Here is a 124,305-nt window from a genome sequence, read left to right as displayed (position 1 = left end):
AATCACCAGTATTGATTGATAAACACTCTTATGGTGGCTGTACTGTATGTACATTAAATCTCACTGGCCAACAAACTAAGACAGGGCTTCCAACTTTTGAGTTCAGCTTGGACTGAGATTTGTCATTGGAGAATGTGGAACATTTTCAACACACCTAAATAGGCTGCATAAGTTATTTATTTCATGGCATGGTCTGCCTGCACACTGTTTTATAGGGCAAACAGAAGCATTATACTACCAAATAGAATTGCTCGCATGAGGTGGGGTACCTCCAAAGGCTCAACTCAACAGATACAGGAGCATAGCTTCAGAGTTGGTTTGGGCATAAAGCATAAAGATGGGGAAGCATAAAGAAGGGGAAAAAAACTCTTGATTCTGAACACCAATTAGATGTCCTGACGTGTGTATCCACAAATGTGGATGAAGGAACATGACCCTCAGCTGAACCTCTAACTGTACATACACACTGCCGCCGACTTGAGCTGCAAAAGAAGCTCTGGCCGCCCTGTCAAGGACGCTTGTCAAAAAGTACGGTGGAGCTTTTGACGCTTTGGCCGCTCTGACGTGGCAGCATTCTACTGTACGTTGCTGGTCGTTGGCCACCGAACCGCGTCATGATAGATAGATGCTTTATTGATCCCCAAGGGGAAATTCAAGGCTCATTACCATAAAATTTACCAACTTTCAACTTTCACTGCTCTTGACGCTCATGTCGCCCAAGACGCCCAAAACGCAAACGGATTTGCCGCTTCTTGCAGCTGAGAGAAGCCGGCTTCCATTGAAAATGAATGACTTCTTGTGTACGTACTGTACAGTAAGGACTAAACTGCTGGTCCTCCAGGCCAAATAAACCTTACATGTAGATCACAATATCAACATCAAAATCTCTTTTATATCACACAGTTTCCAACAAACCTGGGTGTCATGATTGATGACCAACTTACCTTCTTTGACTAAATCGCCTTTGTCACTAGATCCCATTTTACTCGATTCAATATGAGAAAAAGCCACGTCTATCTCAATATGCCACCCAACTTTTTGTAGAGTACATGGTCATTTCACACTTTAACAAACTTTTAATGGGTCTCCCAGCTTGTAGAGTGAAACCCCTACAGATGATGCAGAACATGGTGGTGCGTCTGTTTTTCAGGTCACTAATGCTTGACCATAAAGTGATTTCAGGGTCTGCCAATGGGTTTTTCCCAGACTGTGATAAAGAGCAGTAATTATCTGTACTTCCTCAAAGAATGGACTTCTATTTATCGCTCACCTCACACACTATCTCTCCACAATAGTGACGTATGTGAGTTTCCACAAGGAATTCCAAAGGCCCTTTAAAGTGGAAATGAAGCAGTCAAATAAAACAGATGTCTATAGCACTAGTTAAATATTTAAATATACCTTAAATACAAATTAAGTCAGAAATATGACCCGTTATTCAGAATAAAGAACAAACAAGTTGCATTAATTTCAGCTGTGTGCCGCCATCTTTGTTTTCAGAAAATGATGACATCACAAGAATGGTTGGTACAACATTCTATGCTGTTTACATAGCGGCTGTCATAGGCTCAGTTAGCTTACTGCCTCAACAAAATGGATATGGACGAATGGGATAGACCCACCAATGAGGACAGGCATCCAATTGCCTATGCTTTTGAGCCAGTAAGAGCAGTGGGAGTTTTAGTGCCCCCAGAGCCTGACTATGGAGGAGAAATAGATGATCGAGAGAGAGAGAGGTGTATCTGAGCGCACAGAAAACAATCGGTGGTGCTTATGTGGGGGTTGTGTCCCTATGTTCACTGACATGCCACACATGGAGAGTGTCTGCTGCCAGGAAATGAACCTGGGACATCTCATCCAAAATAACAGATATATAACGTCCAATCCTACGTGCCAAATGCTGTCATTAAAGCGAGACGTTGAAGGTTGCAATGCGGTCGCTGAGGGACATCCGAGCCGAAACACTGGAACGCCCAATAAACAGCAGTTAACCAACCAACACACTCTTGATAGGTTGTGCAGAGGGGGTAGGTAGGCTAGGGGACTACACTGATCGCCGGAGACTACACTGATTTTTACACCCATACTCAGTTGTTCTGCAACGTATTATCATGGTAGAAGCTGCGATACAGTACTAGCATAGCATAACAAGCACATACTGTAACTAGCATAGCATTAACCCTAAAATCTTGCTACAAGCGGCACATCCGTGCATTTATTTACTTAAAGCGAACAGCAGGTTATTTTATGTTAGCTTACATAAACAAATAAAACTCAGATGCCTTACAGTCCATAAACAACGTCTACCCACAAAACCATGCCTGTCACAATCACAGAACTAGGCTACTGCAGAGTAGCCTACACAAGTCAGACGTACTGTAGGCTGGCGTACCCACAACAGGTTCTCACCAGGTTAGAAAGTCTCTGCAAATAGTTTCCACTACTACTTGAGTGAAACAAATGCAATCATTGATACTAATCAATCACAAAAAGAAACCTCTTACTCACACATGAGAAGTTCGCTCCCCCGAGTTTATTCACCAATTCATCAACGATGCAACTGCATTTTCAGGTCGCGGTAATCCACAAAGTTGTGCGAGAACATCCAAACACATTATTGCGACTGAAGTTAAATCTAATTAAGTACTGTCTCTGATAGGCCTACAGTCTACATTACAGCGGCCCTTGTTCTGGTACAAACACAAAAACAAACATCAACAGAATTTGCGTTGGCATATTGAAATAAAGTGAATGTCCGCTAATGGATAAAACATCCACGAACAAACGCTAACCATTCTGATGACGTAGCGCCTGCATTTTTAAAACATGGCCGCGCCCTAGTGGCGAAAGTCGTTATTGACATGTCATTTTCCAGTGAAACCACTTGAATTTCAGGTTTAATGAAAATCCATGTATCTTCAAAAATGAAAAAGCAGCCAAAAAATGGTCACAGTTCTCACTGCTTCATTTCCACTTTAAGGTACACATATAACCTGACCCTGAGCTTCCTGATAGACTCATTTTATGCCCGGTTTGATGACAATCAGTCACCGGCAGTCTTCCCCTCTCCTCCCACCTCCCCACTCCTCCAGGAGGCAGAGGAGTGCAAACTTTTTCAAAAAACAGAAGGCCAGGAAAGCAGCAGGACCAGATCAGCTTTTCCCAGCTGTTTTTAGACACTGTGCAAATCAACTGGCACCTGTCTTCACTGACATTTTCAACACCTCTCTGCAGCAGTGTGTAGTTCCATAGTGTTTTAAAGCCGCTACCATCATTCCGGTCCCGAAGACAACAAAAACAACTGGGCTTAACAACTTCAGACCCGCTGCCCTCACTTCAGTAGCTATGAAGGTGTTTGAATGCGTGGTACTCTCTCATCTGCAAACCACAGTATCACCGCTGATTTGCTTACCAGTCTAACAGATCTGTGGAAGATGCCATCAACCTAGGAGTTCACTCTATTCTGCAACACCTGGAGTCAAGCAACACCTATGCACGCATGATGTTCATTGACTTTAGCTCAGCCTTTTACACCATTGGTCCACTCATCCTCTTCCCTAGGTTACAAGCCATGAACATCAACTAAGCTCTGTCACTGGATACTGGACTTCCTGAGGAATAGAATTCAATCAGTCAAGGTTAACAATACAACATCATGCCCTCTGACCCTCAACACTGGAGCACCACAAGGCTTTGTGTTATCTCTTCTTCTGTTCTCTATCTACACTAATGACATGAGATCTCACCATCACTCTGTCAAAGTATTGAAGTATGCAGCTGACACCACCATCATCGGCCTCATAGTGACAATGATGAGTCCCAGTACCACAAGGAGGTAAAATGGGCTACGGACTGGTGTACTGAAAACAAGCTTCATCTTAACGCCTCCAAAACCAAATAAATGGTTGTGGACATGAGAAGGTGGCCTAACAAAGCCCCGCCTATTATAGTCTATAACCTTGACTGACTCCTTTAAATTTCTTGGCTTGCATATCAGCCACAATTTAAAATGGGACATTAACACCACCCACCTTATCAAAAAAGGCAAATCAGAGACTTTATTTCCTAAAACAACTGAAAAAGTTTCATGTCAACAAAACCCTTTTGGTGCTCTTATACAAAACCATAATTGAAAGCATCATCTCATCTTCAATCACCGTTTGGTATGGGAGCTCTGTCAGTCGCACCAAGAGGAAATTAGAGAGACTTGTCACCAAAGCCATTGGTTGTGACCTTCCATCAGTCCACTATCTGTATGCTGAACACAGCTTGAACCAAGCAACCAAGATCATCAGGGACGCCTCACATCCGAGCCATGATCTCTTCAACCTGATCTCACAGAAATCTGTAAAATGAACACGAACTCCTAAGAGCAAAATCTGTAGTGGCAACACGTAATTTAGCACTTTTGCGTGATGAGACCACAGAAATAGTCCCCACGGGAAGCCAATGGGAATATTTTGTGTATCATATCCATATCACCTGGAATAAAATGGCTTTGTAAGAGTTTAGCTGAATTCAGATTAAAATGTAATGGCTTATGATAAAACAATGACCAAAATGGTGTCTTTTTTTACACATTCCAGGTTTTAATACAACAGTATTGTTTTATTGTTATGGATGGGACTGAAAAAATGATAATTTCAGGAAGTGATTGAATTATGATTTTGGCTACTACGTGTACCTTGACCTAGACATGCTGAAACATCATTTAGTCCACAAGGCATACATTTTATAGTTTTCCTTATTGCCACAATGATAACATGTACAGTATTTAGTGGGTGCAGGCAACTATGTATAGAGCAGATGCATACATCTCTGAGGAGACACTGTGTAGAGAAATGAGAAGAAATAGCTGGTTTTCCCTTTGGCAACATGGATGACATTGCTGTGGTTGTGATTGGATGCAATTTTCCAGGGGGTGAGAACAATATTTATCTATCTTAACTTTTTTAGATTGTTTCGATTAATCTAAATGTTCTATGTGTGTTTGAAGTGCTTATAGAACAATTTATTTGCCATCATGTAGAGACCCATATTTTCAGACTTTATCAGTATCTTCTCATTTACACTGAAAAAGGCAATCTGTGTCTGCCACTGTCAGAGAAATACTAGCCAATTCCGATAGAAGACAGATATGTCTCTGTTTTCTTTTTTTACACAGCATATCATTTACATTTGTCTGCCACCATTGTGCAGGTGAAGGCCTTGACACCTTATGGAAGGTTCTGGTGGAAGGTAGGAATTGTGCATTAGAGATTCCATTTTCAGATGAGAGATTTGACTGTTCCCAGTGGTATGATCCAGATGAGAACAAACCTGGAAAGACAAGGACCAAGAGGGCTGCTCTCATGAATGGGTATATTTTTACAAAAATTATTAAATTCTGAAGATGACTGTCCTCAACAGCTAATGTTGAATTGATTTAGTAACTTCTCTCTTACACAGGTTTAATGAGTTTGACAAAAAGTTATTTGGCATCACGGATGCTGAGGCTGACCAGATGGATCCTCAGCACAAGTTGCTGCTGCAGTGTTCCTACAGAGCCCTTGAGGATGCTGGGATTCTCATGGAGAAGGCCAGTGGCACCAGAACCGGGGTTTATATAGGTAAAGTCAATGTACACATCTGGAAATATCCTAGCCTATGTTGTACAGTATGTCCCTTTAAAATGTAGTAAAACTTTCCATTGTACAACTATAACTTCCGCACCATAACGTATTCATCTATCTATAAAGTAAGAAGCGTCTGTGTGTCTTTGGCACGCATATCTCGCTAACCGTTTGTCAGACTGATTTCAAACTTGGCAGGTGTCTTGCTATGGGCATGGGTAAGTGCAGTGCCAAATTTGACGTTGTTTGAATAAGAAATGCAAACGATATCGTTAAATATATCGGTAAAAGAAGCACATTGGCTTTCGCCGCTAGCCACTCCCCCTCCCACACACCACTGTACTGTAAGCTACCAGTGAGGATAAGAAGCAGGGCTTTGGCAGAGCTGGATCAGTGTAGGTTACACAGGTAAAAACTTAACATGTCTGACCTCAACAATAAAGTGAACTCCGCGGATTTTGCAACAACACGCCAAGACATACAGGTATGCAGTGGCTCTTCAAAATGACATAAAAAATGATGTGCAATAAACAGACACTTCGAATAGCCCAGGCTACTTTGGACTGTCTTTAGACTTTGAATAAGCAAACGACAATTCCAACTGCAAGGTCCTAAATTGAAACGAGCGATAATGGTCCCGAATTAAAGAACGTCTCAGAATGCCACACATGCAAAGCATAACCAGCGACAAGCAACGAGTGGCAGACAGAGTGTGATGCTATATGAATAGCCCAGGCTACTTTGGACTGTCTTTAGACTTTGAATAAGCAAACGACAGTTCCAACTGCAAGGTCCTAAATTGAAACGAGCAATGATGGTCCCGAATTAAAGAACGTCTCAGAATGCCACACATGCAAAGCATAACCAGCGACAAGCAACGAGTGGCAGACAGAGTGTGATGTCACTTATAGGCCACCAGAGACTGTTTTTGAGTCACACCGTTGCAAATTTCATATGATGCATCATTCCACAAAATGGTTTTCTCTATCATCAAGTTATTCAATAGGCTAAGCATATAGCCTTGACTCAAAACAGCTGTTAGGATTATGTAATTTTGATTTGTAAAAAATGTCACATGTAGCCATGCTTAAATTCTGCTCACTTCACATTTATTATATTATTATATTATCTGTAAACCTATTCATTATTGAATGCTTAACTGGAATTATGTTTTTCCCTATTCTATTTTCAAAGCAGGCCTACCTGCAGGCATGTAATTGGGCTACAGGAATAACATGTTTGAACGGGCACTGCACTAGTATAAATAAACATTATGACAGAATTTTTATAAAACATTATTGCATGTGGCATTGTAGAGATATACAGTATATAATATATAATCACAAGTATTGATTGATAAACAAATCTGAAAGAAACAGGAATTACAGTTTACCTTATATTTCTTTGGATTGCTTATGTTCAGTCTTTGACACTACAGGTTATTTATGCAAAACTACACACTAACTATAAAACCTTACACTAAACCAGCAAAACATCACACTGTTGGAAAAGCATCTCTTGGAAAAGCAAAAAACTCTTCCAATATTTCCCAAACCCTTTTTAAAAACTGTTTTTTTTTGTGTCGTTACACAAACCATCATTTGAATAAGCAAATGAAGCACCATTTACATACTGACAACAATTACTGCAGCAATAAGCTATGTGGGACAACACCTAAAGGCGTATCTTTAGGTGTTGTCACTGGAGGTGATGTTTCATATAACCTCTAAGTAGTTGGAATGTTGTGTTGTGTAATAATAATAAAACGTATCTATATTATACTGTATTTTACCACGTCTGCTCACGGACCACTTGGGATAGCTTGCGGACGACCAGTGGTCCCAAGACCACACTTTGAGAAACACTGATCTAGGCACACTACTGTTTGAATCAGATCCTTTTCCTCTCAACAGAATTCATTTCAAGGAGGCTCACTGACATTGCCATCAACATGCACTTGAATGTTCTAATTTCTCTTTGAATATGATAATCTGCATACATCCATCCTCACTGACATAAGAATTTGCAGGAGGCCTTTGTTAGGAACAGTCTAAGCTTATTTTTATGTCCAAGATCTGACTGGTAATTTGAATGAAGGCTGCAAGACCTGATGGTAAGTGACTTTGGAAATATGCCCCCCTCTCATTTTAACTAGATGTACCGCATAGCGGTACAAAATATGACCGCCGCTCAGTCCTGTACATCCATTCCGCGAAAATAAATCATATTAATGAATTTGTCTCCATCTTCTACTCTATCCCCCACTCTTGAAACTTTTGTGTATGCTTGTTTGGAATGTGTGTTTGCACAAATTCCGCACACAAAGTAGCCTACTGGTAGCCTGGCGAGCCAGACCCACATTAAAATGTAGGGTCTGGGCACTCACCGTTCGCAGTGCTCAGTCCGAGGGGCGGGATAATCAGTTGTCTTTCAAATTCCCTCTGCACGCAATAGGACGCAATAGGATATTTGTTTTCAAGTAGCAGGGAACTCAAGCCAAACCGTTGCAACTCTGCCATCAATCATTATGTTAAGCCCACCAAACGACTCTATACACGATTTCAATAGCCAGATTAAGTTTCGATTTCTGGAGCTCACAAGCCAACGGAGAGTTGCTAGACTAGCCCTGGCAGCAAATATAATTTGCTGCCGCTAGGGGCGCGTCTAGATTTCTAGGCTAGCCTACTGGCGCTGCAAAGGTGAATAGATTTGTTTCTGGGCCAAAAAATTTGTAGCATTGTTATAAAACCTTTAAAATCTCTAAACAATCACAAGTAGGGCAGTTCATCACAGTCCACCTGTACAGGTACACCTGTAGGCTACATTGTATTTGGGAAAAGCAGAAGGTAGCAGCATAATGTATTTATTTATTTATTATTAAACAAAACAATCCCTGTCAGTTCCATGCAGTTTTCAACAGCTATCAAGAAGAGAGGTCATGTCATGGATTTTTGTGACTGTTTCTTCTTCTACATATGCATAAGTTTAGTCATCTAGTTCAAATGATATTCAGCTTTATTGTCAATGCACAAATTAAATACCAGTAGTCTAAAACAAAATGCCGTTTTACCCAGTGGTGCAAATAACTGACATGTCCAAAAGGGCCTTCATGAAATGCGTTGCAAGACTGTTCATACACATTTTAACGGGCAAAGTTGAAGAGCTACTGTCCGTTATTGTTTCTGCAAATAATATGCTGATTCATGTTCCCTTGCATTTTACAACTATGAGGTCCATGGTTAAGCTCAATCTTTTGACGCAATCTTTTGATTTTCACCCAGCCTAGTCCATGGTAGGCGCCCGATAGAAATATTGTTTAATTTTGCGATTGAGATATGCACGCACCCCTGCGACGTGTTCGCCCCCCGGTTTCAGAGCTATTCTAAATGCAAAAATGCATAGAGGGAGTTATGACAAAACCGTGACTGTTAACAAACTATAAGCTATATAAGGTAGGCCCTATGCTAGGCCTATTACACAACAGAAATTGTCACTAGGCTATGCTGGCGACCCAAATAAAATCTCCTTTGGAACCAATGGCTTACACCTTACAGTATCAAGCTGCCACCTCTTGGCGAAAAGTTAATAGTTCTGCATATCAGTAGTAATACATTTCACGTAGCTGTGTGAATCACGGAAAGGGCGAATGAAGTGGACACTTCTAAATGGAACCCAACCCACTGTACAGTAGCTCAAGGTCTGTGGCTAAAGCAGCCATAATGAAAGCGTTATCATTGTTTGGATACTTCACACACACGTGTTTTTTAATTGCATAGACTACAACTACCAAGCTGGAATCAAAGCACATCGACTCCCCTCTCACACCCTAAACACGCACTTCGAACAAACAAAAAGTGCCTCAGTCTCACGGAATATAGCCATAGGCAAAACTGTATCTGACCGGTGTAAAGTTGGTACTAAATCATCCATCGCAAAGAATGATTTTTGTAGCACGTGCAACAAATATGTGTAGGTACAGCCCTGCCCTGAATACATCTCAACGTGCGCTCTAAAACATCTGGTTTAAATGGAGATGTAGATCATCACGGGTGCGTTAATAAATCTACATTGCGATAAACATTCTCAGATTTATTTCGGCTTCAAGAGGAAATGGGAATTACATGTCATGCAGAAATCATCCTACCCTTAGACGTTTTCTGCGGTAAACTACTGTACAGTCTTGTCCTTGTAGGAAGCGTAGTGTCTTTCCAACCCACTTTAGATTAACTTCCAACAAAATTACGTCTCACTGCAACGATGCGCCATCTAGTGGACAAACGACTACGTGACGCCAATACTGGAAATGCAGCCAAATTATTATTATGATGAATATTTGGTTTTCCTTTAATCCTACTGAATTTGTAATTATGTATCGCCCGTTCTAATTGCCGATACTGATGGTATACGTGCCTGTGTGTGTGTGTGCGTGTGTTTATGTGTGCACCACCATCTACAGGCCAATGAGTGTACAGTCACTAAATGTACACATAACTTAATTTTTTAGACCCCCCCATGGATGAAATTCTACGAAACATGGCATACCCCCAGAGAATGTCAGGTTAATCATACACATAAAATTTGGTGCAGTTCTGAACGTCTTTACTGAAGAGAGGGGCGATTAAAGCAGAATGATATTGCATTTTCATTTTTTACCGGGGGGGTGCAAATCACAAATGAGTGATTATGGTCTAGGTTGATGTGGGCCCTTGAGACCAACATACCATAAAAATTTCTTCATCCTCGGTGCCTTTCTTCATCCTCGGTGCCACGGTTCAGGTAGTTATTTTTCGGGGGGCCCAGCGCGGAGGGAGAGTGGCCCCCGGGGACCAAACTAAATTTTTCCGTAAAAGTCTAGTGGGGCTACATACCCACCAAATTTCATGTGCCCCGGTGTTTCGGTGCCCCGGGTATCTTTGACCAACATTTCAGGAAGTAGATGACGAAAAAAAAAAAAAAAAAACTTTGACAATCCCTATATGACCGCTTCTAATACCTTACTCTAATGCATGTATTTAATTACAAAAGATTTTATTCTGATGGCATTAAAAGACAATCTGTATTCATGTTGGGATAGTACAATGGCCTGATGAACAGCACTGTTCCGATGCACCCCTGTTCTGCTGTGGATTTGTGGTCAAACTATTATCAATGTCTTACATACCATCTAACAGTAAATTGAACATGACAAACAGATATCACCATAGGTGCGCATTTGGCCGTCATTTGACAATCATATTTAGTCGTCCCTGATTAATCATATTTAGTTGTTCCTTTGTGATTGCTTACTGTGAACATATTCATTACAATGATGATCAATATTAATATTAATATCTTTATTTCACATTCGTGAAATCATCTACAACTCAATTGAAATTGTATAGCAATGGACATACACAATCAGCACAAAAAACTTTTAAAAATCTTAATTTTTGTTTATTATTTTATTACATGTTTTTTATTATTTTTTTTATTCAATTCAGTTGTTTGTTACTCAGTCTTTACAAACACATGGAGGCTTTTCAGTACTCCAGGAAACCTGGGCTGGGTTTTATCTTACAATCAATAATCAGATGTTCAAAAAGTAATTCAATGTGATTTTATTGTAGATTTAGATTACTTAAAATAAAATAAAAAACATGATACGGCTATGTGTGGAACAATAGGCTACATACAACATTTACAATGAGTAAATTTCAGGAGTCTTCTTTTTAAATGCTTACACACTGTATCTCAACTACTTCCTATTGGGTCATCATGATCAACTTTGTAATTTATCTGAAAGTTCTAATTAGTGGCATTCTTTCTTCTTCTATCATAGGCCCCTATTTCATCATCATAATATTTTTTTCCATTATTATTTTTTTTCATGGATACCAAAATATTTAAATTCATTCATTTTTTTTTAAAAATCAGTAAATCAGATCAAATGAGTGAATTTGCCATTAATGTTAGCCTACATTTGCCCTCAAAGGAAACTGAATGATCCCCGAATCACACTGATGTCCCCGAACCGACATTGAGAAACCCTGTTCTAAAACACTAATATAGGGATGAATTAATGCTTCTTAGGTTCGGCTGAACTCCATATTCCATGAGTGGCAATATCCCAGGACACCCTACTTGGACTCACACCGCTAGTGATCACTCCGAAATGTCTGACTTAACATTCCAATCATTGAAAGTAAGAGAGCAGCGATTTCATATTGTCACTTTTGGCAGTTATTGAGTTAGAAAACGGAGTGGACGCAGTGGGGTGAAAGTTCCAATTGACATGTAAGCTGAAGACAAGCAGGATACATTTTTTGTGCACATATAGGCTCTTGCACTTAACTAGTTTGTTTGGCAACAGTAATTGCCAAGACCAACATTAGAACTATTAATGTGAGGCGGAAGAAGAATGAACAAAAATCTAAGATTTGAAAACGCAGTTTGATTTCTTTCAACTTGATTAGTTGGTAGTAGTATTCCCTATGGTAATCCCCACAGCCTTGTAGATATCCTTTACCAACACAGCATTCTCCCTCATGCCATAGCGCTTAATTGAACATTTAGAGTGCTGTTGAGATTTCAACAGTAGTTCCGCTGTCAATACTTGCATCATCACTCAGAAATTCCACTAAGGTAGCAACTGTGCTGTTTGGATCCAACATTTTTACAAGGGGAACACTCACACCCCTCCCTTGGTAAATGAGGTTCTGTAATGTCATAGCCAACATTGAATCAAGGCCCAGAGCTGAGAGAAGTCTATCTTCACTCAGTTCATCAATTTGCACATTGATCGTTTCACTGAGTAACGATTTGATATAATCATCTGGTGAAGATGGAGAAACCATTTGCTCAACATATGAGGATATCAGATTGGCTTTTCTGAGCCCATCCTCCACCACTGCGTAGAGGCGTGTTTGGAGTGATACATTTTGAGACAGGACATTATAGATCATGTTCTTGAAATTGAACTTACAAATAACCTGTTGAGGTTTGTTCAGGAGAAGGCACTCTTCGAGACTCTTTTGAATTTCTGAGAGATTCATCACTGTCAAACCTCTTGCCTCAAGGAACCTTTGAAAGTGGTCTTTGTTTAACAGAAGACCAAGGTTTAGAGCACCCCAATTTATGGACTGTGCAGCAAGTCCAAGACGTCTTCTGTAGTGACAGAATGAATCAAGGAATGAGTTTGCAGCTGCATAATTTGTCTGAGAGGCATTTCCAATGAAAGAGGAGATGGATGAGTAGCAAACAAAGTAGTCTAGCTTGCAGTGCTTGGTAGCACGGTGCAAATTAAGCACTCCATTCACTTTTGGCTTCAAGACTTTCTCAAAGAGGGATTTATTAAGTGTCTCAATGAGCCCATCATGAAGCACAACTGCACTGTGAAAGACTCCTCTGATTGCACTGGAGGGAAATTGGTGTTCGATATATGTGATTGCCTTTTCCACATCTGCTGGTTGTGAAACATCACACTGCAAACTGACAATCACGACCCCTCCTTGTTGTTTTATGCCATCGATGTCATGCTGCATTTCAAGAGTGGGATTTCGTCGGGAGAGAATGACGATGTGTCCTCCCCCTCTCAAAGCAATGAATTTCACTGTCTCAAATCCCAGTCCAGTGAGTCCACCAGCCACAATGTACACAGAGTTCTTCTGGAAAAACTGACGCTCTTTTGGCATCAACGGGATATCAGACAATGGATATCCCACATTATCATTCTTGAGTACCACTGTGGGTATGGTTGCACAGGTCAAGTATGAATGAGAATTTAGAGATTCTGGGAGTTCCGTGCTCCCAGATGTTGGCCTTTGAAAAGTTACCCCAGAGACATTAAATGACTGTTTAGTCAGGTGCAGTGACTTGAGCCATTTGTAAATATTTGGTGTGTGTGCTTTGAGAAAACTCTGCCCCAGAATACTGTGCATAAGAAGTGTCTGAATGTGAAAATAATCTTTTCCCTCTGTTAGGAAGTTTGTTGATGTGTGGGATGGCAGGTCTTTCTCACAAACAGCAACAATGTATTTTGCAGCAGGAATTTTACAAACTTTGTCTAGCAGATGTTTACCAAAAGGTGGCAAGAGGACAAACGTATCAATCTTACTCAAATCCTGATGGCAACCTAATTCTGTACTGACAATGGAGTCCCACCCAGATCTATTTGCAGTCAAGTTTAAAACCTTCAGCAAACCTGAATCTGGAACAGGGGAAAAGATTATCATTTTTTTGGACTGTTTCACTTTTGGCAATGCATGATGCAAGACTGCCCATGCCAATGCAAAATAAGACATGCAGGGGATTTCTCTCAAAAATGGAAAATGTTTTGTTCTGTAGCAGGTGGCTTCAGGAACTATGACTTCCGATGAGGCAGTGGCAGGGTAGCAGGCAGCAATGTGGTCTCCCACTTTTAGCTTGCTGACTTCCTTTCCGACAGCTGTGACAGTGCCACTGAAGTCAAGAGCCAGGAGCTTGTGATTCTGCTTTGTTTGTGTGCTCCAGTACATTGTGTCTCCATCTTTAAGATCAGTGACACTGACTGGAAAGTAGTTTGAGGTATGCACACATATTTTAGTGAGCTTTACTTTCACACTTCTCTTAGGAATCTGACCAACCTCCCTGTCAGAGATAAGGGCAGACAGACTCGACATTTTGAAAGGATCTGCAGTCTGGAGCATGAACTGTGCAGCCTTTGAACTCGCAACATTGATGTCTATATCCACACTAGGTGATAACGTGTGCACAATTTGTGGCTGGAGAATTTGCCCATTTTTGACCACCAATTCTGGGTATTTGCTGCAGGGGTAGGAAGTCAGGACCTGAGCCAGGGCTCTGATGTCTTGTTCTGAGTCAGAGCCCATGTCAATCAGCTGAAAGGAGAGATTTGAGATCTCTGCTGCACAGCCTCGTGTCAAGCCAGACAACACAAACCCAGGGCTGATGTGGTCTACAGTGCCCTCTGCAGACCGATAGGTCACTGTTCTGAAGGGATTTGGGAAGTTGATTGTCTTCAGCTCTAATGCTATTCGACGATAGGCTTCACAGCACATAACTAGATTCTCCAAAGCGTCATCCACACTGTAAACAGTGAGGTCTAGCTCACTCCAAATAAACAATATTTCCTGAATGTTTTTCTTAATATCTGATATACTGTATTTGGACAGTATACCCTGAAGTCCAATGCTGAGGAGTTCTTTGGCATGTCTGAATGGAATGCATACTGACTCAGGATTTAGATGCTGTTGCAAACCTTTTGCTATGCCTGAATGATCAGCAAAGACCAAGGCTCTAATAGCATGGTTGGGCTCAGGGTTCTCTGAGATCACAATGAACTCATTGTGGTAAAACAACTCTTCAACAATCTCCGAATTGCGTCCAAGGTATTTGATCATCATATGTTGAATCTCAACCAAAACCTTTCCAGCTATGCTAGCAAAACAGCCACAGACTTCAATATGGTTTTCTCCAACAACAGTGGTCCTCAGATAAATGACCATCTCATCTTGCAGAGGCTCAAAGGCAGTGATCGCACCTATTGAAGAGGGAAACCCAGACCTTCCTATGAAACTCTTTGCTACAGTGACAGGTGCAAGTTGAAGGGCATAATCTAAAATCACTGGGTGAATGCAGTAGTCATGCAGCTGAGGAAGTAACTCCTCAGGGACTGTCACAGTTGTGAGAGCTTCCCTATATTCCTCCCCATAATGAACATCCGCCTTGTTTCTGAAGACAGAGGTGTACTGGAAGCCCTTCAGACTCGAAGCACGGTAAAAGTTCTCAGAATCCATGGTGGCATTGCACCTCTTGTACAGATCATGAATAGAGATACAGGGCACTATAGGTACCCTTCCCTTTTTGCACTCTATTACTCCTGAAGCATAGGTTGCCGTGTTGGATTGCACCTTGAACATAGTCTCGTGTTTGCCTGGCTCTAGTTTGACTTTCAACTCTGGTGGATTCTTTGTCAGAAGAAATGGACTCTCAAAGCTGATACTGAGTTGAAGGGCATTCAGAGTTACTCTGGGTTTCACATGAGCCAAGAAAGACGCCAAGCCTAGCTCAATGTGAAAGGCACCTGGGATGATGGCAACATCATTGTTTTTATGATGATGCAGGTAAGACACTGCATCAGAAAATAGGTCACAGCTGAATTCAGTGCCTTCTCTGCCTAATGGTGTTAGCACAGGGTGATACTGTGCAATATTGCCATTTTTATATGCAGATGGCAGTGGCTTTCTCTCAACATCAAACTGGTACCTTGGTAAAACAGTTGGTGGGCTCTCGTAACCTTTATAAAACTGCCCCCAGTCTATGTGAACTCCCAGTTCAAACAGTTTCCCTGCAACTGAGAGCACTGTCTCATGGTCTCTGTCTGGCAGTACTGAGGACAGTACCACAGTGTCTTTGCAAAGAGTCTCAATGATGTTCCGCTGCAGTGCTCGCCTAGGACCTATCTCTACGAAAACCGTATTCTTGTCTTTAGCTGCAGACATCAGAGTTTGCTCAAATAAGACAGGGTCTCTGATGTTTTTGGACCAGTATGCTCCTGTGCAGAAATCATTTGTTGAGGATATTTTACCCGAGACAGTTGAGTATAGTTCAGCCACTTTCTCATTCTTTTCCAAAGACCCAATGCGTTTCTCAACCTCAGACAAGATGGGGTCCATTGTATGACTATGGTAAGCCGCCGGGACATCCAATACATGTAGAAACAGATTTTTTCCATTGTCTCCATTACTTAATGTTTGATGTAGGCTAGCAATAGCATCTGCATCACCTGACAGTGTGCAAGATTGAGGACTGTTGTGAGCAGCCAAACAAACCTTTCCTGAGTATGATGGAAGGCTTTTCAAGACCTCTGATACAGCCATGTTACTGACAACCAGCATTTTCCCTCCTGTGACCTTGCTTTGTAAAGCACTACGGTAATGGATCACCTTCACAGCATCCTCAAGAGACAACAGACCAGAGCAATGAGCAGCAGCCACCTCTCCTACAGAGTACCCTAGAACAGAATCTGGCTTTACTCCAAAATACTTCAGGAGACAGTAAATAGCAACCTGAATGGCAAAGAGAAGGGGCTGGATAACATCGGGTCTGGAAAATTCCACACTGTTATCATTGTCACTTTCTAATGCTTCAATCATTTTAAGAGGTTTGTAACTTTGGAAAAGGGTTTCAATTTCTTGCACCTTTTCCCTGAAAATGGGCTCTTCTTTAAGGAGCTGCCTGCACATACCTCTGTAGGTCACACCATTTCCACAGAATACAAACACTAACCTAGGGTTTGGAACAGATGGAACAATTTTTGTATTCAGAGATGATTTGAGCTGATTTTGGAGATCTGTCAAAGAAGGAGATAGGAACGCTACCCTATATCTGTTTTTTAGATGACTTCTTCTGCATGATGACGTGTATGCAAGTAATGACACATTGTCTGTGTTGTCATTACTGATCTTCTCAAGTGTGTCCTCAATCATCATACTAAGAGACTTTTCTGATGCTGCAGACAGAACAAAATATAGACATCTTTGTCTAATCGCAGGTTTAGGGACTTGAGCTCGTTTGTATTGTTTAACAACAACGTGGGCATTTGTCCCACCAAAACCAAAGTTATTGATTCCTGCTACTCTTCCATTTATGTTTGTGTCTTTCCATGGTTCTGCTTTGGTGGGAACCTTAAGATTCAAAGACTTTGCATCTATACTGGAACTGTCCTCACTGTAGAACACTGATGGAACAATTGTCTCATGTTTCATCATTAGTAAAACCTTTATCAGTCCTGCCACACCTGCTGCTGATTCAGTGTGTCCAATGTTACTTTTAACAGAGCCTATAATGAGAGTGTCTGATCCTAGAGGCCTTGCTTTGGCAATGACGTTTGAGATGCTACCTGCCTCTATTGGGTCACCTACTGGTGTTCCAGTCCCATGAGCTTCTATGTACTGGACACTGGTCAGGTCACTCTCTGTTGAATAGATTCTGTGGAGCAACTCTTCCTGCTGAATCATAGATGGCTTGGTCATTGGAGAAACAGAGTGGCCATCTTGGTTAACTGCTGTTTTGCTGATAATGCCCCAAATATTGTCAAAGTCTTGAAGAGCCTGAGAAAAACAAGAACAAACACTGTTAGTTTGTTGTCTTTATGTAATGTATTTAATTGTGAATAACACATTACATATTACACAAATTATACATATTTATGGAAAAAAATAGGGGTGCAACAAGCCCATTTATTTTGATTGAGTGAAAATATCAAAAATATCTTATAAAGTATCTTTTTAGTACTTGATGCTAATACTTATACTTGTCAAACTTATATGATTGCTTTCAACATATTATTTTGACTAATGCACAACATCCTACTTGTTTAAGAGGTTTCAGCAGGACAACTCCACAGCCCTCCCCTCTGCCGTAGCCATCTGCTCTGCTGGAGAAAGGTTTGCTGGTGCCATCAGGTGAGATCATCTTGGCTTTGCTGAGTGCCACAAAGACTATTGGATCAAAGATGGCACAGACACCTCCACAAACTGCCATGTGACAGTCCCCTGTAATGATTAATAAGTAGAATGCATACATTCGCATCTAGATACATGGGCATGATTCGATACAAGAAAAGATACATGTTCATAAAAACGATTCAGTACGATTCGATGCGATGCGATTCGATGCAATTCGATGCAGTTCAAGAATGGAAAGCATTCTGAAAGATTTTTTATCATTTGCTCAAGGTGCACATTAATTTTATATGATCAGTTATCATGGTCATGGTTGTCAATTAGGCAAAAAAATGTGTGAATATGATTATCTAAACTGAGGTTTGTTTCATATACTGTATTGAAATGAAAAAAGAATAGTCTACATTTCAGTCAAACACAGCAGCCAAATACAACATATATTTTTATAGACTTTATAGATTTTATGGAGTTATATCTGATTGTTTTCATGGAGCTGTAGCCTTGTTGAGGTAAGACAATACCGAAATAAAATAAAACAGTGCTTAATTAAGACACTCTTGGCCTTTTCTCATATAACCTACAAGAATAAAATAGGCCTACATATCAATGAACTCTCTGGGTTTATTTTGTTCCAACGGTAGACCTAATGCAGAAACCTATAATGCCACAAGTCTGAGTGAATATGAACAAAATAATTGGCTAATAATTTGTGCATCGTTTTAGCCAGGGCCAAATTATTATTTAACATTAAGGAAATCCCTTCATCAAACGTAAGGCTATACTCTACAGACTATCGTTGCTGTTTAGTGTTTAATTTCACGCTGGATTTTGAAAAACAAAAGAGTAAAAACTGTAAAACAAACGACCGAGTGCGAGTTGTCACGTGCTTAAGTTGCAGTAGATGTATGGGTAATGACGTAATTTGACAACTTTGGGCAATGAATGTAGCCAAAAACGAACTGCATTACCCACAATTCCGTGCCACGTATAGTTTCAAAACCGGACGTGGGATGAACGCGCTGCTTGGAACGTAAATGAGAGTCTGACGGTACCGATCCACTTGCACGACACTTCATTTTGTCGTGTCGCATAGATGTCGCGCTGCCTCCCCACGTTCAGTCGTGTGTGGGCGTTTTGTTTAAAATGTCAGTTACCAGCTCATACTCAGTTCGTTTTAACGTATCTTAAGTGTTTTTCCACAAATGGACCACAATTTTAGGCATGTACTTAACAGTATACAACACATTAATAGCCTAAACAAACTATGCAAGCCATTTCGAAATCTTGTTTTATTTAAACTACTCAAAGCAATTTCAAATCCTCACCAGAAACACCAACCATGGGCGGATTATGAACTTTTGGGCCCCTGGGCCCAGATGTATTAAGGGCCCCCCACTAATTGTCGTATATGTGGGAGGGGGGGTTTGGGGGTCCTCCCCCAGAATTTTTTAAATTTGTTTGATGTGATTTCCTGTATTCTGGTGCCAATACTAAATTCAATCAGATTCATAGCCTACATCCTGATTTGTTGATATTGAGGCAATGATTCCATGCAAAGGCTTGGGCTTCAGGGCCCCCTGACCCCTTGGGCCCCTGGGCCCGGTAGGCCCGTGCAGTAATCCATCCCTGACACCAACAGTCAATATATTCATCCAAATCCTAGTTTCGTTTGTTTTATGGACTACTAGGTGGTCGTGGAAGAGATCGTTAAAACATTATTTGTCTTGTAAGCGGAACCAAAGTTTCACAGGCACCGTTGTGGTAGAACAAAGGACCTACAAACTCGTCCTTTCATTAGAGAGTCGCCTCGCGTTCAACGGATTCATTTGCATAAAGCTGGGCATCGGCCAACTTTTTGACGCGCGACATTATTTCAAATGCAGCGCTGCCTTCCCGGAATGCTTTGCGGGCGCGTTAAAGTCGCTTGACGTCACCCATAGGACTAGAGTGGAATGCGACACGACAAAATGAAGTGTCGTGCAAGTGGATCGGTACCGTGAGCGAGCAGAAGGTTGTGAAGTTCTTGAAGTTACAAGGCTGGTTTTCTTGGCAGCGACTACGTTGTCGAGGTGAAAGAGTTCACAGTGAACTAGATGGCAGAGAGCAAGAGGATGATGTAATTGGATGATGTAATGGTGGTAACAGCAAGGCCAAGTAACAGGTGGCAAGATAAGAAGCCTGTTACAACTGGAAAAAAACTGAATCTGGGAAAAACCCAGAAGAAGATAGTTTTGCATAAAATGTATGCATGATGAGACAATGGGTTCCACCAATAGTCGTAACCTTGGTGGATGCTGATAGGCCAACAGGTGTCTTTCGAGGGTGGCGAGAGGGCCCAACCCCAAGGTTAAGGAGTATAAAAGATAGGTCGCAGCCACCTGTTAGTCAGATCTCATCGGGGGCGCCAGCTGATGACATCTCACATCACCCTATTGCTTGACACCTGGTCTGGACATCGTTTAGGCTGGACTATCACTGCAATACGGTGAATAAAGATCAACAGTCTTCAGAGATCTCCTGTCTGCATTGTCTCCTTCGGACGCTTGTTCCAGAGTGCTAATTAGTAAGTAGTTAAGTGATAAATTGTTCATTGGATTCGGAAGTGGACCGGTTTTTCCACGACAGATCTGGAGGTTCCAACTGAGATTTGACACAGGATTCATCAGGAAAGCAGTTCTGTCCCGGGTGAAGCAGGTCACGGCAGCCGTTTCCCCAAGGGCCCAAAAGGTAGGCAATTTTGCTTACATTAGGGGGAGCCAGGCTGTTGTGACTTGTGGGTAGCCTGGGACTGAATTGTTTACTGAATCCTCAAAAGAATAGTGGAGACTAAATTACACTGTTGGTCTTTAAAAGCGCATGCGTTTTATGATGATATGGTATTTTTCTTTATGCGATAGAGAAGTCAGAATAATGAGAGTATTCTGAAGCCTTTGAAGGTCAAAGGGAACAGACAGTGCGACTGATCTGTAAGGTTTTTGTGTTTATAATGTTTTGGTATTCCTCTATGCGATAGAGAAGTCAGAATAGGGTTATTCTGAAACCTTTGAAGGTCAAAGGGAACAGACAGTGTGACTGATCTGTAAGGTATTTTTTGTGATTTATGATATATGGTATTCCTCTATGCGATAGAGAAGTCAGGTATCTGTAAGGTATTTTTTGTGATTTATGATATATGGTATTCCTCTATGCGATAGAGAAGTCAGAATAGGGTTATTCTGAAACCTTTGAAGGTCAAAGGGAACAGACAGTGCGACTGATCTGTAAGGTTTTTGTGTTTATAATGTTTTGGTATTCCTCTATGCGATAGAGAAGTCAGAATAGGGTTATTCTGAAACCTTTGAAGGTCAAAGGGAACAGACAGTGCGACTGATCTGTAAGGTATTTTTTGTGATTTATGATATATGGTATTCCTCTATGCGATAGAGAAGTCAGAATAGGGTTATTCTGAAACCTTTGAAGGTCAAAGGGAACAGACAGTGCGACTGATCTGTAAGGTTTTTGTGTTTATAATGTTTTGGTATTCCTCTATATGGTAGAGAAGTCAGAATAGGGTTATTCTGAATAGTGTTAATTTCGTCAGACAAGACGAGAGGAAATATGTTCGTCAACGACCTTTTTTTTTTAATGACTAAGACGAGACGATGACGAGACGGCAGTAATGTCCTGAAACACTGACTAAGACTATCTTAAGATGCATTATTATTGACGAAAAAAGACGAGACTAAAATGTTTTGCATGAAATAAAAACTAAGATAAAATCTCTCTTCATTTTCGTCTACAAAATGAGAAGACAGAATATCTAGCTGTTACGTTTTCAAAATATTCCGAATGAGTTCATACGCAACAGCTTTCCTGTAGGCTAGTCTACGTGCTGTTGCTGCAACCCTGTAACCTGACCCTAGCCAGATGAATTTCGCTCCGCCTAGCTCCACTCATCCATCTGGAACCGATCCATTGAAATGTTGCTTCAGAAGGCTGGACCTAATCAAAAAATGCTTGCATATGATTGAATAAGCCACTTGTCCGTCATCTATTGACGTGCTACTTCAACCACTCTCATCGAAGCCAACCCGTGACGCTGATAACAGTCTCACAGTCGCTTCTACGCTATGTCACATCTATGAAACTCCCGCCCTGCGTCCTGATTCGCTAAACCATAAAGTTGGTTGGAGAAATCACTCTCAATGGAAGAGGTTCCAGATGGATGTGAGTGAAGCTAGGCGGAGCTAGGCGGAGCTAAGCGGAACGACATTCATCTGGCTAGGGCCAGGTTAGCAACCCTGTGGCTGCAACACGAAACTACATGGAACAAGAACACTGGAGATTTCTGCCTTTATACCACAATACTACATACCCAGAAGTTGAAGCTTCTCTCATACAAATTAACATCCCCCAGAATGTCCATACGAAAATGTTCATCATGTAATGTCAACTACTTAACTAGTTAGACTGATGATGCATAGTTTGCTAGCAAGTAAGCTAATATGGAAAGTTCGCTAGCAAATTAGCTATGGCTAAGATGGAGAGTCTGTTTGGGGAATGTGTTGTGTTTGGGCGCATATCGCCATCTAGTGAGGCGGAGTAAAACATTAATACTTTGGCCTATGACAGTGTTTCTCAAACTTTTTCAGTTTCAGGACCACTTAACTAACCCTAGCTAAAAAAAAAAAAGATTAGACCTACTTCAACAGTAGCCTATAATTAGTCTACACAATAGGCCTACTCACTGAACCACCTTGCTTATTGTCTTTGCACTTTGCTTATTGTGTGGATTCATACTGTATGATTTAAACTGGCATATCTTACATAGACAGTGTTGCAGAACTGTTTTTACATACAAGTTGGTTCAATATTGCAAACAACTCATCTATATTATATTTTACCACGTCTGCTTGCGGACTACTTGGGATAGCTTGCGGACCACCAGTGATCCCCGGACCACACTTTGAGAAACACTGGTCTACGAATATGACAGTGGTCCAGTCAAATCTTTTACTGTCTATGGTCAAATCCCTACCTGTGCATGTAAAAATACTGACTGACAAAAAATCGGAATGAGTAATTATAACAGACAAGTAGCCCTGTGGACACACAATATTGTTGGAAAATTGAGATGTGTGAAACACTATTTGACTCAAATGGTAATCAGAAATAATTTGTTATATAAAAAAAGACTAAAATGTGTTGACTAAAACTGACTAAGACTAAGATACCTTTACTTTTCTTTTGACTAAAACTAGACTTAAATTACGAGACTTTTTGTCGACTAAAACTTGACTAACAAAAAGACTAAGACTAAGACTAAATTAAAAATAGGTGACAAAATTAACACTAATTCTGAATCCCTTTTAAAGTTGAAGGGAGCAGGCAGCACAGCTGAACTGTAAGTGTTTTTTTTGGTGGTGTGTGAGTGTGTTTTTTCCTTCTGCTTTGTGTGTGTGATACTACTCCCTCTGCGCTGCAGAGTAGAGGGAGGATAAGAGGCAACTAGGCCGTAAATTAACCTGGCAGTAGTTAAGTTGGCTAGTGGGGAAAGGAACAATATATAATACATAATATACAATATAATAGTGATATTTTAGACAGATAGAAATATTTAAGAATAGACTGGAATGAGCTGACATCACTGGACAAAATATTAGCCAGCGATATACAGACAGATAGAAACACTTTAGAATAGACTGGAATAAGCTGCTATCACTGGACAAAATATTAGCCAGTGATATGCAGACAGATAGAAACATTTTAGAAATAGACTGAAATGAGCTGATATCGCTGGACAAACAGATGAGCCAGAAAATATCAGACAGAATAGAAACACTTTAGAATAGACTGGAATGAGCTGCTATCACTGGACAAAATATTAGCCAGTGATATGCAGACAGATAGAAACATTTTAGAAATAGACTGAAATGAGCTGATATCGCTGGACAAACAGATGAGCCAGAAAATATCAGACAGAATAGAAACACTTTAGAATAGACTGGAATGAGCTGCTATCACTGGACAAAATATTAGCCAGTGATATGCAGACAGATAGAAACATATTAGAAATAGACTGAAATGAGCTGATATCGCTGGACAAACAGATGAGCCAGAAAATATCAGACAGATAGATACACTTTAGAATAGACTGGAATGAGCTGCTATCACTGGACAAAGTATTAGCCAGTGATATGCAGACAGATAGAAACATTTTAGAAATAGACTGAAATGAGCTGATATCGCTGGACAAACAGATGAGCCAACGATGTTCAGACAGATAGAAAACATTTTAGAAATAGACTGAAATGAGCTGATATCACTGGACAAAGTATTAGCCAGTGATATGCAGACAGATAGAAACATTTTAGAAATAGACTGAAATGAGCTGATATCGCTGGACAAACAGATGAGCCAACGATGTTCAGACAGATAGAAAACATTTTAGAAATAGACTGAAATGAGCTGATATCACTGGACAAACAGATGAGCCAGAGATGTCAGAGAGATAGAAACATTTTAGAAATAGAATGACATGAGCTGATATCGCTGGACAAACAGATGAGCCAGCGATATGCAGACAGATAGAAACATTTTAGAATAGACTGGAATGAGCTGATATCGCTGGACAAACACATGAGCCAGCGATGTTCAGACAGATAGAAACAATTTAGAAATAGAATGACATGAGCTGATATCGCTGGACAAAAACATGAGCCAGCGATATGCAGACAGATAGAAACATTTTAGAATAGAATAACATGAGCTGAATATCACTTGGGCACAAAATCCGAGCCAGTGATAATCAGACAGATAGCACCCCTCAGAACAAAGTTTTAAAATGTTTATTTGTTATGTGAAAATACTGAGTGTGTGTGAGCATGGGCCTACAATAGGTGCCGGGAGCACACAGACCTACACTTGTGATTGAGGAGATCGCCGAGGGACAGAGAGAGGGTCGGTTGAAGGAGATCGGAATAAAAGTGGATCATTACAGATAGCAATTGGGATACTGATCAAGGATTTGCACAGGATACATACGTTGGACATAAATGCTTTGATAAAAGTATTCACATGCCTCTCAACAGAGACGCCTGAGCCTCTGAGTAATGAGGAAGGCCTTTTCCCCTACAGCCCTTCTAAGTCCTCCTTACACCCAGAGAAGGACAGAGAAGAAGGTAAGGAGGCAGAGCAGAGTACAGAGGTTTTGGAAGACGAATCGGAGCTCACAGTGGAAAGTGATTGGGAGACATAGGTTTGTAAGAAATTCTCCCCCTGTAAGGAAACGTGGAAGGCTCACACTAGGTTAAAACTTAGAAGAAACATCACTATAAAATCTTACAGTGTGCCTTGCTATAATAAATGTTGTCACATATAAAACAAAATCAAAAGGTTGTGATGCACATGGCAAAATGTATACACTTTTGTAGAACAATATACTCACAACAATAAAGAAATATAGTTATAACACTGTTAGAAGATTCATGTATACACGTTAGTAGAGCAATATATTCACATCAATAAGAAAATAGGGTAACGCTTTAGAATAACATGTGCTTATTAGGTATTAACAGTGCATAATAAGCAGTTAACAATTCATTACTAACAGTTAGTTAACTGTTGTTATCCTTTAATAACATTAACTAACTGTTAACATGCAGCTTGTAAGTGTTAATAAGCAGCCTTTTAGGTTACTTACAAGCATATTTGTTAACAGTTGTAAGTGTTAACAAGCAGCTTGTTAATGCTTGTTAATGGTGTATAAGACAAAAAGGTGGATAACTAATACGCTTATAAGACCTTTCTTACCTATTTGTAGTAAATGTTGCAGCCCCCCAATCTAAAGCGAGGACCATGTAGCCTATAGTTCCACAAGCCCAACCTTCTATCTCTCTATACAGCTTGGTTTAGCTGTGAGAAATGCACCTTTAAAATGGTTGCAGTGAGCAGGAATCGATGGTCTCCTGCATCAAAGAGTGCATTGCTACTTATTGAGCTACACTACTTTTGTTGTACACCTGATGGAATTGTTTATTTTGATTCTATATTCCGAAGTGCTATATCACACTAGCTATGCTTTTTACAAATATGTTTCTGATGGAAAAGTGGTGTTTAATTAATGCAGAAACAGACCACGAATGTTCGCCTCTGTTCAAGGCAAACTGAAACATGTTTTAAATCGATCACGAACGTTTGCCTATGTTTGCAACTTTAAACCAGAGCTTTGAACGCACCCACTTATCGTCTTTAAGCCTCGGTTGCTAGGTAACCAAACTATATACAAAGCTGGCATATCTGTAGACTGCTGACAAACTGTTTTATGTGTTCACTGAACAAAGATTATGGAAATTAAACACCACTTTTCCATCAGAAACATATTTGTAAAAAGCATAGCTAGTATGATATAGAACATCAGAATATTTTCCATCAGTCAATTAGGAACAGTAGTGTAGCTCAACAAGTAGTGATGCACTCTTTGACCCGGGAGACCGGGGTTCAATTCCTGCTCACTGCAACAATTTTGAAGGTGTACTTCTCACAGCTAAACCAAGCTAGATAGATAGAAGGTTGGGCTTGTGGAACTTTAGGCTACATGGTCCTCGCTTTAGATTGGGGGGCTGCAAAATTTACTACAAATAGGTAAGAAAGGTCTTTTAAGCGTATTAGTTATCCACCTCTTTGTCTTATACACCATTAACAAGCTGCTTGTTAACACTTACAACTGTTAACAAATATGCTTGTAAGTAACTTAAAAGGCTGCTTTTTATCACTTACAAGCTGCATGTTAACAGTTAGTTAATGTTATTAAAGGATAACAACAGTTAACTAACTGTTAGTAATGAATTGTTAACTGCTTATTATGCACTGTTAATACCTAATAAGCACATGTTATTCTAAAGCGTTACCGAAAATAGTTAGAACACTGTTAGAAGGTTTATGTATACACCTCAATAGAGCAATGCACCCACATTAATGAAGAACTAGAGAGTAACCTGTTAGAAGTTGATAAGTTGTGTAAAACTGAAATAAGTAAATAAAATAAAGAAAGAGAAATAATTGTATGAAGTAATATTTGCCACAGACATTAAGCCCACAGGTGGGGGCCAGACTCAGCAGAAGATCTTGGCTCACTGCCCAGACCTGGCTGACTGCCCAGAAGAGACAAGAGATAAGAAGTCTTACACACACAGGTAGGCCAGAGCAACATTCTCACACACACAGGAACAGGATTAAGTGAAATAAGAAGTAAGAACAAAAAATTGTTTCTGTTAATTGTAAATTAGAAGGAAAAAAAAACATCACCAGAGAACAGAGGATCAAGCTACTAACACAGGGTTGAGACAACAGTCAGAGTAGGGTACATCACATTGGAAGTAGATAGGTTAGGACTACTCAAGCACAGGGAAGAGAAAGGGAACAACCACATAGTAATTAAGATAGCAGTGGCCTATAACCGTTTCCCATATTAACACACAGAATAAGAAAAAGCCAAACATCTTATCCAACAAGCAAACTACAGGGATATATGGCACAAGGAGGACATGAAGTGATCTGGACCATAAACATTACCCAGCATAGAGAAGAGGGGTGTTATATAAACTTTGACACTGGACAACACGTGGAATTCCAAGGCAAGAGGTTGCAACTCCCAACATACTGTAGAGAGTGGTGGGGTCTTGTTGAAGTAGTAATTGATACACTTGGTGACATAGACCCTGGCACGCATTTGCAGGAGAATCAGGAGTGGCCACAAACCCGAGCAATAGCTGGAGACGCACATAATAGTGAAAAGTCAGAGGAAGAGTGGGTGGTTAAAATCACCGAACACCCAAAAGGAGGGCGTAAGCGCCACAGACAAATAGGGGGCAGCGGTTCCAGGACAGAGAGTGCTGCTTCCAGCTCACTGTGAAACTTGGGGAGACTTGAGGGACGCCATATTATACACAGTCGGTGACCTACGCCCATATACACCAGAACATAACCAGCCAGTGTGCATCATACCTAGCTTCGACGAACAAGAGGCACTGGGAGACTGGGAACTGGGTTGGTACCTGGATTGGGAACAATCTAGTAATATAGAAGACCAAAACCGACTCCAGGTGCACAGGGAAGACTGCAAATCGTAAGAGGATCTGATATATATCCACGAGGGGGTTCAGAACATTCACTTAAAGGACCACAACCATTCAAAAGACTAAACCCACAGCAGGGAGAAGGGTTGTGAAGAATGGCGACGGGAGAGATGACACCCTTGGAGGAAGTCTTGAAAGAGAACAGGACTGCCAGAGATAGAATCAAGGAGGTCAGGAAGAAATGGGAAGAAAGGACACAGAAACACCACACCCCCTGGACATACAATGGAGCATTTGATTTAAGCACAATAGCCCAAATGCAGGAGAAGGTCCTGAACCATAAAACCATGACAAGAGGCCCGCGAGACAAAATAAAAGAGAAGAAGAACTTGGAAGCTTTCATGAAAATAGCCGAGCGGAAAAGGAAGGAGAAGGAAATGGAAAGAGGTAAAAATGAAGCAAATTCAACAAAGACAAGCATCCCCGACCCAGGCTCCAGATTCAAGGGCTCTGCCTATGGCGGAACCACGACCATCTCCATATGCAGAAAAGGACAGACTGTATCCCGAGATACTAAAAGAGGATACAAAGGAAATGGGCCAACGGAAAGAAGGACCACCGGGCTCTGCAATCCAAGCGGCCCTAGTGTTGAGAAAAGCCATGATGGGAGGAGATCGCATGGAGGTGTGGGAGGAAATAAAGAAAATAATGGAGAGGCAACACGACTCCCCGTCAGGAGCATCACCGCGACCAACGGCGCCCCTCTTCAGCCCAGGGGCCCCTGAGCTTTCCCTAAGGGGTGGAGAGACTGAAGGGGCATTGAGGGAAATGGAGACAGACCATAGGAGTTCGGGAAGGATACAGAGGACCGAAACAGAAGTGGCCAAAAGGTGGGAAGAAGCACTTCAAAGTGAATACGAGGTGGCAACAAACCATAGGTGTGCTCTGGAAAGGCTGCAGCATGATTGGGGAGAAGGGTTAACCCACACCAGTACTCCCAAAGGACAGGTACAGAATAAAAACACAGGGATAGAAATAAGAGATCACAAACAAAACAGAGGGATGATCCAGGAGCATCAGAGAATGATGGAGGAAGAGCAGGTTGCAGCCATTCGAAGAGAAGCTGAGATACAACTTGAGCGCTGGAGCGAGAGGAAAGCACTTGAAGCAAAACGACTTATAGATAAACTGACAGACAGAAGGCAATGAGCCAGGAAAAGAAGAACTGGTAGCCAGAGCTTGGGAGAAAATGGGAGAGGCTATGAAATGGATATAAGAAAGAGTAAGCATGTGGGAATCTGAAAAGCACCAGAATCATATGCATCCACAATACAATTCAGACAGGCCGTTATGGACACCCTGCCGAGACCAGTAAAGGCACAGTTAGAAAATGACTGGCGCTTGGGTTGCATGACTAAAGATGAGTTCAGACTAGCAGTGGCACACTACGTAACACTCCACAGGCAAGGAGAAGATAAAAAGGAACAACAAGAAAAGGAGGTCTTGCGAAAACTCACTCAAATGCAGTTCCAAGAGACAAAAAGCGCAAAAAAGGCCGCTACCCAAGCCCCAATGATGCTGGCCGCAGACCCGGTGCTAGGGGGCCAGGCTCTTGCCCCACAGCAACAATCAACACAAAAGGTACAGCAGCCTGTGGCAACACCAGTGGTACAGCAGCTGTGGCAACACCAGTGATACAGAAACAGGGGATGATACAGCCACAACAAATGCCACCAGTGACATTTCAACCAGTGATGTATGGGCCTATACAACAACAGAGACAACAATGGTACCCACAGAACAAAGGCCGAGGTGGGCCCCACTGAGGGGGATTTGGGCCAGGAAGAGGAGACTATGGAAGAGAACGACAACGTACTCAACAAATCAAGGACCAGGTAGCTTCCAGTGCTGGGTGGCCGGAGGAGTAGGACACATCTCCAGGGATGCCTGACTAGAACTGGTAGACAAGGCAACCAAGGGGGACCAGCACCACCACCACAAGGGCAGATACGACAGAGTGGTCAGGCCCCTCAATATGGAGGAGCTCTGTCACAAGGCCAAGCCCAGTCTGGCAACCAGGTGACCCATTATAGGGGAGGCCCGCCGCAGGGGCAGACTAAGTCTGCCCAGGTCTCCCCCTATGAGGGAGCCTACAATTGACGAGGCCTGGAAAACCCAGGGGAGGGTCAGTTCCCCACCCTGACGAAGGGAGCTGACGCAAAACCGATGCTGCAGGTTCTAATACAGGGCAAAGAGGTTAAATGTTTAGTGGACATGGGAGCAACGTACACTTGTCTTCACCCAAAAGATGCCCAGCACCTCCCCAGGTCTTCAGGAAAAAGTATGAAGATGCTTATTCCAATGACAGCCCCAGTATCAATTCAAATAGAAGACAAGGAAATTAGGATAACAGTGTTAATAGCGGAACACAGGCCTGTCAACCTGCTGGGGCGGGACGCGTTGTGCAATCTAAGACTCCAAATTGAATGCTCCCCGTCAAGAGTGCAGATAACAGTGTTAGCAACCCAGATGGCTATGATGATACATGGCCCCCCACAAAGCCACATCCAGCAAGTTTACTGGATCGGTCAGTTGGAACCAGACCTGGAACAAGAGCTGTACAACAAACTGCAGACCAAATAAGCAACCGTCCATGGCCATCTACGAGCACCATGATGTCCCTTTCACTGCACAATTAAGTTTGACCAGACGCCAAATGAAGAAAGAGAGGAAAAGTGGAACAGAAAAGTGGGAGGCTGGAAACACATTCCGCTGGACATACACCCAGTAATAGTGGCTGAAGAAGGAGTGGCTGCTGATGTAAAGTTCATGGAAGGAGGGAATATGGGAGCATTCTTTGACATGCCTGGAACAATGGCCCACATCACTTTAAGAGTGGCAGATGGACACAGAACAAGAAAGATGGCTCAGTGATGCTCAAGGCTCGATGTGCCAAATGGAAGGGGACAACAAATGATTGGGTCCAAATAGCCACTGAGACAGAAGACGGTCCAATGTACAGAGTAAAGCTAAGCAACCCAATCACCGTATGGGGCGTCCCACAAATAATCGAGATCATGAATGCAGGACTCCAGGAACAGAGGGGCATACCTTATGCCAAAAGGATGCCCCTATGGAAATGCATTCGGTTATACAAGCTGTTCCCAGGAGCAGGACAACGATGCTGGGACAAAACGCGACACAAACCTTTTGACAGCAATGATATGGACTGGGACACATACATGCAGCACCTGTCATGACGTTTTAAAGAGACTGATGCACCGCCGACGGCACACGCCTCAGACTTAAACCCAGAAAAAGACTGAAGAGAAGCAGAAAAGAGGCCAAAGTCAAGAAACAGCCCTGGAAGAAGCCCTCAATATACCGTATGTCAAACCCTGTCTATATGGCAATCCCTATTGCATGCATGGCCTGATGGCAGGAATAGGGTAGCGATGCTGGGACAAAAAGAATCATGTGTCCTTCAGCAGGTTTGACCCAGACGGGGACAGATATGTGATACAATGCATGGATCGTGAAGCAGAAGAGAGGCTTGTGGAGCCAAAACAAGCAGCCTGGAAAATGATGATGCTGCAAGAGGCAACGGAAACGGATGAGAAACACGTGGAAAGAATATTAGCACAAGAACCATCCGTGGTGTGGTTCCAAGGAGATGGAGACATAGGACTGGTTAAGTCAGCAAGCCCCGTGGAAGTAAAATTGAAACCAGGAGTAACGTTGCCATTCCAGCCACAATACCCACTCTCAGCAGAAGCAGTTGAAGGAATTAAGGAAATGATTGAAGACCTTCTGCAAGCAGGAGTCCTAGAAGAAGTCCCAAGCCCAAGGTGCAACACGCCTATTTTCTCTACACGAAAGGCAGATGGAGTGAGATGGAGAATGATCCAAGATCTCAGACCGGTAAATGCGTGCATTGAGGACTATCCGGCAGACATACCACATGCTAACGTGTTACTGACATACATCCCGTCTGACGCTACCACGTTTTCCGTCATAGATTTAACGCAAGCTTACTTCTCCATTAGAGTGGTGCCAGCGAGCGAGGAACTTTTTGCATTCCAATATTTGGGAAAAACGTATCAATACAATCGTTTGCCTAAGGACCTCAAATTGAAAAGCTAATAACCTAAAGCGCATCACGTGTCAGAGCACGATCCTGCAATATTTCAATGACGTTTTGATATGTGCCCTGGACAGAGAAACGTGTGAAAAAGGACACAGTCCATGTGTTAACCGTTCTGGCCGAAGGGGGGTACAAAGTGTCAAGAAAAAACTGCAATTCGCCCAGCCCAAGGTGATCTATTTAGGTGGACACAAGGGAATTGCCCCAGAGCATATTGAGGCCATCACAAAGGAACCAAGACCAACCACGGTAAAACAGATGATGTCGTTCAGTGGCCTCATAGGATTCAGTAGTGACTGGGTAGAGTGCTATGAACCCCCTTAGGAGAATAAACCACATACAGTGTTGTTCAACAAGTCAAATTTGGATGGCGTGCCATGTACTATGCCATGCCCCACAAAGTGCCCATACCATTATAATGAGTGCACATGGTGCTCTAAATGGTATGATGACGAACGTATACATCATCAGGATCCCCTCTGTTGTGCATTATGCCAAAGGGCAGACTGCCCTGAATGCTGGGACAAACCCTGTGAGGCCAGGTACCTGTCAGGTTTGATTGACCGACTCCTGTCAGACTCAGAGTCAGTGGCCGTACAGGCTCCAGCTATAGCAGATCTACCAGATGGCAGGAGGGTCAGAGTTGTCATAGAGTCGGCCCCCAACTCCGACTGGATGACATAAAAGAGGCTTGATACTGAGAAAGTGTTGTGGGAACAGAGGGGGGCTACAAAGGGAGGTGATGGGGTCTGGAGGAATCATGATGGAAGGATGGTGGCCCCAAATTGGCTCCTCGATCTCCTAATAGATCAGGCACATTGTGTTTCTCACAGTGCAAGGGAGGATATAAGGCAGCAGATTCTTGACAGAGGATTCTGGGCACCATTGCTTCTGGATCGCATTGCTTATGTGTTGAGGTCACATTTGTGCAATAAGCAACTCAAGGAAAGCCAATTGCATTAATGAAAATGTGAAAAAATAAAAATAAAAAAAAATCGCTGACTGGAATAATGACTGGAAGAGTGATACCTACTCCGTGAATTAGTGACGGAAACCCTCACTAGAAGTATTGGAGCAGAAAGTGAGCAGTTATAATAACCAATTTTCCCAAGTTCACAAGGCAATTTTCAATGAGCAGAAGAAGAGAGAAAGGAGATTGGAGAGGGGGTCCGAAGAAGGACCCATTCAGGGCGGTGTCACAGAGAAGAATGGAGGAGCCAGACGATGATCAGGGGAACCAAGGACCGCCAGGACCCCCACCAGACTCCCCTGGGGTGGATGATGGTGGTGGGGAATCCGGGGGAGAATCAAGTACGAGTAGGGGTATGGCAAGGAGGATACTGCCAGCTCCTGATACTGGCCCTAGGCGTGATGTGCCTAGGGGGCATGGTGTTTTCTCTCCCCTATCTGTTCCTGCAGGTGCTGTTGATGATGGGGTCGAGCCAGGCCCAAACGGGAGGAGGCGGACACTTCCACCCAGAATTGAGGCCACTTCCGAACCCCAGGTATCTGAGACCATGCCAGCTGCCCCGAGAGACAGCCATCCCTGTAACGAGCCCTCTAGAAGTCACTGCAGCTGGCTGTACAGTCGACTCCAAAACCCCCTACAATGATGGCTACACCAAAGAAGCGAGGGAAAGCGACAACACCGCCGCTGCTGCACCAGTAGAGGGACGCAATCAACTGGGGAATCTGTTACTCTTGACCTTCCTAATGACAGACCAGCTGCTACAGAGGACTTCATAGGATGGTAGTAGAGAACAAGACAATGGGGACAGACTCATGCCTCATCCCTGGAACAGATGAAGACATGGAGGGTGTTGTAAAGGAAATGGATAGACTTAAGATCCTGAACACTGAAGCTCATGAAAGTTCGGGAAAAGAATAGAAGAATATATCATTAGATGTAGGTGATGTGTCAGGTATTTTTTAGTCCAGTGACTCAGTGGCTGAAAAACAACTTTGGGTCACTGGGAGCACTGATTGTGGCATCTCTTGGTACATTGCTGTTCGGAGCTGCCCTTGTCGTAGGACTGTTTTGTTGCATCACCCAATGTTGTAGGAGGATCTGCTCACAGGCAGTGGCCAAACAATTGATGGTTATGGGAGATGATATGTATAGGAGAAAGTGAATATGAGAATATAATGGTGTTGGAAGGGCTCCAGGCTTATCTGGAGCTTCATCCTTCGAGTGGGCAAGAATAGGGTGGGGCCCTGCGAGGTGCCCACACCTATCCACAATAATACATAGATGCTATGTCTACGCACACACACACACACACAATACTGATAGGTAACTCACAGGACATGTACCTGCACGCCCAGGTGACAGAGAAAAAGGATAGAAGTCATGGGCTGTGACCTGATACGAATAGTCGCCTCAAAAAAGCATAAAGCGACAAGGGAAAGGTAAAAGGGATGTTGACGTATTGCTAACAACTACTTATTACGCATAGATGAAACTTAGAATTGTGGAGGATAAGCCCTCACCTGCAAGGCCATCCAGAACAGTTGAATAGTAATGCTTGCTTGAAACCTATATTACATGCTCTCACCCCAGTATGCTGGCCCCGGACGCCGCAAGGCGTGGCGGAGTTTGTGGCTTAGGCAGTGCCAATTTTGGTCAGCAGGGGCAACCTAAGGCAGGGGGCTGACGGCCAGGCTCCATAGTGTGGCGTACACTTGCGACCGGTGACCTCCACCCAGCCCGGAAGGGGCATAAGTGTTGTGATATCTGGGAGACAGGGGGGTGGGATATGTAAGGAAAATAATCAACCTAAATCAATATATAATCTATATATATATATATATATATATATATATATATATATATACTTTGCTTACAAATATGTGAGGAGAAAACGGATTGGCAGATTGGAGACAAATGCGATCATGATGTCGTTATGTCGTTATGTAACTCCGAATTGTCACGATGGCCGTTGCATGAAGGCCTGTACACATCTTAAACAGACCAGACCAGCAGTCAAGGAGTGGGGTGAGGGAGTTCACAGTGACACCTGGCTGGATGGTCGAGGGGGTGAAAGAGTTCACAGTGACCATACGCGTAGATTACGGGGGACGGGTGGGATATGTCCCCACCACTATTTATAATTTGAATTTTGTCCCCACCACTTCTAAAAATGTGCAAACCAATTGCGACCGAAAAAATCCCCACATACTGAAATCATCGAGTCTAAACCATGCGATAGGCGCGCACAATGACATCCTCACAGCATGCACACCTGCCTAGATATGTGTGGATCGAGTGTTGCGCGATTAAGGTTTTTTAACATCCGCACCCACCCCGACCCTCCAGTCATGTAATGCCTGCTAGAGTTGACTGTAGCTCGGAATGCAATCGGTTGCCATAGTAGGCTATCCTAAAATCCAGCGATAAAACAAAGAACTCATGAGCGTCGGTCTGCCCTATATGTATATCCTCTGATTGTAATGTTTACAGATAGGCTATCTAGGCGATATTTGTAACATTTATTTTGTATTTGGCCTGTTATAAAATCGTGTAGGCCTATTGAACAATTTAAACACATTGTGAACCCCAAAGTTGGAGACATGCATATAGACATTGCTGCAAATTTAAAACCGGATTACTCTGGAATGGCTAACTGTACAGGGGAGTGCTTTAAACTTTAATTAAAACTTTAAACTTTAATTACACCTTTGTGTTCGGTAAGGTCTGCTGTTTATTCTGATATATGGTTTGTCATGTGTTGAGGGAAAGTTCGCGAAGCCAAGATGAATGGGTAGGGATAGACGGGTGCAGAACATAGGCTATGATTAAATTAAAGTTAGGCTACTTTTCTCGCGAACCGTTTACCACAACAACTAACCACCAACATCGTTTAAAAGCTGAGAAAAAGCTCGTTCGTGTGATACATGTGATGTCTGTAATGAATAGGCTACTTCGCAAGTAGTTCAGCAAATGTGGGTGGGACAGAAATAGGCTACCTTACAGAGCAGCAGATCAGGGCTGGCCATATCGGCTCTGATGTACATTGACTTAAATGCATCGCTTCACTACCCAACACGCGAACAAGAAAGAAAAGAAAAAAAAAACCAATGAGCTTATGTCGTGATTTCCGATAGGCCTAGGCCTGGAGAAAAGACAGCTATTGGTAACCTAACAAGTAGGATTTGCTTTGCCTACTCTGCTGTTTGGTTGTCCCAAACTTTGAGACGACCCATACTCGCATTAACTGAATCTTATCAACCCGAACTGCGATGTTCCAGAGTGACAGGATGCAATGCCTAATAATTTCACTGCCTACGGCATAAATTATACAGTGCGCCTAGGCCTACTGTTAAACACCTGAAAAATATTAAGCTGCTTTTTTCTTTTCATGACGAGCACTAGGCCTACGTTTGAATGATTTATGACTGAATGGAACGTTGCGTTTTTAAGCGCCAGAACTGCTTATCACGTCGTGTGACAAAGTTTACACCAACCATCATCTTCTAATGTAGGCCTATCCTTGTGTTGAGATGTCCATTCTCTTTGCCCTAGGCTATCATTTGTGCGTGAAGCATGTTTCAATTAAGACAGTACACAAGCTATTTTTATTGTTGTATTGAATGATTTCATGAATTATTGTACGCACAGTGCGTAGGCTACAGGATTACGGCTGGCGGCGCCACTGACCAAGGCCACAGTAGCCTGTGAACCTATGATTTTCAAAGGGGAATCACGGCCAACGCAGGGGGCAACTCTTCTCTTCAATTTCACTTCCAAATTACTTTTTATTGTCTGAAGACATCTTTTGCAAGAATCTAACATTCTAAGCAACATCAAAGCAAATGCAAGCTAACCAAAGTGCAGTCGGTTCTCCCGCCATGGTTTTGGAAACCACACACGTGCTGCATCTGAAGGCCCACGCATAATAAGGGTGCATTCAGAGCACCTCGGAATGACAAGGACCGCCCCCATGGCTACTTTGTTTTTCCGACAGCAAGTGTTCAAGTGCTTAGCCATCGAATGTGTGACAAACACGGATGCCACAACAAAGGTTAAAACATACACTCACTAATCCTAAACAAACAACTGTATTTGCTTAAAATATAGTGTAAGATGCTCGTGAAAGAAAGATATGCAGCTTTTCAAGTGATAAAAAGGGCAAATTCCCAAGTTCACATTAAAACTGTTGGACATGAAAGGCCACATGGACTACAAACGAACTACAACGTGACGACAAAAGTGATGACGAGCCCCTAACTGGGCAACTCTGTTAGCAAAATCTAGCCCCAGTTTCCGACCTCTGACTCACACATTAAGTGACGTGAATGACGCGAATGATGATGTTTTCACTTGGAGAAAGGTTTTTACGAAGCCCATGAACGCTAGGTAAGGCCTACGCCTATCACACTACACGCCCCTGTTGCACGTCACATTAATAGCTGATGCTGCCTCCCCAAAATTCCGCATCATGTGAACAGATCAGCAGGCCTGCAAATTTTCACCTCGTTTTAAGACACACGTTGCGGCAAAAAGACGTCTCATTGTTTTTTTTGTTTTTTTTTGTCGGTCAGGTTCGGGTAGTTAATCAGGGCATATTGAGGGTCGAGTGGTGATATTGACTCTCCTGACGGGTCGGGTGGGTGCGGATGTTAAAAAAACCTTAACCGGCGCAACACTACTGTTGAGCATATGTTGAATGGATTAATAGCTTACATAAGGGTACCCCGCACTTTTCAAAACACACTCAAGCTTATGGTTATTGTCCCCACCACTTCTAAAAACAAACTGACGCCCTTGACAGTGACACCTGGCTAGATGGTCGAGGTGAAGGAGTTCACAGTGAACTAGATGGCCGAGAGCAAGAGGATGATGTAATTGGATGATGTAATGGTGGTAACAGCAAGGCCAAGTAACAGGTGGCAAGATAAGAAGCCTGTTACAACTGGAAAAAAACAGAATCTGGGAAAAACCCAGAAGAAGACAGTTTTGCATAGAATTTATGCATGATGAGACAATGGGTTCCACCAATAGTCGTAACCTTGGTGGATGCTGATAGGCCAACAGGTGTCTTTCGAGGGTGGCGAGAGGGCCCAACCCCAAGGTTAAGGAGTATAAAAGATAGGTCGCAGCCACCTGTTAGTCAGATCTCATCGGGGGCGCCAGCTGATGACATCTCACATCACCCTATTGCTTGACACCTGGTCTGGACATCGTTTAGGCTGGACTATAACTGCAATACGGTGAATAAAGATCAACAGTCTTCAGAGATCTCCTGTCTGCATTGTCTCCTTCGGACGCTTGTTCCAGAGTGCTAATTAGTAAGTAGTTAAGTGATAAATTGTTCATTGGATTCGGAAGTGGACCGGTTTTTCCACGACAGTGCCTTTAATAATTATGAAAGAAAATCATGTGTAAAAGATGTTAAAGACCATTTCTGGGCAAGCCACTGTGTTGCTTACTTAAAATCTATCCCTTTAATTAAAAATGACAACAGTTAGCAGTAGGCTACAGTACCTTGCCTTAATGCTTGACAAGCCAAGTGAAGAGCCACAAGAGATGAGGAGCAAGCACTGTCAATGGTCAGTGAGGGTCCAGTGAAGTTGAACATATAGGAGATCCGATTGGCTGCAATACTCATGGCCACACCTGTGCCAGTCCAGTGATCAATCAGGTTTGCACTAGTAGCGCCACCGCCCATCTCAAAGTCACGATTCATTAACCCTGTGAATATAAATTTGTACAACAGATTTTATAACAGTTAAACTGTGTTTGCATTTAAAGTAACCTAGTGTAGTGTCCCAAGTGACTCCCCAACTGACATTAGTTTAAAAAAAAAAACTTTGCCTATGTAGGTAAGTTAGTGAAGCCAGTGAATTCAGTTCCTGAATTCAGTTCTAAAATAACACATTCTCATAAAGATTGAGGACAGTAATCCTACCAGTTGTATATCTTTAATATTGTTTTTTATTTATCCTACCAGTTGTATATCTTTAATATTGTTTTTTATTTATATTTTAATATTGAATATATCTCTGGGTTCATCCACTTGGCACTTGCAGTGGTGTTGAAATTACAGCACTATCATGTCGCCATTATTGGAGTGACATTATAGGCTACAAAACATATATTTACATATTTACATATTACCACATATTTACCACACATTGTTCAGTACAGTAAATGCGGGAGAGTGAGAGTCCATAGACTCACCAACAAAAACTCCGGTTCTGGTGCCACTGGCCTTCTCCATGGGAATCCCAGCATTTTCCAGTGCTCTGTAGGAACACTGCAGCAGGAGTTTCTGTTGAGGGTCCATGTGAGAAGCTTCAGCATCGGTGATCCCAAAAAACTTGTGGTCAAAGTCATTTAACCTAAACAAAATAAACAAAACAGCCACATTTTTTTTATTTCACTGTTTGTCACATGGACATAAATGCATACTTATGAGACTTACCCCTCAACAAGAGCAGCTTTTGAAGTTCTTATTTTTCCAAGCTTGTTGTCATCGGAGTCATACCAGGAGGCACAGTCAAACCTATCATCTGGAATCTCTATGGCACAATTCTTTCCCTCTACAAGAACTTTCCAAAAATTGTCAAGTCCTTCACCTAAAACAATTAATTAACATTAATTTTCTAACTCTGAGGTGTCACACTATAACTTTTCACAGTTACTTAGCTCAGTCACAATCTAAATTGCATAACACCTTTAAGACCATAATCCAATCTGTTTTTTTGTTGTTGTTTTTAATTCGTAGTTTAGTTCACTTCTTACTTTATCTAAATTCAGTTTAAGTTTAATATCTATCTTTGAATGAAGAAGTAATAGAGTACACAAAGAAAGAAGTGGAAAGAAGTGGTAGCTATATTTGCTATAACCTGGCACTATGCATCTCTTGCACAAGGTTAATGTTCATTGCAATCTATTTGTAGTTGTCAAAGCATACAGTAATATATCTCAGACATGAAAGAGGTTTTACTCACCCCCTGGAAAGTTGCATCCAATCCCAACCACAGCAATGTCATCCATGTTGTTGAAGAGAGCGCCAAGCTCTCCACGTCCTTTCACATCTATGCTTTGTCTCCTCACAAATGTGTGGCTTTATAGTCTTTATGTCAGGTTAAAAACTAAACTGCAGGAAAAGGGTGAGCTTTATCTATTCTATTAATGTTTTATGTTCTTACCAGAAATGGTGATAACATGTATTAATAATTTATCTGACGTACAATAGAACTTACTTTTATGTTTTACCACTAAACCCTGAACCCTAATCACAGTGTAATTATCCATGGGGAACGATCAAAAGATAAGAGTCACTGTCTCCTTTACACAATGAATAGAATAGAATAGAATAGAATAGAATAGAATACATCTTTAATGTCCACCAAGGTGGATATTTTTATTTGGCTCACCAGATACAAGACCGATAAACATACAGACAACATCTCAGACAAAGTAAGTGGAGTATAAAAAGATTAAAAATGACAAAAAGAAAATATCAGGATAAAAAAGAATAAATATGCTTAATTAAAATAGCAGCTCAGTTTGATGTTGTCACTTGGTTTGGTTGAGGATACTGATGGTATTTGAAATAAAGGATTTTTTAAAAACACTTTTTACCAGAGGCACTCTGAAGCGCCTCCCAGACTTCAGGAGCTCAAACTGGCTGGAAAGAGGGTGCTATCTGCAGTGAATTTCCTAGCTTTCTTCCTCATTCTGTCAGTGTATATTTGGGTCAGGTGTTTTTGGGATTTTCCCACTATTTTGCTAGCCATTGACACTGTCCTGTTTAGCTTGTTCCTTATTATTTGCAGCTTAATAAATGGGCAAACAAAGCAGAGAGGTGAATGATTAAAACACTTTCGATGTGTGTGGTGTACACTAGCTCAGCAATCTGAGCACTGATGCCCAGACAGGCAGCTCAGTCTTCTCAGGAGACTGAGTCGTTGTGAGCATTTCTTATAAATATGTGTTATCTAAACAACTCAGATTGTTGTAGGTACAGTGTAAGTTACCAGTTTCAACTGCTAGGCCATTAAGTAAAACTGTCTCTGTTGTTGTGTCATGTCTTTTGTAAAAGAGTAACTCCTTTGTCTTTGACACATTGATCTCTAACTCGCTATCATTGCATTGCATAAAATCACTAGTGTAAAATTTGAAGTGTTAATAGTGCTGAAAGCAAGAGTGTAGGTTTGGTCTCAGCTTTGGTACGGACACAACCCACAATGAATAGGATATGTCTTCACAACAAACATAATACGAATGAGTTTGCTAAAATATTGGCATTTTTTCATCCCAAAATATCCTCATGATCCCCATGCAAACTTCCACTGGCTGAAAGTGCTAACTTCTATGGGTATCTAAACAACCTGGAGCTTATAGGCGGTTTTGACATTGACATTTTTAGACAGAAATTACATCTCCCAGAATGTAGGCACAAACAGGTGTTGGTGCTTTGGTGGGTGATTAAGGCCAGGCAGAGGAGGGGAGGGGCACAAAGGCAACAGAGTGTGGGTGTTTGCAGGAGGAAAATAAATAAGTAACTCTGAAGATGCACAGACATTGACCAGGGAAGTTGATTTTATGGATCTTGTATGTATGGGAACTTTTATGTTGAACTGGAGAATGTCATGTTCTGTGTGTGCTTTACTGATGAGAATTAATGTAGGAACAACGCTTAACAAATGAGGAACAAAGCATTTAGTAATAGTTTACAAATGCTTTATAATGCTTAATAGTGTGTAGTTATTATAAAGTATTACCTAATTTCCTGTTTAAACCCATTCTAGCTTGGTTTGTAAACCTCCCGTACTGCCATAGAAACTCATTATTTTTAAGTAACAACCTCTCCTGATGTTATAGTGCGTGTGTAGCAGACAAATCTGCCTACCAAGTTTGGTGGCCAACTATAAGGCAGAAAAATAAAGGATCCAAAGAGTATTGTAGCACAGCAGAAGTCGTAGCCAATGTCAGGTTTAAAAGTGGCAGTTATAGTGGTTGCAGGCGTATTCCATTTAGCGATTTATGTGCAATCTGAGGAAATAAGAAATGTTATTCTGACCCACGCAGTTGCTGATATGTGAATTACAGCATTAAACACTGCCCCCTTGAGGCTAATTTGTTTCATATTTTGTTACTTTCAAATGGTAGAATGGTAACTTGTAAAGAAGTGATGAAATATAGAATTAAATATTCAGCCAGTAACATTGGCCACACAGTATGTAAAGATATTTAAAAGTTTATTGTAAACATTATAAAATGTGCATACAAATAAAGTGATTTAGCTAAATGTCTCTATGTACCACTTCAACGTATCCTCATGAAACAGTTCGTAGGATATCGTACTAAAAGTATGACCAAAAAATCCGTACGATATCCACTAAAATCTGGCAGACGAGCGATCAATGCACATGCGCAATCTAGCAGTGTAGCACTCACTTCGTTGTTATCAGTGCGCCTGCGTTTAGACCTCGGTTTCACAGAGAGCTTCAGCCTCGTGAAAGGTAGGTGCGGTAAACCTGGGCATTGTAAAATCTGATTAGCATTAAAAGCAGGCAATAATATAAATGCAGATGAAAGCAGAGATCGTCTAAGTTGATAGGTCAATGTAGTTTTCCCAAGTAGTTAATGTTATACGTAGCCTAAGAAGACGGTATGAGTTAAAGAATTGTTGCTAATTTATGCTAATAATAACTTAGCTATAAGACATAACTGTGTTTTAAATAGATATCATCAATTTTGTGGAATTACAACACACCAAAAAAAAAAAAAGAAACAAAAACCAACGCCAACATCGTTTGTTTCTTCTTGTCCGTGTCTGTTTTACTGTCTGTTTAGTAGCTGTCGTGAATAATATGGAGCGCCATGCGCATGAATCCATTGGTAAGTAGAAGGCATAGTGATCAATGTGCGTGACGTGCGAATGCTGTAAATGGTAACGACGAAATACAATGTGCTAACGTTATTATAGCAACCTTGAATTTGAATTAAGTTGTTGGTGTTGAATACTTGAAGCATTGATTTGTATACGAGGGGAGATACTTGCTTTTGAATGCCTAGCTCCATTCATATTTTGCTTTATTCACAGAGAATAGGCATGAACAAGTGCTGAATAAAGCCCAGGAGCTCACAAAGGAGCTTGACATGCCAATGGTAATGTCACAGTAATCTACATTTTGTATGGTGATCAGGCATTATGATGCATACATTCTATCTATTGACAACAATATCTAAAATAAATGGTGCTGATGATTGTAGAATATTGTATTCAGTCTATGTGATCTATACAACTAATGTTAGTGAACTTGGTCTGCCCTTAAACTCAGTGATGGTGTAGTCTTCAGATTTGCATTTGTTTGCATTAGCCACCAGCCAAATGCTGAGGAAATATGGAACTTCCTTCTTCCAAAACAAAATATGAAAATATTAGAAAAAACACTAGCTCCACCTGTTTATGTAATGTCTTGGTTAAATCATCAAATACACATGTAGCCTCTTTATCTGAATTTACTGCCATTGATAGCAAAACTCTTGAAAAAACAGTAATTCGGCTCCGCTCATCTTGACACCTTGCCCACAAGCTTCTTTAAAAGTATAAGTATCTTTGATTGTGTGGCATTTTGAGCTTCTAAATATAGTGAATGGTTTTCTTATTTCAGCCATTTTCCCAGCCTCTCTTATTGTAAGACTGCAGTTATCAAACCCCTCGTAAAAAAAGAAACCTTGATCCCTCTGTGCCTAACAACTACGGGGCCATCTCAAACCTCCAATTTATAGCCAAAGTTATTGAGAAAGTTGTATTCAACCAAGTCAATAACTATTTAAATTCAAATGGCATCTATGATCAACTACAATCAGGCTTTCGCCAACACCACAGTACCAAAACTGCACTTGTAAAGGTATTAAACGATATCCGCCTGAATACAGACTCAGGTAAAAGGGAAGCTAATGGTAAGGGATCCATTCTTGGGCCACTCTTATTTAACGTGTACATGCTCCCCCTTGGTGAAATATTTCATATATCATAGCGATGCAGATGACACACAGGTCTACCTTGCATTGTCACCAAACAAATTGAGTCCTATTGACTCCTTATGTCTTTGCCTTAAATACCTGGATGCAGCAGAATTTTTTACAACTTAATCAGAGCAAAAGATTATTTTATTTGGTAACAAAGAGGATAGAACACAAATAGGTGCTTACTTAGAATCTAAAGCACTTCCAACTAGGACTCAAGTAAAAAACTTGGGAGACATCTTAGATGGGGACCTGACTATGAATGATCAAAAGCATTACTAAATAAGCATTCTGGCATCTTAGAAACATAGCTAAAATCAGAGATTTTGTTTCTAGACAGGATTTAGAAAAGCTTATTCATGCTTTCATATCCTGTAGGGTAAATTATTGTAATAGTCTGGGCCTCCCCAAGAAGTCCATTAGACATATTCAATTAATTCAAAACACTGCTGCTAGACTATTAACCAAGACTAAAAAGAGAGATCATTTTACACCCATTCTTAAATCTTTACATTGGCTCCCATTTAATTTCAGAATTGATTTCAAGGTTCCACTCCTAGTATATAAGTCACTGAATAGACTTGGCCCCAAATATTTTTCTGAATTGCTTCCAATATACACCTTATAGAGAGCTTAGATGTATTGGAACTTGTCAATTAATAGTCCCCAGCAACCAAGCAAGGAGAAATTGCATTTAGCTTTTATGCCACACAGCGCTGGAATCAGCTTCCAATGATTCACTTTTGAGTGGCTTGTAATTGATTCTCAGTGGTTTGTATCTAAAAAATTTTTTTTAAGTTAACTTTTACACCTGCATTGAATTATATTGTGTTCCATAGCTAAAAAAAAGAAGACGCCGCAGTGTCACTGCTAAATGGAGGGAGAGGACACAAACTGGTGACATTGTGGCGAAAACAAGCAAGTCCCCCTCATCAGGCTCATCTGGTTAGTAGTTACTGAGAACTCCCTTGCACATTGCTTTCCCTCTCATGTTGATGTGCATGGGAATATACATTGCCGTCATAATGACACTGCACAGAAATTATGATTCCCCTCTTCACTTTGACTTTGACTTTGACTTTTCAGCTCCACGGGCCAGATCAGAAAACTTTCTGGATGTGATGCTGGATGGGCAGGAGGCAAGGAATTGTAAGTGTTAAATTAGTTTGACTGATTTGTCTATAATATACAGTATGTGTTTAAATAGACATTATGAATCACAATGAATGACTCATTCATACATGGGCAAATTTAATTGGATGCCTGGCTCAACCGGAATGAAAATTTCTCATACAACCAACTTCAGTCAAATTGAAAGGGCTGGTGTAATCCTTTTAGAATCAAATTGAACAGCCATGTAAACACAGCAAAGTTTTGCAGTTACATCACTGTTTTGATTATCTACCATAACATTACACAGCCTGATAAATTTAACCACTTCTATGACCGCTTTGACAGTGACAACAACGAGATGGCTGTCAAGGTTGTGGTATCTGCAGAGAACACCAGCCCCTCACAGTCTCCCCCACCGATGTGTGTACGGTACTGAGCCGGACTAATTCATGTAAGGCTGCTGGTCCTGATGGCATCCCCGGATGTGTCCTCAGGCCTTGTGCTGTGCAGCTAATGGACATATTTAACCTGTCACTAGCCAAGGCAGCTGTCCCCACATGCTGTTAAACCGCCATCATGGTGTTGGTGCCAAAACACTCCACTGCAACAAGCCTTAATGACTTCCGTCCAGTTGCACTCACCCCCATCATGAAATGCTTCAAGAGGCTGGTACTGGCCCACTTCAAGACCTGCTTACCACCCTCTCTGGTTCCAATTCGCCTACCATCAAAACAGGAGCAAAGAGGACGCTATTTCTACGGTACTTCACACTGCCCTGTTCCTCCTTGACAATAGCAACATCTTTGTGAGAATACTGTTCATTGAATTCAGTTCAGTATTCAACACCATCCCCTTCAAACTGATCACCAAACTCAGTGTACTGGGCATCAATACCTCCCTCTGTAACTGGATTCTGGAATGCCTGTTAGGTTAGATAACCACACCTCCACACATCAACCCTCACCCTGAACACTGGCGTACCACAGGGCTATGTACTGAACCTTCTCCTTTAGTCTTCACCTACGACTGCATATATGGCTCTAACACCATCAGGTTTGCAGGTGACACTACGGTGATTGGTCTCATCAGCAAAAACGATGAGACTGCCTACAGAGAGGGGGTCCAGCACCTTACATCCTGGTGCACTGACAACAACCAAGAAGACCAAAGAGCTCATTGGAAGTCAAAATCTAGCACACATACCACCCCGTCCTTATCAACAGGATTGAGATGGATCGTGTCACCAGCTTCAAGTTTCGGGGTGTCTACATCTCTGAGGACCTCTCATGGACTCTCTACACCTCTACCCTGATTGAGGAGGCTCACCAGCACCTATTCTTCCCGAGGAGACTTAAGAAACTGCATCTGTCTCCTCAGATCATGGTGAACTTCTACCGCTGCACCATCGAGAGCATCCTCATCAACTGTCACAGTAGTTGCGCTTTGGACAAAAGCGTCTGCTAAATACTATTACCATAACAGTATAGTATGGAAACTGCTTTGCCTTCGACTGGAAAGCGCTGCAGAGGGTGGTGAAAACTGGCCAACGCATCACTGGTTCCTCACTCCCATCCATCAAGGCCATCCAGGACAAGCTCTGATTGCCTCAGGCGCTCAGCATCATCAGACACTTTTCAGCCCACTCCCCTCTGGGATGCGTCTCCGCACCACAGCAGGTTCATTGAGCCGGCACCCCCCCCCCCCCCAAGCAGGTTCAGAGGACGCTTCCTCCCTGTGGTAGACACCCAACTGAACTCCAGCTCTGCACCCTGGTGACCACCAACCAACTATGCCCACCCCCCCCCACCCACACACTCATCCAAACACACAACATATGCTCCCATGCCACCCCACACACGCAAGTACTCGCCCTCCACCTAACTCCCATACACCCATACACACCTTTTCACCCACAGGTTTCAGGTCTTTCCGCACCAGCAGGTTCAGAGGACGCTTCCTCCCTGCGGCAGACACCCAACCGAACTCCAGCTCTGCACCCTGGTGACCACCAACCAACTATTCCCCCCACCCCCCCCAAACACACAACATATGCCGCCATGCCCCCCCCCTCCCCTCACACACACAAGTACCTTCCCTCCACCTAACTCCGATACAACCACACACACCTTTTCACCACCCTACCCCCATTCAAACACACAACATACCCCCCCCCCCCCCCCCCCACAACAAGCACACAATAATACCCCCGCCCCCCCTCAAAAAAAAACATACACTCACATAGGTACACCCCCTCTACCACACACACACACACATACTCACGCCCACCCCCCACCTAAACCCCATACACACACACACACACACACAGCTTTTCATCATCTCCAACACCCCCACCCACCCAAACACACTACATACCCCCACAATACCCACACACCCCATCACCCCCCCCCCACACACACACACACACACACACACACATACACACTATATACCCTTTTTACACAACAATAAAGTACTTGAATGAAACAACTGGTTATCCATGTTCTGTCTGTTTTTAGAATATTACTGTTAACTCATTGAATGCCAAGCTGTTTTCGGGAACTTTGTCCTAGAGTGCCAGCAATCTAGACCATTGTTGATGATTTTTGTACAGCCACAGCATATTCTGTGTTATAGCTATGAACACATACAATAGCTCGATTAAAAGGTGAGACTTTAAGCTCTCGGTGGGTGCAAACCGTGTATTTCTACACGCCTCTGTTCCTGAGAAATCCCAAGCTAAACTGGCTAGTTTTCATCAAAATCGCTGTTTTTTTCTAAATGGAGATATAACGTCTTTCATGAAATATGAAGTGTTGCCTGTTACTTACTTGTGTAAACTTTCCAGGAAGTGATCAGCGAGACCTGGCGAGACTGCCACCTAGTGATAGAGCCACGAAAATGGCCTGGTTTTGACCTGACGTGCATGCGCCACTGATTCGACCCAAAGCGGCAACCTAGTTATGATAAAATGTCCAGATTGTGCGTTTTCATGAGTTTCACGATCGTCATATATTTCATTTCCATTCATCAAAGAGTTCCCAAAATCACATATAAGGTGTGTTAGAGTGTCTAGTTTCGTAATTTAAAAAAAAAGCTAAAAACGTAATATTACGTTTTTGGCACTCAACGCATGGCACTCAATGAGTTAATACACTGCATACAGTTAGGAACAACATGTTTCATACCCCCTGGCAAATATTAATTTAATATTGAAACATTAAATGAACATAGCAAAAGGTTGTAAGACAGTGTGGCAGAATGTAAGCATGTTTATTTGATGTCAAAGCACTCAAAATGATTCTTAGATAGATAGATGAATATTTTAATGATCCCTAGGGGAAATTCAAGAATCTTGGAGATTTATCTTACCTACCAAAATTATTCTTACCTACCAAGCTTCTCCATGTCTCCACAATGATTCTAGACCACACCTTTTTAGCAGCAGTCCAGGTTTTGAGGCAGGTATGATTATTTGCCATCACTTTTAGCCTTGTGCTCACTTTTATATGGATTAAAAATGTTAAAAGACATGAAAAGGCTTCTTTTTTTGGATTCCATGTTCCTACCACAGTATATCTAGTACTTTCCAGAATTATTGCCACCTTATGTTCTTCCTTAAAATACAGGGGTCATACGTATTGGCACCCCTATGTTAAAATCCCATAGAGGCAGGTAGAGTTTTATTTCATGGATCTAGGATACTATACATCCTGATAAAGTTCCCTTGGCCTTTGGAATTAAAATAGCCCCACATCATCACATACCCTTCACTATACCTAGAGATTGGCATGGTTTTATTTCAGTTAGCTGGTTTGATTTGCATTGAGCTCAATGAGCATAAAAATAAAACAATGCCAATCTCTAGCTATGGTGAAGGGTATGTGATGTGTGATGATATTTTAATTGACAGTCCATGTCATTTTCAAGTCATCAACCGTTAGAGTATAATTTGAATTTTATTGAACAAACCTCCCAATGATAACAGTATTTTTTCCCCCAATAATTAAAAACTCAAAATGCACTGTTCCAAATGATTATGCACAAGAGAGTTTCAAGGCATTTTATAGGTTGTAAAGAACTAAAAATGGTCATTTGTTGAATTTGCAGTATTAGGAGGTGATATAAATTCAATCAAAAGTTATTTCAATCAAAAACATAACAGGCCAAGTTACATGACCCTAAAGTGACCTACCAGCTCTCTTCCCATGATTCCGGCCCAAAACATGACTCCACCACCTCCTTGCTGATGTCTCAGCCTTGTTGGGACTTGGTGGCCATTCACCAACCATCCATTACTCCATCCATCTTCATGTATTCCTGAGCCCACTGCAACTGTTTCTGCTTGTGAGCATTGTTTAGGGGTGACCGAATAGTTGGTTTATGCACACTTGCAAACTTCTTGAAGATCTTACACCTTGTGGTTCGCGGGACTCCAGAGGCAGTTTTCTTTCCCATATTTCTTGAAACCTGTGGCATGCTTAATAATGGGAACATTCTTCTTAAGTATTTTTCCTTTGATTGGCAAACTAATTATCACAGGTGTCTGAGGTTTACCTCAGTGATCCAAAAAACCCTGAGACACAATACTATCCATGAGTTTAATTGAAAAACAAAAAAATAAACGTTTATGACACTTAAATCCAAGTTGTATACATAGTTGTATACATCCACAGTGTATATACCATACCAGTGCACTACTACACTATATGTCTTATACTGCACCACCTGTCTATGTATATCACATTGCACTTTTCTTTTTTTGCCGTACTTGAACTATGCACGATGATAATAAAGTTGTCCTGACACTATGCTCATCAGAACAAACCAAACCTGCTTGACACTACCCTGTATGGAGACTTATTTCATGTTAATAATGGAGATCAACCCCCCTCATTAATTTATTTGCGCAACAGCCCACATTCCACATTCTGTGAGACGAGTTGTTGTAAATGTTCCTTGACATAGGCTTTATTTACCTCTGATAGGCCTACATATCATGAGTTCCATTTTTGGTGCAAAGGATGAGGTTATGCAATCGCTATGTTATTTTCAAGGAGTTAGGCTACAGGAATTCCCTTCATTCGTTGTTTTAAATATTGTTGCTTCTAGCCTGCCCATATCTCCAGACAGGTTCAGGCTTTTTTTACCGGTGTTGTAAAAGATGTGAACAGATAAGACAAAATATGACCCGTTGTTTTCGTGTGGACATAATGTTGGCCTAAATGTAATTTTTAGGTTGGCACTTGGTGTTTCAAGTATTCAAATATTGACTTGAATATTTTGGCCTCCTTTGATGTCCTCCTTTGTTATGACCAAACCCCTTCCTCTTCCACACACACAGATGATGCCTGTCTAAGGGATCTGGAGAGGGTTCTACAATCCACTAGCGCCTCTGACTCTGACGTTAGTGCTGAGCTGCACACCAGCACGCGAACAGCAGCCTCAGACTGGGGCATTAGGAGCAGCAACACATCAGAGAGATGGCTAGAAGCCCGACCCCAGCTGGTGGAGAATATGCTGAAAGCCACCATCATAAGGGCAGAGTTCTGCCAGATGTGCAAAACAGAGAGGGCAGTAATCCGGTGTGCAGACTGCATGCCACTGTCACACCTCTGCTGTGGCTGTGACCAGAAGCACCATCATGTATATTCTCTGCACAACCGGTCATCCCTTACAAACAACTGTCACATCCCTCTGCCACCAACGGTTATGGTGACAAATGAGGGGAGACATGACACATGTGGTACTAACCATGATTTTTATATTTCATTTTATAAATCCATATCTTACATTATCAACAAAATCCACTAACTTAGTTTCTCCCTTTTCTTTTGCAGCCAGAATCTTGCCAATGGAACTGCCACAACACATTTGTGACTGCCCTAATAGTGTGTCAGTCATTGTTGGGAGGCCTGTGGTTTTTGTCAATATAAATGGTGAACTCCACAGCATAAAAATGCATCATAGGCATCATAATGCATCATAATGTCTAACCATTCCAAGTAGTTTAGATTCCAGAAACACCTCACACCTTTCAAGTTTAGACTCAAGTGACATTTCTCTTTGAATTTTCTTGTCAATATAACAAACATATTTTTTCCCCCTCAATAGGACGATATGATTTGAATCTCCCTGAGCTACGCTGCGGAGGCTGTTGTGCCAGCTGGACCCCCGAGTTAGCAGACCTGCAACAAAGTGGCTACTGGCCGGCCACAATCCAATTCTGCACAGTATATGATACTGACATATTTCAACGCTTCAGGGAAATGAAGTTGGTGGCCCCAGGGAGTTCCCGGCTATCGTTTATAAGGATGCTGGAAGCCCAAACAAAGCAGCATGGCAGGGTGAGTTTTAGCTCATGGTATAATTATACAATCACCTTTCTTTAATACTGAATGTAACTGTAACTAAGAGTTCAATGAATCTTTCAACAGACTGGTAAAGTGTGTTCCGACACATTCTACAAAGCTTTCATGGAGTGGGTCATCAGCTCCTACAAGGTTGACAGGCTGTGCAATGAACAGCCTTTTACCTGCCCTGCCTGTACTCCACAAATGTTGGCAGTGTCGGTAGATGGAAACAGGAAGCACTACCGTTTTAAAAAAGACAGAGGGTCTGTTTATATTTTATGTTGTGTCCTGAACATGTGTGAAAGCATGTTTACTGTATGTATCAGTTATCAATCTCAATTCTATTTGTACTCATTTGTTACACCACAGTCCAAGTCTTAATTCATAAGCAATGTGTTTTTTCTAGAGCTGTCAAAATAACTGATTCATTTCGATTAATTAATTTGAGAAAAAATAACTGATTAAAAAAATTAGTGCAGGTTAATCGATTCCGTATGACCTTTGACCCCGAGCCGTTCTAGTCAGTAAAAATTAGACTGTAAAATGAAGGAGAGAGAAGAAAACGTGCTGCCTGGATCATTGATTGGAACATTCACTTTAAAAAAATGGCCTGATGGTGTTGATAAAAATAAAGTGTTGAAAATAAAGTCCTCTGCAATGTCTGCAGCAAGGAATTGGCATACCATTATTTGAACAGTGAAAATAATAATAAAAGAGTTTTTGAACTTTAATGTCAATGCTGATTATTCAATGATTCATTTTAATTTAAATATTTAAAATACTTTCACAGCAAAAATTATGCGATTCATTTAATTAATTAATCACAGAGTATGTAATTAATTAGATTAAATGTTTTAATCGATTGACAGCCCTAGTTTTTTCTAACAATTGCAATGGTCCTAATTCAAATTGCCATTGTTCTCTAGGTCTCAAGAGAGTGGATTTTTTAAGGGAGTACTTATCTGTGATGATAATGAGGTCACAGCATTTGTGGAGGATGTCCAGAAGAGGTCAAAGCATGTAAGTGTCTCTACCTTTTTACCATTGGCAAGCATATTCAAGTATCAAAATCTGACTGTGAACTTGTACTCATCATTTTATAGGTGCCAGGAAAGGGGGTTTGTGGCAGGTCTCTTCTAAATGCAGCAAAGGAGACGACACAGAAGAGCAGAAGCACCACTGTTGATGAGCAGGTAATAATGTCATTTTCTGGCAGTGTATTGGATTGTCATCCTCTCCTTGAATTGTAACATATATGGTGATAAACATAATTTGCCACACAGTTTTACTTATTATGGTAATGGCTATGTGTAAGACAGATGCAGATCACTAGTGAAAACATTCTATTATGCAGAATTTGACTACAGAAGATTGTATTGTTTTTGTCAATTATGTGTCATAACTGTCTCTCAGGGTCTAGAAGTAGCAGTTTGCCGTCATGGCATTATCCTTCGTGCACTGAATATGTACAGGCAAGTATTTCCATTTCAGTACATTGCCACTTGCTCATTTATTTATTTATTTTTTTTATTTTGATACAGTTCAATTTATTTCAAACAATGTCATCTTATCAGGTTAGCACTTACAGTAGGGCTAAGGTATTATATCGGCATTGTTCAAAATGTCAGCATCTACAATGGCGGAGATGACCATAACAGTTAACATAACAGTTAACATCTCCTTCCTTTGGTGAAAAGTATATGAATTTATCTTGCCCCTCATTTCTTAATGTGAATTGTATCAGTATACCAATCAATGTTTAAATCAGCATACTAATCCAATGTTAAAATACAATCTTATAGGGGAGAGATATTCGCGTATCCGATGTTTCTCCAGAAGGAAGTTGCTGCCATTTGTAAACCACAGTTCTTTTGCATGGATGTTGTCTGCAAGTACTGGCCATATATCAACAGAATTGTTGAAGCTTGGCCAGATTACAATCATATTTTAGCCATGAAGCCCTTGCTTTCAGCGCTCCATGCAAAAGCACACGGGATCAAGTGTGAGGTATGTGTTCATCTGTTTGTTTGTGTATCCTATGTCCTATACTTTACAGGGTAGATGACAAGATAATAGTCTATTGAAACATGTTATCAATTGAGACTAATGTACTGCACTGCATTTACCTACAATTACAGATAAAATGGGCAGCAGGCAACCAGGATGGTGCTGGTTCCACTTTGGGAGAAGAAGTGGAAATGGTAAACTCCTTCCTTTCCAGAACAGCAATGAACACCAAATTCATGAGCAAAGGAGGTTGGTTTTATGAAAATGTTTGGACAGGTTATAATTTAAATATTCACAGAATCCAGAGAAACCTTTTGAACAAGGGACTGGGCTGAGCAAAATATTGTATTTAGTGCTATAATGCTATACTGCATTAAGTCCTTTTCCTGTAAAAAAATAGTTATTATGGGCTAAAAAACTATGTCTATTAGTACAGTTTAAAGAAACGCCAACTATTATTTATCCTGTAGCATAGCAGCTATTTTTGGCAAAAAAAAAACGAAATAAATTTTCTTCTTTCATTTTTAACAGCCCGCACAGACATGTTGACAGTGCAGGCAATTGATTGGAATAGGAGAAAGGTGGAAAATTTGTGCAACACCTTGTGCACAAGATTTCGTAAGGTAGGTCATGAACTTGAATTTGAACCAAATTGCAACCCAAGGGAGAATTGGATAATGTTTACATGACATCTTTCCCCCTTTTTCCCCACAGACACAATTGAGTCTTCAGAGGGAGAGGCAGAGCCCACATCCACAGCTAAAGTCCCCTTGAGCAAGGCACCAAACCCCTCACTGCTCCCGGAGAGCCGCTGTAGCAGGCATCTCACTACTCCAGGTTAGTGTGTGCTTCACCTCACTCTGCTGTTTCACTAATTCACAGATTGGAATAAATGCAGCGACCGAATTTCCCCAAAGGGATCAAAAGAGTATATATACTTATACTTAATCTACAATACTGTATTCGATGTGAACGGCTACTAACTTGTGGAGTTTGAGTATGACTGCTATATGTAGTTAGTGTGATAGAAAAGGACTAAAGCTTACCAGAATCCGGGCAGCATCAACAAGTTTGCCGCTATTGCCCCCAGCCTTTAATTTGATGGCCCATTGTCCATTAGCCTTTTGTTTTGCTTTGGCTAGGTTTTTCTTCATGGGCTGTTGGGCCCCACATAGTTTGCACATCTTGCAGGCAACACGTATGTGTTGTCTGCAAGGTTTTGCGTCAGGCCTAATGAAAGAGGTATACACAGGGGAAAAGCCTTGGCACTGGGCTTGGCCCAGGAACTCCATAGCGCCCCCTTATGTCACTGTGACTTGTGGTTGGCATATAGTTTTAGATACACACACCAAATTTGGTGGGTGTGTGTAACTACCAAAAACAATCTACTTTTGTATTAACATGCCATTAGCCACGCCCACAGGAAGTGAGGTAATTGAGATTTTGTGTGTTGTGGACATGATCAATTTTAACATACTCCTCCTAGACGGTTGCTCTGATTCATGTGAAAGTTGGTATACATGATGCCAATATGCTTCTGATTCTAAATGGAGAAGCTTTTTTTGATATGTTGTAATTTGACGAAATGGCGAAACTATGAATTTTAATACCCTTCCACAAAAACAATAAATATGTCTTAATTCACCATGCATGGCTTGCAATATTTTAAATGTAACAGGTTATTGAATACCATGGTAATGACAAATTTGACAAGCCCATAATCCATATTTGGCATAGTGCCACCCACTGGCAACAGAAAGAATGACAAGAACACTGATGTCACGTGATAGATTTGAACATACTCCTCCTAGACGGTTTGTCAGATTCATGTGATATTTGGCAAATATGATGGCAAGATGACGCTGATGTTAAATCGCGAAGGGATTTTTGATATGTTGTAATATATTATGATTTTAATATCTTACACATAAACAGGAAATGTGCCATAAAGTCAAAGTGCATTGAATGAACAGTCTGAAACTTCTCAGGTTAATAGATATTATGATTAAGAGAATATCCAGAAACCCTATTGGCCTGCCTGGCATAGCGCCACCACCTGGCCAAAACAGGAAATGTGTCAGAAATGGGCAATGCCTTAACTGATTTATTTGAATCTTGGTAGGTAGGAAATATTGGAAATCATTATTGTGATGATATTCACATGTGTAATTCAGATACCTAGCATAGCGCCACCATCTGGCCAACCAAAAAGTGTATCAGAAATGTGCTTTGCTTAAATTGAATGATCTGAAATTTCTCAGGTTAATATATATGATTATGATGACACCCAAAGGGCCTGCCTTGCATTGCATCCCCACCTGGCCAAGCAAGTAAATGTGGCAGAAAATAAAATAAAATACACAAATAGCACTTGCATCAAATATGTACATTTCACAAACGCACCACATCGGTGCTTTGTTGGATTCCGACATGTCACGGTTTGTGGCCCGCAGGTGCTCGGGCCCGCCATTGCCGCTTGCGGCTATATTTCCAAGTTATAACACTAAAACATATCATGGAGAAAAAATGGAGTCAAATGTAACGTCAGTAATGAAAATGCTATTAACATAACAAGCACCAGCTGTGCAACAATCTTCAATGACACTTTGAAAAAATAATGAAACATTATAAAAAGGTAACTAGGTGAATTACCACTTACTCTTAGTTAACTTACCCAGGTTTGCCACTAAACCACGTACTTGGAATACCCCCCAGGAACCTCCTGGTCTAAAGTCAGTGGCGCAAATCCAGATGCTATTTTAAGGGCGCATGCATGGCCACAGGCCTGCAGAAATGAATGCTATTCACACCGATCTACAGACACCCTGTGCACAGATGGAAACATTCAAAGCCTTGATAATATTTGTCCGTTTCCCGGCTTTGTTCGTGCATTGGTCAACTAAAAATTTAGTAGCCTATATATCTACATGCAATATCTTTACAACAACGCCTTAATACGACCTATTAATTTGGACAACCCTATAAAGGCTAAAGTTACCTTTAGTTTTGTTCAAATTTACCATTGTGTATGGCTTTAAACATCGTGTGCACTTTAACATCTAGCCTATAAACATTATTCCAGCTGTGCTAAGGTTTTGACAAGCACCACAATTTTGCCTACCTTGTTGTAGCCCATCTGAAATAACTCCAAAACTTTGCTATGTTCCCTCCATCCTTTAGTTGTTTTCAAAAAATGTTTTATATCCATGATGGCCTTGAAGTCTTGAGTTTGTGAATTCGCTTAAATAAGCTTATTATGTGCTGTTAACCAGCAACCATAGACAGTAAAAGAAAGCAGCAAGTAGCCTTCGCTACAATTTCTGTAGTTGCTGCGTCCATTCATTGTTATTCTCTCTCCTGCTCAAACAAAAGTTGTGCGTGCATTAAGTTGATGATAACATGTTTACAAACTCTACTTTACATAAAATAAATATTGTAAATAGCCCACTGTCATGCAGTTAATGGGATACTGTGCAGAGTTGGAAAGTTAGGTCAACTTGGAAAGTGTTTCTCGTTGCCTGTTGGCAAACTGTTCACAACTGACTATAGCACTGTGAACCGTTCCTGGTTGCACCTGGCAAATCCGCCATCATAATAACAATCCGCTATGGAACAAGCGTGCCTGTTGTTAAAGGGAATGTGAGATGATGCTCTGATTGGTTTATTGCACGTTACGCCCAAACCACACCCATCAATAATGTACCAGCTACAGACCACCCCATTTTAGATTTGCGTCGGGCGCAACAGTCAATTTTCCACCGGTAAAATAGAAACAGCGCCCATCCGCCCACAAAGCGATTTGCGCGAAGTCAATTGCGTTAAAGTGCAAGATATAGCCCGTAGTGTCTTAAAAGGAGCATGCTTATTGATAACAGTGACAAAATTGTTTATAAAGAAATCAAGTGTCAGTTCAACATCCATCATTTCTGAAGTAAGATATAAATAAAAAAAATACTATAAAAAACATCAGATAAAAAAGCTTGGCTATTAAAAGATTTAAAATTTCTCATTGTGACCATGTGAGATCTGGTCCCATCAGGACTGCCTAGGGGCCCATCAGGACTGCCTTTGCAGGGGCCCAGGATCTTGTGCTACGCTATCTTGTGCTTGTGGTCTGACAGGTTTAGCCTAATGGTTTCTGTTATGGGACAAATTTAGATCGCTAGTGACCCGTTTGAGGTAGCTGGAAGAGTTGTTAAGCCAGTTGATATTAAAGTCACCGAAGACCAGAAGCTCCCCATTACAATGCTTTGCAAGCAGATTTGCAAAGGCATCTAATGAGTTTGAGACAGCAGAGGGGGTCGATAGACCCCTGCTACAGTAATAGAGGTAGAGCCTAAAATAATGTTAACAGCAACAAATTTAAAGCTATGTTGAACCGATAAAGCATTTAAAATCATTACAGAGAGAGTTGATTTGGCGTAGATTGCCACATCACCCCCTCTCACTCCTATCGACTCTGAACAAGTTATAATCATTAAAAACATACATGTAAAACTAAGCAAACAATACAATGAAGACATACACAACAGTCTGCTCTGTTAAATACATGGTCCCATTCCTGGTGGCGAGCCCCTGTTCCAGAGACCTAAATGCTGGGCACCTCACCTCTCTGGGCACCGCACCTGAGATGTTTTTGCATTTGACAACTGATATGCATTTATAACGGATGATAAATATTTTTTAATTAAGTGTAGGAAAACCGAATATTGATCCTTCATTAAAAATTCTACTAGTATTGTCATTGTGTTATTTATCCACCATTTTGCTGCAAGACACATGCTTAATTTGGTTCTACTTCCTACACTGACAAAGAATTCCAGCTTGCTGTTTCATAGCTTTGTGGAATGGCTTGTGTATTCATGGTATAAGGATATTTTCACGTCAAATGTAATTATAATTTCTTCTGGAAGCCTAAATAAACCTGAGTGTTTATCGGACATGTTTCGTTTTTACTGTACTGCAATAGCATAATGTTGACCTTAGAGCCATTGGTCATCATCTTAATGTTACGTCAAAAGGTACCAAGTAACTTGATTGTCTCCTTGGATTGTCATCCCAGAATTAGCTAATGCCATGGTATGCCAGTTTAAAATAACAGCAGGGCATAGATGCCTGTCTACGATGCATCCTTCAAAAACAGTTTCAGTCTTCAATTTCTTGTATTTCAACAAGGTGTTTACACCAAGTAAGGAAGTGCATGTTTTTAAAAAGGCTAAAATTAAAAGTAACAGATCGTACATTACATGAAGGGATAGCGTCATTAGGCATGAACTGTGAATAGCCTGATTAGACCCGACTATTTATTTCATAATAATTATTTAATAGATTACTGTATAAGAGCCTTTCATTAAGATACCAGATAGGCCTTTTTAAACACATAATATCCCACCTTCATCAGAACTTTGCTATGGGAGAGAATTTGTATATTGTGTTGTTTAAAGATGTCTATCGACCGATATGTCGGTTATCAGTTTTTGAAACCTCAAATATCGAAATCTGTATCCTTCTTTAAAATCCCATTTTGGTCGGGCTCTAATGCATCATTCATTTTTTTAAGTTCTATATTGTTGGTGATTGATTTGCCACTTTCAGTTCTTACTTTTTTTCCACAAACCCCAAAGAATGTCAAAAACACTGGGATAAACACAAGGCCATGGACAGCCCCAAAGGAGATGACAAGAAACATGATCTTAAAGAAGGTTCTAAAGATGTAGCTCTTTGCTGCTGACAGGACAATAACCCCAGCAATTGTTGATAAAGCTCCCTGGATTATTGGATACCCAAGGTTATAGAGAGCATCTATGGCTTTTCCATTGGCTGTTCTCTTTTCACTTGAGACAAAGGCGTAAGAAATGTGTGCAGAAAAGTCAACAGAAAAGCCGATGCAGATTACCAGGTTGATCATGGAGATGGAGTCTAGATTAACGTTCCACAAAGCCATGAAACCGGTTACGCCTACTATTACAGAGGCAATGGCAAAGGTCACCCACAGAGAACAGAGAGGGTGTGGAATCAGCATAAGGGCAATGACAAGCATAGCGACAGTAGCTACTATGATGTTCTGGATGGTATTGCTGACAATGACGGCATACTGATCAAAGTAAATAAATGTTGGGTGGTACACCATTAAGTTTACCCCATTTGCAGATTCACCACATTTACTAGCGGTGTCTCTAAAAAAACTCAACATGTTCTTTTCGTCTACTGCAGTCCTGACATTAACTGTTGGTATAAAGATTCGGGAAGCTTGAATCACACCATCTTGAATATCAACATCATCATTGAAGCCTGACAGTTTAAGAAAGCTTGGTAAAAAACTCATGAATGTTTTCTGGTCTGAGAAATGATTACTAGTACCCTTTTCATATTCCACAAAGGCATCAAGCCATGAAATAGTCACATTTTTGGGCACCATGTCTGAATTTGCAAACTGTCTAACACAACCCATGAGATTGTCTTGTGCAGTCTTATTCCAATACTCAAATGTTTTGTCTTTTATAATTACCATAACAAACGGTCCAAAGTCTTCGAAATACTGATTCTCATTATCATAGTAATTAACTACGTATGAGTCATCTGTAGCTAAGTTTTTCAGATCTATACCCTCTTTCATCTGAAAACAACCATATATGCTCACACCCACATATACAAAATAGAGCAAAATAACAAAGACCTTGCTGTATCTTTTAGTTAAGAATGGACCATAATACTTCTTGAAGAAGACATTGATGGGCATTTCCTCCTCTGCACCTGTTTGGTGATCATAAGCTCCTCCAACTGAGCAGGCATTGCCCTTGTTGTCTGGATTTGGAGTTTCAACCTTCCTGAATGTAAGCCAGTGTCTGTTGCTTCCCTCTCGTCGTCCATTCAGGGCCAGAAAAGCACCGAAGAATGTGATGTTGTAGATGTAGCAGAAGAGGATGGCTGTGCCGGTGTACATGCAGAAGGACTGCACAGAGCGAAAAGGAGTCAGGAGGCCGATGTAAAAGGCCAAGGCATCAGTCAGAGTGGTGATGGTGATGGAGACTGCCGCCTCCTTGTACGTCTCTGCCATGCGATCTTCAACCTTGTCATGAACCCTCGTCTTCTGCCAGCAGGAGATCATGATGAACATGTCATCCACACCAATACCTATAGAAAGGGTTTTGTGCACGAACAAAGCAAAATTCCTCAGGAGTTTGATTTTATAATGTGTTTATAAAATAGATAACACTTTTCCTAAGATGTGCAGAACAAAGAATTTTGTTCAGTTAATTCTCCAAAGCAACGTCTGCATGACTTACAAAGAGACAACATTGTTTTTCCCCCAAACATGACGTACCACTGCTAATATACTGATCTTGACTGAAAAGTAGTACAGTACGTAGTACGCAGGGGTGCCATCACTTGTGTGAAAGTAGTATTGCCAAATATCTTGCCGAGTCCAATGTGTTGTATTTATTATATCAGAGACAATTCATTCGGAATGGGTCATGCAGGAAGCCTACCTATTTTCTTTGTAATTGCCTCTATTACATTGTAACACTACAGTCTTATATACCATATAGCAAGGGTCTCAAACTCCGGCCCGCGCCCGGCCTAATGTCAAAATAATAATGTAATTCGGCCCTTGAGGGTATTTTTTAATTGCGACAAACAACTACACTGATTAAAAGACGATAGATCCAAGTACGGTGACAAATCCCATTTGTACTCTCCTCCACCAGTTGCTAGACATCCATATATATATATATATATATATATATATATATATATATACTCTTTTGATCCCGTGAGAGAAATTTGGTCTCTGCATTTATCCCAATCCGTGAATTAGTGAAACACACACAGCACACAGTGTACACACAGTGAGGTGAAGCACACACTAATCCCGGCGCAGTGAGCTGCCTGCATCAACAGCGGCACTTAGGAAGCAGTGAGGGGTTAGGTGCCTTGCTCAAGGGCACTTCAGCCGTGCCTACTGGTCAGGGTTCGAACCGGCAACCCTCCGGTTACAGGTCCGAAGTGCTAACCAGTAGGCCACGGCTGCCCCTAAAGAGCTTCGATTCAAGAGCTTCGATTTCAGAGCTTCGATTCAAGCCCAAATCCGCTGCACAAAGTTTTCAGGAAATACTTACACGCGAGAAGCACAAAGAGCTGCGCATGTAGATGCAGCGACTCCTTGCTTCTCCTGAACGTGCAGTGTTTTTTTGTTGTTAAAATGTGTTTTTCGGAATGTTTATCGCATGAAACTACGTCGGAACGCATGTGCAGCCGACAGCAACTGTTGCAGATACGGAAGGAAAACAGCAGTATCGATGTTTTGGACATAAAAACAGAGACGCTGGCTGAACTGGGAATACTTCGCCTGCCTACCACAACATCGGACCCGTCTGCTTCACCTGGCCGGCGTCACCGCAAGCGGTGTGCCAGGACAAGGAAGAGAGGCAAGCGAGCTGGCGTCAGAACAAGGCTAGCAGCCAACCCAACTCGCCCAGCAATACCATCCATATTCCTGGCGAACGTAAGATCACTGGACAATAAGATGGACGACATTCGGTTGCTAAGATCAGCAAACAAGACAGTGAGTAACTGCTGCGTGACTGTTCTCACTGAATCATGGCTCAACGATAACATCCCCGACTCTGCTATACACCTGGAGCAGCTAACGTGCTATCGAGCTGACCAAGCCCTAGCAGACAAAAAACGTGGTGGAGGAGTTTGTGTTTACACACATGATGCTTGGTGCCGAGACGCTACGGTAGTACATAGACACTGCTCTCCACTGGCGGAGTTTATGATCATTAAGTGCCGACCCTTCTACCTCCCCAGGGAATTCACCGCAATTCTGCTGGTCGCGGTGTACAAGCAAAAAAAAAACAGTGACAGGAGCATGGCACTGAATGAGCTGTATCGGGCCGTCAGTGAACAACAAAGTGAACACCCGGATGCCTTCACAATCATCGCTGGAGACTTCAATCACGCCAATCTCAAAACTGTACTACCAAAATTTCACCAACATGTAAACTTCCCAACAAGAGGACAAAACACCCTGGACCTTGTTTACACCCCACAGAAAGAAGCCTACAAAGCCAAACCCCTCCCCCACATCGGACAGTCAGACCACATTAGCATCCTGCTGCTGCCCCGATACAGACAAAGAGCAAAAGTCACCAAACCAGTTCTGAAGGAGGTGAGAGTGTGGCCGGAGGGGGCCGTCTCACAACTTCAGGACTGCTTTGAAACAACAGACTGGGATATTTTCAAAACAGCTGCCACCCACAACAACCACATTGACATTGAGGAATACACAGACACTGTGACCTCCTACATCACCAAATGCATCGATGATGTTACAGAAATAAAACACATCACCACTCGGGCCAACCAGAAGCCATGGCTGACAGGAGACGTCCACAGACTGCTGAGGGCCAGAGACAAAGCCTTCAGAGCTGGAGATGTAGCTGGCCTAAGAACAGCGAGGGCTAACCTGTCCCAGGGCATCAGGAAGGCAAAAAAGGATTACACAGACAAAATAACAACACACTTCAAAGACAGCAGAGATGCACAGAGCCTGTGGCAGGGCATACAGGCCATAACTGACTACAAGCCTGCGCCACGGAGCTGTGAGAACAACACCTCTCTGCTAAATGACCTGAACAGTTTTTTCGCCCGTTTTGAAGCACAAAATGACACTCACCCACAGAAAACCCCACCTCCCCCCCACGACCAACCCCTGTACCTGTCCTCTGCCAGCGTGAAGAGGACACTAGCCACCATTAACCCACGCAAAGCAGCAGGCCCAGACAACATACCAGGACGAGTGTTGAAGGACTGTGCAGAAGAGCTGAAGGATGTTTTTACAGACATTTTCAACACCTCTCTGGAGCAAGCAGTCATCCCATCACTTTTCAAAACTGCCACCATCATACCCGTGCCAAAGAAATCATCACCATCATGCTTCAATGACTACCGTCCTGTAGCACTCACGCCCATAATCATGAAGTGCTTCGAACGGCTAGTCATGTCACACATCAAAGCCACCCTAGCTCCCACCCTGGACCCCTTCCAGTTTGCATACCGAGCCAAACGATCCACGGAGGATGCAATCTGCTCTGCCCTCCATCCAGCCCTCACCCACTTGGACAATAAAGACTCATATGTGAGAATGCTGTTCATAGACTTCAGTTCAGCATTCAATACCATAATACCACAACAACTCATCAACTCATCCCCTCCCTCTACAACTGGCTGCTAGACTTCCTGTTGCAGAGACCACAAGCAGTATGTGTCGGGAACAACACCTCAAGCACTCTGACCCTGAGCACGGGGGCCCCTCAAGGGTGTGTGCTCAGCCCCCTGCTCTTCACACTGCTAACACATGACTGTACAACCACTCACAGCTCCAACCATCTGGTGAAGTTTGCGGACGACACAACACTGGTGGGCCTCATCACTAAGGGCGATGAGGCTCACTACAGAGAAGAAGTAGACCTGCTGGCTAAATGGTGCAAAGACAACAACCTCCTGCTGAATGTCAGCAAGACCAAGGAGATTGTTGTCAACTTTCAGAGAGGCCACAAACAACTGCCACCACTGTCCATCGACGGAGATGCTGTAGAGAGAGTGAGCAGCACAAAATTTCTGGGGGTGCCCATCAGCGACGACCTCTCCTGGACCACCAACACAGCATCACTGGCAAAGAAAGCCCAGCAGCGCCTCTACTTCTTGCGCAAATTGAAGAAGGCAAGTGCCACGCCTCCCGTCATGACTACATTCTACAGAGGGACCATCGAGAGCATCGTGTCCAGCAGCATCACAGTGTGGGGCAGAAGCTGCACAGATCAGAACAGGAAGACCCTCCAGCGCATTGTTAACACAGCTAAGAGGATCATTGGAGCACCACTCCCCTCCCTGCAGGACATTTACACCACCCGCCTCACCCGCAAAGCACTAATGATTGTCAAGGACACAACCCACCCTGCACACGAACTCTTCAGCCTCCTGCCCTCTGGAAAGAGGTACAGGAGCCTCCGCTCACGCACCACCAGACTTGCAAGTAGCTTCATCCACCAAGCAATCAGGATGCTGAACACTACCCACTCTCCCATCACTGACAGCCCCCCCCACCCACCAGCCAGCCAGGAACCTAGGATCCTGTCTACCCTAACCCCCCCCCCCCCCAACACCGCCCTGTGGAACTGCACTGTGACTGCGCAGCCTAACGTGTTGCTGCTTCACATCAAGCCTGATATACTTAAAATTACTGCATATCAATGTAAATATACAGGTCACACAAGCACAAGTTTAAACTTCATGTAACTGTTAAGACTATGTAAATATACAACACAACTACCTCTATTTTTTTTTTATATATGTCCTATATTTCTATATTTTGATATATGTTCTATATTTCAGTCTCGCACTTTAATTTAATGTTTATTGTCTATGGCTATGTCTATGTCTAAAGTATGTCTATGTCTGTATTTAAAGTATGTCTATGTCTGCATGGGAAAGTAAGAAACGAAATTTCAATTCTTTGTATGACCAGTGCATGTAAAGAAATTGACAATAAAAGCCGACTTGACTTGACTTGACAAAGACATGCATTTGTTTGTAATGACGCGGAAGTGATGCAGGCCATAGTTTTGCACAAATTGAAGCAGAAATAGACCTACACCAAAAAACTTTCACGTGTGAAGTCTTGGGTAGGCTATGTTATTCACCTAGATTCTGATTCTGAAGGAGAATATCTGCCTTTTGGAGATTATGATCGATCGTCTATTGACGGTGATAGTAACGGTGCGTCTGTGAATAGAGGTGCGTCTTTGCGTGTATACAACGGTGTCCACTAAGCATAGGCCCTACCATGCTTATTTCGACCCTCTGCCCAACATAGCTGGAGGTGGCAGTGGTAATCGTGATGATAGTGTCCGTAATGGACATGGTACAGACAGCAGGGGTAATAAAAATAGGGCTCTAAAGAACAAAGTCACCCACGATAGGAACCGATTTGACCAGGCTACTTTATTGTAGGCCTATAATAACGGTTTGTGGATATAGGCTAGTAATAGTTTACTATTGTTGGTTTACATGTTAGGCCTACTGTTTTCCTGTTAATTTGTTATGTGGGTAATATGACAAAACCTGTAAACCTGCTCAAATATGTTCAACATCCAGTATTTACTGAAAGGTGCATAATTTGAGGTGCTTGCCATCCAGTGTCAAATTAGATACATTTACCCCCTTCATAAACTTTTTTTTATACTCAAAGATTCACAGTAGGACTTTCAAGCCTTACAAAGCCTTACAAAGACCACTTTCAAGCCTTTGGTCAAAATCCAATGGTGTTGTTTTCTTAACCCTGGTGCCTAAAGTTTGCCACGCAGGTTTAAATAAGTTATGAGAAAAAAATATTTTTTATTTGGAGTGAAACACACACATACCTGTTTTTATGCTTTTTGTTTTTTTATAATTTGTATTAATATTTATTTTATCATTATTTTATTTATAAACTAAGGTTGTTAGCACAGGTGTCTAAAAAGAGATAAAAGATTTGCACTCTCTCTTTGCAGTTTTGTGTAGTATTTGAAAAAATAGCCGTTCTTTTTTGTATTATTCTTTAACACTGATGTGGCCCTCCAATCAGATGACGTTGGCCGAAGTGGCCCTCAGCTCATTTGAGTTTGAGACCCCTGCCATATAGTATACTCATTATGCATGTCACTCAGCAACAGGCAACAGGAACAGGATAACATCAGAAAAATGTGCATGGATCTCTTATTTGTTTTCGCAGAGCTATGTATAATAGCCTAGGTGTAAAATATTATATATATATTATATTGTATATATATATTAGGGGTGTAACGGTACACAGAAGTCACGGTTCGGTTCATACCTCGGTTCGGACATCACGGTTCGGTACGAGTTCGGTACAATGGAGGGAAAAGCAAAACAAAAATGCAGAAAGCATTTTTTTTATTGTGCATGTCTCAGGCTGTACCACCTAGTGTCATACAGTCTCTTCCCTGAGCTATCTGCAACAGCCTGAAGTGTGTAAGATATAGGCTAAACAGTACAATAAGTACCCAGACTCCATCTGTAACTTGTAAACAAAATAAGACAATCAGCTATAAAACTGAAAATAGGCCTACAGCATCTCTTATTTCTGAAAGTGCAAATTACATAAAAATGATTTTTAAAAATCCACTTAAGCAAGACCTTCAACATCTGTGTTTAGTTGTATATGGAAGGGTCTACAATTTGCCTCAATATTTTTAATTGTGTGTAAAGTAATAATCTAGCCTACTAACTGTGAAAATATCACACTATTTTGCCTTTTTTTTAAAACGAAATTGCTCCTTTCATTTCATAAACAGACTACAACTAGAAGTCACGTGACTTTGCCCTTTGACGTTAACTCACCGTACTAGCATGGTTTGTTTATTAGCCTGGTTAGCGTTGTCACTTTATTTTACTGTCTATGCACTTAACACTACCAGCTCCTCATGTGAGAAGTTACAAGTTACCCCAACATAAAGGTAATTACCATGCGATTTACATAGCTTTCTGTCATTACGAAATCATTTAATTTAAGCCATAGGTTTTGGCCCTATTTGTATGTGTATCCAAAGGCTGCTGAAGCGCAGGGGAAGTTTTTTTCCCCTCGTTTCAGTGATTGGTAGCCTACATCATCTGGGTGATGGCTTCGAATATGTGTAGCATTTATTCCACTCACATACCCAATAACTGCTGAACAACGCTGACACACAGTTTCATCTTATCCACCACTCTTTCGCCTGTACTAACGTTACTGTAACTGAAGTTCTCAAACTTGCGATCTTAAATAGACCAGCGGATCCTCTAACTCTTGTGGGTCTAACCTTAGTGCTGCTAATGACTGACGGACTCGACTGACGACCTGACAAAAAAAAACATAGGCGCCAATCAGAGCTTCAGAGCTAAGGCGAGGCTACAGATTAGCGTTAGGTGTCGCTAAAGAACTCCCGTAACTCTCGCTACTTAACAGTAATTGCGCATGACATTAATTAATCCGCACACGAGTTTTATGTATTTTTATACCGTGTATTCTCCATGTAAATTCATGCACCGAACCGTGACGCCTGTACCGTTTCGGTTCAATACGAATACATGAACCGTTACACCCCTAATATATATTATATATTTCATTCATATATTTTGGAGTTCCTTAATAGCCTAAAATAATTTGACATTTAAACATTTCATATTTTAAACTTTTTTAACACCTACCTTTAAAGTCATGATTACATTGTATCGGTTGTGTGTAAATCTAATTAGGCGCCTTGTGCCTTTCACTTAGTAGAGTAACTTGTGTTTGTGTCTATAGGCTATAATTTGGAAATGAGATGTGCATATGAGGATGTAAGTCAGGATGTTTGCTATTGGATTAGTTGAAATAAATATTGAAAAACCAAACTCAAAGAGAACCTGTCTTGGATCGCAGAGGAGTGTTATGCAATGTTTATTTCTGGTGAGCAGTTGACAAGCAAACATGGCGTGAGCTAACTGATGGCTAGAAGGAGGGTATGTAAAAGTTTGCCAATAGTTGCGTAGCCTGTTACTCATTTGTCATTAAAAACCAACAGTGAACGTAATTTCATTGCCTAGGTTACAGACACAGATTTGAGAGATGCAAGTCAGCAGATCAGCTATTATTATTTGTTGACATCAAACCTGAAGAGGAACACAACAAGTTTACCCAACTGATGTTCCAGCAGTTCACTTGCATAGAGTTTTTTCTCTTCTCATCCTCTAATCAACAATATAACTCTTGATGCAAGGGGGAGGCGAGGGCCCTAGGTGTGTAGTGTGCGTAGAGGGCGGTCCGGCTCTGATTAAGTTACATTATGCTATTACTGACCACTTACAATTTAAGGTAGGCTATGCTCTGTAGGCAGTGTTGTGAACATTGCTACCTGCAGAAGGTTATCTCTTCACGGCTTGACACTACCTTGCATGGAGACATATTTCACGTTAACAATGGAGATGTTAGGAAGACTAGCTTTTAGTTAACAGAGATGCAGATCTCCCTAATTCATTCATATGCACAACAGCCCACATTCTGCATTCACTCCAGCGAGACAAAATAAATGTTTTTTTAAAGCTGTCATTGCCATAGGCCATTTGCTATGATATTTACCACTGTCAGACCTACAACTAGTTGCAATTTCCATTTTTTTTCGTGCAGTGGATTAGGCTAGCTCTTTTCGTGGACAGTTACAGGAATTTTTATTCGTTGTTTTAAATGCCGTTGCTTAATGGCCTACCCACGAGTGGTTCAGTTTCAATGGGCTCTCGTACACTACAGGCTACCCCATAAATGTATGCCTATTTGATGACACCAAATTAAAAAGTATATCTTGATCGGGGAAAGTTTTAGTTTCTTTTTCTGTCGACCCCCGGTTCCATAATACCATTCAATTGTGCCACAAATTAACAGAAGCATGGCAGGGCACGCCCCCAGTGAAAATGAATGAATGGAACACAGAAATGCTTCTCACGCGTCAGTCACTAATAGTAGAATGCGTCGGGGAAAACTGTTCACCAAGATGATAATGATGATAAGCTATTGGAGCAGCTTCTGATTTTTACTGAGTTTAATATTAATCTTAGGTGATGCCATGTATGAAAACTAGTATTGCCAGGCATTTCAGAAATGGCCTGAGACTGAGGTGTGCTCCCCTGTTGTCTGGAAAGGTAATATGTAACAAGAGAAGACGTCATGATCATCAATTAAAGATGACTGTCAGAGAATGCCCTTTTTCTCTTTTGGGTTAACCCAATGGAAGTACATTTGGTTAACCCAATGGGAGTACATTTGGATTTTAGATTAGCCTGTTAAAGTTAATGTGCGAAAAGAGAATCACTATCTTTAAAGTGCACGTTTGAATTGTATCATTGACTAAGATGTACATCTGAATAGGCAATCATGTGTGCAATGTCCCAACATGTGTCAAGTTTTACAAAATGAGCCTTACCAAGAATCAGGAAGGGAGAGGTTGTCACAGTTATTGCAAATGGCATCCCACAATACAGAAGCAGGCCGAAACTGGACAGCACAGACAGCCCTGCAGAAAACACCCCAAAGCAGGCCACAGATACCTTATTCCTCACACAGTCCAACCTGGGAATAGATGACAGGTAGTTACCACACAGACACTTAACCACCATCAGTTGATATCATCTGCCATACAATGGGAATCCATTTCTGGAATAATCTGAACAAATGCTCTAAACCGTGGTAGGCATACTGTATAAGAGATGACATACCTTAGGCAAGAAAGAATAGATATGTTGATGGCCAAAAAATATGTGATGGAAAACAAGGGGGTCACACTTTTGCTATTCTTTTTCAGCTCTTCTTCTCTTGACAATGATGTGAAAATGGATATAGAGCCCTGCAACAAACACATGGAACAGACACATACTCTATATCAAATGGATTCATTTACAGGAATTTATTCACATTCACAGGAAACTATATTTAAAAAGCAGAGCCTTCCATTTTTACAGAGCATTCCATCTCCACAAATGACCAATGAACTTACTTGCTATCATTTATTTTCTGACTACTTTGATATTACTAAATAGGAATGCTCCTTTTGAAATTCTAAATAATTTTCTTTTCTGTAGTTTGGGCCTTTTTCCCAGAAGAGTGATTCATGATTTAATTTGTGTGAATGATGCAACTTGACCACACCTGGAGACGCCAGAAAACCGTAAAATACCAAACAAATTAATTCTATGACTCCTCTAAGGCATTAGGCCTGACGCAAAACCTGGCAGACTATTATCCCAACGCAAAGTTTATTCCTATCTTACACTCGAGTTTTGCGCTATGTGCGTCTCTTTTATTAAACAATGCACTCAGGGGTGTGGCAATTAACGACCTAAGGTGTGGTCTGGCGCATTATCTAAAATCGCTATCATACACTACCTGAAACGCATTACGCCGCATTAAGAGAAACTTGATCAGAAATCCATGGCGAGTTGTTTACATGTTATTTTAAGAGCGCATTATCAACAGTGATATGGGCGGGTGCATAACGCACCCTGCTTCTCTCATCCACAGGAACGCGCACCAGCGCACATCCATGCAAAACATTACAAATGTGTGTGAAGCTATGGGCACAGTTTGTATACAGTTAATAATCTACTAACTGAAAAAAAATCGAAGGATATATCTTTAACAAATGGAAATTGCTCCTTTCATTTCATAAACTGACTACAACTCAAGTCACGTGACCCCTTCAAGTTAGCCCTTCCCCTTCATAAATAACTACATGTACCGCAAAGCGGTACAACATATGACCGCCGCTCAGTCCTGCACATTTTCTCCGCAAAAATAAATCACGCTTGTCAATTTGTCTCCTATTCCATCCCCTACTCTTGCAACTTTTGAGTATAAATGAGTGTGTGTATGTCTGTGTTTTCTTTTGTGTATATGTGTGCTTCACTGTGTGTGTGTGTTTTAGCTTGTGAGTGTGTGTGTGTGGGGGTAATGGTGTGTGTGTGTGTGTGTGTATCTGCTTGCTTGCATGTGTGTGTATGTGTGTTTTGTGTATGTGTGTGTGTGCGTGTCTGTGTTCACTTGTGAGTGGTTGTGTAGGGGTAATGGGGTGTGTGTGTGTGTGTTTATTACATTAAGTTACATTACATTTGGCTGACGCATTTTAAGCCAAAGCAACTTACAACATGGTAAACAGTTTAACGCTTTTTAAAACAATTCTCTCAACAATTCTAGAACCATTTAAGCCAATTTAAAAAGGTAGCGTACAATAAGAAAAAGTGCTTCAGTGAGTGCTGTTTTTATGCAGTCCAGGGTCAGTTCTAGTCAGGTGTAAGTGTTAGAAATAGCAAGGCTAGTTGTAAGTAGTGTTACGAGGAGATTCTCTGAAGAGCAGGGTCTTCAGGAGTTTTTTGAAGATGAAGAGGGATGTCCCTGCTATAGTAGGAATTGGTAGCGCATTCCAGCAACGAGGAACAACAGATGACAAAAGTTTGGATTGGCCTGAGTGTACCGGTGGCAGAGCCAGACGTCGTTCGTCTGAGGAGCACAACGGTCAGGAGGTAGCGTATGCCTGTATGAGGGCATTCAAGTAGGTGGGAGCAGAACCGGAAACTACTTTGCAGGCAAGCGTTAGAGACTTGAATTTGATGCGAGCGGCCAATCGGTAACCAGTGTAGCTGGATGAGCAGCGCGGTAACATGTGCCCTTTTGGGTTGGTCGTAGACCGCGTTCTGGATCATCTGAAGTAGTTTCACGTTGCAGGCTGGGAGACGTGTCAGGAGGGCGTTACAGTAGTCGAGTCGAGAGATAACTATGGCCTGTACCAGGATTTGGGTAGCACTGGGCCAGGTACTGTAAGTCCTGATTTTCCGTATGTTGTGCATGTGTGTAGTTGTGTAATGTTCATGTATGTTTATGTGCGTGTTCCTGCATGTGTGTGTGTTTGCGTGCGTGTGTGTGTGCATGCGTGCGTGTACGTGTATTTTGTGTGTGCGTACATGTGCTTGTGTGCGTGCGTGTGTGAGTCTGTGTGTGCGTGCCTGTGTGTGTGCATGTGCGTGTGTATGTGTGTTTATGCGTATGTGTGTTTATGTGTGTGGGTGTGTGTGTGTGTCTGTGCCTACAAGTGTGTGCATGTATATTTATGTGTGTGTTTGTGTGTGTTCATCGAGTGTGTGTGTGTGTGTGTGTTTGCATGCGTAGTGTACAGTCACTAAATGTACATATATTCATTTATTGTATGGTCCCCCATGAACGGAATTCCACGAAACTTGGCATGCATTCAGAGCAGGGCCGTAGTCACCATAGACATTGAGGGGGACGTGTCCCCCCCAATATTCAAATATGACCAAAATGTCCCCCCCAATATTCGGAAAAATAAAGAAAGAATAAAGCCTTATCCTAGGCCTACAGGAAACCAACACGTATCTGAAATGTAATCAAACGTAAATAACGCACAAACCTATGGTTCCAGAGTAGCCTACACCCCTGAGTGGTTTGTCCTGGTGATTTTCCGTTTTTCGTTAGTGGCGTGCGCTATCAAAAGCTTCCATTTACTGCACCCTACTGCGGTGAGGTAGTGCTGTCAACAATATCGCAAAAGCTACCGGAACACTTTTCACAAAACTTCTTGGAAAGGTGTAGCACAGGCTAAGGAAATCCCATACATGTTTGGAGCCGATCAGACTGAAAGAGAACATTTTCCATATCGAGCCTATTCTTGCAATAATAGCGAAAGTGAAACGTTTTATTTTAAATGGTGAATTTGTGCAAGCCTGTGTCATTTCTTTCACGTCTTTTAACATAAATAATGCATTCATATGCTAGTAGTAATGCCAGAAATTACCGTGTATAGGCCTCTTAGAAATGATTGTTGCATCTTGCATATTATATTTAGATGCGCACTCAATCGCGCATCCATGCAGGCAAAACGTGATCAAATGTGGCGATGTTTACAATACGTGATAGCCTAGTTAATGTGAATCGCGGACAATAACCAAAGAAAGGAATTTGCACTTCCATTCACCAATTAGGCTGTAGTAGCCCTAGTGTTTCTACATGTTGGCACAAAACGTCATTTCTGTCAAAAGCCAGTCGATAATACATACAGGGGTAACATGAGGTGAGTCAGACAGAGGGGCCTGTTTCTACATGTTGGCACAAAACGTCATTTCTGTCAAAAGCCAGTCGATAATACATACAGGGGTAACATGAGGTGAGTCAGACAGAGGGGCCTGTCTTAGTAGCCTATTCCTGAATCCTGTCAAACTACGTTAAAATTGTGTGATTAGCCGCCAGCATAATAAAATCTAAATTAAAAGACAAAATCTTATTAGGCTCCAACCTATGAGTCTAAGCCTTAGTTTAAAAAAATCTTCAGGTGTAAGTAATAAGTCAAAGAACCACATTCTGTGTAATATAGAGGTTATCAAAAGATACTCTAGTTTGTAATTTCTTTTAAAGTATAGGCCTACATTTTGAACACAAATGGAGTCACGGGTCCAGGGATGGACCAGTGAAGTTGCTTCTTCTCCACCCTTCTCTTTTCACGGGGGGGGGGCGCATTCTGTTTGGGGGTCCCTCAGACCCCACCACAGATTTGGTCCCCCCCAATGTTGACATCATGACTACGGCCTTGATTCAGAGGGTGTCTAAATGATCTTACACTGAAAATGCTGTCGGTTTTGAACCTGTCAGCCAAAGATACCTGCGACTACAATGGCTCGTTTTTGCTTTTTCATTTGTAACTAGGTGGCGCTTTACATCAAATGAGTGGATATGGGATGGGTTGACATGACCCCTGGAGGCCAACATACAAAAAAAAAAAAAAAATCCGGAAGACAAAAAACTCTGCCGCTTCGCAGCGCGCCAGTCATAATAAATATAATAAATAACGGACATAGGTGCGTGTCTCCCTTATAGTTTCATATTGCCACTATACACAAAGCCATCAACGTTTTTCTCCCACATGCAACAAGACTCAAATTTCACACATGATCTTCTTACCCATTCAGCATATTTTGTCTCCGATGAGAAAGTGTCAATAAACAAACTCAGCCAAGCATCAGTTTCATTTCCGAGGTCTTCTTCTAAGTAGTAGAACAATCGTATCGCATCGGCGCTCTGAATTTCCTTAGTTTCTGGTCTATATTTAACACCGCCAATAACTGTTCCAAAAAATGTTTTCCCATGAAATGGGTAATATATAGTCATATTGTCAATGTTGCTAGCCTTATACGTTACAATATCTAAAACGTCATTCGAGACACATTTGTTTTTCTTCTTAGCACACAGGTTTTCAAATGTCTTGTTTGTACTTGTCTTGAGACTTTTCACTCGCTCGTCTAATGTCATTATTTCTTGAAACGCCTTTACAGTGAGTATATTAGGCTTCTTCACTAGGATAAACGACGCATACACGCCCTCGGTATAGAGCTTCAATTGAGAGAAATCTTTGCCTGGAGGAAAATGTTGTTTGACAAACGCCCTCTCCTCTTTCGATGGGCCGTTTAGTGGCGTGAACTGGTCCTCGATGTTATGTACCTCTCTCTGATGGAGAAAGTAAAATCCTCCTCCGAGTCCGCACGATATCATCAGAGGAAGAATGAAAAACAACCACGGATATCTACCGATGCAACGCCCAAGTACCTTAAAGGCAGCGGCAACAGGCTTTTCAACGCAGTTTGTGTTACAGTAAGACATGTTTCGTTTCTAACTAGCCTTACAAAATGAGTGGTTATTTCTCCAGTGTCCATGCGCTGCAACTGTCCGAAAAAGTTTCAGTTTAGCGAGGGAAATATCGTATAAACGAAATGGTTGCCCGTTGCCAACATTTCCTGTAACTCGCTTTCGTTTTCAAGAATGACCAGAGGATGCAAATCAGATAGCCTCGTGACCTGATACCTAGGCTACTGGGATAATTCTTGCTAGTGTAGCAGGATTAATGGGTGGAGCGCCCCATAATGGCTGCCTAATTGGTTAGCCAATAGGTATACTTGGCTACTATATTAAATGGTAGGGTAGGTTGCGTTTGCCCAGGTGGACGCCTGGACCCCTGCCTCTGCCACATCACATCGCACACCCTCCTGCCTGGCCGCCGCACCATCCATTGTTTGCATCACTGGCATCCGTGCTGCATTTTCCTTCACCGCATCGTTTGCTTCCTGCTTCACTGTTCTCAGTTAACGTGGCTGTGGCACAAAAGGAAATGGCGGTGGCGGGCCCAGGCACCTGCTACTTGTTATTATTTGTCTGGTAATTCTTTCACACAAACTCTACAGACGTAACTACAGACGTAAGTCACAGACCACTTGAAGGTGCAAACAATTGGATATTTGGTTATTTGACCATCAGTTAACTTTTCTTTTCTTTATTAAAGACATAATACAAATACAAATGAAGATAATACAAAAGTGAAACAGTACGGTTACAATTATACAAAATAAAATTACAAGTTGCCCAAAACAAAGACAACGATTAATAAGTAAATAAATGAAAAGAAAAACAGGAAAAGAAAAAAGACAAATTAACAAGGGGAATTAACAAGCACATTATTGTAATGTTTAAGCAATGTTGTAGCTTTTTTGTTATCCAATCTTTTAACAATTTCAAGAAAGGACTCAAGTTCAGCGCTAAATTGTTGTACATTTGGGGTGGCTAAAGCAAATTTTGTGTATATAGTCATCAAAATAACAAGATTACAAATAAATTCTAAGCTAGTGTCTTCCTCATTTTCATAGTACATAAAGACATCTTTCAAAGAAAATTGAAGATTAGGGTTAAATTGAAGATTTCCCTGAGAACCAGTGGCTCACAATGTCTGCCCATAACTTAGTAGTTATTGGACAACTGTAAAACAAATGTGTCAAAGTTTCGCTATGACCCTTACAAAATGTACATATATCTTCAGTATCACAATATTTGGAAACAAGAAAATATACTGGATATATTGTGTGCAAGATTTTAAAGTGCACTTCTTTGACTTATGCAAAACCTAAAGGGAGTTAACCAGGACTTACGCCAGTTAATGGGCCCAATTATTGCACCCCAGAAGAACTTTCCCCTAGGAGAGATCTTATTTCTTTCCTGAAGCACAACTCGAATATGTTTGTTACTGCACTTCTTGTCAGTAATTGGAACGCCATTTAGAGAAAGTGTAGGGAGAGTAATATTAATTGCATAACAAAGAGGACTTTTAAGTAGCTGTAACAAGCCAGAAGGGATAGCCTTTGTTACCATCAGTTAACTTTGAAACAGGCATTTTACTTCGGATAGACAATAGCAATACATCATAGGAGTGATTAACGTCAAAAAATCTAGACTGGAGTAACTCAACATTTGACACCTCCAATTTATTTAGTGTTCTAAAGATGTCAAATAGCCTGTTATGGTTACCACATTGATAGCCAGCTCCTTATGTGATCTCAATGGCAATGCAGCGTTTGTTTGCTACGGTGGCCGACAGGTGCAAACGACATGCAATTTATGACAACAGATGCAAATCAACAAAACACATGCGAATAGACAAAACACAAAGAACTTCAGAAAACATCTTCATCTTCATTTGACAACACTTGCACATAATTTAGAAAACGCGCTGCAAATTCAGAAAACATTTACATTTCAGAAACGAGCTGCCAATTCACAACAGCAATTCAGAAACGCGCTGCAATATTCACAACACAACGGAGGGACACTTACAAGTGATGAACACCTTTGAATAGGTGGCGAACGGGTGTAAACCTACACACGTACAGACAGTAAAGGAGAGGTGTTCATCACTTTTAAATCATTGAGTGCCAAAAACATAACTCCTTCCCATGCGTTGAGTGCCAAAAACGTAATATTACGTTTTTAGCTTTTTTTTTTACGAAAAAACACTCTAACACTCTAACGAAACTAGACACTCTAACACACCTTATATGTGATTTTGGGAACTCTGTGATGAATGGAAATGAAATATATGACGATCGAAAACTCATGAAAATGCACAATCTGGACATTTTATCTGGACATTTTATCATAACTCGGTTGCCGCTTTGGGTCGAATCAGTGACGCATGCACGTCAACTCAAAACCAGGCCATTTTCGTGGGTCTATCACTAGGTGGCAGTCTCGCCAGGTCTCGCTGATCACTTCTCGGAAAGTTTACAGGCAACACTTCATATTTCATGAAAGACATTATATCTCCATTTCTAGAAAAAACAGCGATTTTGATGAAAACTAGCCACTGTTTAGCTTGGGATTTCTCAGGAACAGAGGCGTGTAGAAATACACGGTTTGCACCCACTGAGAGCTTAAAGTATCACCTTTTAAACAAGCCACCATCAACAATGGTCTAGATTGCTGGCACTCTAGGACAAAGCTTCCAAAAACAGCTTGGCATTCAATGAGTTAAAAGGGTTACACTTTACTTCACAGTATCAGCATAAGAGTAAAAATTATTTGTAAGAACATACTGTATACCAAGGCCGTAGTCATGATGTCAACATTGGGGGGGACCAAATCTGTGGTGTGGTCTGAGGGACCCCCAAACAGAATTTCAATACATTTCCTACCATGCAAAAATATTAAACAAACAAGTCGTTAGTTAGGTCAGTCAATTAGGTTATTCCAAACTTTTGACGGACACAGATGCCCCCCCCCCCCCAAGCAAGAAGAAGAAGCAACTTCACTGGTCCATCCCTGGACCTGTGACTCTATATTACACAGAATGTGGTTCTTTGACATATTACTTACACCTGAAGATTTTTTTAAACTAAGGCTTAGACTCATAGGTTTGGAGCCTAATAAGATTTTGTCTTTTAATTTAGATTTTATTATGCTGGCGGCTAATCACACAATTTTAACATAGTTTGAAAGGGACAGGATTCAGGAATAAGCTACTAAGACCCTCTTCTGTCTGACTCACCTCGTGTTACCCCTGTATGCATTATAGACTGGCTTCTGACAGAAATTACGTTTTGTGCCAACATGTAGAAACACTAGGCCTACTTCAGCCTTTAATTGGTGAATGGAGGTGCAAATTCCTTTCTTTGGTTATTGTCCGCGATTCACATTAACTGTAGGCTATCACGTAGCCTATTGTAAACGTCGCCACATTTGATCACGTTTTGCCTGCATGGATGCGCGATTGAGTGCGCATCTAAATAATATGCAAGATGCAACAATCATTTCTAAGAGGCCTATACACTGTAATTTCTGGCATTACTACTAGCATATGAATGCATTATTTATGTTGAAAGAAATGACACAGGCTTGCACAAATTCATCATTTAAAATAAAACGTTTCAGTTTCGCTATCATTGCGAGAATAGGCTACAATATGGAAAATGTTCCCTTTCAGTCTGATCAGCTCCAAACATGTATGGGATTTCTTTAGCCTGTGCTACACCTTTCCAAGAAGTTTTGTGAAAATTGTACCGGTAGCTTTTGCGATATTGTTGACAGCCCTACCTCACCGCAGTAGGGTGCAGTAAATGGAAGATTTTGATAGCGCACGCCACTAACGAAAACGGAAAATCACCAGGACAAACCACTCAGGGGTGTCGGCTACTCTGGAACCATAGCCATAGGTCACTAATTTGTGCGTTATTTACGTTTGATTACATTTCATATACGTGTTGGTTTCCTGTAGGCCTAGTATAGCGCTTTATTCTTTCTTTATTTTTCTATGTCCGAATATTGGGGGGGACATTTTGGTCATATTTGAATATTGGGGGGGACACGTCCCCCTCAATGTCTATGGTGACTACGGCCCTGCTGTATACAAATGTAATTTTAACATCATCAGCCTGTCTCCCTCATAAGACATCAGCCTGTCTCCCTCATTAACTGCTGTGCCTGGTCAAGACACGCCTCGACCATTTGCAAATCAAGTCTTTTGTCATGTACAACGGCCCAGCTTTTGTCTTATGCCAGACTTCACCATAGGTGATCGGCACCAATTAAGCATGCATATGTCCGGGGCGTGTCTGAACTTTTCCACTGCAGCAGACAAAGAACCTACTAACAGATATAAGGCTGTGACGGACAATGTTCGGGAGGTGACTTGAGGCAACTTGTTTCATGTTTCTCCTCCGAGCCGGCTTGTAATAAACCTGGGAACGTTTCCCTTTCTTAACACATCTCAGCACGTTTTTGCTTCCACGTCATTTGTAATTCTCACCACAACATGACATTGTCATGAATGTGTCATAAACATGTCATAAACATTTATGACATAACGCTTCTGTTATTAAGTGACATTCGGTTTTTGTCATAACAAATTAGGATTAGGGTTAGGGTTAGGATTAGAGTTAGAGGTTAGGATTAGGGCTAGGGTTCATGTGTCATGACAGTGTCATATGTTCATGACAGTGTCATGTCACTCTTATGTCGATACTGTCAAGTAAAGTGTACCTTATAAAGTGTTACCTAATTTTCTGTTTAAGCCCATTCTAGCTTCCATACTGCCTATACACACACTGTAACATCAGGAGAGGTTGTTCCTTATAATATAATAATGAAAAATAATTCATTATTATATTTTAAGGAACAACATCTCCTGATGTTACAGTGTGTGTATAGCTGACAAACCTGCCTACTAGGTTTGGTGGCCAACTATATGACAGAGAAATAAACAACTGTAAATATAATTTGTGATTAACGGAGTCCAAAGAGCATTGTAGCAGTGGCAACTACAGAGCAGCAGTCACAGCCAATGTCAGGTTTAAAAGTGGCAGTTACAGAATATAACAATTTGGTGGTTGCAGGCGTATTTCATTCAGCAATTTATGTACAATCTGAGGAAGTAAGAAATGTTATTCTGACCCATGCAGTTGCTGAGTTGTGAGTTACATCATTAAACACTGTCCCCTTGTGGCTGATTTGTTACTTAGCAATGGTAAAATGGTAGCTTGTAAAGAAGTGATGAAATATAGAATTAACTAGATGTACCGCATAGCGGTACAAAATATGACCGCCGCTCAGTCCTGTACATCCGTTCCGCGAAAATAAATCACACTTCAATTTGTCTCCATCTTTTACTCCATCCCCCACTCTTGAAACTTTTGTTTATGCTTGTTTGGCATGCCTGAGTGTGTGTGTGCGGCTGCACAGAAAGTAGCCTACTGGTGCTGAAAAGGTATATAGATTGTAGAATAGCCAAAGAAGATGTAGCATTGTTATAAAACCTTTAAAATCTCTAAACAATCACAAGTAGGGCAGTTCATCACAGTTCATCCATTGCAACTGGATTGATGAAAGGTCACTTACACCTGTAGGCTACATTGTATTTGGGAAAAGCAAAAGGTATCAGCATAATGTTATTTATTTATTTATTTATAAACAAAAATGGATTTTTTGTAAATGTTTCTTCTTCTATATAAGATTTTAGTCATCTTTAGTTCATGTGATACTTTATTGTCAATGCAGAAATTAAGTAACAGTAGTCTGAAACGTTATTGTTAATGCACAAATTAAGTAACAGTAGTCTGAAACGAAATGCTGTCTTACATCTAACCAGTGGTGCAAATAACTGACATGTCCAAATGGGCCTTGATGAAATGCGTCGCTAGACTGTTCATACACATTTTAACGGGCCAAAGTTGAAGAGCTGTTGTCCGTTATTGTTCGTGCAAATATAGGCTGATTCATGTTCCCTTGCATTGTGTAACTGAGGTCCATGGCTAGTCTAGCTTTCACCAGACCAAGCTCAATCTTTTAAGAAATCAAAAAATAAATAGCGGGCAGATCAGGCTGGGTTCACCCAGGCTAGTCCAGGCACCCGATATTGTTTAATTTTCCGATTGAGATATCCACGCTCTGGCTATTCTAAATGCAAAAATGCATCAGGGAGTTATGAAAAAACTGTAACTAACAAACTAGATCCTAATAGAAAGCTGTTAGCTTCCCTAAGCTACAGGTAGGCTTATAAGGTAGGCCTATTTACAACATAAACTGTCAATAGGCTATGCTGGCGACACAAATAAAATCTCCTTTGGAAACCAATGGCTTACGCCTTACAGTATCAAGCGGACTTAAATTGCCATATCGTGGCGAAAAGTTGTAATAAAATTAACGCAGCTCCATGAGTCAAGGAAAGCGCGAATGAAGTAGCCACTTCTAAATGGGACCCACTACACAGTAGCTTAAGCTGTGTTGCTAAAGCAGCCATAATGAAATGAAGGTGTCATTGTTTGGATACTTCACACACACGTGCTTTTTAATTTCACAGACTACAACTACCAAGCTGGAATCAAAGCACATCGATTCCCCTCTCACACCCTGCACGCACTTAAAACAAATAAACAGGCGTCTCAGTCTCACGCATGTATAGGCAAAACTGTATCAGACCGGTGTAACGTTGGTAAATCTTCCATTGCACAGAATGATTTTTGTAGCACGTGCAACAAATGACAGTCGAAAGATACAATTACAGTGCTGCTATCAATTTGCTTGGTATAACCGCATTTATAGTTTTCTACAAATGCAATCAATCAAATTGCCCTCCATCACTCAACCAACGCTAACGGTAACATTACCTAGGTCCTTATTGATATTATAAGATTAACGTACCTGCAGTAAAAACCAAGCATGTCCGATAAACATCCTCAGATTTATTTCGGCTTCAAGAAGAAATGGGAATTACATTTCATGTGAAAATCATCCTATCCTTATTAGACGTTCTCTGCGGTAAACTACAGTCCTTGTAGGAAGCGTCCATTGTTTTTCCAACCCACTTTTAACTTCCAACAAAATTACGTCTCACTGCAACGATGCACCATCTAGTGGACAAACGACTACTTATCGCCAATACTGGAAATGCAGCCATGATGATGATGAATATTTGGCTTTCTTTTAATCCTACTGAATTTGTAATTATGTATCGGCCGTTCTAATACCGATAGTATGTGGGTGCCTGAGTGTGTGTGGATGTGTATATGTGTGCACCGCCATCTACAGGCCAATGAGTGTACAGTCACTAAATGTACACATAACCTAATTTTTTTTAGACCCCCCCCCCCCCCATGGACGAAACTTGGCATACCCCCAACGAATGCCAGGTCAATCATACACATAAAATTTGGTGCAGTTCTGAACATCTTAACTGAAGATAGGGGCGATTAAAGCAGAATAATATAGCATTTTCATTTTTTACCGGGGGGGGTGCAAATCACAAATGAGTGATTATGGGCCAGGTTGATGTGGGCCCTTGAGACCAACATACCATAAAAGATTCTTCATCCTCAGTGCCACGGTTCAGGTAGTTATTTAGGAAAAACTGCTTTTTTTGCGGTTCGGGGGGCCCAGCACGGGGGGGGAGTAGCCCCCGGGGACGAAACGAAATTTTTCCGTAAAATTCTAGTGGGGCTACATACCCACCAAATTTCATGTGCACCGGTGTTTCGGTGTCCCGGGTATCGTTGACCAAAAATTCAGGAAGTAGATGACGGGGAAAAAAAAAAAAAAAACTTTGACAATCATTATATGACCGCTTCGCTAGCTTCGCTAGCGGCGGTCATAAATATTCAGTCAGTCAGTAACATTGGCCACACAGTATGCAAAGATATTCAAAAGTTTATTGTAGATGTAAGGCAGTGTATTTGTAGCGTCACTAGGTGTCACTGCAGGACCATGTATTATTTATATTTTCCTTAGTTTAACTGTAATTGTTCCTTTTGATACACCGTAGGGTTGATGCGTGTTTAGCCTAGAACGCCATCTTTTCTTTAGTATATGCCATCAACCTTAAAGGTAAGTCACATTATTTTCATGAGTTTATAAAATAGAAATTATCTTGGGTAATACTACTTAGAAAGTTCGTTTTGTTGAGCTATTGTTTTTACCTAGTTATTGAAGACTTAAATGCTGAGTCATTCTGAGAATAAGAGTTTTTATTTTTGTTATAAGAGCGAGTGTAAGGTGGCCACTAATACAGTGCTAAGCTATGTGTTACTGTGCTAGTTAGTGTTTTGGTATGCGTTAGCACTTGAATGTAATATGGGGATTAACATGTGAATGTAAAACTGAAGTGCATTAGGATTTTTTCATACTGGTTATAAATGGAGTACATGCCATCAACCTTATAGATGCTGTTTATGAAGCCCAGTAAACTACGGTCTGCCACAATCCCGAACCCTTCTGTGTCCGTGTCTCCCTTCATACCGGATGCTAGAGGTGGGTCGGTCGCGAACAAACTAGTTCCTTTGAACGGGTCTTTAAAATGAACGACCTGAACTGGTTCGCCTTTCCAGTTCTTGTTCGTTCTTTCGTTCGTCGCTGAATCACACTGACCTAGTGCTACTTTGAATGCCAAGGCGAGAGCCAAACCAATCGTATGCTGTTGTCTGTATTGTTTCTAAAACGTTCTCATCGAATTAGCCAATGAGAGGCATGAAAGCATAGCAACCGTTTCCATGAAAAAAAACAAATGGGCTAGTGAGACTAGTGGGAGAGCATACGATAAAAAATAACGATAGGCTAATGGTTTACATTAACAACTCCATTTTGCATTTCAATATTGGCATTTACATTTAAATATCTGTCTGATGGTAAATGCATACTGTCTTTGTATTTTCTGTGTCATGCCAGGTTAATAAATGTCTCTTCAGTCTCGTTCGTTCGTTCGTTCTCACGCCAAGACCCCCCCACCTGTTTCACTTCGGTCTGTCGTTCTCGTTAAGTCAGTCACTCGTTCTTGGCAGAGTGAAGCAGAAGCAGAGTGATTATGGCTCTGTAGCCAAGGCAAAATGGGGACTTGAAACCTTTTCATCAATATAATCTTTCTGCCAAGCCTTTAAACATGTTTGTCGGCATAGCCTACTGGATCTTTGTTCCTTTATGAATGAACACATTTTAAAAAAAGAAATCTGATCTAGCCGTAGTCTACTTTATTTACCTTCAATATGTAATGTCAAGGTGAATGAACACATTAGCTACTGCTGTTTTGTCTAAAAGTACACATCATGAAGTTGCAGCTATATTTGCCGCTACAATTACAGTGTTGTGTTGACCGTTTTCACAAACGAGGAGCTGAGAACCTGCATTCCATGATTCACTGCTGAACTACGTTGTAGGCTACCGGAAATGCGAATGAACGAAAGAACGAACGATTCAGAACGAATCATCTTGGTGAACTGAACGACGCGAACTGTGTCATGAGAACGAACGACAAAATCCACCTCTACCGGATGCACCCTCACGTTCACAATAATAACACAACGCAGAGTAGCAGTGGAGGTGCTGGAAGCCGGCGTGCGCGGATGGAGAGCTAGAGGGCTACATAAACATTATAAAATCTGCATACAAATAAAGTAATTTAGCTAAATGTTTCTATGTACCATTTACACACATATTGCAACTATATAATTACACACTACAAGCATATTGTCAAGTTTTAATAATTACACATTTCACATGTAAAATATATTATACAAATGTTGACCAAAAATCTCAACAGATAAATCCTTTCCTTAACTCATTGAGTGGCAAAAACGTAATATTACGTTTTTCCTTTCCATGTGTTGAGTGCCAAAAACGTAATATTACGTTTTTAGCTTTTTTTTAAAATTACGAAACTAGACACTCTATGTGATTATGTGTCCTTATATGTGATTTTGGGAACTCTGTGATGAATGGAAATGAAATATATGACGATCGAAAACTCATGAAAACGCACAATCTGGACATTTTATCTGGTCATATTATCATAACTCGGTTGCCGCTTTGGGTCGCATGCACGTCAGCTCAAAACCAGGGGCTGGTTCCCCAAAACGTTCTTATCGCTAAGTAGTTCTTAACCTATTCCTTAGCCTCTCTCTTAACGTTATGGCACGATTCCCGACACGTTCGTACGCTAAGTATATCTTCTGTAAGTCACACTTTCGTAAGGTTGGTCTGGACCATTCGTAAGCTCTCTCTTAGCGTTGTTTGAGCTCTCAAGGCGCTAGTCGCCGCCACTGTGCAGCAGTCTTTAGACATCAGCGCAGCGCAGTACAAGTCACTATGGTACAGTATGTTGATGATGTTGTGGCTCAACGATGATTTTATGTTATGGACATTTTAAGACTAATAATAAAATATGTTCGCAATGGTTGCAGGCCTATTTATGAAGTTTACTTTATTTGGTATCAGAACTAATATGGTGGTAAGCCTAGGCTATTTCGTAATGTCATTAAAGCGTTAAAATTGGCAATCACATTTGATAATTAAAAGCTGGCAAAGAATTTGCCTCTAAATGGCTAAGATCTATAAATGGGTAAGCATGGTGGTGTCCAGTAAGCGACCAACTAGGCCTATGGCAGCGATCCAACGTGTCCTTGTATTGAATCAAAAACGGCGCCGGCCGCGGAGCCGTGTAGTCCATGTCGCTCCATTGCTGTTGCACAAATTACTCCGAAAGCTGGAACAGTGTCACCTTGTGCAAGCTAACCTCGTCCAGCAAAATTTCAAGTTCCTCTGATGAGAAGCTTGGTGCCCTTTTTTTTACGTTGCTTCCCCACCATACTGTAGGCTATCTAACTCTCTCTGTTCATTGTAGATAGGTTGCTTTTTATTGAAAACATTAACCAATGGCCAGTGTTGTGCGTGAACGAGTTCAAAAGAACGCGTTCATTGAACACGCTCATTTTTTCATGAACGTTGAACTGAACGCAACACATTTTTTAATAAAGAACTTGAACGCGAATTAGTTCACATTATGTGTCATGAACGGCAGACATCACTGTAAATGAACGTTGGAATTTGTTTTCCATTGAAAACTGAGTGACATCTGTTTTCTCTTTTGAAACGCAACAAGAGAAAGTTCCTCCCTCCTGTATTCTCGCTGGTGCCGCTTAAATCATGTATCACCAGACAGAAATGGTTTTGACATTGTGTGCGCAATGCATTGCGGGCAACGTAGTGTCCGGCTGAGAATAGTTGAATAGCATAGGCCTACTGGCTTCCGCACAACGTTACCCGTGATGAATTGCAGCAGAGCGGGGCAGGCATAGCAACGCCGCGTAGCAGGCAACGACGAGAGCGCGGAGGGCTGGATTTCATTGCACTAATAGAACTGGTCTACCTTGTCTGTACTGCTGCAAGTTTCATCACCTGGTAAGAAACCCACAATTGCAGTGTCATGAGCAAATGTCTACAATGAGCAGCTTCAAAGAACGTATAGTGATTTCTAGCTCGTAGTGTGAAAAAACGTATTTATTTGAATATCTCATGAAAAAAGTAAAATGAACTGAACTTTGAACTAGTTCAGAATTAAAATTGTGAACTTTGAACGTGAACTGTTCACTTTGAGCATGTATGAACTGAACTTGAACTAGTTCAGAAAAGCTGTGAACTGGCACAACACTGCCAATGACAATCAATACCGCATTAAACAGAAGTAACTGCAGCTGCTTGCCAATCAATTCTAATTGTAAGGTACCTTACCATTAATATAAGTTTATTACATAATTTTTAGAAGTCGTTAAACCCATCAAGAAGCGGCACAAGTGGCACAACGGGATAAGGATGGTGGATGATTAGCGAGGGATACCAGTCACAACATATCGTGTGAACATATTACTGCCAATTTTATAATTTAGTTAATAGTTTATATTTTACTGATAACTTAAACTATGTTAAAATAAATGTTACTGGAATAATTTGAGGAATGTTTTATTTGCAGAATGTGTTGTCTTTCTTAACACCGTCATGCACCTTCGCGTGAAGTAGAAAATCGATTCCTGAGCAATCGATGGCACCTAATTCAGCACCTTCACTTGGGACAGCACCTTTGTAACGTCGAACGTAAGAGGCAGCGTGTTAAGAAGCTTCCTAAGGGACACTTCGGGGAACACACTTAGGAACATAAACAACTTTGGAAAGATATATCTTTTGAGTCTTCTTAGCGCGCTAAGAGTGAGCGTTATCGGGGAACCGGCCCCAGGCCATTTTCGTGGGTCTATCACTAGGTGGCAGTCTCGCCAGGTCACTTCCCGGAAACTTTACAGGCAACACTTCATATTTCATGAAAGACGTTATATCTCCATTTCTAGAAAAAAAACAGTGATTTTGATGAAAACTAGCCACTGTTTAGCTTGCAATTTCTCAGGAATAGAAGCCTGTAGAAATACACGGTTTGCACCCACTGAGAGCTTAAAGTCTCACCTTTCAAACGAGCCATTGTATGTGTTCATAGCTACTGTATAACACAGAATATGCTGTGGTTGTACAAAAATCATCAACAATGGTCTAGATTGCTGGCACTCTAGGACAAAGCTTCTGAAAACAGCTTGGCATTCAATGAGTTAAAGGACCAGAGTATGTAGGAAATAATGGAAAATAAATTGTAACCATCCCAAAAATTATCACCATATGTCGTCAGAGAATAAGGAAACACAATGAATTGAAGTAATGGCTTATTTGACAATATTACTATAGCCCGTAAAACCCCGTAAAACCCGTGAAAAAAAAATAGTTACGGGGCGGAATCTCTTGGAATTTTCGTTTATGTTGAATGATTAATTCTAGAATAGCATATTAATAATGGGCTGGCGCATCCTCCTATTTGGGTTGCCAAATTAGCAAAGGTCAACTGTCAACAGCTGTCAATTGTAGTCATGAACGCCTACGAGAGGCAGGCAAATTTGCAAAATTAAAACAAGAAACAAATTAAGTGGACATCGGAGGTGCTTCTTGAGATGGCGAAGTCTTCGTCAAACGAAGAATAAGTCTGACACAGAGCTGGCCATATTCGCTATCTTCAGCTAACTTCAGCTAAATAGACATTGGTTAGAGAGGTATTTTTTGTTTTCACTGTTTCTGTAATGTGTAGCTGGGTCATGGTTGGAGAAACGTTAAAGCTGGCAACCCAGAAGAGGCTTGCGTCTCGTAGTCTTGAGAACGTTCACCAGTGTTTTGATTTTGGCCTACAGAACGTTCGGTAACAATCCTAAAAAATCACTCCTTTAACCAATTTTACTACACTTATGCTGCCAATATTGATATCATGGGTGTCACTTCACTTCACTTATGTCAATGATATACAGTATTTGATAACCCATCCCCATTCACTCTTTGAAGGGAGGGAGTGTCTGCAAATAAATTGTGTGTCCCAAAAGCATTGCAAATATCTCAATTGTTACTGATCGCCTTAACTTGCCACTGCATATTTCCTGAATGGTGTATCAAATAGGATAATCATTTTGATAAAGAAGACTTTAAGCTTTGTCAGCAAGCTGGTTCAGAATTGTCACCAAAGTGCCCATTGTGCTGTTTGGGTCCAAGAATTTGACCAGTGGAATGTTCACACCTCTACCCTTGGAGAATAGATTCTGAAGTCATGGCCAGCATAGAATCAATGCCTAGAGCTGAGGAGTGTGTCCTCAGATATCTCTTCAGGTTTAACATCAAGTGTCTCGGACAAAACAGTCCTGACATATTCGCTTGGGGACTGATGGGCATGCTCAAAAACTGGGTCTGGTCCCTTACTGTTCCCAAGTTTCTCCTTCACCAGTGGGGCTAAACGCAACCCTAGAGATGCATTTTGTGAATAAAAATGACTTCCAATATTTTTGAAATTAAACTTACAAATAAGCTGCTGTGGTTTGTTCAGTAACCAGCAATCCTGAAGGCTTTGCTGTATTTCATTCAACTCCAGGAGCATAATTCCTCTTGTCTCTAAGATTTTCTGCAGATGATCTTTGTTTAGCAACAGTCCGAGGTTTAGGGCACCCCAGTTGATGGACTGTGCAGCAAGCCCAAGACGCCTTCGGTAATGACAGAATTTGTCCAGGAATGAGTTGGCTGCAGCATAGTTAGACTGAGAAGGACTCCCAGTAAAAGAAGCAACTGAGGAATAGCAAACAAAATAGTCTAGGTTGCAGTTAGAGATGTCCGATAATATCGGCCCACCGATATTATCGGCCCGATATTAGCATAAAAATGTAATATCTGTTAATATCGTTATCGGATTTTTTTTGCCTTAAAACCGATAAAATAATGCTTGCGTTAGTGCCTATGCGCTCCTGAAGTGTTTACCGGCGCACAGATGATGACCTCATCAAGCTGCGTCTTGAAGCATACAAACAAGCGTGGATGGCTGCAGTAACAAACTTGCTCGCTCTGTTTCAACATTATGTCTGTGGTTTAGAATTATTTTCAAGTGTCTCCTTCTGACGTTAAACTTGCGATTTGCAATAGGCTTGTTTGAGATGGACTGAGTCTGGCTTACTACGTAAACGCTATGCGTAAACGTGATCTTCAGAGGCTAGCCGGGAGGAGCTACAACAGAGGGCAGCTCATCCCAGACAGACAAGCTACAGTCTGCCTGACGTGACTCGCGGGAGATATCGCGGAATTTTGTTGGCAATAAATACAGCAGAACTTTCATTCTTACTCATTAAAATGAGCATGATGACTGACGAAATAAATCCTTATGATGTAGTTTAAATAAACCACTGTTGTCATACCGTTAACAGGCCAGGGCCCACTTCCCCGATAACGAATGAGACACGCTCTTAAGAGGGTTTTCTACGATTCATCTTACGATCGTTCGTTTGATTTTTCCGACTGTTTCCCGAACATGCTCGTAGCGAACGCGCGTGCACTGCTCTTAAGATGCTCTTAAGGGGAGCTGTCCACGTTAATAGTTCTAAAATATCCTCTGATTTGACCAGGGGGTCAAGAGCGTGCAGATTAGCTTCGGCATGTTAGCATACGCCATTTTCAAATATGGCGCTGCATGGAGCATTTGGAACCAGCTCCATGCACGAAAATCCGTGTTGGGCACGAGCTCTCATGCGCGTACATGTTGGTGGGCGGGTACCTATCCGGCGGCTACAGCCAAACGTTATTCAGTGCGTATTTCTTGAGGATCCTATGAGAAGACGCGCATATTATGGTTGTTTATCCATCATATGACAAATAAACAAATAAATTAAATTATATTGATCTTGTTTCGTTGTTGTTTGTCCCGAACAAACATAGCCTAAACATGATTAAAGACAATAAATTACACAACAGCGGCATAAAGACCTTGTCTCGTTACACCATGGGTCTCCAACACGTTGCTCTCAACCTATTGCCGCCCCCTTTGGAGCTTGCCAGAGGCTAAAGCACTAGGCTACTACACAATTATTGCTGCGAGGCATTCCAGCCTACGAATTTAATAAAAAGTAAACCATGCATAATTTAAAAAAAAGCTCAATTTAGGCTACTTCGCTATGCAATAAGGTTTCCATTAGATCACAGTGCACGTTCAATGAATGAAGGAAAGGCCTTGTCTCGCAATAAACAGCTGGAAATTCCAACACTTTTTCCACTACACGAAACTTTACAGTGATCATCAAATACCCTCTAGATTTAAATGCCCATCGGTCTCAACATTTAACTATATAATAAAAGTCAATAAGTAAATTAAATCCCATACCAAAACCGAAAATCGTCTGCGTTTGATAGCCTGGTATGCCGCTCCAAACAAAACGCATGTCTCACAATAACGTACAATGTAAGAAATAAAGGTCTGCCTCGAATAAGTCTACCTCAAATAAATACCTGTGCTTTGCAGCCAAAGTAAATAGCAGACCCTGGACATAATTTAGGATATACGGAAAGTATGCAATCATACGATGTTGGACGCCTGGCGATGCTCTGGCCGTCTACTGTGCCTCTGACACCGCTGCCTCATTTGGATGGTAACTCCACAGGTGAGCGCGAAGATTGGATGTCGTGGATGCGTAAGTAAACTGTTTTTTGCTGAGTCCGCAGACAACATTCTTTTTAACCGTTACTTTACCATCTGCGGTGTACAACTCAAAGTAAAGACACCACATTTTAGATGAGTTGGGGACGTAATTGTCCGCTCAGGCTGACCGTTCTGTGCGTTATCTTCAATACTATCTTTAATATTATTTTTGAAAACAGGGTGGCTATTGAGGGCTCTGGCTCCAGTCATTATTGTGGCTACTGGCTATTATTGGCTTGATTTGGTCATGGGCCAACGCTAAAATACGTTTAGAGCACCCGCTGAGATGGCAAACAATAAAATAAAAAACAAACTAATCATAGACTGTAAAAATGCGCTACACTTGGCACTAAAAACCGAATCGTTTATTTATAGTTCAACTACGGATATTTCACGTCATGTTCGAATGCATATTTGCAGCAGGACAGCAGGCAGACCCACTGATCTATAATAGATCAGTGAGGCAGACCGCTTTTAGTTAGAGCCGCTGTGTTATCCAATGAAATTAAGTTGCGCTTCATGCCGACTCCACTCGGACTCCATGCGCGTTCCCGATCAACTTTTTCTTCTTCTTGTTATGAGGCAAGGACTTTATGTGCATTATCGCCACCCTGTTACTGGAGGACGACTCTCTTTTTACAGAATATCCAATAAAAATCGACGTTGGTCCATGCGTCATTTCCAGCTTTGTAACTTGGCGCATGGTCAGAGCCGACTGGCGCTGGATCCGAACCCCAGTGTTCAAGATGGCGTTGACTATGAATTGGCCGGATTTACTAGCCTAGCCTCCGCCATTCATTTGTATGGAGGGCGGGACTTAGTCACTCTCTCCAGTTATATATAATACCTCCATGGATTTGACGGTGATGTCAGGTGACTGCACGTCACAGCTATAGGCCTACCATTTAAACTTCGGATCTACACATTAATTCACATCAATACGAAAATAGAAACACTTTGACATCTGCATGTAAGCATCCCAAGTAGGTTATATACCACACAGAGACATAAATAATTGTAATTATTTTAAGATTAGATTGTTGCACCATGCAATAATTTTTCGCGGTGCCACTTATGAAAACGTTTGAAGATAAGAAAGAAGTCGAGTAAGAAAGAGAGGAAATGTGTAGGCTTAGATTTTGATGCAATAGGCTACAGACTAAACCACATGTTGCTTTTTCTGCTTTTTACCTCATAGGCCTAATAAAATATTCACTTAGCAAAGATAATGTCAAACTATTCTGGCAACGTCTCGTTTCATAACTTGATTGCATTTTTGTCTGCTTTTCATCACATTATTATGACCATTAAATGTAGGCTATTTTGCACGCTAAAATCTGATTTATCACAGGTAAACACAATAAAGAATGGGAACGTAAATTGGATTATGTATTCTAAGTTGTAATTCCTCTGTCCTGTTGGTGACCTCAGTGAGAAGTACTGTTAAGACGCTCTTAGCCGGTAACAAGTACTCTGGAGCACTCGTAGATCTACGAGTGTTTTCACGATGCTCTTAAGCTACAATGGTTTCGGGAAACAGTCGGCAAATCTTAAGAGGGACTTTACGACGCTCTTAGGCTTAAGATGCTTTCGGGGAAGTGGGCCCTGCATTGTAGCACATAAATTCAATATCTAGTGTTTTCCCTATATGTGTGTCTATCTATTTAACCAACAGCAGAAAACAACAGAATATCCAAACGTTTTCAGTAGGCTAGCCTACCATTGTTGCAGAAATCACGTATAAGAAGGTATCCCTTGTTGCATTCAAGAATGCATCCAGTGGGGCATCACAATAACATTAAGAATGATGTGTGATGTATGTGATGTTACCTAAATTAGTTTTGAGGAAAAATAACCCACATATCGACATCGGTATCGGCTGATATCGGAATCGAAAATTGAGAGTTGGACAATATCGGCATATCGGATATCGGCAAAAAAGCCAATATCGGACATCCCTAGTTGCAGTGTTCGGTGGCATGATGCAAATTTAGTACTCCGTTCATTTTTGGCTTCATGACTTTTTCATAAAGAGACCTGTTGAGATATTCAAGGGTGCCGTCATGAAGTACAACAGCACTGTGAAAGACCCCTTTAATAGGTCTGAAAGGAAAATTCTGTCTAATGATACCCATAATCTCTTCTACTTCTTCTGTTACAGAGACATCACACTGCAAAGCTTCAATAGAAGCCCCACACTGCTGCTTCACAGCATCAATCTCCTGTTGCATCTCAGAGCTGGGGCTCCTCCTGGAGAGAATGACAATGTACCCTCCACCTCTCTCAGCAATGAACCTCACTGTCTCAAACTCCAGCCCAGTGAGACCACCAGTTACAATGTACACATAGTTTTTGTTGAAGAGCCTGTACTCTTTTGGTAGCAGTGGAATCTCGGTAAGTTTACACTTGTCATCACCCTCTTTATTCAGCTTCACCACAGATATGGTCCTGGTGCTGAAATAGGATTCACCTTCTTGTGCATGTCGATTGCCATTACTGTCAGGGGTCACACTTTCAAAGCAAATGCTTGAGAGGTTCAACACATGTCTGTCAATGTGTAATGCCTTAAGCCAATTCTCAATGTGACTACAATGTTCTGTGAGTTGTCCCTTCACCAGAATTTGAGGCAAGTGAAGTATGTGGATGTAAATGCTGTCATAACCAGCTCTAAGAATACGCTCAGAGAGAAAAAATAAAGCCTGGCTGTCACAAAGAATCACAACGTGCCTCACACCAGGAGCTCTGAAAGCACTCTGCAACAATGATTTATCAAATGGATGTAACAAAACACAGGCATCAAATTTCATCTCAGCACCACAACCATTGATTTCTGTAACTATTGTGCAATTCCATCCTGATTTGTTACCAGTCTGGACAAGGACTTTACTCAAGCTTGAATCTGTAACAGTTGAGAGAATGCCAAGCCTCCCCTCCCCCTCCTTTTTAGGTAATGTACAATGTAATATGTTCCATGCAATTGCAAAATAGGACATACATGGAATATCCTTCAAAAATGACACCTCATTGGTTGAGTAGCACAGTTTTTCCGAGAAAACAACCTTGGAGGTAGCTGCCACAGGACAACAGGATGTGATGATGTCACCCACTTTTGCACCCTTCCCTCTTGATGGTCCATACTAATTGCAGGGTGTGTGTGGACTATATTTGGTGCATAAACCACCATCTTTTATACATAACTCTGGATATTTGCTGCAGGGATATGATCTTAAGACCCGAGCCAGAGCTTTTATATTCTCAGATGAGACTGAGCTGATGTCAATTAGCTGAAACAAGAGATCTGGTACCTCAGCGGCACATGCTCTCGTCATTCCTGAGAGCACAAATCCAAGACTGACGTGATCGATTGTGCTGTCTGCACATCCATGAGTCACTGTCCTAATGGATTTCATGGTATTCATTGCTTTCAGGTCTACAATGATTTTACGAAAAATCTCACAGCAGGTAACTCCACTCTCCACCACTGCATCCACTGAGTACGTGGTAATATTTGTGACATCCCACATAAACAAAATGTCCTCAAAGTCATCCATATTATCTGAGAGACTCAACTTCTGCATCAGTGCCTGCAACCCATTGTTCAGCACTTCCGTGCCATAAACAAATGGCACATATACACATTTACAGCTCAAATGGGACTGCAGGGAATGGGCAATTCCCAAATCATTCGCAAACACCAAGGTCATTTTTGCAGAGGTTCAAAAATGGTCAGACTGCCAATGCTTCCTGGAAATCCAGGTCTTGCTATATATCTAGGACTAACTGCAACAGGTAGAAGTTGCATGAAATAGGGCATCACTACCTTCCAAACTGCCCAGGGTCTGTTGTAGTTTGTCTATAGCATCTCCATCGCCTGACAGTGTACAAGACTGCGGGCTATTGAAAGCAGCCAAACAAACCCTCCCTGAGTATGGAGGTAAGAGTTTTAAGACCTCTGAGACACCCATATTCCCAACAACCAGCATCTTCCCACCTTGTTCTGCAGTGCACAACGGTAATGGATGACCTTGACAGCATCCTCAAGAGACAACAAACCAGAGCAATGAGCTGCTGCAACCTCTCCTACAGAATGCCCAAGAACAGCGTCTAGTTTTACACCCCAGTGTTGGAAAAGACAGAAAATGGCAACCTGAATTGCAAAGAGGAGTGGCTGAACCATGTCTGGTCTTGAGAAATCATTGCCTTCATCAGTATCATTTTCCAGCTTGTCGACAATGGTAATATCTCTGTAGCTTTGTAAAAGAGTCTCTATTTCTTTTACTTTTTGTCTAAAAATAGGCTCTTGCTTGAGAAGCTGTTTGCACATGCCTCTGTAGGTAACACCATTACCACAGAACACAAACACCAAAGTGGCATCTAGCTTGGATGGCTTCATATGTTTGGTCAGAACAGACAGGAACTGTTCTTTCAGATTTGCCAATGATGATGCAAGAAAAGCTTTCCTATATTTGTGTTTTGAATGACTTCTCCTGCATTCCGAGAGCTTTTGAAAGCTCTCAGTACTTTCCTTTTCGATCTCATCAATCATATCCGCGATCATCATTGTAAGTGAAATTTCAGAAGCTGCAGAGAGCACAAAATACTGCTGACTCTGAAATGTCCTATCTTCATCTACTGCAACTTGTGAGTTTTTGTACTGCTTGATAACTGCATGGGCATTTGTGCCACCAAAACCAAAGTTATTTATTCCTGCCACCCTTCCAGCTGGGTTAGAGCTTGGCCAGTTCTCTACCTTAGTGGGTATTCTGACATTGAGAGCATTTGCATCTATACTAGCACTGTCATCTGAGTAGAAAACTGAGGGCACAATTGTCTCATGTTTCATCATTAGTAGAACCTTTATCAGTCCTGCTACACCTGCAGCTGATTCAGTGTGTCCAATGTTACCTTTAACAGAACCTATAATGAGAGTCTCTGATCCTGCTGGTCTTGCTTTGGCAATGACCTTTGAGATGCTACCTGCCTCTATGGGGTCACCTACTGGTGTTCCAGTCCCATGAGCCTCTATGTACTGGACACTGGTCAGGTCACTCTCTGTAGAGTAGATTTTACTCAGAAGCTTCTTCTGCTGAATCATGGATGGCTTGGTCATCGGAGAAGCAGTGTGACCATCCTGATTGACTGCAGTTTTGCTGATAATACCCCAGATATGATCAGAGTCCTGAAGGGCCTGTATTAAAAAGAAGTTGTAAACCAGTTATGGGTTGTAAAGTATACAGTATATTTATCATGTTAGGTATGTTTGGTACAGGATATAGATGTTTCCATTTACATCACATTTCTAGTTGAGTTGACACGCACGCGTGCGCACACAAAATGGTTATAAGTGTGTACCTTTTTTGAAAGGCTTCAGAAGAACAATTCCACAACCTTCCCCCCTGCTATAGCCATCTGCTCTGCTGGAAAAAGGCTTGCTAGTGCCATCAGGTGAGATCATCTTGGCATTGCTGAGAGACAAAAAAACCCTTGGTTCTATGATACAGCTTACTCCACACACAGCCATATCACAATCACCTGTGGAATAAAAAAAGTGGGTGTTATAATAAAACACATATTTGTATAGGACTGCTTTTACATTATGTAAAAGGGGAAACATCTACTGGTATAACAAAAATACATTGAGAGCTTGGAATATATTAAAGGAAAGGTTAATTTTGTGATATCATTTATTATCTTTAAGGGTGTAAACATGATGGCCCAGAAATAATGAATTGAGAAATACAGGGTATGAAATGTCTTATGCAAAAAATGATAACGTTTAAAAAGATTGCACAAAAGTCAATACAAAACTAGGTACTGGGTATCATGATACATGGACATGTTAAACTTTATTTTGCTGAAAGCAGTATTGTTCTTCTAAAGTTTTCTTATTCCCGTCTCCCTAATTTTTGGCCAGCTCCTGCGACTACGCCCTTTGAGACAGACAGGAACACCGTTCCAACCCGTGTAAGTTGCTCGCGGAGATGACATCACGGATCCACATCGGTCTTCCGCCATATTGGATTGAACAGAAAGCTAAATTAAATTTTCACAGGTCACAAATGTGGTCTTAACTTCACAAAACTTGGCGTACATGATCCTTGGACCAAGCCTCACAAAAGTTACTAGAAGGATTTTTGATTTTCGGAAGTGTTTGCCGAAATCAACGGCGTAGCCGCGAAACAGGAAGTTAGGTATTATCTCAGGAACGCTTTCACGTATTGAAACAAAACTTTGTACATTAACTCGAGGCTCCAATGTGAGGATGCACAAGATAAAAAAAGAAAAACATTCCAAAATTTCATATCATTTGGCAACACCCCCCCCCCCCCCAGCTATTTGGTATCATCATCATCTTCACCTTTGCTGCTGTAATTCTGCCACAATGCCACAGAGTCTGTCCACACTCATCAACAGGGCCGGAGTGGGGCCACTTTTCAGCCCGGGAGTTTCAGGCCCAAGACCGGCCCACTTTATTTGTGGTGGTGGAAATTGGATAAATAAGGCAACATTTCAGCTCTTACTATCCTGTAGTTTTTATTATAGGCTAATATTCCACTATTCCACAAGGATAGGTTGATAAGTTAACAAAAACAGGAAGGAAGAAATAAAGCATTTGAAATGTATCCCACAATTCCACTAAGTCATATTGAACTACTGTATTGTTTACATGTTTTTTTCTGCATGGGTCAGCTATCATGTTGTTGTTTGGTGATTTGCTCCTTTACTACACCCACTTCTGAGCAAACAAGCCATATAGGTTGATCATGTAGCCTACTGCTGTCATAGCCTACTGTTCTTGCTTCCATAAAATAACTTTAATTCATAAGGTTAACTCTATTATTCTTTCTACTTGTCCCTATAGTCATAGTTAATTTCGGGCTCATCATTTTCAGCGGGGGACTGGCTGATCTGCTGCTCAGGCTACTTTTGTTTTTAGGCCTATAGGCTACTGCATACACAGATCAAGCTTGAGTTTTGTTATCAATATTTGCATAATATTTGCAAAGTCTATGAATAGCCATATTGGATGATACCAAAATGCTAATATTTTAATTCATTTAATATGTTACTTGCGAATAGGTTGACAACGCTACAACGTCCAGTAGGTTATTAGCCCAATTACGCCGTTATAATCATGGCTATCTCTTTACCAGTTGCCACTTATGTCTGTCCTCTTCAAAAAAAATTGGAAGTATGGCACATTTGGCAGCATTTCCCTCCAATACTTTTCGTCTTTTTTACCTGGCCTTTTCAGTCCCTCATGGCATCGTTCTACCATCCATCCTCCCTGACGCTTATCACTACGGTAGGGCCGGCCCAGCTGGTATCTGAGAAAACTTTTTAGGAAAGACGGGCTATATGGACCCAACCAATTAACTCTTCTTAGGAGGGGAGAACAACCCATGCAGAGGCTGCAGTGTTAGGCATAGAATGCGAACGTGTGTAGCCAACTTTAAGAGAAGATAGATTAACGTGACAAATGCCAATATTTTTCCCTCGACCGGCCCAAAAGTGAAGCGGCCCACCGGGAATTCTCCCGATTACCCACTCCGGCCCTGCTCATCAATTCAGTGCTCTGCCATGGGTGTTTATGGACTTACAAACTGAAGTTGCAAGGAGAACATTAGCTATATGGGCCATTCTACCGAATTCGTGCAAATTCAGAGGTTGTAACATTTTGAAAAAAGTGTCTTTTTTCCCCAAAACTTTTAATTCACATGCATTGTATAACATCTAAGGTACACATTTCTAATAATTGGACATTTTAATTTCATATTGTCTTTTTATACAGTTTTGGAATGTTTTCCTTCTCCCAAAATGTGTCACTACCGAAACACAATATGAATTAACAAAATAAGAAGTTTTATGATAACCTATCAGGAATTTCTTTACATATACCTTCTACATATATTTTTTAGAATTTTCTTAAAGCATTTCCATGATTCAACTGATAACAATAATATTTTTTTACACAAAATAAAGGTCATTTATGAGATTAATTGCATTTTAAAAACAATATTTCTTTGTAAAACGCATAAAGTTGATCATACCATTTTCAAATTTCAGGATGTATTACTATAAATACATATTTAACCAAACACCACCATATTATCTTGTCAAATGATTACATATAATCTTTTTTTAACAAAACATCCCATGTTTTGGTTGTGACAGCACAAGTTCGGTAGTGACGGTAGTGTTTCGGTAGTGACTACATCAGACTGCCAGTATTTTGTGTTGATAAAAATGACAAATAAGTCACAAATGTTGCACATAATGCAGCTAGCACATTTGACATATATATATATATATATATATATATTTTTTTTTTTTAAAGAAATCTGTTTAATATTTCAGCTGATGGATAGTTTGGGTGTTATGGGATGCAAGATAGAAAATGTATGTTTGGTTTTATAATCCTTCAAGAAAGATTTATTAAGTGTTCAAAAATGGTCACATTTAAAAGTATTAGTATCTAACATGTTGACAATTGCTCAAAAAACACATATAACCTCCAGATCTCATTTTAGTGTTCAATTTGTTACCTTCAGGGCCCTATATTGACAACCTAAGACGCATGATCTGAAGCATATGGTTCAGATCTATGTAGGGAGTGTCTAGTTCACTTTTCCTAGTTTGACAGCGGAATAAGTGATCAGACACCAGGTGCATTGTTCAAAAGGATTGTTCTAATGTCCCTCGCCCCTTAATTAAAGGCCTACTTCAAAGTAAAAACGACCTAGGGTTTAAGTTTACAATACTTCGGTTTATCTGTAGGATGCCCATGGACACTACCGCCGAAGTGTAAGGCTATTTTGTTTTGGTTGTTTTTACGCTTGAGTATCCCTTTAAGCATGAATGTTTGTTAGGTATAACGCATAACCCATAACTGCCAACACTCCCATTTTCCCGGGTTTCTCTCGTATTTCAAGGTCATCTCCCGGCGCCCATCCGTTTTGTTATTTCTCCTGGGGAAACTCACAGAATATTGCATGACCATCAAACTTAATTTTAAAATCACGGATCTATTCATTTTTTCTGTTAGTCTGACATTTCCCAGGTTGCCAAATTGGGTATGATATACACCCTACACATAGCCAACACAATGACTTACTTTCAATTTCAACCCTGTTGTCATAAAACCTGGCAACCCAAAACCCGTTTTTTTTTTAAAAGCTAAATGTCGGCAGGTATGCCATAACCAATCCGAAGAAAAACAATAAGAGTGCCATCTCCCGTTCCCTAAAAGCAAGTAGGCCTACTGCATGTACCATGGCACAGTACCACCATACGGATGAGCAAACACATTTCCGCAGAAGGGATCTGCTGAAGGCTTACACTTTTTTTACTCTTTAAATCAACAATTACCCCTACTAGGTACTCACACAAATGTGAAAGTGTGCAAAACAAAATGTGAAAGTATGTATGGAACTATTGTTGGAATGCTTGAAACCAGGCGACACCGGTTTGCCTCGTCCATAGCCAGCCTAAACTCTGACCCACTCGGTCAGACAGGCCAAGTAGTTAAGCAAATACGCAGTTCAGTTTTTGTTTTTTAAATGTAAGACAAGGTTCTCTCCCAAATTTCAACAATGAAAACAAAACGAGGGTGGAGGGGTGGTCCACTGTGTTGGAATCCTTGACCATGACCCGGATCAGGAGTGAGGTTTAGGTAGGGGGCTTTAGGAGTGTAACGGTAGGTGTGAAGTATGTTGGTAAACCTCCCTGCAGACGCCTATTGTAGTGTTTAGTGCTGCCACTAACGACTAATTTTTTCGATTAGTCGACTAATCTAAACGACTACTTTTTTTTTAAAAAAGTGTTTGTTATTTTGTTGTGTCTGTTTTATTTTGAACTCAACTAAAGGGAAAACATAAAATATATATCACCCTACTTTTGTTAGAAGCTGTATTACTGTAAGTAAACTGTTCAAAAACATTATGTATTAAAAAAACATTTAAAATGCTTTACACATTTAAAATGCTACCTTCAGATCTAATGTCAGACCTTTGATAGACTTTATTTGTATGCCAGTGTTGCCATGGACATAGACAACTTCTTTGACCTGAGGCCCGGTCATGGCATACTTTGGGGTCATAGGGCCCACCTACATGAACCCATCCCCCATCAAATTATCCTTATATCACATCACAATCATTATTGTTATGCTATATTGTTATACATGCACTTCAAAGCAGCCAGTGTTTAAAGTGCTAACATTGTTTACAAAAACTTTGTGAAAACATGCACATCAGAGCACTGCTTTACTAATGTAAAATATAATTACAATAGTTCCATTGCTTGCATGGTTGCATGATAAATACTTACCAAACCAACAGCAATTATATGGGTGTCATCGTTTTGGGATGTTTCCCTCATGCAAGCATCATACACTGGTAGGCAAATGGAAAGAATATTGACATATTTAATTATGCCACAAGCTTTTGGCCACGTTATTCAAATTTGACTATACAATACTCTAGATAGTGTATTATAGTATGTGCTCTGTTTTTATGGAAGTTGCATAAATCCACATTGTTCTATTAAATGTAGTTTCATAATAGCCTTCCAATAGGCTGAATTGGAGCTTTGCTACCAACGTTATCAAGTGGTTTCAGTTTCTCTCGCGCATTGAATGATGAAATGCTGGGACAGCAATTTGCACGAATTCGGTAGAATCGCCCATATATAGCTGACATAGTACAGTTATTTTCCCATTCATGGTGTAAATTTTAATTATTGTCAAATATCATGATGGGAGAGAAATGTAATGTTAAAAAAAGTATGCAAATTCATATGTTTACGGGAAATTATGTATTGTGTTGTTTTGTTGTAAAGACATGCAAGGCATTCTGGGCCATGTAATAGACAAGCAGTGGTAGGCAGCATTTAACTTGATTTCTATATTTAGGTGTTTCTGTAAACCTGGGGACAATAAACAACCATCTCTGTTACAAGAACGAGCTAGTAATCGCTCACTGAAGAGGGAACTAACGATAAAATGGTTGTTTTCCTCAAAGCATAGTATTTTCCGCCTGGAGTTCACAACAGAACAAGCAGGAAATGTCATGTTAGCTGCTAACTGAAATATGCAGGAGAGTTCAGAACAGCTATCAGAGCAGCTAAACTGGTAGGGAAACTCCCACATACCGCTGTTAATACTGTTATTTCTGCATGGAGTCTAAATCTAAAGATTAAATATGCTTTAGATTTGTTATCATATAAATCGCGATTAGCATCATGTTACTAAGAAAATCTACGGAGAGCCTGGCCACTCCGTATTAAGTCCCATTGTACCGAATTTTGGTTGCAGTTCCACCAGATTTCCACTGGGGGCGATCGCCATGAGTGCAGAATGAATAGGAGTCAATGGAGCTTGACAGCTAAATTTGTCTCTTTCACCTGATTGTCGTTGACAAATCTCAGATTTGATTGTAGTTTGTATAACTTCAACATGGGTTATAGGTCAAAAGTTGAATGAACGAGTACTTATGTCCTTTTGTTTTCTTACAGGTTGGGTCGTTGTTGCCCATAATACGCTAGCATTGTGCTAATGAGTGACGTCATTGACACGTTTGAAAGGCTTTTAAGAACAATTAAGTGACTTTAAAAAATTTAATACTCAACCAAGTGTATTTTCTTTGCCTCCCCTTTCGAATACAATATTCAAATGACTTGGAAAAAAATTATATCCCGAGAAAAGTGGATTTTGAGGGGTACAGCTCCATAGACCTCCATGCATTCTGCACTCGTGGACGAGCGCCCTCATGTGGAACCACAGAAGGAACTGCAACCAATTCAGAAACCGGAAGTTTTCCGAGAGTGGCAGTTCTCCCCTTATTGGACATTCTCTGGTAGTAGGGAGACGGCAGCCTATAGAGCTGCACAGTCACACAGCCAAAATGCGGTTAGGTGCCAGATGTAAGATTCCCATTCATTTGTCCCATTGACGTTTGGAAAAATCAGTATCTAAAGAGTTTTACAGCATGTCTTAGGCTAACCAGCTACGGCATAACTCATAAGCATACAACATATAATTTCGAGTGAAAAAACAAAGAGAAAATCCAAAAAAAGTCAAAGGTACAAGACTGTGTACATATTTTCATTTCCGAGCGAAGGAACTACTCATCCCATAAACCACCGCGCCTCACTGAATAATATATAAGCAATGCACGAACCAGCGCAAAATCATTTCAAAACCGGCGATCATTTCGAACCCTTTCCTCCAAACAGTGATTTTTATATAGTGAATGTGCAGTTAATAGCAGTTATTTCAGGAGTAATCGTGTAAATAATAGTGTTTTGATATTGAATTTTATATTTATCATCGTGTATTTTATATCGTGTGTGTGAAAGCGGTTAACGTTAACGGCAGTGCTTCGTAATGTTACCTGACTCATCCTATGCTGTCATCACTGCTCAGTCGGGCTGATGCATGGTCTGCTCTTGGACCACCATATTCAGTTTATTAATTTGCCGTGAATTATTACACAAAATGTTCATTAAATGCACGAAGTATTCCTAGGTTAATGATTGATATGAATCATACAGTATGAAGGCTACAGTAGCCTAGCTAATGTTAACTAGCACTGCTAGCAGCATTTACGTTACCAACCTCCCTGCTTAACTCACCACAACTTTGTAGGTCTTGTCCCTCATGCTGCTGACCCTTACAAAACCCACAAACTGACTCTCGGACACACAACAGTCAATAATGTGACCCGATTTAAAGTGGCTTTCACCCCTTTGGACACTCACTAAAACATAATATTCATACCTGTGTTGCAGCATGTAGGCTAATGTTAGCTGCATTATGTAATGACATACAATGTCGGAAATGCTAAAGGTTAGCCTGTCGGCTAGTGCTAGCCTACCTGAAAAGTTTGAGTGTTTAAACTAACATTTACAGTGGTCTATTTGATAGTGTATTGGCCCTGACTAAGTTCGTGTGATGTATAAACCCCAATCCTTGTTGATACAAGTACCAATATTGGTCAAGAAAGTTTTTAATCACATTAAGATTTTCGCCATAGGCAGTAAAAAACTCCGCCATCTTTGTCAATATTTTTCCGCTGAGAAAGTTTCAAACTATGACCATAACGGCCTTTCCACCAATCAGAGGCATCACTGTGGGATTGTTCAGGATTGTGGGTAATGAAGTTGTGGTGGAATTTCACTTGCGGACAAGTCAAAAATGCTCTTCAAAAGATTTATTGATTAACTATATACAAAAAAGAGAAAACAAGAAAAAGGCTAAATATTTCATTGTCCATTTTCAAATCCGGCGCTGCGGTCACATGTTTGAGTTACTGCGCAGCCTCTCACACTGGCAAGCACTTCGGCATAGCGCACCCAACCACACCTCCGACGCACAGGTCCAGGTCGCTTTTATCTGTTGACTGACAGCTCGGATTGGAACTCCAGCATGACGTCATGATGGCCAATTAACGCACCTGCGTTCACACAAAGACCGGGGAAAAAGGCACAACACACTCCGGCCCGATGAACTTGGTCGGAGAACAATGTTCATTAATCACAATTCTAAGTTATATAATAACTGAACTGGTCTTCTCAGGAAATTATTTTGATGTTTTTACTAGGCAAGATCTTACTTTACCATCTCTTCCTATGAACAATTCTTCAACTCGTCCTAGCTTCCACATGTGCCTTGGTACTCTATCTTCTTGAATCAACACAATATCTCCAACCTTAACTGTAAGATTAGTACCTTTCTTCACTGTGTGGGCTGACCTCAGCTGAAGAAGATATTCGTTCCTCCAACGGGTCCAGAAGGATTCCATAATCCGTTGATGGTATTTCAGTCGCTTCGTCAGGGAATGCGCGTCCGCTCCTCGAACATCTGTAAGACTTCTCTGTGGGGGTAAAGCGGTGAGTCTCTTGCCTACTAAAAAATGAGCAGGGGTTAGCGGTGACACATCTTCACTATCTGGATAGAGATACGTTAGTGGTCGTGAATTGATTACCGCTTCCACTTCTGTAATGACCGTTTGTAGTTCTTCAAATGTCAGGCTTTACCTAATATCTTACGGATACAGGTTTTTACAGATCTCACCAGACGCTCCCAAAATCCTCCCCACCATGCGGCTCGCTCCACAATGTATTTCCAGGTGATTTGTTTTCCTGCGAAAAGACTTTGCCACTACTTTCCTTTCATAAGTTGCCACATTAATTTCAGATCGTTATCAGCCTTCTTAAAAGTCTTGGCATTGTCTGAATAGATGGTTTTACATATTCCTCTTCTCGCAATGAATCTCTTAAATGCCATAATAAAGGATTCTGTGCTTAAGTCTGACACCAATTCCAAATGTATAGCTCTTGTAACTGCACATGTGAATAAAGCTATATACACTTTGTGATGATTTGGCTTGACTAGTAATGGACCGGCAAAATCAACACCGGTTACCTCAAATGGTTGGGCCTCTGTGATGCGCTCTCTTGGTAGCGGCGCTTCGCTCTGCTGGCTGGGCTTCACTTTGGATTTACGGCACATCAAACACTTCAGTACTACTTTCTTGGACAGCTGCCTTCCTCTCAAAATCCAACATGACTCTCTAACTTGGGTCAAGGTGTCCCTTACTCCCGAATGTAGAACTTCTGCGTGTGCTCTTCTCACAAGCAGTTCCGAAAACCTGTGATGCGCTGGAAGAATCCATGGATGTTTCACTTCATGCGGTAACGCACTTTTCTGTAAGCGACCTCCAACTCGCAAGATTCTGAATTCATCAATAAATGGATTGAGTGTTAGTAGTTTTGAGTGTTTGTGTAGATCTTTTCCAGCATGCAAATTCTCAATATCTGCAGAGAAACTTTCATTCTGTGTGTTTGAGATCCAATATCTTTCCGCATTTCTTAGCTCATCTGCGCTCAATTCTCCTTTTAGCTGTTCTGCACTTCGCACATTATGAATAAACCTATACACCCATGCAGTAATTCGTAGAACTCTTTGCAAGTTACTGTATTTGCTTAAGTCAAGAATCGGGCTGGTATTTTCTGTTACCTTGGTTGCAGCTATTTGATTTTGCACAATGCATTCAACAATCTCAGTGCGGGTTTCCGAAAACTCTTCGTTCTCCTGTGTATCAATATGATTGATACACTGTGGCCCGCTCCACCACAGTTCTGCTGCAATCATTGAATCCACAGACAATCCTCTTGTGCCTAAATCAGCTGGATTTTCTTGCCCTCGACAATGATTCCAGTTTTCTGGTAAAGTTAAGCTTTGAATTTCCGACACTCGATTTGATACGAATGGTTTCCATTGTTTGGCATCGCTCTTAATCCAATGAATTGTTATCATCGAGTCTGTCCAGAGTTTCAATTGACTTCTGTCTAATTTCAAATGAGTCAAGACATAATTTCCAAGTCTAGCTCCTATTACTGCTCCTAGAAGCTCTAATCTGGGTAATGTTGTTGGTTTTAAAGGAGCAACTCTGGTTTTAGCAGTAATTAAACTACTTGTGCAATTTCCATCAGATTTTACGGTTCTTAAATATGCTGCTGCACAATAAGCAGTTTGACTGGCATCACAGAATACATGAACTTCCTTGCCTTCAACACTGTGCTCACCTTGTGGCAGAGTCGCGTCATACCGGCGTTGAATTGACAGCTGATTTAATGTCTGAATTTCTGCACACCACCGTTCCCATTTCTCACACAGATCTGTTGGTAATTCTTCATCCCAATCAAGTCCTTTTTGCCACAGCTCTTGAAATAGGCATTTGATTCTGATTGTGAATGGGGATAGGAATCCAATAGGGTCAAACAGTCTGGCGGCCGATTGCAGCACTCCGCGCTTTGTGTTAACTTTATTTTTCAGAAATTGTATCAATTCATCTACTTCAAAGGTGAAGTCGTCTTTATCCGTTCTCCAAGCAATTCCAAGTACCTTTAATGTGGATGGACTCTTGATTACTGCTCTCTCTGTGAAATCCGTGTCCATCCATTCCCTTTGCAATTCACTGGAGTTGGTTTTCCACTTACAGAGCACCATTCCTGCTGTAGACAGAATTTCTTTAGCTTTCATTGCCGTGTTCTCAGCAGATTTTACGTCTGTTGCTCCTGTAATCAGATCATCCACATAGAGACAGTCTCTCATAATTTTCACAATATCCGGGTAGATGGTTTCATACCTGTCGAGATGGTGTCTTATCGTGGCTGCTAGCAGGAAAGGGCTTGATGACACTCCAAATGGTACTCTAGTCATTCTCAGCGTGATCAGATTGGCTTCCTCATCGCTAAACGTCTTATCTTTGGTCCACAAAAATCTCAGAACATCTCGATCTGCTTTGTTCAATGAAATTTGCAGGAATGCTTTTGTAATGTCTGCCATAAGTGCAACTTTGTGCTCACGGAATTTCAAGAGGATGCTTAGGAGTTCTGGGTTCAAGTTTGGGCCTGCAAGTAGACACTGATTTAAAAAGGGACTGTTACTCTCATGGGACGATGCATCAAACACAATTCGAACCTTAGTTGTAGTTCTCTCTTCTTTAACTACAGCATGATGCGGCATGTAATAGATGGGACATCTCTTCTGTCACTTCTTCTATCATTCCTTCATTCAAGTAATCTTGAATCACTGCATCATATCGCTGGTAAAGTGACTGATCTTTGCTAAATTTCTTTGTCAAACTTTTAAATCTGCGTTTAGCAACATTCAAATTTGATGCCAATTCAATAGAATTCTTTTTCCATGGCAAACTGACTTCATACCTTCCTTCTTTGTGAGTCACCGTTTGACGAAACCTTTTCATTGCCTCATCATCCATGGAAAGCGATTCTTTATCTGGGTAGATTCCAATCGACTCCGTTTCCCAAAAACAGCGCAGCTGATCCGAAAGGGAAATATCTTCTGCCACACTGACGTGCATCACTCCGATGTCCAAGGTTTCTACAGTGGTGTTCAGCACCGTCGCCGTCCCCTGTAACAGCCATCCGAACATACTCTCTATTGCCACCAACGTGTCACTCATGCGCTCCATTTGGCCCGTCACTATCTTCCAGTAGTAATCTCCACCGATCAGGATTCCGAGCTCTTCAATGTCCATTCCTCGTATCGGGATATCTGCCACCTGTCGTCCTTTTGTCTCCAAAGCTTTTCTCATCTTCGGATCTGCAACTTGTAGCTTGGAAGCACAGACATGCGGCGTCTCCAATAACTCCAATTTCACACTCTGCTCTGTTTTAATATTTCTCAAGCGCACTCGCACTTTTCTGCATTTTACTCTTTTAGGAGTGGCTGATCCGAATGTATGCAGGTTTAGTGTTTCTTCTCCTATGACTGGCAGATTAAGTGATCTGGATAGGCTTTCTCGAATGAAGCTTCGTTGACTCCCTCCATCCAACAAACATCTCACTAACTGATCTTGAATGGGAGTTTCAATCCAGGCTACTGCCGTTTGCAGAAATATGGTGTTATGGTGAGTGGATTGCACAGGGGAGACTGACACTAATGTATCTGGTGCGTCTGCGCTTCTATGGGATTCGTAGTCTCCGCTTAATGCAGATTGTGGGCATACAACTTTATAATGTCTTCGACCGCAATTTCCACAAGTGATACCTTGCGCTCTACAGTTGCGTGCAATATGCCTACCGCCTAAGCACACATAACACCGGCCTAGTCTTCGCAGCTTTTCTCTCCTGGCTTCTACACTCTGATAACTGCATTCTCGAGACTTGTGCGTCGTTTCGTTGCAGAATAAGAAGTGTGGATCTTCTCGAGCACCAACATGAAAGGTAGCTGAGGTTGGGCCGTAACTTTTTCTTCGTTCTGACATTTTTTCTCGGCCTTTGAATGAGTCCTTTTCTGAAGCATAGCTTGGCTGTCGCTGCGATAAATTTGCTGTTCTTTCTCTACTTTCTACTTCCTTTTGCAAAAAGTCCATTAACTCTCTCACACTCAAAACTTCGTCTTCTTTTAACTGACGTGTGAATTCTAATGTAATTTCTTCCGGCATCATCTTCATCAGGATCGGACAAAGTAAACTGCCATATGCATCTGAAACTACTCCCATCGCATCTAAACTACGGACTTGAACCTCACATTCGTCATATAAATTGCGCAGCGCTACAATATCTGTGACCCTTTTAACAGGACTCAGATTGAGTAGTTTATTCATGTGAGCATTAATTATAAGGTCTTTTCGTCCAAATCGACTGGTAAGCATTTGAATTGCATGATCATAATTTTCCTCCGTTAGAGAAAGGCCTGCTACGACTCTTGCAGCGTTGCCTGAGAGAAATGATTTTAAGTAATTAAACTTATCGGACTTACTCAGATGGGGATTTTTGTGTATTGTTCCTGATAATTGACTCCAAAAGTTTTGCCATTTACTAATATCTCCAGAGAAGTTTTCAATTGAGAGCTTTGGCAACTTCATCATGGGAATCCGATTTAGGCCTTCTTGGACTGAAGATTGTGAAGCAGAACTCGCGTCTTCCTTCAATTTCTCCAAAAACCTTCGTGTGCGCACGTAAGCTGCTTTTATTTCATCCATGTATTGTATGGCTCCGTTTACCTCTTCGTCTAATTCATCCAATGGCGTGATTGCTTCAACTTCTCGATCCAGTTCCGTAAGCGAACTTTCTCTGTTGCTTAATTGTTCATTCCATTCTTCTAAAGAATTCACATTAGGTTCCTCTTTCCGAAGTTCTTCGGTAATCTTTATGGTGAGCTTCGTTACCGCTGTTCTAATCGTGCCCCATATCCTCTTCCACCTTGCAATCTTCTCCATTATTCTGTCTTCACCTGTCCGCACCTGTACTCAGGTAATCCACTTCCTCGTCAAGCAGGGAGACTTCCAATCTTCGGAGCTTCGCTGACGTCTCTTTTCCTCCCTCTTTCCGGGTTTTCGGCACCAAAATGTGGTGGAATTTCACTTGCGGACAAGTCAAAAATGCTCTTCAAAAGATTTATTGATTAACTATATACAAAAAAGAGAAAACAAGAAAAAGGCTAAATATTTCATTGTCCATTTTCAAATCCGGCGCTGCGGTCACATGTTTGAGTTACTGCGCAGCCTCTCACACTGGCAAGCACTTCGGCATAGCGCACCCAACCACACCTCCGACGCACAGGTCCAGGTCGCTTTTATCTGTTGACTGACAGCTCGGATTGGAACTCCAGCATGACGTCATGATGGCCAATTAACGCACCTGCGTTCACACAAAGACCGGGGAAAAAGGCACAACAGAAGTACTTATCCAAGAGATCACGAATAAAAGGCATTTATCTCAAAACAAGGTTAGTGCCCCACGAACTCTTGGTGTCTATAGGAGCATATACAATCGCTTAGTACAACCGTAGCTGGTTTTAAGTCTACCACGTGCAGTTAAGTTTTTATGGCTTACACCGCAATTGTCAATGGAGAAATTGCATTGACTTTTTACATCCGGCATCGGCTGTGGGCGGGACTGTGCAGCTCTATTTAAGCCTAAATAAGCAAAATGATGTTTCTGCTTTACTTTTGGCTTTTGGCAATGGCGGCCAAAAAGTAGTACAAAGCTTATCAAAATAATAGTCTGCTTACGATTTCGCTGTTGTGACTTCAGGGCTCTCAAAAGCCTACCTTTTAGCGCGAGTATTGTTGATATCAATGTCAAGAGATCATCATGCTATTTTGTGCTTTCACATCGTGAGTAGCGATTTATTTTTCTAAGCTTAAGCCTAGCAAAGATTCGATAGTTAACTAAGACGATTCACCAATGGAACGAAATGGCATAGACACTGGACCTCCCGCTCTATCTTCTATCTATGTTTATTTACAAAGGTAAATTAGTAATTTATTTACTCAAGGTTCCTCATATCCACTCTGAGTTGGGAAAGTCGGCCTTTTCTTATAGTGCCCCTACTTCCTGGAATAATCTTCAGTGTAATATAAATATGAACTCTATACTTTCCTATAATCAATTCAGATCTGTTATCACAAACCTTCCTATGTCAATTTGTACCTGCTTTAAGTAAATGTCTTTATTATTATTATTATTTTATTATTAAGATTTTATGTATTTTTTCCCTTCCTCCTCTATAATGTAATGTATGTTATCTTATTATTTATTTATTTATTTTACTTTGTTTTATTTTATTTATAGGCCTAGACCTATACCTATACTTTTTTTTTCTCTCTTTTTACATCTTGTTACTTCATTGTTTCTGTAATCTCGGCTTCATTGAAAATGAGGGCTTCCCTCAATGACCCTCCGAGAATAAATAAAGGTTGAATGAATGAATGAATCTTTTACTGTCTATGCTCCCGCTAGACTCCTAAATGGGCGTGGCAGCTTCGAACCCCACGTCACAACGTGCCACAACCCTCTTATGAATCGTCTCGCTTTATCAACTAGAACGCTCTTGAATCTGTTATCAACCGTCTTTATCAACCGTCTCTGAGCCCTAGCGTCTACCTTTATTCACCCTCAGAGGAAACCACTGGAGCTTCGAGGATCACTTTGAGCACAAAGTAAGTAATCTTTTAATAATACAACAAATTCACAACTTGTTTGACACTCGTAAATCATCGTACGCCCACCCGTAAAAACATGTACGAATAAACCTCTGAAGTTCGCCTACAAAAAAGATCCAAAACGGCCATCTTTGCCCATATAAGGAGATCCGGTTGTTAATTGAAGCTAACTACCTATGGCAAATTGCATTGCAAGTTAGCTCTGGAGTAGCAAAAATCTAAGTGTGCCGCCTTCACTTACCGGAGATCACAGTATCCACTCGAAGGCAGAGGACAAAAGTGTGTTCAGGAAAACGTCTGCATTTCAGACTTTTTCATCCCCATGAGACTTTAACAGGTGTGATTATTCAAAATCCCCATGTTATTTTCCCATAGGAAAAATCGCCAGATACCGGATGTCAAAGATGGCAGCTTTTTGTAGGCGAACTTCAGAGGTCTATGAGTTGCTAGCGTGAACGCTGGGGTTTGTAGTCTTTTTGGGAAGAACATGGATGCCATTGCTGGTATCACCTGAAGACCAGGGTCTGCTGGTATCACCTGAAGAGCAGGGTGTAGGCTACTGGTCTCGCCAGCAGTCTCGTTAGTAACCTGTTCACCGACAACACCAACCATAACTTACACATTTGGGGGGGACATGCTCATAACGGTCTAGACCTAGTCATATTTTTGTTATCCGTTTCGTAAACCTAACATATGTGCCAGTGTCTTTTTATTTGGCTATGCACCTTGTAACTATATCCAGAATGATCATACACTGAATGACACAAAAATATTTAATTTGTTATACATTATAATAGCACATGCTTTTTCCACATACTTTTATTAAATAGCACAACATAACTTCATTACATGAAACACCTTCACTCAATTTTTTAATTCAGAAATTATAGCTGACAGATATCCTCTTACAGGACTTAGGTTACGTAGTCCCTAATAACAACCAAATGGGATGATGTTGAGTTTATATTATATTCAGATTAAATTGCTACACAAAAGTAACATTACAACATGGTTGGAATTCCACTAGAAATACGTGCACCTCAAACATGATCCTGGAAAACATTTTGAAACACTTTCTAAATTTACAATATTACACATACAATACACACTGTTGTTATGAAGCTCTAACTTGGTCTAGAGCTTACTAAAGTAAAGCTAAAGTAAAGCTTCCCGCTATGCAAATTTAAGCAAACACTCTACCCCTACTGTGGTGCACAGACTTAAAGGTCTCATTCACTGAGAAACCGTTTAATAATTGTTACTTTCAAAATACTATAGCTCACTCCAAGTTGCACATGCATGCTGCACGTGAAAATGATCTTCTACCCCCATTGCCCGCATTAGCCAATGAAAGAAAATACACTGAAAAACAAGCGAATCAGAAAGAGCCCTTCCCAATGACGCCGAAGGGAAACTGATTATTCATGGCCTCGCCCACCTTGGCTTGTGACCGCCTACAGGAAGACTGGAAGATTTTGCGGCTAGGGGATTGTCTCTCTGCAGCTAGTAGGAGCTAACAGCAAGTTGCTAACATGGCGGAAAAAAATTGTGCCTGTGTTATTTGTGGCAATAACACATCAATGTTGCATGTCTTGCCTTAGAAACATGTGTTGAGGAAGAAATGGTTCGGATTTATCGTTGGAACACCACCACCGAAGTAGTGCAACATTAGTTCTGTGTTCCAATCATTTCGACCACACTCACTGCCTACAGTTAGAAAGTGGTTTTACATCGATGTTCTGAAAACCTGGTTCTGTACCGTCATGATGATCGACCACCAGCTCACAGGCTGTAAGTACAAAAAAACTTTTCCACCTAACGTCTGTTACAAAATAGCATGTTCATATTCTTCACGTTAGCATGCATGAAAAGGGTACAAGCTAGGCTTAGGCTAGCCTATATTACAAGAAGCTACACCAGGCACGTAACTGAAGTGTTCTGTTCGCGACGTGTAAAATCAAAGAATGTCTAATAGGAAGGGCTCTGGTAAAATCCATTAGAGGAATGGTCTATTTTCCCGAACGTAGCCTACAGGCCACTAACACGCCAGTTGTAGCTACTTCCATTGATTAGGCCTATTGGAAGCTAATTGTTGCAGTACATAACGCGAACAGAATGCTTCAGTTACGTGCCTGGTGTAGCTACACTCATATGAAACTGACCACACTACCCAGAGATTTAGCTTGTTGAACCTATAATCTTCTAACCTAAGTGTTAAACCACAAATAATAATATTAGCAACAATATCTTATGCTCAACTAAGTACGGATATTGTTCTAGTCTAAACAGGGAAAATCAAAAACACAATACCCATGCACAATACCCATACCCATGCAGTTGCTATCACTAGAGCTCAGGTATTTACACTTCAGTCTAATTTATGTCTTCTTGCCATTATTACATTGACCTTTGTAGGCCTACAATGATGTTTTGTTTGATTACTTGCTGTTTACTTAGTGTTTTGTATGTCTTCCAGAGCACATCCTCATGTCAGGCTACACAGCTTTCTAGCCTACATTAGGTCATCACGTTAGAAGCAAAGGTTTGTGATCTAACTTTTCTTGTTGTGCTAGTTAGTTTCTAGAAGTCTTTTTCTAGTAGGCTAATACAGGTTCTTATGTGCTCGTCAATGTTTGGGAAAGTCAATTCATGGGTTTCTTCAGGTCACTTTCCACAGGTGTATAAAATCAAGCACCTCGATTATGAATGCAGACTGTATGGTGCTTGATTAATACACCTGTGTAAATGGACCTGATGAAACCCATGAATTGCATAACAGATAGAATTGATATTACCGAATGTCTTCTTGTGGGTGTGCTACTTAGTACATCATACACCTTACCACAGTCACTAAAATATTTTTGTTTCCATTGTGCCAGTACAGTTTTGTGTGAGATAGTGAATGTCCTGTGTACTATTAGTATCTTGTAACTTGACAGTAATACACATTTATTTACTTTAGGTACCCAAACGGAATACTTCATGAAAAGTATGAGTATTGATACAAGCACTTTGGATACACCATGGGCATGGGGGCCTGCTACCTCTACTGCCATCAAGCCTGTTCATCCAAGGCCAGCTAGAAGACCTCGGGTTGATCAAGAGGAGGGGGAGGAGGATGAAAGCAACATCTCCACAATAACACCTGATGGCTCAACCTATGGCCCAGCGCAATCAAAGAGCAATGTAATAGAATCATCACAGCCAACGAATGTGTTTTGTGTGTTGTCCCTTCGGATCCCCAGGACAATACAAGCCGAAACAACAACTCAGACCTTTTTCCCTAAATAATCCCAGCACCATCTTACAAAGGATCTGTAGGCCAGATGTCTGCATCGTCTGGCAAAAAGAGGACATTGTTAATTCTGTGCATAGTTTGGATGTTCTTGTTTTGTGTTTGCATTATTTTAATAGACTGCAATATTACTATTTTGTCAGTGTTTCACGGACCACCTAGCAAAAAAAAAAACAGTAGACCTACTTCAACAGTATATTGGACAATAGGCCTTCTCACTGAACCACCTTGCTTATTGTCTTTGCACCTTCCTTATGGTGCCAGAGGATTCATATGATTTAAACTGGCATAGGTTACATCAGTGTTGCAGAACTGTTTCGATTTACAAGTTGGTTCAATATTGCAAACAACTCATCTATTATATTTTACCACATCTACTTTTGGAACACTTGAGATAGCTTGCGGACCACACTTTAAGTACCACTGCTGTATGTAAATATAATAAAGTTATTTATTGAAAATGTATCTGTTTTGTATATTTGTTTTAGGAATTTCATCAGTTTTTGTCCCTTTTAAGCTAAAGGTTTATCTTACCTTTCATATCTTCTGTCTCACAGAGGGCCATAGTCGTCATAGTCGAATGTTTAGTGCATTTTGAAGGGAGTACATTATGCTAAGGCAGACTGGTTCTAATCCTGGGTACAGGGTCATACAGACAACAGGGGTACTGGTGTTGCCCATTTTTCTAACCACATGAGCAATCCCCTTACGAAAAAGTAGTATAGGAATCTTATAGTATTTGGGACAAAATATTATAGTAATCTTATAGGAATAATTATTATAGGAATAATTGGAACATACTGTAGAAGTACTACTAATAACTCTATAACATCCTGTAACCACTATAGTTTTTCTATAGTAGTCTTATAGTACCTATAGTATGTCCAAATACTATAGTATTCCTATAAGATTACTGTAATATTTAGTCCCAAAATACTATAAGATTCCATTAGTAGGCTACTTTTTCTGTCATACGTGACAGAAAACAACTTGAGTAGGCTAACCTCTGCCAATGTCAGGCTATCAAAGCCATAGTTCTCATTACCGGAGAAGTCTTGCAGCACACATTCTCTGCTTCTGTAGGCATTCTGGCACAATTCCAGCAAAATATAGCTAGGTAGGTGTGTTTGCATTTAGATCTATATATATATATTGGGCTATGACCAAGTGGTCTTTCAGTGATAGTATCATGGAATTCAAACCATAACTATCTATTCCGATAGCATTAGCAGGCTAGGTCAGTGGCTGAACTGCATTTAGGGTGCTTACCTGTGTTGTGAAGTAAAATATCTACTAGGAAGATTGCAAAGACTTTTGACTGTGTAAAGAAAGCAAGATGACGATTGTCACAACTCGTTTACCTCTTTTAGGAGAAATTTTAAGCTGACAGGCAATTGTTACCATTCTATTAAACCAACGTTCACCGACAAACGATCAGGAAGCGGTTCTTCTTCCTACTCGGATACTAGGATCAAACACATGAAGTTGTATCTCCGAAGACATTTTGTGCAACAGTTTTTGTAGGCCTACATTTTTATATTTTTGATGGACCTTTAAAGGGATACAAAAGTATCCTTTACGCCCATTTGCTTTTCTCCTCCTCTGTAAGCTAATCATAAATATATATATATATATTTTAAAAGCCCAATTCAAATATATTTTATTTAATATACTTTGTCATAGCCAGAATAAGCATTAGGCTACGTGGCTATGGATTGAAAAGCAGTCTTCCAATACATTGCAGCTGATCTTCTGCTTTGCATTGCTAGAAGTCTGGTTATAACTTCCATACAGACAATGTAACCTAAAAACAATGGCTATTTTATGAGTAGACCTATATTTAGGCTATAGCCTAGGTATATCCACTCGGGCAGGGCAGAGCGACAGAGCAGGCTATCTGTTTTCTCAGCCGACCGTCTCATGTCATGTCCTGCAACATTGAGCCTACATAAATTAATGCTAGGCTTTTTCTAACTTGTATGCTCGATTTCCAGTGCATTTGCTTTGCTTGTAAATTAAGTTGTAGGCCTACTTTCCTTGTCCAATGTGATTGTTGAACGATGCTGGCCAGAAATTAATATATGTGTAAGTTTCCGTGTCATGTCATACCTCTAGTCTCGTTGGCACTCTGGCAGGACGTCATTGCGTTAACTGAGTTGTTAGCTATATAGAACATATTTACTTCTGTATAGTAGGCTACATAGGCCAGCCATTACTTTTATAATCGCGGGGAAACGTAGCAATGCATTCTGAAGCCCTGTTTCTTTTCTCCCACGCTGTTGTGTACCGGGGGAGAGGTGCTCTTTTCTCCCTTGAGATACTTTCTCCAATAATAAACTTGTTCTCGTAACGAAAGGCAATTGAAAATGTAGCGGAGTAAAGAGTAGATTATTGGCTCAAAAATTGGCAATCCCGACAGTGCATCCCCTTGCTCAGTGTTGTGTTGTCTTATTGGCTACCCGCCAACGTGGCAGGTAGATTGACAGTTTCACCCGCCAATCACAAAAGTTACCCGCATTTGGCGTGTGGGCGGGTGCCAATTTCATGCCCTGGTCGTTTACCTCTTTTAGTAGAAATTTTAAGCTGACAGGCAATTGTTACCATTCTATTAAACCAACGTTCACCGACAAACGATCAGGAAGCGGTTCTTCTTCCTACTCGGATACTAGGATCAAACACATGAAGTTGTATCTCCGAAGACATTTTGTGCAACAGAATCGAGTTTTAGCCAGGTTTTAGCACTGTAAAGTTGAATATGGAGCATAGCACAGGCAGAATCGGATGAGGACGCACTGGAGGAAGCGTCACAGTACTGTTAGCCAATCAGAGGTGAATTCATTAGCATGTCATTAATATTCATGACTAGAGGCGATATCCAGTCGTTCCTCCCCGCCCACCTTCCCCACCAAACTAGAACAGCATGAAACAGACGCAGGACAGCATTTTTTTCACCAAAACCGGCTCACAGGGCATTCATCAATACTACAGACCACTGCAAAATTAATGAAAAAACGATGAGATGAGACCTTTAATAGGTTCTCGAAGTTAAAAGTATGCCTACTTTAAAAGGTGCTTCAACAAAGTTACAACTACAAAACAAATAGCTCTTCTTCCTCCTCAAGCAGTTACTAGGCCTACTACATTTAAACAGAAGTTTTGCCTATTCTATTCGGTTGTGCCGTCCATCCTTTCATACACAACGCAGAGTGATCGAGGGAGAGATGATGTTGTTGATATGATCTGACCTCTGTTGATCTGCAGCTCTGTAGGTTGCAGATTCACTCACAGACACACACACACATTGAGCTCTACCAACTATGTAATGTGTCCAAAAGTGACGAAGACAGTGATCAGGTCAAATCCAAAGTGCTGCAGAGATCTCCATGTCCTGGAAGAGACAGAAAACACACACGATTATCTGTGTGTGTGTGTGAGTGTGTGCTCATACTCTCCATCATCGTCAGGGTGATGCAGAATTTTTCTGCCAAATGGGAAAAAAGTGTCGTACTGGGCTTGTTCCTGCATTCTCCGGCCATGCTGCTGCGTCTCCAGGTGCCATGGAACTCTGGAATGCGTCTCCAGGTGTCGTGGGACTTGATGGTGTTCCAGAAGCTGCTGTCATCACTCAGAGTGTCCGCTGTCATATTACAGATCTCCAGCCACGACAACTGACGCTTGAACTCATCAAACAACATGAAATGGAGGAGAGGAGAGGATAGAAGGAGGGAGAGGAGGAAGAGGAAGGAGAAGAATAGAGTAGGATAGAAGAGGGGGATAAGAGAGGAGAGGGAGAGATTTACTACATTAGCTGGTTTTTGTCTATTATCATAATAGTAATCCCCTGTAATCCCCCATTTCTTATAGTCATACTGTATATATGTTTGTGTGTGCAGGTTAGATTCTTACCAGAACTCTCGCTCAGCAGGGTCGATAGAGTTCCACTCCGAGGAGCTGGCATGAAGGTGCACACACACACTCTCGTGAAGTTGTCAACTGCAAATAAGACTTGCATAAATTAGTACCAAATATATATATTTTTAGGCAAAGAATTTGCATTTTGAAAACAATGAGCTTCTTGAGGGTGGTATTAAAGGACAAATGTCCAACAGCACAAAGTACAAGGAGGTCCGACAGTACAAGTCGGACCAGCAGCAAGTTCCCTTCCATTTTTCGCTTCCATCAAGAATACAAGACTTACAACCAGGGTTGGGTCAGATTACTTTGAAATGTAATCCATTACTGACTACAAATTACATGCCAATTTTTGTAATCAGTAACATAATCAGTTGGATTACCAAAAACATGTAACGTAATCTGATTACTTTAGGATTACTTTTAGATTACTTCAATAAATATGTCCGTTAAGTAAAAGATACCACCACTGAATTGATGAAAGAATTCTCATTCTATTTTTCTCTTTCTTATTTCATTACATCTACGAAATCTCTTTGCTCTGAGTAAAGCATTCCTGTGTGAATTAACTGATCTTTTCCTCCAAAAATCTTAATGTAGCCCCTTGTTTTAGTGTTACTTTGAGGTCACCAGGTCCCACTGTCTGAAAAACACCCCAAACTAATACATTTCTATAGCTATTCTCCACTTTGGGGGTGGTGTTTTGGTTTAAATTTTCACCCCATCCCAAAATTGATCACTTAGTCATCATGGATGTGATCATGGATCACTATTCTCCAAACATGCACAACTCAGCTTAACCTTTATAAGGGCACACCTGGACAATGAATTTAGCTTTCGCTGGATTTTTTTGACCCAGGGACATGGCCTGAGATTGAATGACACCATATCCATTTCAATTGTGAGAAAATTATTCCTTTGGGATGTTTTTTAACCAGGGGGATCTGGTGACTTTCTCAAACTAAACGGTAACACTAAAACAAGAGGCTACATTAAGATTAGGAGGAAAAGATCAGGCAGTGTGCCGAGAGACCTGTCCCAATAGTAAATAAGTTAGTAAGTAAGTACTCTTTTTTGATCCCGTGAGGGAAATTTGGTTTCCCAATCCGTGAATTAGTGAAGCACACAGAGCACACAGTGAGGTGAAGCACACACCAATCCGGAGCAGTGAGCTGTCTGCTACAGCGGCGCTCTGGGATCAGTGAGGGGTTAGGTGCCTATACTCAAGGGCACTTTAGCCGTGGATGTGGGCATGGGAGAGCAGTGTTCAACCACTTCCCCCACCCACATTTTTTCTACTGGTCGTGGATCGAACCGGCAAGCCCGAAGCTTGTCAAATTAAAAGATAGCTAGGCTATCATAAAAAAGTTGCATTGTTTGCATGATAAAATGTAATCAGGTAATCCCCAACAACGTAACTGTAATCTGATTACACAATTTTTTTATTGTAATCTGGGCTGATTATAGTTACTTGATTTTTGTAATCTGATTACGTAATCCAGATTACATGTAATCCGTTACTACCCAACCCTGCTTACAACAGTATATTCTGAGCATGTGCAGAGATGCACTGACTTACGTAGTTTGTTGTTCACTCTCAGATATGGATCAAATCTAACAAATGGATGCATGGGAAATCTATCCACATCCATTCCAGAAGTTGGGATGTGCACACGCCAAGATCATCAACATAACAAGAAAACAAGAAGTCATACTTGGAAAGTGTTGCTAACACCACTGGACGGACAGAAGCAGACATTAAAAGCCAGATAAGCAAGGCAAGGGTGCTGTTCAACACTCTCTGGAGCAGAAAAAGCATCTTAATCAACACAAAAAAACTATGGCATTTACAATTACTATCAGAAACATGGCTGCAAACATCCATAAAGCAACGCCTGTTTAGTGGAATGCCCACTCACCACGTCAAGGTACAGGCCATGAGTGGGATGTTAGTAAGACGAGACAAGACGGAAGACCGTGTTAATGGGAAAATGAACATTCCCTTGTTTGTTAAGACAATTACTGACAATAACAAACACATTTTCAAGGACAAGATGGAAGACTGTGTTAATGGGAATATTAACATTCCCTTGTTTGTTAAGACAATTACTGACAACAAACACATTTTCAAGGACAAATTGGACATTCTCAGCAAATGGTGCCATTTGAGGGTGGTAAACTCGGCAAAAACAATTATCGCTCAGACCCAGTGTTTGGGGTGACGCGTTAGAAAGTAACGCATTACTGTCATTTCGTTACTTTATTGGGTAGCCATTACTTTGAGAGAGAGAGAGATACGGCGAGCCATCGATTCTGGAGTGTGACAGCAGTGTAACCAGTGGCCATCAACCTGCCAAGCCGGTGGATTGCATGCTTTTGGATACATCATACAGATAAGATTTATGAGATCTCCAATGTTCTTACACACTGCCCGGGTAGTGATTTAAACAAGGCCTTTTATTCAACAATTTCATTTTTGAGTTCAACAACCCCACAGGAACTGAACTGAAACTCAATTGAGTTGAACACTGAACTAATTGACTGGACTAATTTTTCTTTTTTTTACTGACTGACTGCTTTGGGGGAAATTCTAATTTCTAATTCTGTTTTCTATGTGCGATTCACCTTGTGGAATGTAAATAAATGTTTTGATAAGGTTTTCTATTCAAACAGTGGTCGTAGCCCATTCACTCTAAGAGCCAAACCTTAACCGATTTCTGTTGTTTAAATATAATCAATATAGGTTATTGCTATATCTTAATTGATGCTTTAAGTTACGTTAGTTACATGTAGTGGTGCAATTGCAACGGTAAAAAACGGTAATCGGTAGATAAGCAAACAAAATATATCAAATATCTCCGACTGTTTTTTTAAATTGTCAAGGACATAACAGAAATAGCAAAGTAACATAAAATGCACATAGTATTGAATCATTAGGATAGCTTATCTTTTTGTTTTAAATCAACTAACATGGCAGGCTAGCAAGCAATTTCCCTCCTGTTGTACTCACCGGAGATTCTTAAACTTATCCAAAAGAAAACAAAAGTGGGAATATAGGGGAATGGAGAATTGCAGCAATTACAATACTTTGGCCCTGTGCATTTTAGGTGGGCTACATCCTCCCCCCCTAAATGTGCATGCGTCCTGCATGTACCTATACATACTTAAATAGTAGTCATTTGATCTGTTCCTAAAGGTGTAAACTTCAGTGTGGGATGTAAGTCCAAAGCTTTTGTAAAAGCCCTATGTCTTTTCTAGTTCAGCGTGGGATATACAAAGATCTTATTCTGCTGTTACAAAAGGACAACTACTTGGCTGCATCGCAACTAAAGACTATGGGCCCTATCATGACATTCTAAAGTGCATCGTCACTCGTCAAAAGTCTATTCAAATTTAGTAGGATGTCCAGTTCACATTGGGAGGGTTTTCGTCCTCAAAAGTGGAGCGCATGGCGTAACAAGGTGTTCCTAGGTCTTTTAATCAGTCATATGGGTGTGTTTGGGGCGTAACATCATTTTAAACCAATGAGAATGACATCTGTCATTCCCTTTAACGGCGCAACGCGCGATATGTCAGATAAATGCATCGGTATTTTGGCATTCAACGGCGCATTTGAAGGAGGCTGCTTGCGAGACCGTATGGAATAGTCATTCTTAAACCATGCTTTACTAAAACTTAGCATAGCCTTCACGCATTTGCACTCGTCTATTATTTGAACTCATTGGCAAAGTGAAACTAACTTCACCAAGGAAGTCAGTCAACGACAAGACAGTTATATGCAGTTACTTTCACTATTGACTGACAATGGGTTACCATCGAAAACATAGGCTGGAAAAAGCAACACTTACCCTAATGTTGCTCAAATGACTGAATAAAACAACATTTATCCTGCAGAGGAGTTCAGCTTATATCTCGTGACATTGCGTCTTCAGCTGTGCTCCATACGTGTCTCTCGCCTCTCCCCTAATCACTTTTAACCGTCATTACCAATTTGCAAATGATGGTGAATAACTACTCATCATGAGATGTACAGTATTTCGTAATATCTTTATTCTAATTATGTTTAACATTGTAATCGTGCAATTTGTAATGCTTTGCATGGACGTGCGCTGGTGTGCGTTCATGAATGATAGAAGGATGGTGCGTGCACCTGCCAATATGACTGTTGACATGCGCTCTTAAAATAGCATATGAACAACTCGCCATTGACTTCTGACCAGGTTTAGGTGGTGTATGATAGCGATTTTTAGACAACGCGCCAGGGCCCGCCCTAGGTTGTTAATTGCCACACCCCTGGGCGCAATGCTTAAAAAATAAAGGTGCAAAATACCGAATTCAACTTCGCGCGACTGAAAAACGAACTGTACGCCATGCGCTGGTGCCCTAAAATATAGCCCTAAGGCTGCGGAGAAATGGCTGAGCAGGAAGCCAGGGGGAGAGAGGGAGCAAGGGCTGCCCGAGGGCTGATCAAGACCCTTCAACAAGGAGTGCATAACTAAAGTCAAGGGGTTTCCTAACGTCTGGTAAGTCAGCCGGTCAGGCTCTACCCTATGTCTAACTGATCTTCGCATTTCTGCATCTTCCTGTTGTTGGACATCATTCACACTTAAATCCTCAGGTTCATGTCGCTCTGATTGTACCATCATGGTTTTCTTTCCCTACAGGTTCCTCTTGGTCTCCATGTTCTTTTTCAGGTCATTAGGCAAGTCATCACCCTCATCCACTTCCTGAAGCTCTTCTTGCCAGTTCTCTGTTGGCAGAAATACCTCAGCTTCGGGTCTCAGACTTGATTCCCCAGGGCTTGCGTTGAGATTTTCCTCTCCTGAAGAAGGCCTGTCTGTCTGAGGGATTTCATGGACAACAGTGACAGGTGGGTAAGTTCACACCAGCATTTCCCCTGGGTATTCATAATCGACTTCCTCCTCACTCTCGTATGATTCCAGCTGTAGAATATACAAAGACTTGGTAATGCTTTTGCAAAAGGACAACCACTTGACTCAGTCTCAGACAATTTTGTAATACGGAACAAGTACACCTGCCGTGCCAAGGCCATACTGAGACCCTTCTGCATGAAAACTACAATTGTGCCCAAATCCGCACATGGGATACAGATACCGATTATGGGATACAGAACAGAACAATTGCTGGGCTAACGTTAGAGGTTCTTCAGAGTTGAAGAACCACATGTAACAAACAAACAAGCCAGCCAGCTTCTCCTCTTTTCTAGTTCAGCGTGGGATATACAAAGATATTATTCTGCTGTTACAAAAGGACGACTACTTGGCTGCATCGCAACTAAAGACTAAGGCTGCGGAGACATGGCTGAGCAGGAAGCCAGGGAGAGAGAGGGAGCGAGGGCTGCCCGACAATACAGTTCAGACCACCTCCAAGTTCGCTTTTATTTTATCACTCGCATATATTCTGAATATGTACAGAGAATTTTGGAGGACTCTGAAAAAGGTCCCCCCCATATGAACTATGTCATACTATAACAATGTTGCAACACAGGAAGTCTACTAATGTGACCTCACCTGTTGTGCACCAGTGTAGTCAAGTCACTATGCCTCGAGTCCGAGTCCAGGTTCGAGTCCCCAGTGTTCAAGTCCGAGTCAAGTCCAAGTCATTAAAAAAAAATTCCAAGTCAAGTCCGAGTCGAGTCCACTACTCATC

At 41.2% G+C, this 124,305-nt stretch overlaps 2 protein-coding genes, 2 long non-coding RNA genes and 1 pseudogene across 5 annotated transcripts; 1 reads left to right on the top strand and 4 right to left on the bottom strand.

Annotated features, from left to right (window-relative positions):
- Positions 1–11,574: 11,574 nt before the first annotated feature.
- Positions 11,575–40,259, bottom strand: LOC143131255 (phthioceranic/hydroxyphthioceranic acid synthase-like). The gene is made up of 6 exons (XM_076290757.1): positions 40,208–40,259; positions 39,679–39,832; positions 39,435–39,595; positions 38,739–38,945; positions 17,964–18,145; positions 11,575–17,701 (listed from the first exon to the last, which is right to left on the bottom strand). Exons 1-6 carry the CDS (start codon positions 40,251–40,253, stop codon positions 12,161–12,163), a joined length of 6,291 nt encoding a protein of 2,096 aa, XP_076146872.1. The 5' UTR covers positions 40,254–40,259; the 3' UTR covers positions 11,575–12,160.
- Positions 40,260–45,139: 4,880 nt separating this feature from the next.
- On the top strand, positions 45,140–50,751 carry LOC143131723 (uncharacterized). Its single transcript, XR_012988192.1, has 3 exons — positions 45,140–45,185; positions 45,327–45,389; positions 50,695–50,751. It is a non-coding gene; the product is annotated as an uncharacterized LOC143131723 (long non-coding RNA).
- Positions 50,752–56,388: 5,637 nt separating this feature from the next.
- LOC143131254 (patched domain-containing protein 3-like) lies at positions 56,389–75,337 on the bottom strand. 2 transcript variants are annotated; one of them, XM_076290755.1, is made up of 4 exons: positions 74,250–75,337; positions 70,004–70,131; positions 69,712–69,857; positions 56,389–60,844 (listed from the first exon to the last, which is right to left on the bottom strand). In XM_076290755.1, exons 1-4 carry the CDS (start codon positions 74,943–74,945, stop codon positions 59,196–59,198), a joined length of 2,619 nt encoding a protein of 872 aa, XP_076146870.1. In that variant the 5' UTR covers positions 74,946–75,337; the 3' UTR covers positions 56,389–59,195. The 2 variants fall into 2 exon arrangements, with proteins under 2 accessions (XP_076146870.1, XP_076146871.1); XM_076290756.1 differs by having other exon boundaries at positions 74,969–75,336.
- A 12,255-nt stretch (positions 75,338–87,592) lies between these two features.
- On the bottom strand, positions 87,593–108,071 carry LOC143131506 (uncharacterized; annotated as a pseudogene).
- Positions 108,072–117,723: 9,652 nt separating this feature from the next.
- LOC143131253 (uncharacterized) lies at positions 117,724–118,608 on the bottom strand. The gene is made up of 2 exons (XR_012988076.1): positions 118,232–118,608; positions 117,724–118,111 (listed from the first exon to the last, which is right to left on the bottom strand). It is a non-coding gene; the product is annotated as an uncharacterized LOC143131253 (long non-coding RNA).
- Between the last annotated feature and the right edge of the window lie 5,697 nt (positions 118,609–124,305).

The sequence above is a fragment of the Alosa pseudoharengus genome, unplaced genomic scaffold, assembly GCF_046254945.1.
Source record: "Alosa pseudoharengus isolate Yale_2024_CS ecotype anadromous, Long Island Sound unplaced genomic scaffold, YU_APseudo_1.1 YU_APseudo_1.1_scf_18, whole genome shotgun sequence".
NCBI classification, from domain to species: Eukaryota; Metazoa; Chordata; class Actinopteri; order Clupeiformes; family Clupeidae; genus Alosa; species Alosa pseudoharengus.
This window is presented reverse-complemented; position numbering and strand designations above follow the sequence as displayed.

Bases quoted from the DNA above. Each gene is read 5' to 3' on its own strand.
- LOC143131255 (XM_076290757.1), bottom strand. From the start codon at position 40,253: ATGGATGACATTGCTGTGGTTGGGATTGGATGCAACTTTCCAGGGG. The intron at 39,596-39,678 runs GTAAGTCTCATA...TATTTTGTTTAG, and splicing joins AAAGCTGCTCTTGTTGAGGG to GTTAAATGACTTTGACCACA. The intron at 38,946-39,434 runs GTGAGTCTATGG...TTATATTCACAG, and splicing joins CAGAACCGGAGTTTTTGTTG to GGTTAATGAATCGTGACTTT.
- LOC143131254 (XM_076290755.1), bottom strand. From the start codon at position 74,945: ATGTCTTACTGTAACACAAACTGCGTTGAAAAGCCTGTTGCCGCTGCC. The intron at 69,858-70,003 runs GTATGTCATCTC...ATCTATTCCCAG, and splicing joins TCTATTCTTTCTTGCCTAAG to GTTGGACTGTGTGAGGAATA. The intron at 60,845-69,711 runs GTAAGGCTCATT...CCCTTTCTATAG, and splicing joins CTCTCCCTTCCTGATTCTTG to GTATTGGTGTGGATGACATG.